General features: G+C 34.2%; 1 protein-coding gene across 1 annotated transcript; it reads left to right on the forward strand.

Annotated features, from left to right (window-relative positions):
• The first annotated feature begins 13,863 nt into the window (after positions 1 to 13,863).
• LOC133326671 (semaphorin-5A) lies at positions 13,864 to 115,199 on the forward strand. Its single transcript, XM_061535293.1, has 12 exons — positions 13,864 to 13,896; positions 52,039 to 52,196; positions 75,678 to 75,901; positions 82,953 to 83,052; positions 109,274 to 109,481; positions 109,776 to 109,949; positions 110,025 to 110,168; positions 111,411 to 111,610; positions 111,681 to 113,437; positions 113,507 to 113,662; positions 114,707 to 114,906; positions 114,972 to 115,199. The coding sequence occupies exons 1-12, from the start codon at positions 13,864 to 13,866 to the stop codon at positions 115,197 to 115,199; spliced, it is 3,582 nt and encodes a 1,193-aa protein (XP_061391277.1).
• The last annotated feature ends 28,980 nt before the right edge of the window (positions 115,200 to 144,179 follow it).

A 144,179-nucleotide genomic window follows, 5' to 3' on the forward strand; every position in this document is an offset into this window, starting at 1 on the left:
TCAATTATGGCAAATAATATTTATGTGGAACAGATGTGATAGTTGTGGCGGTGGCATGCGTTTGGTTCAGGTGTAAAATCAAACGAACAACAACAGCGGGTATATTAAAACTCAAAATTTATTTGCTATTCAAATGCAGGCAGAAAATCGTAGCAAGTTTAAATTTAAATACCAAATATGGTCATAATTTATGAAAATAGACAGCATTTAATTATGAATTTGAAAATTGACAAAAAACAACAACTGAAGCGGCAGATATTTGTTACAAGTCATGCCCAAGAAAAAAGCGGCCTACTAATCGGGTGGCCTCTGTTACATTTAAGCTATCACATCTTCAGATCTGATCTTTTTTGTTCAATATTCAGTGTTAATGAATTTCAATAATTCATTACAAATGGTTTCTTTTCCACTTCATTTCAAATATTTATCATGTAGCTAATTATGTAAATTTTGTGGGGTTCAAACAATTAGCAAATACCGAATTCCAATATTTTATTTGTTCATGAAAAACCCCCCAAAAGTGGAATATTTGGTTGAATTTTAATATTTTGTGGGTTATTGAATTTATTTAATACAAAATGATTTTTTAAATGTTTTATCTAAATGTAACTGTCAATATTTAATTAGCGAAGATAATTTGTTAATTTTGTTGGGTTACAAATTGAATATATTTCAACTAACGATGCAACTAGAGTTGGGTAGTTCCGAAATGAACTAGTTCAACGAAACTATTCCAAAAATGGGACGATCGGTACCAGGTTCGATTATTTCGATCATCTAGTTCCTTTTGCTCTCGTCATTAATGTTAACTCTCATTCACCTAGCTCATTTTGAATCTATAGTTCGTCTAGTTATACCCGAACGATTTCATAAAAAGAAGAATCGAATCCGTTTCTTTTGTTCGTCTGGTTCCATTTGTTCCGACCGCTCATTTTTCACTTTAGTTCACCTAAATCCTTTCATTCATCTAGATATTTCCGTTCACTGATAGAATTGACTAACATGTAGCAATGATCGATTGAACTATGGAACTAGATGAATGACCTAAATCCTTTTGCGGAAAGACCGTGGAAAATCGAAACGCACCAGTAATGACATTGCCCAACTATAAACCTTAAGTGTGCCAGCGGGAACGTTTAGAGCATGGGAGGTAAATTGACCTGGATATGTGCTGCGATTTTTCTAGTTTCATGGTTCTGCTTTAGTCATACTCCCTAGCGTTGGGTCTTCTCGGAACGAACTGGTTCAATGAAACTATTCTGCAAAAGGAACGATCGGTACTAGGTTATATTCATTCGTCCATTTAGTTCTGCTTCCGTTTTGCTCTCGTTCGTTGGCCGAATGAATTGACGTGTACGAACGATGAACGATTGATCTAAAAGAGAACTATGGAACTAAATGATTAATATGGTTCATTTTTCGGAACGAGATTTACCAACTCTAAACGCAGCAAGAACATCGTTCCGCTCAAGATCTTTAAACCATGCAAAAACATGTTGTATTTTTTCTACGTGATGTGACCATTGCCCGGGATTTTTGCTTAGGGTTCTCCTAGTACGAGATGGGATCAAGGCAATCCCAAGAGTATGGATCTGTTCAGTTTGTCATAACGGCATCCACTATTGGTCGATATCGGTGATATTCAATGGATTAGAGGAATAGGTGAATTTCCGGAATTGTTTCGCCTTAAAAAGGGAGTACAGAGATAGGAGAACATTTCTTCGTACTGAGTCAGTAAAGACCCCAGTTAGATATCTTCGTCATCATTGGCGTCTTCCGCATGTTTACACTGGATTATCCAGGTCCAAGCAAGAATTGACACAATATCCGAACCATGATTCTGCTCAGTATAATTCTGCGGCGTTCTAGGAAACGAAACTGAGTCATTAAGTCTACAATATTCAGGGAAGGGTGTATTGTCAAGAATTCAGAGATTTCGCAAAACGTCGATTTAGACAAAGTTGAACAGACAGCGTAACTTAGAGATCACTATCAAAAATTACTGACGAAAAGAGAATATTGTTTAACCCTCAACGCTATCGTACTATTTTGTGCATCAATGATTTAGAGAAATGATGAATCCTTCGGATTGGAAAGCGTAGCGAGTGGCTGCGGGTCGTGGCTTAATTTCCCAGCAGAGATAAATCCGAGATCTGATTCCGAAAGACAATGGATTAGTCGGGGAGCATAAGTGGAACATCTGAAATGTTGCAAAATCAGTAACGGTTCAATTAACGGGTAATTCTTTCGCAAACCCAGGAAGAAACCAATTGAGCGGAGCAGTATAGTCGGACGGGGCCGACCATACGATACCCTACACAACTACCACGGAACTCAAATTTTTTGCGGATGTTTATTCCGAGCCTGGGCAATATTTCGTGATATTTTCCCCCTCTTGCCCGATTAGAGGTAAACAGCACCTCACAGTGACATATTTTCCGAATACTTCGAGTATTAAGTACAGCTATTGTCCAGATTCCTTCGGCTTTCATTTGAGATCTATAGATCGACTCGAAAATAACACAAAAAATTAAGTTTTCGGTCCACTTCATTCCAAAATTATTATCTGATCATCACCGAAAATTATAGGCGTTGTCCTTGACCATAACTGGAACCTCATGGAACATTTCAAAGCGATCAGCGCTATATTTCCGCCCTCCAGTATGGTAATGGGTTACTAAATAATATACGTATACGGAGATACCTGTAAATATTTGGGTGTAACTCCCACATCCGAGCACATACAACAATATAATTGGTATTAATTTAAAGGTCAACCACTCCTCTTGGATATAAAATCAACTTCTCGGGTCTATGTCCATCAGGGACAAATATATACGCTATAGAATAAAAATGTTGTAATTTTTCACACAAAAGTCAGGGTCCATTTGACCCGCTAAATATTGACCGATCTTTATGAAAACAGGCATGCTTATTCTTTGGCCCGATCCACTACTCCATGCAAAATTTCAAGATGTTCGAGCCAATATTGCGGCCTCTGGAGCCACCAGAAAAACCGACAAAAATTTAGTATTTGGTCCATTTCATCCCCTAAATATTAACCGATCTTTCCCAAAAACAATAGGGGTCTTCATTGGCCAGAACCCATCCTACATGCAAAATTTCGTGAAGATTGGTCCATAACTGTGGCCTGTATCGTGTTTACAAATTATAATGGACGGACGGACGGACGGACACACATGTCTAGATCGACTCAGCTAGTCGAGATATGACGATCGGTATACTTAAAGGTGGGTCTACGACCAATATTTCGCGGCGTTACAAACATTTGGGGCTGCACAAAGCTATAATACCCTGACAACATAGTTGTGTAGGGTATAAATATGATCGGACTTCTGTCTCAGTTTACTTTGTTAAGGAGACATATGCGGAGATTTATTTTAATGGGAAATTTATAGAACTACATGGTCTCTTAAGGTCGAAAAGGAGCCGCCATAACTCACATTGTCCATTATGCTTGTTCGATGTTCCACATGTATGATGGATCGATTGTCAAGTGAACAGATGCACAAGTTATTTTAACGGAGGATTTATAGAGCATCCTGAGTGTGATAGGAGTAACAGGAAAATAATACGATCTCTTCACCGAGAAGGAACCACCATAATTCAAGCTGTAGTATCTTGCAAGTGTCATGAGAAGATCTTCCGAAATACGTTGCACACCGTAAAAGTTCCTGGAACATGGACAGGATGAAGCCAGAAATAATAAAGATATATTTTTTTCTCGAGTAGATAAGGAAACTGAGGTATTAGAGAGATATTGCCGATCTACGGCAATAGCTTTGCACGTCATTAGCTGCATATTTCTGAGGTTTTAATCCGAAAAAGCCGCGTGACAGAACATGTACATATATGGGGGGCTTCAGCATTAAGATATTCTGTTTGAAATTCGTGGTGGGTTAGCATTCCCGAAATAGCAGGTTTGTCTGGGCTGCTGGGTGACCAGTTTCGATTTTTTTGCAGATATACTCGGAATGGGTTTAGGTTTTTGACATCACCGATGGTCTTTGCAGCGCTAGGGGCCCCAGGGTAATCACGTTCATAATCATGTGATCAATTGAATGGCGCTTTATAGCACCGAGCCTTTGAGCCCATGAGGAGCAACGTGATGGCTGAGGGTTATGCCTAAATCCCTGTTAACACTAGGTCTTCTATAAAAAGATCACCTCGTCTGAGAAAGGAAGAGTTCCAATAAGGAGCTGCAGGTTTTCGATAAGAAGTCCTCCAGCGCGGCTAGAAGGGCATATTTTTGAGCCCTCCTTCCTAAAAAGCAATATGACAGAAGACATTTCGGAATGATTGAGCATTAACTTTTTGTAGAGATTCTTGGTGAATATGCATTCTCGAACTATACATCCGACGATCTCAGGGTTGAATGGTAGGCTGTATGGCTCCTGAAAAAGTAGAAACTGAGCAGAGACTATAGTCTATAGGCGATCAGTCTCAATGTTTTTGGAGTTCTACGTGGTGTGGATTTTGACAATGAACTTCACCGATGGTCTTCACTAATTCCGGTGTTAGGGGCTAGAGGAATTATATGTTGGATGTTCCTCATCCATGAAAGTAATCACGTTGAAAAATATGCGATCAATTGAGCCCTTGGTGGCTTATGGTAGACCTTCGGCATCGAGTAACAACACAACCCATAGAATCAGGAGTTTTATATAATCACGTCTCTTCATATAAGAATGTGTTCAAGTACAAATATATGTGGAATGGGATTTGGCTATGATCTTCACCGGTTGTCTTCGCTAACACCGGTGTGAGGAAATCCCAGGTATTATATGTAAAATCTGAGATTTCAACGTATTTAGTTTAAAAGTAACGGTCAAACAGTCCCTTAGTGGTAATACAATAAACGGTCTACATAAATCTTATTACTGCGGTGGTGCTTTGGTGATAATCGAGGCATTTGGGGTTGAAAAACGAGCCCTTGGCTATGGTAGTAGTTAGTTGTAGTCGCTGTCTGTCACCAATCTTCGGGTGCTGTCAGCATTGTCGGGCTGCGCTGTGCCAAGCTTCCGCCCAACTTCGAGTGCCGTTATTGAGCTGCCGGTGTGCCAAGCCGCCTACAAACTCCGGTACCGTGAACGTTCGTCGAGCTGTCACTGTTCCAAGCTGTCTCCAACCTAGGTGCAATAAATGTCTACCACGTAGCTATAATTGAAATACATCTACCAACAGTCCTGACTTATATTTGATCCTCAGACGCCGCTGCTATTCATCACATCATCTCGTGTCAAAACTACCGTCTTCAGATCCATACTGTGTGATGTAGTGAATTAAAAAAATGTAGTGTTGTATCGTTTACTAGCAGAAAATAAAATTCAGCTTTAAAAGATTAAAAGCCTGGTCTTCTTTCAACGAAAATAAATTCTTGTAACGACCCTGGCCCCTGCTGAACCAATCCCATTACTCTAAGAGTGCCTGACTATATACCCAAAGTGGTGTATGGTCCGATTTCGATCCTTTCCTTACTAGTTCGATATATGTTCCGGATAAACTGATGCCTATGAAAGGAATCCGTTCTGCCAATAATTCAAAATGTATAGCCAATGCAGATCCATATTCTGGATCTAATTAAATTTATAAGTCTAGGTCATTTGTGTCACTGTCTGTTGCTGTTTCTATTTTCAAAAAAAAGAAAAAAAAATCCGCTTCTAACTTCTTCTCTAGAAATTTTTAAGGCGTGTTATCGCAAAGGATTATGTATTTTATTAATAAAGATTTGAATTTTTCTAATTAAGAAGTCCCACACACAAACACTCACACACATCTGAGAATCTAAAGTATCAAAAATCGTACGTTGTTGTTGTATGTGGGTGGTCCACACGTTTCTATGGACCAAGAAATTCCATACTGTCAATATAAATCAAATAACACCACACACACAAGCCGATCAGAAGAAACAAAATCCGCAGAATACGAAGCAGATAATAATGCCTACAACAACAATACGGCAAAAGAGACAAAGCCAATTTGAATACAGAATGCGGATAAAACAACAACAACTACTACAAAGAAATAAATATGCTAATCATAATTATGGAGCTGCCAAATAAAATCACAAAATTCCGAAACTGAAATGAAAAAAAAACCAGTAAGGAAAGTAGTAAAGTCGGACGGGGCCGACTCTAGGATACCCTTCACCACTGTGGGTACATTAAACAGGACTATTAACATGAAATTGGATGAAATAAAATATGTGATATTTATCTAAATGTGAATCTACCTAGATTTGTCCATAAAGTGTGTAAATCGACTTCAAACAAATATAAATAGGTCATCCGGTTGACTATGTCTGTACTTCTAGAAAACGCAACTACGTAATTCTATGCTCAATTTTGTACGTTGTGCAAAATTTGATGTCAATCTGACTAACATGAAGAGTATGATGCCCAATTTGCTTGATATCGGGCGAAAAAATATATGTAAGCTATATCCACATATTAAGCGATTTCAAACAAACTTGTCACAGGTTAGGTTATACTAACTTTATAACGTTTTGTTCCTATTGGTTCCTTGGTGCGTCAATTACATAAAATCAATCTATAATAAAATGGAGCTATATCTAAATCTGGACCGATTTTCACGAAACAAGGCAGACATCACTCTAGGCTCAATTCAGTACGTTATGCCAAATTTCGTGCAAATCGAAAGATATATAGCGACTTTGGTGAACCATTTACATGAAATCGGACGAAACTATATATGGGAGCTATATAGAAATATGGACCGATTTTATCGAAACTTGGCAGACATCACTCTAGGCTCAATTCAGTACGTTGTGCAAAATTTCGGGCAAATCGAAAGATATATATGGATGTTGGTGCACAATTTACATGAAATCGGACGAAACTATATATGGGAGCTATATCTAAATCTGGACTGATTTTCACGAAACTTGGCAGACATAACTCTAGGCTCAATTCAGTACGTTATGCCAAATTTCGTGCAAATCGAAAGATATATATGGATTTTGGTCACAATTGACATGAAATCGGACGAAACTATATATGGTAGCTATATCTAAATCTTGACCGATTTTCACGGAGCTTGGCAGACATCATTCTAGACCTAAATGATTAGGCTGTACCAAATTTCGTGCTAATCGAAAGATATATAGGGACTTTGGGGCCCCATTTACATTAAATCGGACGAAACTATATATGTGAGCTATATCTAAATCGGGACCGATTTTCATGAAACTTGGCAGACATCATTCTTGGCCCAATTAAGTACGTTATGCCAAATTTCGTGCAAATCGAAGGATATATAGGGACTTTGGGGCACCATTTACATGAAATCGGACGAAACTATATATGGGAGCTATATCTAAATCTGGACCGATTTTCTTGAAACTGGGCAGACACCATTCTAGACTCAATTCAGTACGTTATGCCAAATTTCGTGCAAATCGAAAGATATATAGAGACTTTGGGGCACCATTTACATGAAATCGGACGAAACTATATATGGGAGCTATATCTAAATCTGGACCGATTTTCACGAAACTTGGCAGACATCACTCTAGGCTTAATTCAGTACGTTATGCCAAATTTCGTGCAAATCAAAAGATATATAGGGACTTTGGGGCACCATTTACATGAAATCGGACGAAACTATATATGGGAGCTATATCTAAATCTGGACCGATTTTTACGAAACTTGGCAGACATCATTCTAGACCTAAATGATTAGGCTGTACTAAATTTCGTGCAAATCGAAAGTTATATAGGGACTGTTTACATTAAATCGGTTAAATATATATATGGGAGCTATATCTAAATCTGAACCGATTTTTCCCAATTTCAATAGGGTTCGTCCTTGGGCCAAATAAGTGACCTATGCCAAATTTCATCCAATTCGGATCATAAATGCGACCTGTACTTTGTTTACAATTTAACATGGACAGACGGACGGACGGACGGACGGACGGACGGACAGACGGACATGCGTAAATCGACTCAGAAAGTGATTCTATGCATATTCTCAAAAGGAACCATGGGTCTATCTCGATTATTTTTGCCTGTTACAAACATATGCACAAAGACATAATACCCTGTACCACAGTGTGGTGAAGGGTATAAAAATACACACACACAAAACAAGGTGTAAAATTGACAACATAGTTTTTGGGAGGAAAGGAGGGGGTGTTAATTCAACGATGTTGGCAAAGGTTTGAGTAGAACATGAGGTAAATTTGTGTATGTATGTTGTTGTTATATTAGGAGTTGGGTTGGTTGTATGACCCTCTAAACTAAACCAGTATCCGCCGAACTCATTTCAAGTGCGTTGGACCAAATTGTTTACCCAGCAAATCAAAACAAATTCAAAATAAACCCAAAAATTTGAATTTAGATTTTTTTTAATATTCAAAATTATTTTCAATATTTTTTTCTCATATTTTCTAGGGTGTAGCTGCATAAGTGGTTATGTAAATTTTGCTCACAGCACGAGACTACTTGTTATCAATAAATTATGATTATAATTTGATGATGATGATCGGGGCAGTTAATGTCAAACGTTTAATGTGTGGTCCAAGGGGTCATCTTCTGCGTTTATCTAAATTGTGGCCAATAAAATAAGATGGTCAACAAGAGAGGCCTTCTTCTTCTTCTTCTTCTTCGTTTTTTATATGATTTTAATTAAAATTTCAATTTTAATTTGTTTCAAATATGTTTGTTATCTCTATGTCTTTTTTTTTGAAAAATTTGCTATCAAATGTACAGCTCAGAAACTTCATAAATTTCGACTTAGTCATTTAAGTGCAGAAACGGGTTTTCAAATGCACGTTTTGTATTAAACTGTGAATTTGCATTTGTTCGTATTTTTTTCTTCTTATTCATAATTCCACATTCATTAAAAAAGAAACATTAAACATTTTTTTAAATGGAATTCACATTGTTATTTAAAATTTGCATCGTTGTCTACAAGTAGTAGATTCGTAATTGGCTATGAATTACACTGAACTACAGAAGAATAGTTGCTATGAATAGTATAACATGAGGATACGTTATAGAGAACTTCTAGAGGACTTCCGTAGAAGAACTTCTAGAGGACTTCCTTAGACCTTCTGGAAATTCTCTATGAATAAGGGACTTCTAACGTGATCCGATGAAATAGCTAAGAAATGTTATTCTATAGGTCTTCATTAGAGAGAATAACTTCTTAAGGTCTTGTCTATAGAATATTACCTGTAGGTCGTCCGTGTACCTTTAGGAATTTTTCTATAGACAGTATATATTATATGAACGGAACAACTATATTTAGCCTTTCAGTCTTCATTATAAAGGGAAGGGTCTTCCATAAATACACAAGAGATCTTCTAATCTTCACTCTGGACATTGCCTGAAGGCCTTCTGGTGGTATTCTATATAAACTATATTTTTTTTCTTCAAATATTAACTCTTTTTGCGAGATATCCGAACAAGTCCATCATTAGCACTCATTTTCGAACCTTTTGGAAATTTGGTTGAAAAAATGCTATATGTAAAGTATGAACCAATTCGGATTTTTTATGTAATCTACGAAGATTTCAATTTTTCAAAATGTTCGGGAATTTGCAGAAGCAGTGACCCGGAGTTACTTAGGCTTAGCAAACATTTTGCGGCGTTCCAAGTATGGACCAAATCAGATTCTCATTTCCCATTATATATAATGCACAGTTTTTAATGTAGATCCTTTGAGTGAAAAGTACCAGAAGAATTGGACCGATAAACTCAATCTTTGAAGGTGATCTAAGTTTGGTAGTATTACCAACTTTAATATTTGTCTATCATGACATTTTTGACCAATTAGAGTGAACCAATAGAGCCCATCTTCGAACTTGAAATATGTAACTACCCCTGTAAATTATCGTTTTCTTTTTTTTCAAGAAGTCTTCATTAGTCAAAAGTCTTTCAGAAGACTCCTATAGACAGAAAACCGCAAGTTCTTGTAGTTTAGCATTTCGGATTCTAGGTGTATAAGAGAACTTCTTCGCAAAAAAATGGGTCCTGGTTTTGCAATGGCTTCAATCTAAACGTCCCGTCATATTTATAGTATTTTCATGGTCATAGACGAATTTTAAAACCGAAGTGGCTGTAATTTTACACACTGGGTTTTTGGAAAGTGAATGACATATCACTTTCCAAAACGTGAATAGGTAACAATCCACTTTTCTTGATAATAAGTAAAAATACATCGATTTAATAAAAAAAAATATACAATTATGCCTTTTGTTGTTACAGTTTTGTAGGGATGAGTAAGCCCAATTTAGGTGATGTCGATGGCAGTTTTTAGTTTATCCTGTAAATTTGTATAATATGGACTTATTGCCTTTACATGTTCATTCAGCAATATGTGCAGAAATCGATACTGGTCCATGTTTTTGGGTAGTACGCTCATGAGAAGATGAGAAATATATTTTCAGTAAATTTGTTTATTTATATCCTCCACCATAAGGTGAAGTCGAAATATTCACCGGAAATTTAAAAAGTGTATGTACTCTTGATCAGAATAAAAATGTATGTGAATTAAGCCATGTCCTTCCATAAAACGATACTTCAATTATTAGGTATTTTGTAGATTTCGGGCACGTTTTCCAACCCAATTGGATGTGATTTTGTATTTTGAGTTTCCCTTTGAGAGGAACAAGTTTGGGACTTTTGATGATAACACTGTGACACGAAATCGACATTTCTTATGAGAATGAAAGCCCTTGGAGAGCATATAAAGGTCCAGTTTTTGATTTATGGATTGATGAATTTGTTGTTGGTAACACTAAATTCGATGAAGATAAAGCTTAATATCTTTATTTGCCGCTATTCCAGATTATTTTTGAAATTATGTTTCTTCGGTCCAATCGAATGAGGAGGATTTTTGTGAAACATATATTCCCTCAGCCTTATGGTTAATGAGGGTATATACACTTTGCTACTGCAAAAATGTGCCTCATCGTAAAATTGGTTTTAGACACTATGATTCTTTGGACCAAGTCCGTTTCTGACAATTTGGAGTCGATTTACAAATGCCCGTCCGTCTGTCTTGTCGCCGATGTTTACGAAACTTAGCACACATTATTCTGGACCTAATTAAGTACCCTATGCCAAATTTCGTGCAAATCGAAAGATATATAGGGACTTTGGTGCACCAGTTACATAAAATCAGACGAAACTATATGTGGAAGCTACATCTAAATCTGAACCGATTTTCTCGAAATTTAACACACGTCATTCAAGACTCAATTCCGTACACTATGCAAAATTTCGTTCAAATCAAAAGCTATATAGGGACTTTGGTCCCTATGCATATTCTCATAAGGAATCATGTGTCTATATCGTTTCCTTTTGCCTGTTACAAACATATGCACAAAGACAGTGTGGTAAGGGGTATAGCTATCGTGAGGTTCTTTATTGATAATAGTCCTTTGAAAAGGTATTCTATAAAAATGTAATGTACTAAAGATTTTCCACAGAAGAAATTACTTAAGGGGACCCCCCCCCCATTCTCGGGGTCAAAATTTTTGTTGATATAATTCGAATCTACACTGATTAAAGAATGTCTCTACAAAATTTCAAGTGAAAATCTCAAGAACTTTTGAAGATATAGCCGATTTATTGTGTCAGCATCAAGTGACGGCTGAAGGGCTTCTCAAACTTTAAACGCGTTTTTCTCTAAACATTTTTTTGCGAATGGCGGGCATGATAACTCAAAAACTAATAATCCAATCGGTTCCAAATTTTGCAACGTTTCTCTGGGAGTGTATAGCTCTCGTATGAACTAGGATAAAGCCAATCGGTGCAGATCTTCCTTGGTTTTTGGTAAAAAATCGGCGATTTTCCAAAAAAATTTTTTCAAAGGTCCACCATTTTGTTAATTTTAGAGCGAAGTCAATAATCCTAGTTCATACGAGAGCCAGACATGTACTCTTTCTAACACCGTTGGAATTTTCGGATTCCGATGTTCCAGTGAGGAGTTATCATGCCCGCCATCAAAAATAAGGACTTTTCTTTAATTACAAAAAACAACAACAAAACAATAACAAACATTTTTTATAAATTATTTTTCTTCTCTTTTAAATCTTCAATTATATATGTGCCTTAACAAGCATTGGTATTGATTTACCCGTCCAGTGAAAATCTTGAAAAATTAAAATCGAGAATGGGTGGGGTCCCCTTAAATTAAATGTTTTTCGTGAGAACTTCAATGGACAAATTACCATCTGGTGGTCTTCAATACACAGATGCCCATTTGAAAGTGTTATTTAAACAAACAAAAGGCATTCGGGAGATCTTTTATAAATAACTTCTAGAAGTCCAAAGACTGGTGATATAGAACAACCATTTTCTAGAAGTATTCAATGAAAATCTAATAGGGTTTCATCCAGAAATGTTCAGAAGACAGATTAGATATTCAATAGGCAGAAAAACTTTTAGAATTGTTATTACAGTTTATAAGGACAGCAGAGGTTTTCTAAAGATTAAATAGAGACAGAACATCTTATAGAGATTTCTTCTATAACCAAAATACCTTACAATATTTCCATATAAAGGTTCCTCCTCATGTTCGGCATTTTTGATGTTTTAGTCACATTTTGCTATCATAATGATTCCAGGTACTTGGAAGGTAAGAAATATATTTGCAGAAAAGTTGCTCTCTTTTTATACGTGTATACCATATCATTATGAATTTCTTGTCCCGATAAACCTTTTTTATGTAAATATTTAACCCTTTTGAGCCCCAATTTTTTTTCCGCAAATTTCTGTTGATCGAGTTAATGCAACTATCCTAAATAGGATATGCACAAAACTTGAGATCGCCACATCCTTGAATTCGGGAGATACAGTACATTCTTTCGGAAAAAATATAGTCGAATATCAAGAAATATTAATTTTTACAAGAATCAAAAATAATTCTGATGGCAGAATTCGTACAATTTGAATACAAAGCGATTTAAATAAGTTGGACTGTATATACAAATTAGTACTGTACACAAATGTACCCTATGCTCTATATTGAAAAGCTCATAACTTTTCCAAAATTTTGAATTTTTTGTTTTTTTCTTTTGATATGTGTCGTCCCTAATCAGGTATTGACATACGAAATCCAAATAATATATATTTAATAGCTATATATTAAATATAAGCTCTAAAACATTTTGTTGCATGTGTGCAAATATTGGGCCACAAAGGGTTAATGACAGCAAGCATTTCTAATTTTTACGGATAATAAATAAATAAATTTACGGATCCGTCTTTTTTGAACACCCGTTTCTGTATGAAGAAGTTGCCAGATCGAAATAAAATTTAACATGTGTTCATAACAGAGATGGAAGTTTTCAAAACACTTAACTTTTTTCTGTTAATACCGCGATTTTTGTTCTAGTCTATGATTCCGATCGCTGGTGCAACTTTCGATTTATCTCCTGTATATGCATATCTCTTGATATATTGCTTTGCGTATTTCCAATTTTGATATGAAACGAATTATTACAAGCGCATTGAGGACGAAAACGTATAATCTTAGCTTTTTCCGAATTTATGACAAGATTGTTAATTCTGCAAAAATCAGTTATGGTATTAGCGTCATGTTCCATTTGCGATTTAAGTATAACGTCATGATTATAAGGATAGAAAAGCGAAATTTCATCGGCATACAGTATTAACTTTCCGTAGAGACTAAGCTTGGATATGTCGTTAAGGTATATAGCAAAAAGTAATGGACCTAAAACGCTACCCTGAGGTACTCCGTATTGAACAGAAACAATATCACTTTTGCGTCCATCGATTTCTACATACTGTTTTCGGTTTTCAATATAACACTACAAGAGCTGTAGGGAGTTACCGCTAAACCCGTAAAATGGATGCTTTGCAAGCAATACATCGTGGCCAAGTAAGTCAAATGCTTTGGATAAATCATAAAATATTGCTCCAACACCACCAAAATTATCGTCTAGACCTTTACATATTATATTTACAACATTTACAACTGCATCATGTGTACCACAACCTTTTCTAAAACCATATTGTTTGTCATATATACACTTAAATTATAAATTTTTAATGTTTTTCCAAAAACATATAGTTTGTACTCTAGTGTAATTAAATATTCTCCACATGCGAAAGTCTTCAACAACTTTTGCTAGAACAGCAAAAAAACAGAAACAAATCCGGAATTTATGGCAATTGTTAAATGGCAAGTGTTATGTTGAATGTTTTCATTTGGTATTTTTTTTTGTTCTCAGATTTTGCATTGTCTAGATATAATTTTGTCTTTTTGACATAGAAGTAGAAAAAATACGCAAATATTATAAAAACAAAAAACCGACAAAAAACATTTGTCATGCTTGTTATATCGTGGCGTGGAGAGTTTCTGCGGCATTGAAAAGTGTGCCAGCATAAATAAATAAGAAGTATGATTTAATTTTTTTTTTTAATGGAAAAAATGATAACATTACCTTTGGTGTTTGGGGGTTTCTTTATCTATGCGCCATGGTACCATGATTATTAATTAGTAATTATTTAAGATTAATTAGTGTATACGGTTTCTATGTATTTAATATTTATTTTTGAAGGAAGGAAGAAAGAAAAATAAAATTAAAATTTTTATTTTAAAGTCTTTGGAAGAATAGCGCCATCTTAGAAGTGGAATTAATTATTTAAAAAAAAAACGTATTTAAATAGATATGAAAAATTAGATATTTTAAGCCACAAGATAAGATATTTGTTTTCAGTTTTTTATTTAAATATTTATTTTTTTTGTCTTTATTTTATTTATTTATTTTTTTTTTTGCTGAAATTTATTGATTCCGCCAAACGATTTGTTAACAATATGTTTATGACCAAAACCAGTGACATTAACATCAATAATCTTTTAAATCATTTACATATGTGTGAATGAGAGTGTGTGTGTGTGGATATTTGAAAACAAAAAATCTGCCTATCTTTTGACCACATCATAGGGGAGTCTCTATCAGTTAATCATTATTCTGAAAATATGTTGGCAGTTTTTTATAAATTTTTATGTTGTTGTTTTTTTAAGTAAAAACATTTTCTAAATAAAAATCCCATATTTCTTTGACACATGGTTTTTGTTTCATTGTTAAATAAATGTCGTATTTTATGTATTATTTGGCGCCCAACTTAGGCATCTTATCAACCCATTTTAAATGGCGATTCTTTTGTTCTGACACTATCTATGGCAAAAAATATTAAAAATTAATTCTATTATTCTATAACAAAAAACAAAACATATTCTAAAAAAATATTTCAATTTTATGCTGATTTTTTTAACGCTTCGTAAAATATTTTAAATTAATTTGAAATCTGTCAATGCTGTTTATTTTTCATCTATTCTACTTTACCTTATTCAAAACAACTCATTAAGTTAACAGTGGGTGGTAAAGAGGAAGCGAATCAAATATAAGAAATATTTAAGAATGGATTTTTTAAAGAAATTATTTCAGGGTTCATCCATTGGCGTGTTTTTTTATACCCTACACAACTATGTTGCCAGGGTATTATAGCTTTGTGCAGCCCCAAGAGTTTGTAACGCCGCGAAATATTGGTCCTAGACCCACCTTTAAGTATAACGATCGTCATATCTCGACTAGCTGAGTCGATCTAGACATGTGTGTCCGTCCGTCCGTCTGTCCATTATAAGTTGTAAACACGAAATTTTGCATGTAGGATGGGTTCTGGCCAATGAAGACCCCTATTGCTTTTAGTAAAGATCGGTTAATATTTAGGGAAAGAAATGAACCAAATACTTAATTTTTGTCGGGTTTTCTGGTCGCTCCAGAGGCCACAATTATGGCCCAAACATCGCGAATTTTTGCATGGAGAAGGGGATCCGGCCAAAGAATAAGCATGCCTGTTTTGATAAAGATTGGTCAATATTTAGCTGGTCAAATGGACCCTGACTTTTGTGTGTAAAATGACAAAATTTGTATTCTATGGCGTATATATTTACTCCTGAAGGACATAGACCTGAAAAGTTTATAGTATATCCAATAGGAGTGGTTGACCTTTAAATTGATACCAATTATATTGTCGTAGGTACTCGGATGAGGGAGTTATACTTAAATATTTACAGGTGCTTACGTACTCAGATATTATTTATTAATCCATTACCACACTGGAGGGCGGAAATATAGCGCTGATCGCTTTGAAATGTTCCATGAGGTTCCAGTTATGGTCAAGGACAACGCCTAAAATATTAGGTGATAATCAAATAATAATTTTTCAGATGAAGTGGACCGAAAACATAATTATTTGTACTTTTCGAGTCGAAAGCCGAACATCACAACACAACCCATGGTGAAGGGAATCTGGACAAGTAAGTAAGCTGTACCAGTCAAAAGTGTGCAAATATCGCGAAATATTGCCCAATCTCAGAATATAGAACCACAGAAAGTGGCGTGGATTTTTTAATTTAATTTTTCCAGGGCGTGGATTTTTTAATTTAATTTTTTCAGGGCGTAGATTCACAGGCGTGGATTTTTTAATTTAATTTTTTCAGGGCGTAGATTCAAAGGCGTGGATTTTTTAATTTAATTTGCTCAGGGCGTTGATTCAAAAGCGTGGATTTTTTAATTTAATTTTTTCAGGGCGTGGATTCAAATGCGTGGATTTTTTAATTTAATTTTTTAGGGCGTGGACTTTTCAATTTAATTTTTTCAGGGCGTGGATTCAAAGGCGTGGATTTTTTAATTTAATATATATCCCATATATATTTTCGTCCGATTTTACGTAAATGGTGCACCAAAGTCCCTATATATTCATCGATTTGCACGAAATTTTGCTTAGCGTAGTGAATTAGGTCTAGAATGATGTGTGTTAAGTTTCGTGAAAATCGGTACAGATTTAGATATAGCTCCCATATATAGTATCGTCCGATTTTACGTAAATGGTGCATCAAAGTCCCTACATATCTTTCGATTTGCATGAAATTTGTCATAGCGTACTAAATTAAGTCTAGAAAGATGTGTGTTAAATTTTATGAAAATCGATTCAGATTTAGATATAGCTCCCATAAATAGTATCGTCCGATTTTACGTAAATGGTGCACCAAAGTCCCTATATATCTTTCGATTTGCTGGAAATTTGGCATAGCGTACTGAATTGAGTGTAGAATGATGTGTGCTATTTTTTCGTGAAAATCGGTTTAGATTTAGATATAGCTTCTATATATATTTTCGTTCGATTTAATGTAAATGGTGTACCAAAGTCCCTATATATTCTTCGATTTGCACGAAATTTTGTATAGCGTACTGAATTGAGTCTAGAATGATGTGTGTTAAGTTTCGTTAAAATCGGTACAGACTTAGGTATAGCTCCCATATATATTTTCATCCGATTTTAGGTAATTGGTGCACCAAAGTCTCTAAAAATCATTCGATTTGTACGAAATTTGGCATAGCGTACTGAATTGAGTGTAGAATGATGTGTGATATTTTTCGTGAAAATTGGTTCCGATTTAGATATAGCTCCCATATATAGTGTTTTTCCGATTTTATGTAAATGGTACATTAAAGACCCCATATATTCTTCGATTTGCACAAAATTTCGCACAGCGCAGGTCTGGAAAGACGTGTGTTAAGTTTCGTGAAAATCGGTTCAGATTTAGACAAAGCTCCCATATATATTTTCGAACGATTTCATAGAAATGGTGCACCAAAGTCCCTATATATCTTTCGATTTGTACGAAATTTGGAATTGATTGAATGTGCGCTATTTTTCGTGAAAATCGGTTCAGATTTAGATTTAGGTTCTATATATAGTTTCGACCGATTTTATGTAGATGATGCACCAAACTTCCAATATTTTTCAGATTGAGACAAAATTTTGCACAGTCTACTAAATTAGGTCCTGTTTGATATTTACGAAGTTTTGTTGAAATCGGTTCCGATTTTGATATAGCTCCCATATATAGTTTTGTCCGATTTTAGGTAAATTGTGCAGCAAACTTTCAATATTTATTTCTATTGAGACAGCATTTTGCAATATTTTTATTAAAATAGGTCCACATCGATGTATACGAAGTTTTGTGAAAATCGATTTATATTTGCATATAGCTCTTATATACCGATGTTTTGGTAAATAGTGCACCAAAGGATTGTCCGATAAATACAAAATTTGCCACCGCGTATTGAGATAGGTCCATATTAATGTATACGACGTTTTGTGAAAATCGGTTCAGATTTTGATAGAGACTCCCATATAGCTTCGTCCGATTTTTGGTGCACCGAGGAGCATACGACTGTTCCATATTCATGAGATAAAATTGTGTACAGCGCTCTGTGCTGCAGCATACCAAACCCTTCATACAAATGTTTCACAATATAATTCGATTGACATACAATTTTTCATAGATATCAGAATTGTATGTGCATTGAGTTTTTTACTTGGTTCCCATATCTATGTAGATCTCACATCTAGTTTCACCCCTTTTTCATTCCATGGTCCTCTAAAGATTACATGTCTGTTCTATCTACAGGATATTGTATATATTAGGATCTCTTGTATGTATCCAAAGTAGTGAAGGGTATCATATAGTCGGCTCCGTCCGACTTTTGAACTTTCCTTATTGGTTTATATTAAAATAGTTATCTGATTTGTTCTATGTGTTGGGGTTGGTCTTAATATACCCGTATTCTACCATACTATGGGTGATATTCTTTACACGGTCCACGTTTTGGGGTTTTTAGATTTTATGAAAAATACGGATTAAAAATCGTTGAAATTTGTATTCGGTGTACATAATTTTTTACATAAATCGGTTTGTAAACCTGTGGGTATAGGACCACTTTTTGGCATGTTCCCTATATTTTCATTTCAAGTACCTTTCAGTATACCTATGGTGGAGGGTATCCAATGGTCGGCCCGGTCCAACCTTAACGCATTTTTCACTTCTTTAGAACTCCCTTGATTTTGATTTTCTGATTTCGAAATTATTATTCATTTTTAATTGTTCATATTTATGGATGTGAGTATGAATATTTCCATGACCCAAATATATTGAGCCACCAGAACAATCACCAGTAATTGAGCAGATCTTTTTGATGCAAAATTTATATTCTTCTTCCCTTCAATTATACAAAATTCATCTTCGAAAACATCTGTGGGTGTTTCTTCGATCCCTTCGATGTTGTTGACTGTCATCTTTGGAATCAATATTTTTTCCTCTAAATTAATTTTTATGTGGCAATTTCATTAAACATAAACAAACGTCGTACGGACGGACGGACGGACGGACAGACTCACAGCCAAGCTTCATTTTCAGATGGCTCCAATTGTTTATCGCCGCATAACGGCAGTTTAATATTCAAATGCGAAGCAATGCTGTGTGGTGGTGGTGGCTTCATGTGGAACGGCGTGGTGCCAATCGTTTTGTTTTTTTTTATTCTCCATTCTCCTCCTCATAATTCTTCGTGACGTTTCAGTTCAGATCAGTTCTCCAATTCGATTCTACTATTTTGCAATTCACTGAAAAAAGACAATTTTCAATTGGATGCTAACAATTGACAGCAAACGAAGCCTACCCACAATCTCGAGCAGCATCAAGTTTTTTTTTTTTTGGCGCAATTCTGACAGTTGGAGACTGGAAATTGGTTTTAGAGGTCTTTTTAATTTTGCCTGACATTATTTTTTGTTGGTGTTGTTGTAAACAAATGAAGAATTGATCACCCAAAATGTGGGGTATCGTCCAATTGTTCGCAAAATACCCAGATGGCGGGATGATGATAAATGTTGTTATGATAAGGCTCAGAAGTGATGCTGCAACATTGATTTCAATATGTGGGACAAATTATTTACAAATGTTAAGATTTTTATCAGAAAAAATAAAAATATTTTTTTTTTCCTTTAAAATAATTGCCCTGACTGCCCAGGAAATATTTTTTTCCTATTTTTCCGGCCTAATGGTCCTTGAAATATTTTTTTCCTATTTAAAAATGTATTTATTTAATCCACGCCTCTGATAGGTCCCTGAAATAATTTATTTAATCCACGCCTCTGATAGGTCCCTGAAATAATTTATTTAAAAAATCCACGCCTCTGATAGGTCCCTGAAATAATTTATTTAAAAAATCCACGCCTCTGATAGATCCCTGAAATAATTTATTTAAAAAATCCACGCCTCTGATAGGTCCCTGAAATAATTTATTTAAAAAATCCACGCCTCTGATAGGTCCCTGAAATAATTTATTTAAAAAATCCACGCCTCTGATAGGTCCCTGAAATAATTTATTTAAAAAATCCACGCCTCTGATAGGTCCCTGAAATAATTTATTTAAAAAATCCACGCCTCTGATAGGTCCCTGAAATAATTTATTTAAAAAATCCACGCCTCTGATAGGTCCCTGAAATAATATATTTAAAAAATCCACGCCTCTGATAGGTCCCTGAGCAAAATTTATTTAAAAAATCCAAGCCTGTGTTTGGTCCTTAAAAAAATTATTTAAAAAATCCCTGAAATAATTTACATGAAACCAGTAAGGAAAGTATTAAAGTCGAACTGGGCCGACTATATGATACCCTTCACCACTTTGGGTATATTCTACATATGTATCCTAAAAGACTTCGCGTTTTTATATATATATCTATATCTGAACCGATTTCAGGGAAACTTGCCAGAGACTAATTTATATTACCTCAGTATTATATTACCTCAATCGGCCTAGCTATGGATCTTTTCACGAAGCTTAGTACACATGATTCTAGACTAGTACCCTATACCAAAATTGGTGCAAATCGAAAGATATATAGGGTCTTTGGTGCACTAAATACCTTAAATCGGATGAAAATATATATGGGAGCTATATCTAAATCTGAAACAATTGTCACGAAACTTTGCACACATCATTCTAGCCTTAATTCAATACGCTATGTCAAATTTCGTGCAAATCGAAGGATATATAGGGACTTTGGTGCACCATTTACATAAAATCGGACGAAAATATATATGGGAGCTATATCTAAATCTGAACCGATTTTCAAGAAATTTTACACACCTCGTTCTAGTATCAATTCAGTACGCTATGTAAAATTTCGTGCAAATCGAAAGATATATAGGGACTTTGGTACACCATTTACCTTAAATCGGACGAAATTATATATGGGAGCTATATCTAAATCTGAACCGATTTTCACGAAACTTTGCACACATCATTCTAGACCTAATTTAGTACGCTATGCCAAATTTCGTGCAAATTGAAAGATATATACGGACTTTGGTACACAATTTACCTTAAATCGGACGAAACTATATATGGGAGCTGTATCTAAATCTGAACCGATTTTCAGGAAACTTAACACACATCATTCTAGACCCAATTCAGTACACTATACCAAATTTCGTACAAATCGAAAGATATATAGGGTATTTGGTGGACCATTTACATTAAATCGGACGAAAATATATATGGGAGGTATATCTAAATCTGGACCGATTTTCAGGAAACTTAACACACACAATTCTCGACCTAATTCATTATGCTATGCCAAATTTCGTGCAAATCGAAAGATATTTGGGGACTTTGGTACACCATTTTCATTAAATCGGACGAAAATTTTTATGGGAGCTATATCTAAATCTGAACCGATTTTCACGAAACTCAGTACACATCATTCTAGACTTTATTTAGTACGCTGTGCAAAATTTCGTGCAAATCGAAAGATATTTAGGGACTTTGGTGCACCATTTACCTTAAATCGGACGAAAATAGATATGGGAGCTATATCTAAATCTGGACCGATCTTTCCCAATTTCAATAGGGTTCGTCCTTGGGCCAAACAAATGAGCTGTGTCAAATTTCATCCAATTCGGATCATAAATGCGACCAGTACTTTGTTTACAATTTAACATGGACAGACGGACATACATACATCGACTCAGAACGTGATTCTATGCATATTCTCAAAAGGAATCATGGGTCTATCTCGTTTCCTTTTGCCTGTTACAAACATACGCACAAAAACCTAATACCCTGTACCACAGTGTGGTGAAGGGTATAAAAATCCACACCAATGGACCGCCGCACAAATACCTTCGCTGTCATCCGATAATAATAATTACCTCTTTGCCAAAAATCAGATTTAATATTAAATTTAATTAAATTACAAATGCATGTAAATGAATCTGCATAAGCTTATCACACACCCAAGAAACTTGTGTGAGATGTTTAAATCTTGCACCCTTCCACATGAATTAGCCCCTGCTACAAAAATTGACCAGAAGCATAATTTGGTTACTGAGAAATGGTAGAAAGGTTGATACATGTCCACAAAAGCCACCAAAAATAAAACCAGAAGAAATATGAGAATTAAACCAGAAATAAAGCATAAATGGTAATCGTATCGTACGATTCGCATTGGCCACCTCTGACCACAAATAAAGAATGACTTGTGTTTATTTGAATTCACTTTTCTTTTTTGCCGAATTTCATTTGAACGTAACCAAAAAATCCAAAACATTGGTCCCTGGTGACATTGACATGTGGCGAAATTTAATTCCACCTCAAAAAAATTTGTCAACAACTTCGGTCGAATATCAGTTGGGTCTGCCACACTCTCCCTCAAGTGTGCCCAAGGGGCGAAGCTTTACAACTGTTTTCTTTCAAATGAAATGACAGTTTTATGAATTTCAACGATATTGATTTCAATAATTTTGGGAGGGGATTTCAATATTTTAACCACATGCGGGGTTAAATAGTATAGAATTAACCAGTAAGGAAAATAAACGGGGCCGACTATACACACCCTTCACCACTATGGGTATATTAAACAGGACTATTAACATGAAATTGGATGAAATAAAATATGTGATATTTATCTAAATGTGAATCTACCTAGATCTATCTTGTGCAAAATTTGATGTCAATCTGACTAACATGAGGAGTTTGATGTCCAATTTACTTGAAATCGGGCGAAAATATATATGGAAGCTCTATCCAAATATTAAGCGATTTCAAACAAACTTGTCACAGCTTAGGTTATACTAATTTCAGAACGTTTTGTTCCTATCAGCCTATTGGTTCCTTGGTGCATCAATTACTTAAAATCAATCTATAATAAAAGGGAGCTATATCTACATCTGGACCGATTTTCTCGAAACTTGGCAGACATCACTCTAGGCTCATTTCAGTACGTTATGCCAAATTTCGTGCAAATCGAAGGAAACATAGGGACTTTGGTGCACCATTTACATAAAATCGGACGAAACTATATATGGGAGCTATATCTAAATCTGGAGCGATTTTCACGAAACTTGGTAGACATCATTCTAGGCTCTATTCGGTACGTTATCCAAATTTCGTGCAAATCGAATTATATATAGGGACTTTGGGGCACCATTTCCCATATATATGGGAGCTATATCTAAATCTGGACCGATTTTCACGAAACTTGGCAGACATCACTCTAGGCTCATTTCAGTACGTTATGCCAAATTTCGTGCAAATCGAAGGAAACATAGGGACTTTGGTGCACCATTTACATAAAATCGGACGAAACTATATATGGGAGCTATATCTAAATCTGGAGCGATTTTCACGAAACTTGGTAGACATCATTCTAGGCTCTATTCGGTACGTTATCCAAATTTCGTGCAAATCGAATTATATATAGGGACTTTGGGGCACCATTTCCCATATATATGGGAGCTATATCTAAATCTGGACCGATTTTCACGAAACATGGCAGACATCATTCTAGGCTCAATTCAGTACGTTATGCCAAATTTCGTGCAAATCGAAAGATATATAGGGACTTTGGTGCACCATTTACATGAAATCGTACGAAACTATATATGGGAGCTATATCTAAATCTAGACCGATTTTCTCGAAACTTGGCAGACATCACTCTAGGCTTAATTCAATACGTTATGCCAAAGTTCGTGCAAATCGAATCATATATAGGGATTTTGGGGCACCATTTACATGAAATCGGACGAAACTATATATGGGAGCTATATTTAAATCTGGACCGATTTTCTCGAAACTTGGCAGACATCATTCTAGGCTCAATTTAGTATGTTATGCCAAATTTCGGGCAAATCGAAAGATATATAGGGACTTTGGGGCTCCATTTACATGAAATCGGACGAAACTATATATGGGAGCTATATCTAAATCTGGACCGATTTTCTCGAAACTTGGCAGACATCACTCTAGGCTTAATTCAATACGTTGTGCCAAATTTCGGGCAAATCGAAGGATATATAGGGACTTTGGGGCTCCATTTACATGAAATCGGACGAAACTATATATGGGAGCTATATCTAAATCTGGACCGATTTTCACGAAACTTGGCAAACATCATTCTTGACCTAAATGATTAGGCTGTACCAAATTTCGTGCAAATCGGAAGATATATAGGGAGCGTTTACATTAAATCGGTTAAATATATATATGGGAGCTATATCTAAATCTGAACCGATTTTTCCCAATTTCAATAGGTTTCGTCCTTGGGCCAAACAAATGAGCTGTGCCAAATTTCATCCAAATCGGATCATAAATGCGACCTGTACTTTGCTCACAAAAATACATGGACAGACAGACAGACGGACGGACTGACATGCATAAATCGACTTAGAAAGTGATTCTATGCATATTCTCAAAAGGAACCATGTGTCTATCTCGTTTCCTTTTGCATGTTACAAACATATAGACATAATACCCTGTATATAGGGTATAAACATAAAATAAATATACACACTCACAATTATGAAACAATTTAATTTATGTCACTTGATGGCCTCTAGGGGTTTGGAAATATCATCTGCATACGGTTATTGAATGGCTTTTAATAATTTCGAATAAATACCAAATATTAAATATCAATTTTATGAGGGTCATAAATAATTCTAACGAAATTTGGATTTGGAAACAAACAATAAAAAAAAAGTAAATTATTTCACGGACCTCCAGAACCACATAGGCATGGGATTTTAAAATAAATTATTTCAAGGTACGTTAGTGCTCCACATGCATGGATTTTTTAAATAAATTATTTCAAGGACCTATCGGAGGCGAGGATTTTTTTTTAATAAATTATTTCAAGGACCGTGGTTTTTTTAATAAATTATTTCTCACGAATGCTCGCGGCGAGAATTCGAATGTTTTCAATTTATCGCGAATGATAAAGTTACACAGAATGAACAAGCATTTGCAATCTCTCTCGAATATTCGCTTTGTACGAAAAATTCACGAACGATAAAATTTCGATAAAGCGTCGTCGATTTGTTCGTTCGCGAGCATTTGTTGGTGAAGAACATTCTTTTGAAAAACTTACAAAACAAATATTCGCGAATGCTCGCGAGCACTGTTTAAAGCAACAACAAACAAAAATATCATAAAACAAGTGGAAAAGCGTTATGTTCGGTTAGATATACTGACAGGTACTAGAAATTAAAATATAGGGAACATACCAAAAAGTGGACCTATACCGACATTACTAAAAATGGTTTATTTAAACCATAATCAAATTTCAGAAAATTTTAATGGATAATTATACCCTCAGCCTTATGGAAAATGAGGGTGTATAACTTTTAACATGGTGAAAATGTGTCCTATCGAAATATTAGTTCTAAATCCCATGTTGCTTTGGACCAAATCCGTTTCAAACAATTTAGGATTCATCCAAACTTTGTTCATCTTGTCCACTAGGTTCACTCCTTCTGTAACCTCCATACAAGGGCTAGGTCTAAATTCGGGCTATATTTCATTATCGAACCTTACGTTTTACTTTTTTTATCTCGATATCCACCGCAGGTTACATCAGAGTCTTAGAACAAAACGCAAAACGCGGAAAATATCAGATAACCATTTTAATATAAACAAGTGAAAAAGCGTTAAGTTCGGCCGGGCCGAACTTTGGATACCCTCCACCATAGATATACTGACAGGTACTTGAAATAATAATATAGGGAACATACCAAAAAGTGTACCTATACCGACATTTCTACAAACCGATTATGGTTCTAAACATTGGCTAAAGACACCATGTTTCTTTGGACCAAATTTGTTTCAAAAATTTTTGATTTCATCCAAACTTTGCCCATCTTATTATTTCTTCGAAAATAAGTTCCAGTTCGAACATGGGGAATATCGGTCCACTCCTTCTGGTACCTCCCACATAGGGGCTAGGCCTAAATGCGGGCTACAGTGCATATATATTTGAATATATAAGGTTAATTATCGAACCTTATGTTCTAGTTTTTTTTCGTATCTTCCGCAGCTGAAATGATTACAACAGAGTCTTAGAAACAAACCGAAACACAGAACAAATCATATAACTATTTTAATATAAAAAGGGGGTTATATGGGTGCGATCCCAAAACGGGGGCGAATATTAAAAATTTTTGGTAGGGAGATTTGTTACCATATACGGTTACCCTTATATGGGGGCTACCCGAAAAATGGACCTATATTTATATTTTTTTGTGGAGTGATTTAGTACATATTATTTTAGATTCAAAATACAAAATTACAGCCATTTCGGTGGAAAAATACGATCAAAACCCCCAAAATACTGAAAATTAGGAGGTAGCGTTATATGGGGGGTACCAGAAAAAGTGGACCTATATTTATAATTTTTTGTGGAGACATTTAGTACCCAATAAGAACTCAATGTACCACATTTCAGCGTATTCGGTTGAAAAACGCGCTCAAGAACCCCAAAATACGGAAAATTGGGAGGTACTGTTATATGGGAACTATGCCTAAACGTGGACCGATACATCCCATCTTCGAACTTGACCTGCCTGCAGACAAAAGACAAACATATGCAAAATTTCAGCACCATATCTCAATTCCTTCAGAAGATAGCGTGATTACAGCAGACGGACGGATGGACATGGCTAGATCGTCTTAGAATTTTTTCTGATCAAGAATATATATATTTTATAGGGTAGGAAATGAATATTTCGATGGGTTAGAATTTTACCTTATATGGGGGCTATCCGAAAAAATGGGCCTGTATTTATAAGTTTTTGTGGGGAGAACCCCAAAATACCGAAAATTTGGTACCCTTATATGAGGGCTATCGAAAAAATACTATATTAAATTATTTGTGGAGCTGATTCGGCGAAAAAATACGAACAAAACCCCCAAAATACTGAAAATTAGGAGTTACCGTTACAAGAGGGCTACCAGAAATAGTGGACCGGTATTTATAATTTTTAGTGGATATATTTGGTACCCAATAAGAACCCAATGTAGAAAATTTCAGCGAATTCGGTTGAAAAGCGCGCTCAAGAAGCCCAAACTACCGAAAATTGGGGGGTACCCTTATATGGGAGCTATGCCTAAACGTGGACCGATAAAGCCCATCTTCGAACTTGAAATGCATGCAGATAAAAGATCTGCGATCTATGTCAATTCGTTTAGCCTCTAGAGTGATTACAACAGACGGACATGGCTATATCGTCATAGACGAAACGAACGATAATTGTTTTGTGCTCTTATGGTTTGTTATGTGTGTGTGCGAACACAAACTGAACCGATTTTCTCGAAACTTACCACTCATCAATCTAGACTCAATTCATTACGCTATGCCAAATTTCGTGCAAATCGAAAGATATATAGGGTCTTCGGTGCACTATTTACCAAAAATCGGACGAATATATATATATGGGAGCTATATCTAAATCTGAACCGATTTTCACGAAACTTAACAAACATCACTCTAGAATTAATTTACTAAGCTATGCCGAATTTCATGCAAATCGAAAGATATACAGTGACTTTGGTGCACCATTTACCTTAAATCGGACGAAAATATATATGGGAGCTATATCTAAATCTGAATCGATGTTTTCCAATTTCAATAGGGTTCGTCCTTGGGCCAAACAAATGAGCTGTGCCAAATTTCATCCAATTCGGATCATAAATGCAACCTGTACTTTGTTTACAATTTAACATGGACAGACGGTCGGACGGACGGACATGCGTAAATCGACTCAGAAAGTGATTCTATGAATATTCTCAGAAGGAACCATGGGTCTATCTCGATTCCTTTTGCCCATTACAAACATATGCACAAAGACATAATAGCCTGTACCACAGTGTGGTGAAGGGTATAAAAAAATAAAAAGAAACAGACAAACCTCTGCCCTCCGATTATTGATTGAAAATCTTTGCTGAATTAGAATTTTATATAATAGAAACCTTTGCTGAATTGAGTTTTGCAATAAAAAACTTTTACTAAATTCCGTTTTGTATACCCTTCACCACACTGTGCTACAGGGTATTATGTCTTTGTTGACATTAAACCTTTGCTGAATTGAGTTTTTCAACAAAAAAATCGTAGCTGAATTGAGGTTTTTCATGCTAAATCTTTGCTAACTTTCGTTTTCCTGAAAAAAAACTTTTTTATAGCTCAATTGAAACCAAAAAAAAAAAAAAAAAAATCAATTACCCCCAAAAACGAACTTTTTCAATTATTTCCCAAAAAGCCAGCCCTGCAAGAATTGGTTTTTATAGAGCAATCATTTATGTTGTTGTTCTGCTTTTTGATTTCAATGGCCACAAAAAAAAAAACAGAGTTCAAGGTTACCAAAAAAGTTCACATCGAGCATGGGCAGTCTGATGGTATGGTTGGATTTTGAAAGGGAGGCAGACCCTTTTCGTACAAAAAAAGCAACAAAATTAAAACGAAATCAAAAGTTTTATTTACAAAATGTCCATCAAAAATTCTGGCGTTTATGGTTTGTTTTCTGTGGCGCTGCTATGATTTTTTTAATGACCACCAAGTTTCAATTAAGAAACAAAATATATTTTTTTAAGTTTAATTTTGCTGAATTGGGCTTTGCAGCAATCTGTTGTCCATTTAAGTATTGTTCTGCGATCCATCAACACTCACATGCCTGCTTACAAATGTGGCGAACCAGTCAGTCATTTGGCCAGCCAGCCGACCAGTCACTCACTCACTCGTTCATTCGCTCGGTTTGTTTTGTAAACTTTAAGTGATCTTTAACCCACTTTTAAGTCATTCATGAATTAATTGAACGCATGAACAGACGATTTGCCAAATGTGTAGCTCCGGCATTGCCTCATAACATAACTACATACTGGAATGGACTGAATAGATGGATATGATATTCGTTTGATACTGTTGTTATTGTTGTTTTTTTATTTAGGCTTGCATTTGAGGTGACCATTTTCGGATGGTCACAACACAACACATTCGTAAGTGTCGGACTAGTGGCGTTTGATTTATGTCTCTCAGCAACTTGACATCTAAGCCAAAACCAGACGGCTTGACGTTAACTTTTTTTTTTTTTTTGATTTCGATTTGTTGTTTTTTTTTCTATTTGAAAATAGAGATTTTTACTGTTTTTGATTTGTGACAGTTAAATCAATTCAAGATTTCCGTAGACATCTTCGTCAAAAAAAAATACCAGTAGCAAATGAATTTAAAATTTGTAAATCAATTCTTACATGACTTCATTTTGAGAGGTTTGAAAGATTTTGAAGTATTTCGGTATCAGGAAGTCATTAACATAAGCGGATATACATAAGTAGTTACAATTTTTATATCGTGGGTTCAAGGGGGTTCACATTATTAATATTTATTATCAATTCAGCAAGGTTTTTCAATAGAAAAACTCAATTCAGCTAGGGTTTTCTATAAAAAAAAATCAATTCAGCAAGGTTTTTCTATAGAAAAACTCAATTCAGCAAGGTTTTTCTATAAAAAAAATCAATTCAGCAAGGTTTTTTTAAAGAAAAACTCTATAGTAAAATTCAGCAGGGTTTTTGGATTTATTCATTAAGCCAAGTTTTTGAAGAGATAGACCCAATTCAGCACTGATTTGTCATAAAAAAAACTTAATTCAGTTAAGTGTTTCTATAGAAAATATCAATTCATCAGCGGATTTCAGCAGAAAAACACAATTCTGCAAGGTTTCTTTTAAAATAACGTAATTCAGCTAAGTGTTTTTTACAGAAAACACAATTCAGCAACGTTTTCTCTTAAAAATTAAATTTTTTCTACCGAAAAACTCAATTCAGCAAAGTTTTTCTATAGAAAAACAAAAGCTCGCCTTATGAAATATATAATTCAGCTGATTTTTGTCACACATAAATGCAATTCAGGAACGATTCTCATCAAAAAACTTGATTCAGCAATTTTTTATATAGAAACTCTCTACTGAGCAAATATTGTTATGGAAAATCTCAATTTAGCACAGCTTTGTTTAAACAAAAAGAAATTCAGCAAATTTTTGCAAGAGTAAATCCCATATTCTAGGTGGGTTTTCTGTAGAAAAATACAATGCAGCAAAGTTTTTTTTATTTTGAATTATAATGAAATGAAAGAGCCACTGCCGTGATCTCAATTTCGCAAAGTAATTTTTTTCTTTGAATCATAATGAAATTAAAGAGTCATGCCCATAACCTAAGTTTTTGTATCGAAAAACTATATTCCGCAAACGTTTTCTATAGAAAAATATAATTCAATAACGTTTTTGTGGATAAAATCCATATTCTAGACTGCTTTTCTGTAGAAAAATACAATTCAGCAAAGTTTTTCTTTGAATCATAATAAAATTAAAGAGTCATGCCGATAGTCTCAATTCAGCAATGATTTGCATTAAAAATATTTTAATTCAGCAAATTTTTTGTATGGAAGAACTCAATTCAGCAAAGTTTTGCCATAGAAAAACATAATTCCGCAAAAGTTTCTGTGAAGGAAACCCCTATGATAGAGGATTTTCTGTAGAAAAATACAATTCAGCAAAGATTTTCCTTAAAACACAATGAAATTAACTCCTAACCCCAATTCAGCAATGAAAGTTTTTCTTCGAATCATAATGAAATTAAAGAGTCATAACCCCAAACTCAATTCAACAATGATTTGCATAAAAAAACGTAATTCAGCAAAGTTTATATATGTAAAAAATCTATGCAGCAAAGGTTATCTATAGAAAAACACAACTCAACAACGTTCTGTTAAGAAATCCATTATTCTAGGAGGCTTTTCTATAGAAAAATGCAATTCAGCAAAGTTTATCTTTGAATCACAAAGAAATTAAGGAGTCATACACCTAACCTCAATTCAGCAATGAAAAATGTTCTTTGAATCTAAATGAAATTATAGAGTCATACCTCTAACCTCAATTCAGCAATGATTTGCATTAAGAAATAGTAATTCTGCAAAGTTATATATGTAAAATCTCCCTGATTTGTATTAAAAAAATATTATTCAGCAAAGTTTTTGTATAGAAAAACCTTATTTAGCAAAACGCCTATTCTAAGAGGGATTTCTTTAGAAAAACACAATTCAGCAAAGTTTACCTTTGAATCACAATGAACTTGAGGAGTCATACCCCTAACCTCAATTCAGCAATGAAAGTACTTCATTGAATTAAAATAAAATTAAAGAGTCAAAACCCTAACATTAATTCAGTAACGATTTGCATTAAAAAATCGTAATTCTGCTAAGTTTTTGCAAAGAAAAACTCTATTCAGCAAACGTTTTCTATAGAAAAACACAACTCAATAAGATTTCTAGGTATGAAATCAATATTCTAGGTGGCTTTTCTGTAAAAAATGCAATTCAGCAAAGTTTTTCTTTTCATAACAATGGAACTCAGCTAATTTTTGTATGAAAAACTCTATTCAGCAAAGTTTTCCCATAAAAAAATCGCTATTTAGCAAAGCTTTTCTGTAGGAAAATACAATTCAGCAACGTTTCTGTGGTGGAGCCTCATTTCTATGTGATTTTTCTGCAGAAAAATGCAATTCAGCAAAGTTTTTCTTTTCATTACCTATTCTAGTTGGCTTCTCCGTAGAAATTCAGAAAAATACAATTCAAAAAATATAACCTAACCTCAATTCAGCAATGAATTTTTTTCTTAGAATAATAATGAAAAGAAAGAATCATGCCCCTAACCTCAATTCACTAATGTTTTGCATTACAAATCTTAATTCTGCAAAGGTTTTGTACGAAAAAACTCTATTCAGCAAAGATTTTCTGTAGAAAAACGCAATTCCGCAAAAGTTTCTGTGCAAAAATCCCTATTTTAGGCGGTTTTTCTGTAGAAAAATACAATTCAGCAAAGTTTTTCTTTACATCCCACGAAATTCAGCTGAGTTTTTGTATGAGCAACTCTATTCAGCAAAGTTTTCTCATAAAAAATCGTCATTTAGCAAAGGAAAATACAATTCAGCAACGTTTCCGTGGCGGAGGCCTCTTATTCTATGTGATTTTTCTGTAGAAAATTAGAATTCAGCAAAGTTTTTCTTTTCATCGTCTATTCTAGCTGGCTTCTCTGTAGAAAAAAAAAACAATTCAGTAAAGTATTACTTTACATCAACATGAAATAGAGCTAAATTTTTGTATCGAAAACTCTATTCAGCAAAGTATTCCTATATAAAATCTCTATTTAGCCAAGTTTTTCTGCAGAAAAACACAATTCAGCAAGGCTTCTGTGTAGAAACCCCCTATTCTATGTGATTTTTCTATCGAAAAATGAAATTCAGCTAAGTTCTTCTTTCGATCCCCATGAAACTGAAGAGTCATTCCCCTTCCCCTTTTTATTTGATTTCTTTTAATCGATCTAAATGACTATCAAAATATTCAAAAAAAAATTTTTTTTTAAATCCGTAATCTTCAATGATTTATTTTTGTTATTATTGTAATAGAAAAATCCCTATTGTCCTCTAATATATTTAACAGGTGTCATATGATAATCCCTTAAATAGGGATTATACCAAAAAAATTTATGATCCATCTGCTTATTATGACCTTCTTTTAATGATAATTGATAGCGATCATCAATTGAAATCACTGAATAGCCACTGAACTTTAAGCTTTACAAATTCGGCTGTTATCTCCATAATCTGATCTTCACGAAAAGGGAAGAAGATCTTCAAATCATTTACAAATACTTCTCAATGAACAAAATGATGGTAGGCAGATATTTGTTGTAAATTGGTGGCCCAAATAAGGTAGACCTCTCTAGGCCAAGATTTTTTAGAAACTTTTCTCTTAAATCAATCAAAACGATCATGTTTGCTATCAAACGGGGAAAATAAAATTAAAAAACAACAACACAGCATGGTACACAAAAAACAGCCTACATAACGCCTCTGTAGATTTCGATGGATTTTTAATTAATTTATGAGGTTCAAACTCTCTTTTTGGAGTTAGTCTCTGATGTTGTTGTGTTTGCCCACGGACATGGGTTAGGTTAACAGCTTAAGGGTTTTGTTTTTTTCGTTTTATAACTATTTTTGGAAATCTTATCAGAGAGGTAAGGTGACCCAGTAAGTCACGATCGGCCATCGAGCAGCGAACGCATCATGCTTCAATCATCTGAACGACGAAAATCCGAAATAGCTAAGGTTGACTGACAATTTAAACAACATCTGCTGGCTGACTGACTGGATGATGATGATGATAAAGTAATTTCACTGATAGCCATAAAAACAAAGACATACAACATGCATGTATGTCTGTCCGTGTGGTTAGTTGGCGGGATGGTTGGTTCGTTGGCTAGTTTACAACCTTTAGGGCACCCACCTTTTAATAATGGATTTTAATGCTGTAATTAACATAGCCAAACACTTAATTTATCTTAGCGTGTGCGTCTAGCTGAAGATGGTATTTGGATGACATGGAATGGGATGGGATTGGTAAGATGATAGCATCAACAACAGTGTTGCCATGTGGAGGATAAAATAAAAGTTTTATAAGAAAAATTCAATTCATCTAAAATTTTCTAAAGAAAAACTTAATTCAGCTATGCCTTTACGAAGAAACACCAAATTTAGCAAAGATAATGCAGTGAAAACAACAATTCAGCAAGTGCTTTCTTAATGAAAAATAAATTCAGCAACATTAGGCATTGTTGGTTGGATGATCCCATCACAACAGTTTTGCCATTTGAGGTTATTTTATGAGATTTTTAAAGAAAAACTAAATTCGATTAAGATTTTCTAAAGAAAAAGCTAATTCAGCTAAGATTTTCTAAAGAAAAAGCTAATTCAGCTAAGATTTTCTAAAGAAAAACTTAATGCAGCTAAGATATTCTAAAGAAAAACTTAATTCAGCTAGGCTTTCACAAAGAAAACCTAAATTCAGCAAAGGTTTTATAGTGAAAACCCTAATTCAGCTAGGGTCTTCTCAAAGAAAAACTAATTTATATACATTTTTTAATGAAACACTGTATTCAGCAAAAAACTTCTGCACAAAAACTAAATTTAGCAAAGTTTTTTCTATAGAAGAACTCAATTCAGCGAAATTTTTATTATAAAAAATGAATTCAGCAACATTTTTCTATAAAAATAATAAAATTCAGCTATGCATTTCTATAGAAAAACCGAAATAAGTTTATTTTATGGGGGTTTTAAAGAAAAACTCAAGTCAGCTAAGATTTTCTAAAGAAAAGTTTAATTCAGCAATCCTTTTACAAAGAAAACCAAAATTCAGCGAAGGTACTACAGTGAAAACCCCAATTCAGCTAGTGTTTTCATAAAGAAAAAATAATTCAGCAACATTTGTTAATGAAAAACTTTATTCAGCAAAGAATTTCTGCAGAAATCTTCAGCAGCGTATTTCTATTAAAACCATTAAATCTGGAAAGATTTTCCATAGATATTTTAAATTCAATGAAGTTGTATATGGAAAACACAATTTAGCAAAGTTTTGCCATGTTAAAACACAATTCAGCAAAGTGTTTTTATGAAAGGCCGATTTAATAATGTTTTTCCATAGAAAAACTTAATTTAGAAAATGTTTTTCTGTAGAAAAACTCAATTCAGCGAAGTTCTTTCTATAAAAAAATAATTCAGCTAAGTTCATCAAAAAAAAAATAATAATAAATAAATAAATAAACTGAATTCACCTATGTGTTTCTATAGAAAACCCGAAATCAGTTTATTTTATGTGGGTTTTTAAAGAAAAACTCAATTCTGCTAAGATTTTCTAAAGAAAAACTTAATTCAGCTATGCATTTACAAAGAAAACCTAAATTCGGCGGATGTAATACAGTGAAAATCCCAATTCAGCTAGTGTTTTCATAAAGAAAAAATAATTCAGCAAAAATTGTTTAAAGAAAAACTTTATTCAGCAAAGAATTTCTGCAGAAAACTGTAATTCAGCAAAGTGTTTCTATGGAAACCATTAAATCTGGAAAGATTTTCCATAGATATTTTAAATTCAGTGAAGTTTTATTTGGAAAACTCAATTCAGCAATGGTTTTCTATGGTAAAACACAATTCAGCTAAGAATTTTTTAAGAAAGCCCAAATTCATTTATACTTTTCTACCCAAAAACTCAATTTAGCAAAGTCTTTTCTATAGAACAACTCAATTCAGCGAAGTTTTTTAATTAATTGGGCAAAGTCTTTCTATAAAACAAATAGCTGAGCTATGCGTTTCTATAGAATACCCGAAATCAGCTAGTTTTTCTATTGAAGAACTACTTTTTCCTAAAAAAATCTATTCAGCAAAGTTTTCTCATTAAAACTTCAATTCAGCAAAAGGTATCCAGCAGTAAATACAACTTTTCTATAGAAAACTCAATTCAGCAAAGTTTTTATATAATAAAACTTAATTCAGCAAAGAAAAACTAAATTCAGCAAAGTTTTTCAATAGAAAAACTTAATTCAGCAATGTTTTTCTGTAGAAAAAACGTCATTCAGCAAGTTTTTCAGTAGAAAAACTCTATTGAACAATTAATTTAGAAAAGTTTTTCTATAGAAAAACTTATTTCAGCAAGGTTAAGCTGAACTCAGGAAAGTTTTTCTATAGAAAAACCCAATTCAGCAAAGCTTTTCCATTGCAAATGCAATTCAGCAAAGTTGTTCTCTGCAAAAAATATATTTAGCAACGTTTTTAAATAATAAGACTCAATTCAGCAAAGTTTTTTCGTGGATAAACTGATTCCAGCAAAGTTTTTCTACAGAAAAACTCAATTCAGCAAAACTCTTCAATTGAAAATGCAATTCAGCAAAGTTGTTCTCTGGAAAAATATCTATTCAGCAAAGTTTTTCTATAGAAAAATTTAATTCAGAAAAGTTTTTCTATAGAAAAATTGAATTCAGCAAAGTTTTTCTATAGAAAAATTGAATTCAGCAAAGTTTTTCTATAGAAAAATTGAATTCAGCAGAGTTTTTTCTGTAGAAAAATTGAATTCAGCAGAGTTTTTCTGTAGAAAAACTCAATTCAGCAAATGTTTTATGTTGAAAAGCTCAATTCAGCAACGATTTCTTAAAGCATACAATATCCAGGCTTGATTAAAAATAATTAAACGGCAACTCTCCTCTTAACTGCCCATCAAAACTCCATCCGCATTTGCATCAGCTTCCATCAACATCTTCTTTGATGATCCATCCATTGCGATGAGATGTTTTTTAATGGAAAAGTGGGCGCTTGGCTTATCATATCATTTCAGCAGTTCGGTTTGACGTTTTATGAAAAAATGATAGCAGCACTCCGCTCCTAATGATATTTGAGCAGTGATAAGTCAAGCGTAAGCGAAGACATGCTCGCAAGCCCCCACCCCACCTTCCGAACAACTTTACCACGCAAAGCCATGTTTCCATTCCATGATCAGCCAACCTGGCCACATGCTGTTGTTGCTGAATGAAAAGTTGCTGTTGAAACCATTAGCAGTTCGATAATGATGGAGTTTTGCAGGCAGATGCACCACCTCCTCACCTGAATTGTATTTTCGGACTGTTTTTTTTGTGTGTAGGGGGGCAGAATGCCACACACATGGCTGGGGCCATAAAGCGGCTTGTCCAAAATATATCTGCTTAAGCATCGGGCGTTGTTTGCCGTTTTTGGTTTCTTACAACTGTCATAAACGTAATTTAAACGGTTTGGTAACTATTTTACGTTACTGCTGCTGTTGTTGTTGTTGCGGCTGTTTTACAACAATTGCCATGTCATGTGTTGTAGTTGTCAAAATGTAACATTCAGCGATGACAGCCAACAACTTTACCAAACGTTTTGAAGTTGAGAGGTATTATTTTTTATTTTTCATTTTTTAATCATTTATGTTGCCGAGCTATTGTCACTGGCTTTTGGCTGTGTTTATGGTTTGATGATGGGGTAATGTAATCAAAACCACAACAACAACACCACCACCTAGAGCAATAATAATTTACACACATAATTATTTAGACAAATAATCAGATTGCACAAATCCCAGTTATTTTTTTCCCGTTGTTAATGATTACATGACACCTCGCAGTAATTATAAAATGCGTGAAAACTATTTCATGGCACAGTGGGGTGAAAACATTTAATTGCACTTTGTTAATGGAAAATTTTCAGTTTTTCTATAAAAAACTATATTAGCTGAATTGAAGGTTCATTTGGAATTTTTTGTAGAGTTGTTTTTCTCTATAAAAACCTTGCTGAATTAAATATATCTTTAGAAACATGTTGCTGAATTGAGCTTTTCTTGCGAAAAACCTTCGCTGAATTGAGTTTTTCTTAAGAAAAACATTGCTGAATTGAGTATTTCTTTGGAGAATATTTGTGGAATTGATTTTTCTTTTGAAAAACACTGTTGTTATTTTTTAGATAAACTTCGTAGAATTGGGTTATCTTTTAGAACAACATTGTTAAATTGAGTTTTTGCTGAATTGGAATTTTCTACAAAAATCCATGGCTGAATAGGTTTTATATACATTATTTAGGGTTTTCTATTAAACATTTAGTTTGAATTTACATTTTATTAAAAACAACTTTGCTGAATTCGGCTTCTCTTAAGAAAAAACATTGCTGAATTGAATTTGTTTTTAAAAATATGTTGCTGAATTGAGTTTTTCTTTCCAAAAATTTTGCTATATTAAGTTTTTCCGTAAAAAACATCTGCTGAATTCTAATTGTTTATGAAAATGCATGGTTTAATATATTTTATATACATTATTTAGGGCTTTTCAATTAAACATTTAATTTGAATTGACATTTTCTTACGAACATATTTGCTGAATTTGACTTCGCTTTAGAAAATACATTGCTGAATTAAGTTTTACATATAGAAAACAGAACAGGTTTTACAAATTATATGGAACAACTTTTCTGAATTGAGCTTTTTTTCCAAAAACTTTGCTGAATTTAGTTTTTCTTTCGAAAACCATTGCTGAAATGTATTTTTTTTAATTCATGTCTGAATAGGTTTTATATATATTATTTAGGGGTTTTCCTTTATACTTATAGTTAAGTTTTGCATATAGAAAACAGAACAGGTTTTACAAATTATATGGAACAACTTTTCTGAATTGAGCTTTTTTCCAAAAACTTTGCTGAATTTAGCTTTTCTTTAGAAAAATCCTTGCTGAATTGGATTTTAATCATAGAAAACAGAAGAAGTTTGAGTAATTATATGGAAAACCATGCTGATTTGAGTTTTTCGTCTGAAAAACTTTGCTAAATTGAGTTTGTCAATCGATAAATTTTGCTGAATTGAAATTTTCTTCAAAAATCCATGGCAGAATAGATTTTATATACATTATTTAGGGTTTCGCTATTAAACATTTAGAACAACTTTGCTGAATTTAGATTTTCATCCGAAAAAACATTGCTGAATTGAGTTTATCTTTAAAAACATGTTGCTGAATTGATGTATTTTTAAAACCAGTAAGGAAAGTAGTAAAGTCAAACTGGGCCGACTATATATGTATCCTAACAGACGTCGTCGGAATACAAATTTCAATACGTTGTGTCAATCAATTTACATTAAATAGGACTAAAATATATATGGAAGCTATAACTAAATCTTAACCGATTTTCACGATATTTATAACACTTCACTCTTGACCTAATTCATTACCCTATGCCAAATTTCGTGCAAATCGATAGATATATAAAGAAATTGGTCCACCATTTACATAAAATCGGACGAAACTATATATGGGAGCATAATCTCAACCTGAACCGATTTTCACGAAACTTATAACACTTCATTCTTGACCTAATTCATTACCCTATGCAAAATTTCGTTCAAATCGAAAGTTATATAGGGACTTCGGCGCACTTACATACGGGGCACGGGGCATTTACATAAAATCGGACGAAACTATATATGGGAGCTATATCTAAATATGAACCGATTTGCACGAAACTCATCACACGTCATTCTACACTTAATTCAGTACGCTATACCAAAATTAGAGCAAATCAAAAGATTTGCAGGGACCTTGGTGGAACATTTACCTAAAATCGGGCGAAACTATATATAGGAGCTATATCTACATCTGAACCGATTTGCATGGAATTTAGCACACGTCATTCTACACTTAATTCAGTACGCTATACCAAAATTCGGCCAAATCTAATGATTTTCAGGGACTTTGGTACACCATTTACCTAAAATCGGACGAAAATGTATATGGGAGCTATATCTAAATCTGAACCGATTTTTCCCAATTTCAATAGGGTTCGTCCTTGGGTCAATTAAGTGACCTGTGCAAAATTTCACCTAATTCTGATCTGTACTTAACTTAACAATTTAACATGGACAGACAGACGGACGGACATGCATAAATCAACTTAGAAGTGATTCTATGCATATTCTCAAAAGGAACCATGTGTCTATCTCGTTTCCTTTTGATCGTTACAAACATATGCACAAGGACATAATACCCTGCATCACATTATGGAGAAGGGTATAAAAATGGAGAAAATGCGTTTTAAGTTTTTATAATTTATGCCGGTCTTGCAGGAAATGAGCGAGTTTATAGCAACTGACGCGTTTATGTGGAGCGTATGTCGATGCATTTACTATAACCAGTGACAATATAAAACAGAAGACAAATTTAATATACATTCTCCACCTCATGATGGAAGGTACAGGATATTATGTCTTGGTGCAATATGTCTACAACATTCAAAAGAAAGTATATGGACCGACGCTTACTTAGCATAATACACATGAACAACTTTCTCAGTAGATTTATGCATGGTAGCATTTATTTTCCGAACCCTACCTAAATTGGTCTAAGTCGGTTACATATATCTCACATATATATGTTTATCCGATTCCCCGATGGTGCTTCAAAGACTCACCATTTGTCCGACTCACACGAACAGCACACCGAATCGAGCTTAGAACGACGTATTTTGTGATTTTTTGAAATATATATTTTAGTGTCGATTTTCAGTGTATTGTCAAAGACACTAAGCAAGACCAATTGACAAGAAATTTGGCATAGCGAACTGTATTGAACCTGAAATGATGTGCGTCAATTTGTTGAGATAAATATTTATTCATTAGTATGCAAATTTACAAAACCTCTGGGCTCATTCGGTACTCTAAGTATAGACCGATCTTCATCTAGAGAAGCATGTTTATTCTTTCCCATGTATAATTTCATGATATTGGAATGTTATGGTTCAAAAACGTTGTTTTTGGGCCTCTAAATATTAAGCGATCATTACCAACAGCAATATGTATCTGCTTTGGACCCAGAACCGAATATACATTCAAAATTATTGCACACAGAAACATATACGTAATTCCCTCACACCCTGGTTGTGACATTTGTCCTGCTCTCATCCCCCTCTGAACTTAATCTATAAAATAAATAGCTGTGTAATTTAATATAACTATGCTACCCGAAAAAAAATAAAAACTAATTAATATTGAAATTTAATTCTAAAACTGATAATTTTCAATAATTTCCTAAACTATTAAAATACAAATTTTATTGAACATATATTTTTGAATTTTTTTTACTTTATTTTTTAACGATTTATGAGTTGGAGTTTAAATCGACCCTAGAGATTAAATGTTTTGATCATTAAATTCTTATTTTCAAAATGAAGTTGGAACAAAAAAAAAAACAACAACAACAAAACAACAAAAACTCTAATTAAGAAAAAAACAAAAAAGTGAAATATGTATAAAGCGAAACAGCAGTACCAGCTGAAATAATTGTTATCAGCATTCCGAAAAAAGAATCCCAGCTTTGAAAAATTGTTCAATATTTGGTTCTAGAATTCAATATTTATGTGGTGATTTTTTTCTTAAAGAACCCCCTTCTTTATTGATTCACATGGCATGAAATTACGTAATTATTATTTCTAATAATAACTAGTGAGCGGAGCAGTATAGTCGGACGGGGCCGACCATACGATACCCTACACAACTTCCACGGAACTCAAATTTTCTGCGGATGTTTATTCCGAGCCACGGCAATAAGTCGTGATATTTGCATCCTCGAAAATATGTCAGTGTTTTCAGTACAGCTATTGTCCAGATTCCCTTCACCGTGGGTTCGGGTTTCATTTGTGGTCTATAGATCGACTCGAAAATAACACACAAAATTAAGTTTTCGCCCCACTTCATTCCAAAATTATTATCTGATCATCACCGAAAATTATAGGCGTTGTCCTTGATCATAACTGTAACCTTATGGAACATTTCAGCGCTATAGTTCCGCTCTCTAGAATGATAATGGGTTACTAAATAATATACGAATACGGAGATACCTGTAAATATTTAGGTGTAACTCCCACATCCGAGCACATACAACAATATAATTGGTATTAATTTAAAGGTCAACCACTCCTCTTGGATATACTGTCAACTTCTCGGGTCTATGTCTTTCAGTGGTAAATATATACGCTATAGAATACAAATTTTGTCATTTTTCACACAAAAGTTAGGGTCCATTTGACCCGCTAAATATTGACCGATCTTTATCAAAACAGGCATGCAATTCTTTGTACCGATCCCCTTCTCCGATGTTTGGGCCATAATTGCGGCCTCTGGAGCGACCAGAAAAACCGACAAAAATAAAGCTTTTGGTCCATTTCATCCCCTAAATATTAACCGACCTTTTCCAAGAACAATAGGGGTCTTCATTGGCCAGAACCCATCCTACATGCAAAATTTCTTGAAGATTGGTCCATAACTGTGGCCTGTATCGTGTTTACAAATTATAATGGACAGACGGACGGACACACATGTCTAGATCGACTCAGCTAGTCGAGATATGACGATCGGTATACTTAAAGGTGGGTCTAGGACCAATATTTCGCGGCGTTACAAACTTTTGGGGCTGCACAAAGCTGACAACATAGTTGTGTAGGGTATAAAATATGATTATAAACTAATAAACAAACAAAACATAAGAAAAAAGAAAAAATATCGAAAAAATGGAAACCATGATTATCGTAAATAAAACTGAAGCTGCAACTAAAACAAAATGCACGATGAATTGAAATTCCATTCAAATGACCGCATCATCATCATCGCAGCTAAGCTTCGAATGTTTGTTTTCATTAACAATTAAAATGAATTAAATATATGTGTATGTATTTTTGAGGAACTATAAATTTTACTAAAATTATATGCAATTAAGTAAATAAATACGATGCTGCAACAATAATGAGTATGAGAGTTGGATGCATAACGAGGCTTCTAACCACAGCAAAATGAGGGAACATACAATTTTCAAGTTCTCTCAAGTCATGAAATGTAAATTTTCAAATCTAGAGTTCAATAGTTCAACATGATTTCAATAAAAAATATATTATGCATATTTCAAATATTTTTCTCAAATAGCCATAAAATCGAATAACATAAACGATTATTGATAATCGTTTTGAAATCACACAATGGGCTACTTAAAAAAAATATTCTACACTTGTCATTGATATTTGTTTTTTCGGCAACTATGACCAATTTTTATCAATGAATACGAAAATAAAATAAAACCCAATAAACATCAACATATTTATGAATGTGTTACCATTGTTTATTTGAGAGTGGTAGAAAAATTCCTTTGAAAATTGTCGAATTTTCCGATACTCCGTAGGGGTTTTTGTTTAATTTTCAACATTGTTTTTCTTTTGCAGCTCTTAACAGCCATTCATCCCAAGAACTATGAAGGCAGAGAAATTCAAATGAAAACGGAAGTCCCTCCATGTGTTTGCAACATCACCACCACCATCATAATCGTCACCGCCACAGCCACACAGCCCTCTCCCTAGCTCTTGTTTACATTTCACACATTTTTGAGAATCGGTTCTCTTATCGGACATTCGTGTGAAATTTTCACTTGAAATATAAGCCGAATGTAAACAGCCACAATATTTTCAAAAAAAATAACTTATCAAAGTTAACAAAAATTGTTTTTTTTCCAGAGAGATTTTGATAGAGGGACTGCGATATCCTAAATACCTTGTCAACACCATTTTAAGATAAAATATCCGAACATGTCAAATGTCAATCAAAATGGCCTAAGTGATAAAAAGAATCTGAGTACCTCTAACAAGGGCTCCTAAAGAGGTTATTTCAATGAGAGACCTTGGGAAAACGTAGACAGTCCAAATCGCTTATTACGACGATTCGAAATCGCCATATAAATGTCCCGCCCATTATTGGTATTTTGTTGGTCCTTGGTATACTTACCAACCAAAGTGACTGTAATTTAGCATCCTATACATTTTTTTCACAAAAAAAAAAAATAGTTATATGTTTTCACATAGCCGTACCACCTACTTAAGGGGACCCCCCCCCCCCCATTCTCGGGGTCAAAATTTTTGTTGACTTAATTCCAATCTACACTAATTCAAGAATGTCCCTGCAAAATTTCAAGTAAAAATCTCAAACAAAAATTTTTTGTAAATTATTTTTCTTCTTTTTTAAATCTTCAAATATATATGTGCGAAGTTACAAACCTTAACAAGCATTGGTATTCATTTACCAGCCCATTTAAAATCTTAAAAATAAAAAATCGAGAATGGGGGGGGGTTCCCTTAAAAGAAAAAGATCCTAACCGATTTTTTTCAAAATGCTATTTTTATGCCCTTCACCACACTGTGGTACAGAGTGCATATGCAAAAGGTAACGAGATAGACACATGGTTCCTTTTGAGAATATGCATAGAATCACTTTTTAATCACTGTCTGTCTGTCCATGTTAAATTGTAAACAAAGTACAGGTCGCATTTTTGATTCGATTTGGATGAAATGTGGGCTCAATTATTTGGCCCAAGGACGAACCCTATTGAAATTTGGAAAAATCGGTTCAGATTTAGATATATCTCCCATATATATTTCCGTCCGATTTTACGTAAATGGTGTACCAAAGTCCCTAAATATCTTTCGATTTGCACGAAATTTGACACAGCGTTCGGAATTAAGTCTAGAGTGATGTGTACATAGTTTCACGAAAATCGGATCAGATTTAGATATAGCTCCCATATATAGTTTCGTTCGATTTTATGTGAATGGTGCATCAAAGTCCATATATATCTTCCGATTTGCACAAAATTTGGCATAGCGTAATGAATTAAGTGCAGAATGGTTTGTGTTAAGTTTCGTAAAAATCGGTTCGGATTTAGATATAGCTCCCATATATATTTTCGTCTGATTTTATATATCTTTCGATTTGCACGAAATTTGGCATGGCGAACTGAATTAAGTCTTGAAAGATTTGTGTTAGGATTCGTGAAAATCGGATCAGATTTAGATATAGCTCCTATATATATTTTCGCCCAATTTTTGTAAATGGTGTACAAAAGCCCCTATATATATTTCGATTTCAACAAAACTTGGCATGGCGAACTGAACTAAGTCTAGAATGTTGTGTGTCAAGTTTCGAGAAAATAGGTTCAGATTAAGATATAGCTCCTATATATATTTTCTTCCGATTTAAGGTAAATGGGGCACCAAAGTCCCTATATATCTTTCGATTTGCACGAAATTAGCTCTAACGTACTGAATTGAGTGTAGAATGATGTGTGTTAAGTTTCGAGAATATCGGTTCAGTTTTAGATATATGCCCCACATATATATTTCCGTCCGACTTTCGGTAAATGGTCAAAAAAACTCCTAATGTTTGTCCGATTGACACGAAATTTTGCACAACGTACCATATATATATTGAAGCGCGACGTACTGAAAAGCGTGTATCAAGTTTGCTATAAAGCGATTTCCATAAATTTGTCCCATTGTACGCAAACGGCTCTCAATCTGCCCGATTGAAATTAGCATAGGTTGCAGAAAGGCATAAGTATGTTCCTTCGAGGGAACACTGACATGAAATTGTTAGGATACATATCGCTCATTTGCTGCAAGACAGGGAGAACTAAAAAACGCGATTTTCGAGTTAATGATGCACGATTGTTCGCTATAATAAAATGTATATTAATATCTCTTGTGAAAAATGTATATTAATATCTCTTACACACTCGGATTGAGACACTGTAAATTGAAAATTTAAAACGCATTTTCTGCAAAATCGTTATTTTTATAATTATGCCTGTATTGCAGCAAATAAGCGATATGTATAATATACCCAATGTGGTGAAGGGTATCATATAGACCGCCCAGTCCGACTTTACTACTTTCCTTACTGGTATTACTTGTTAATGTTCAGATGTCAACATTTTGAGGAAAGACTAATTACACTGTAATGGAAAAGTTGTATCCGATTTGATTTTTACAAGAACTACTGTAAATACGAATATGGGATCTATTGGAGCAATCCATCTAGTACAACCCAAAACTCGCTCCCCACCCAAAAAAAAATGTAATTCCTGCCCCTTATTACCTTATGTAGGCCTACTTATCGGAAACCTACCTGAAAAACCTATACCTATGTCCGACCAATACATCATTAATACACACATGCTAATTCGATGTCTATATCCCGAAATTTTGAACATTTTATCAGATTGACGTGTATAAAGTTTTGTCGATTTCGGTTCAGATTTTGTTTAATACACAACCGAAATCATTTTAGAGGAGATGTGTAGTCCATTTTAATTTAAGGTAGTCCATATACCCCCCAATACTCGATATTTTGAAGACTTTTTAGCACGTTTTCAAAAGAATTGATTCCAATTTAATATCTTGGAATCTCCTTGAGCAGATAATCATAGAAAAAATCAATATTGACCCATGTTTCCGGGTAGGCCCCACATAAATGTACCCCACATTTTTCGGTATTTTTAGGATTTCAGACTTATTTTTCAACTGTCACCGGTAATTGTAATCCTTACCCAACCCGACTGTCAGTAGTATTTCATTTTCTCCTGGAAGCCGTGATCTATCTTAGATATTTTTTAATGTCTACATCATGGAGTATGTTCGGAATGACAGAACTCAAATATTTACCCAAGTCTAACCAACAAATCATATAGATTTATTTTTAGTAGCGCCATTTATGACCCGTTCTGTTTTATGACAAATACTGTTTATGATGTCTTATATTTACAATAGAGACATATCAAAGCCTTAGCTCACGTTTCAAATGCAAACAATTTTACACATGCGACAGCATTAAGCCTGGATATATTATCCATATTTGATAGCTTAAAGAGAATCTATTATCAAACCCCTGCTTAGGAACACCTTGGTGGTCAGTTTCTAAACTACAGTTACGTGACTTCGTACGATTATAAATCAAAGGCCAGTTATCTAACCGTAAAAATACGATCAAATTACTAACGAATAAAATTCAAAAAAAAAAAAGGAAAAAATTGATTTTCTTGGCGATTTTTATTACAACTTCGATTGGATTTGACACCTCGTGGACGTTGGACGCCAGTGGACGGACTCGTGTGGCACTTTGTTTTGTGATTGATCACCCAATAAATCCAAAAACTGAAGTGCTAAAACAATTTTCAAAACCTGTCATAATCCGACTAAGTAATTTAACACCTCGGTGTATTCCTCTCCCCACCTCTCTCTCTGTCACACTTTCTTCAGAACTTATGGTCAGTTTTGATATGGTGTAAAGTGGTCATAAAAGAAGAATGTTTTCCTTTTTTTTGTGGAATATAAAAATCTGACAATGGGCCCGCCTAAGAAAGAAAATTGAATTCAAATTTCCATCGATTTGAAAAGAAAATACAACAAGAGTAATAATTGCCCCTCAAATACCATGATTTATAACACTTCGAGTCATAAATGAATGAATTAAATTTTGAAATAAAAGAAACAACAAATGCAAATACCAATACCCATAAACACCCGGAGACAAGTTGTGGAGGACCCACCAGAAGTTCTGGCATTGAGAACACCCTGACACTGACTTAAATGTTCGATCAATTGGTTTGGAACGAAATAAAAAAAAAACAATATTTAGCGGATCAGTCATAAATTTCTCAAAAAGAAAAACAACAAATACAAACGACATTTACACACACACACAGAGACACACATGAAAACAAATACCCCTACATTTACACTCATCGATAATAAAGGAAATTGTCATCTTTGGTGGGGACATGTCAGCAATAAACCATAAATTAAAAAAATCGAATTGAATTGAAATGAAAACAAATAAAAAACCCAGCCTAGAAAGATGAAGAAGAAGACAAAGTGGCATACAACAGCGGTAGACACATTAAAAATGTAAAGCCACTGTTTTATGGTCTTAAGATATTGTCGTTTTGAAAACTCGGTGTGTGAGGGAGAGAAAGACAAAAGGCTGATAGGCTGATTGAAGATCGAACAACAGCGGCCAAACAAACCGGCAGGGTTGGCTACCTGAGTTGGACTCAATCACCAGCAGCAGCAGTCGTATAAAGGTGTAGCCCTTAAAGACGCTTCTGACTTTATCATCATTGTTTGTTGTTGCTGTTGTTGTTCTTTTTGTTGTTGTCCTCTTGTACATTATCCCATATTGTGTCACACTAAATTGTCAATAAATATTTGTTTGATGTACGGTTGGAAGGAAAGGTACAGTGGTCGGCAAGATTTCATTTGAGAAATTGGCAAGATTTCATTATTTGTAAGGAAATTTTATAAGGCTTGGATTTTTAAAGAAATATTTTAAGGACCTTTTATAAGGAGCCGATTTTGGAAGAAATATTTTTAAAGATCTTTTATAAGGCGTGGATTTTTAAAGAAATATTTTGTAAGGACCTTTTATAAGGCGTGGATTTTTAAAGAAATATTTTGTAAGGACCTTTTATAAGGCGTGGATTTTTAAAGAAATATTTTGTAAGGACCTTTTATAAGGCGTGGATTTTTAAAGAAATATTTTGTAAGGACCTTTTATAAGGCGTGGATTTTTAAAGAAATATTTTGTAAGGACCTTTTATAAGGCGTGGATTTTTAAAGAAATATTTTAAGGACCTTTTATAAGGCGCGGATTTTGGAAGAAATATTTTTAAAGATCTTTTATAAGGCGTGGATTTTTAAAGAAATATTTTGTAAGGACCTTTTATAAGGCGTGGATTTTTAAAGAAATATTTTGTAAGGACCTTTTATAAGGCGTGGATTTTTAAAGAAATATTTTGTAAGGACCTATCAAAAGCCTATCACAAAATTTAAGTGTTCTTTGAACCCGGTATTAAAAAAAAATATTGAAGGTCCTTAGAAACGGATTTAAACGTCGAACAGACATCGAATTTTTGAAGGACCATTAACATGAAACTGAATCCATAAACATGTCATTCTGCCACCTATACTAAATTTTTCATTTGGTCAGATATAGGGTTGCTTCTTATGTTGTAGTAACTTCAGTACGTAGTGCAATATTTTGTGCCGGTTGGACCCACCTTGTTGAAGCATTTATATCCCACCTCTAGGTTATACTAACATCAGTACATTGTGCAAAATTTGGGGTAAAATCGGACGAAAATATATATGTAGAAGCTATATCAAAATCTGAACCGATTTCAATGAGACATGCCAGAGATTAACTACAGTTCATTGTACAAAATTGTGTGGCAAACGGACACACAATTTACATAATATCGGAAGAAAATATATATGGGAACTATATCTAAATCTGAACCGATTTTCACGAAACTTAACACACATCATTCTATACCTTATTTATTACGCTGTGCCAAATTTCGTGCAAATCGAAAGATATATAGGGACTTTGGTACTCAATTTACCTTAAATCGGACGAAGATGTATATATGGGAACTATATCTAAATCTGAACCGATTTTCACGAAACTTAACACACATCATTCTAGACCTTATTCATTACGCTGTACCAAATTTCGTGGAAATCGAAAGATATATAGGGTCTTTGATACACCAATTACATTAAATCGGACGAAGATGTATATATGGGAGCTATATCTAAATCGGAACCGATTTTCACGAAATTTAACACACATCATTCTAGTCCTTATTCATTACGCTGTGCCTAATTTCTTGCAAATCGAAATATATATACATAAAATATATATACATTAAATCGGACGAAAATATATATGGGAACTATATCTAAATCTGGACCGATTTTCAAGAAACTTAACACACATTATTGTAGATCTAATTCAGTACGCTGTACCAAATTTCGTGGAAATCGAAAGATATATAAGGAGGGTGAAGGGTATAAAAAATTTACCAGCACTAATTTACGTCGTAGAAGAAACGTTTGGCATTTGATGCATCATATAGATGAAATCGGAAAATATATATGGGACTTATATATACATATATATAAACTGAGCAGAATTTTAATAGGGTACGCCGTGGAGAGAAACCTAAAACCTACAAAAATACCGAAAATAAAGGAGACCTTAATATGGAGCTATATCGAAATATCTATCAAAAAAATCCGAAATGCCAAATTGGAGACACCTGAGGGCGAAAATCCGCCTAATAATTTGTAAAAAAAATTGTAAAATACCTAACATGCATCGGATACCTTTATATGGGAGCTACATTAAAACTTGCACCTTCATAGAAAATTTAATGGAAAATAGTTTCTGAAGCCTTTCAACGGAAGAAGACTACCTGCAGCTCTTCCACAGGAAGAGGAATACCTATCTATCCTATAGAATAAAAAATACCTCCAACTTCCAGAATCATTCCAGAATCTTCGTGGGTAAATCAGATCTTAAGGGATATTTTGTCAATATAAGTTCATGTTTCTACATAGCCCTCATACGAGGTCTAATGTTCGGTATGTTCAAGGCCTTGGTTGTCTGTAGTTTGGTATTCGGGTTTCTTCTGGCAACAATTTAGTCATGGTATAGCCTCCATATAAAAATTCCGATCGGTTTATATTAAATATTCACCTCTTGATAGAGGTTATAAAAAGTTGGTCCGGTCAAACTCAAAATCCATTTGTCAGTATAACTATGCCGACCACTGTATTAGTTTCTGTATTTGTTGTCATTTGTGTGTATTTAAGTGTTTTTTGTTTTTGGTAATTTTTTGTTTCTCATTTCAGACCCCAAAACAGATAATTAATAGTACCAAGAATCAGCATCTTCACTTCTTCAACAATCGTCATTCAATATTTATCTGTAATTCCCTTTGTGTTTTTTCAGTTTTGTTGTTGTAAAAATTTCCTTTCAAAAGAAAGCCAGCAGAAAATGGAAAACAAAAATAAAAGGAACACCAGCTGTGTCCCTGAATATGAAATGACCCACACGCACGCACACATACACACACGAACGATCCGTCGAACATCCCACACACTTCAAAATTTACAACCATTGAGGTTGATGGGTAACTGGACCAGTGGTTTTTCTTCTTCATCTTGTTGTCATGTAAACCACGTGCCAGCTACCCTGATTTTCAATTGTTGTCGTTATCCTCTTCCATTCATTGTTGGGATAATGTGTTGCATATCACACACAAAGACGTAGAGTCCTTGTTGTGTTTTTTTTTTTTTTTTTTTTTTGTATTTCTTGTAAAAGTACTTTCGAATGTGATTTGTGTGATTGTTCGTAGAAGTAGAAGGCGTTTCGTAAATAATTTGCTCATATTTCACACCTCGGCAGGATGGGCTAGCTGCAACATTAGGGATTCTGTGTGGGCAATAGAAAAAATTGGAAAAAACACAATTTGATTTACTTGAGTATCGTACGAAGTTTAGAAGATGAGTTAATGAAAAATTAAGAAGACTAATAAAAATTATAGTTCAGGATGTAATGATTAATAAACGTTTTTTTTTCAATAAAAAATTAATATTTTCTATAATTTTTTATATCCTCGAAGTCGAAGATAAACGGACATTTAATTGATTTCAAGAGGTTTAATCAATTAAATGTCCGTCTATCTTAATGTTCGCTATGAGTCTATGCTTTGACATAGCTTTAGTATATAGTTCTCGCAATGTCCACTTAAAAATGGACGGTATAAAAAGTCGCCTTGAATAGAGGCTCCAGAATATTCTTTAAAAATCCACGCCTTGAATAGAGGCTCCAGAATATCCAGAATATTCTTTAAAAATCCACGCCTTGAATAGAGGCTCTTTAAAATCCAGGCCTTAAAAATCCACGCCTTGAATAGAGGCTCCAGAATATTCTTTAAAAATCCACGCCTTGAATAGAGGCTCCAGAATATTCTTTAAAAATCCACGCCTTGAGGCTCCAGAATATACTTTAAAAATCCACGCCTTGAATAGAGGCTCCAGAATATTCTTTAAAAATCCACGCCTTGAATAGAGGCTCCAGAATATTCTTTAAAAATCCACGCCTTGAATAGAGGCTCCAGAATATTCTTTAAAAATCCACGCCTTGAATAGAGGCTCCAGAATATTCTTTAAAAATCCACGCCTTGAATAGAGGCTCCAGAATATTCTTTAAAAATCCACGCCTTGAATAGAGGTTCCAGAATATTCTTTAAAAATCCACGCCTTGAATAGAGGCTCCAGAATATTCTTTAAAAATCCACGCCTTGAATAGAGGCTCCAGAATATTCTTTCAAAAATCCACCGATTTTGAATAGAGGCTCCAGAAGGCTCTTTTATTCTTTAAAAATCCACGCCTTGAATATAGGCTCCAGGCCATAGTCAACCTCTAGGTGTAAAAATAGCCCACGCCTTGAATAGAGGAATATATTTCTCCAGGGCCTTAAAGACAATCCTTCGGAGATTGTTATCCGCTCCGTAATTTCAGTTACCCAAAATAACAAGACGATAGATAACCCATGTGTGTATTTATGAGGGCAGGGCAGGGTTAGGCAACAGAATACAAATGTGATGCAGGCCCAAAAAAGTGTCACGAGCATACCCCGACCATAAAAGAGAAGAACCTTTAATTTGTTCCTATCACTTACGGGGCAACTGGTACAGACAACTGGCACACATGTTTTTTTTCTCTCAGTTGTTGTTGATGTCGTTGTTTTTGTTGTAGCTGTTCTTAGCCTGGATAAATGATCACTTGAACGTCCAGTTCAGTGTAGTCGTCAATGAGTTGGTTGTCATACCCAATCCCATACCAATTATTATTTTATTCCTGCTGTGTTTGTTTTGGGATTCAGTGTGCGGAGTGGTGTGTTGTATTGCTTGTGAGTGAGTGATTTTGAGTGTGTGTGCGTCTGTGTGTGTGTCTTATGAAGTACTTTTGGGACTATGTGGGCTGATAAAACCTGCAGATATGCCTCTGTCCATGCTGGTGATAGATGATTGAGATCATTGAGAATTCTGAAAAATAGAAATTGACGTTTTTTTGTTTTCACTTCGTTAATATTTTTTTTGATTAGTATTCTCTCGTTCTCCCTCTATCTTTGTGTATCTTTGTGTGTGTTTTGAAAAGGAAGGTTAACTCAAGGCCACAATGGATAGTTTGGTCTTATCCAGCCACGATAAGAACAGCATAAACAAACATTATTGCTATGATAGGATGAGGAGAAGGATCGTCCAGCCATCAGAACTTCACTTTCAATTCGTGGTAAATATGTTGGCTGTACAAAACAAAAAAAGAAGTCACTTCGTGGTGCATCGATTTGTTGTCGTTGATAAATTACAGCTTAATTGAGATCTCATGAAAAATATTTCAATTAAAAATTTAGAAGTAAATGGGAAAATGTTACAAAATAATTGGGGTTCTTTAAAAAATTGATAAATAAATAAAAAAATTGTCACCACCAGAAAAATGATTGGAAATTTGAAATAATAGTTTTTCTAATTGTCAAGGGAAATTTCGAAAAAAATATTTTATTTTTAAATTTATGTTCTATTTTAACCCCGCAAGCTTGATTTATTGTCTTCACAATCATTAGCTCCAGATGGAGCATAGGGTGTTTTATTTATTTATTATTTAGGCATGTGGTGTATTTCGGAAGTAAGTCGGTCAAGAGTAAAAAATTACACTCACCATTTGGGTGGAATTCAAAATTCCTTAATTCGGTTGGGACCTTCATATGAGGACAAATATCTGCCAGTAAGTTTTCTGTACTCTGAGAAAATTCAATACCAAATTACACACACTCAAATTGGAAAACTTGGCTTGAAAATTCAACATACTGAAAATTAAGCGGAACCATTATATGGGGACTATATAATAACATGAAATTATATTGACAAATTTCCGAGAAAAACGATTTTATTCACAAGAAGTCTAAAATATTCTTCCACGTCTTGGAGGTTGGCAAGAGGTTAAAACAAATATATTTTAAATCCACGTCCTGCAGGGTTTCTAGGGACTTCAAAAATTCTATAAACATATTCTCCTTAGATTTTGAAGTCTGGGATGTTGGTTAGGGCTTCCAAAACTCTTGAAGAATGTACGAAAAGAAGATTGACTAATGACTGAAAAATATCCATTAAAAATCTACATAATGTAGGACGGGGCTCCAAAAATATTCTCTACAAGAGCCCATCTTGAAGTTGAGTAGAGGTTCAAAAAAATTTTAAATCTACTTCTTGGCTAGAGGCCCAAAAATTTCTTTGAAAATGTACGGCTCCAAAAATTGTTTCACAAATACCTTCCTGGAGTATGGCTATATATTCCAAGAATATTGTAAAGAAGCGGATTTTGAGGTTGGCTTTGACTCCAAAAATAATAATCTATAAATAATTACGCCTTGAGAACTTCCAAAAGAATATTCTACAAATGACCAAACCTTGAGAATTTCCAAAAAAAAAATGTTCTTAAAAAATCCACAAAATCAGGACTTGCTTTTCTGAAAACTATTCAGACCTTGAAATAACCTTCCAAAAATATTTTACAAAAATCCAAGCATTGGGACGGCCTAAAAAAAAATATTCCTGACCAGTAAGGAAAGTAGTAAAGTCCGAGTGGGCCGACTATATGATACCCTTCACAACTTTGGGTATATTCTACATATATATCCTAAAAGACGTCGCGTCTTTTTTATACATCTATATCTGAACTGATTTCAGGGAAACATTCTACACTTAATTCAGTACGCTATGCCAAATTTCGTGCAAATCGAAATATATATAGGAACTTCGGTACACACTTTTCCTTAAATTGGACGAAAATATATATGGGGGGAGCTATATCTAAATCTGAACCGATTTTCACGAAACTTAGCACACATCATTCTAGACCTTATTCATTACGCTGTGCCACATTTCATGCAAATCGAATGATATATAGGGACTTTAGTGGACTATTTACTTAAAATCGGGCAAATCTATATATGGGAGCTATTTCTAAATCTGAACCGATTTTCACGAAACATAGCACACATATTTCTGCACCTAATTCGGTACTCTCTGCCAAATTTCATGCAAATCGAATGATATCAAAATACTTTGGTGAAAACCATTTACATTGAAAAATATGAACGAAAATATATATGTGAAATATATATAAATCTGAACCGATTTTCACGAAACTTGGCACACATCATTCTGGACCTAATTTTTGATAGCCAAATTTCGTGCAAATAGTAATTTTTAGATGGACTTTGGTGCCCCATTTACCATAAATCGTGTCGAAAATATATATGGGAGCTATATCTAAATCTGAACCAATATTTTTCCAATTTTTGATACGGATATGTGTTATTCAATGCGAACCCAATACACAGAATTATAGCCATTTCTGTGGAAGAAATCGAAAATCATAAATGCGACACGTATTTTGTTTACAATTTAACATCTACAGACGTGGGCCTATATATACCATTTGCAATACATGCAAAATCCTAGAAAGTGATTCTATGCATGTGCAAAATTTCACTGCATGTGTCTATTTCGTTTCCTTTTGACTGTTACAAACATATGCACAAAGACATAATACCATGTAACACAGTGTGGTGAAAGCTATAAATACACTCAACCTTATGTTGGAGGGTATAAATACACACCTGGAAAAGGCTTCCTAACAAGGTTTTTTTTAAATCCAAGACTTAAAAATATTTTTAAACTCGCCAACTTTAGAAGGCCTTCGAACGGCTTCTAAAAATATTATTTCAAAAACTACAGCTTTAGGAGGCGTTCGAACGGATCCAATATGTATTTCTTTAAAAATCCACGCCTTAATTAGAGAATCCAAACAAATTTTTCTTTAAAAATCCACGCCCTCAGAAACTCCTGAAACATATTCTTTAAAAATGCAGACTTTGGAGAGGCCTTCAGGAGATCTTCCAAAAATGTTCAAAAATATATTCTTTAAAAATCCACGCCTTGGATAGAGATCCTTGAGAAGAGAGTATTCTTTAAAAATACGCCTTTAGAGACTCCAAAAAGAGTATTCTTTAAAAAAAAGTATTCTTTAAAAATCCACGCCTTGGATAAATAGTATTCTTTCCAAAAAGTATTCTTTAAAAATTCACGCCTTGGATAGAGACTCCAAAAAGTATTCTTTAAAAATCCACGCCTTGGATAGAGGCTCCAAAAAGTATTCTTTAAAAATCCACGCCTTGGATAGAGACTCCAAAAAGTATTCTTTAAAAATCCACGCCTTGGATAGAGTCTCCAAAAAGTATTCTTTAAAAATCCACGCCTTGGATAGAGACTCCAAAAAGTATTCTTTAAAAATCCACGCCTTGGATAGAGACTCCAAAAAGTATTCTTTAAAAATCCACGCCTTGGATAGAGACTCCAAAAAGTATTCTTTAAAAATCCACGCCTTGGATAGAGACTCCAAAAAGTATTCTTTAAAAATCCACGCCTTGGATAGAGACTCCAAAAAGTATTCTTTAAAAATCCACGCCTTGGCTCCAAAAAGTATTCTTTAAAAATCCACGCCTTGGATAGAGCTCCAAAAAGTATTCCAAAAAGTATTCTTTAAAAATCCACGCCTGGATGCTCCAAAAAGTATTCTTTAAAAATCCACGCCTTGGATAGAGACTCCAAAAAGTATTCTTTAAAAATCCACGCCTTGGATAGAGACTCCAAAAAGTATTCTTTAAAAATCCACGCCTTGGATAGAGACTCCAAAAAGTATTCTTTAAAAATCCACGCCTTGGATAGAGACTCCAAAAAGTATTCTTTAAAAATCCACGCCTTGGATAGAGACTCCAAAAAGTATTCTTTAAAAATCCACGCCTTGGATAGAGGCTCCAAAGAGTATTCTTTAAAAATCCACGCCTTGGATAGAGACTCCAAAAAGTATTCTTTAAAAATCCACGCCTTGGATAGAGACTCCAAAAAGTATTCTTTAAAAATCCACGCCTTGGATAGAGACTCCAAAAAGTATTCTTTAAAAATCCACGCCTTGGATAGAGGCTCCAAAAAGTATTCTTTAAAAATCCACGCCTTGGATAGAGACTCCAAAAAGTATTCTTTAAAAATCCACGCCTTGGATAGAGACTCCAAAAAGTATTCTTTAAAAATCCACGCCTTGGATAGAGACTCCAAAAAGTATTCTTTAAAAATCCACGCCTTGGATAGAGACTCCAAAAAGTATTCTTTAAAAAATCCACGCCTTGGATAGAGACTCCAAAAAGTATTCTTTAAAAATCCACGCCTTGGATAGAGGCTCCAAAAAGTATTCTTTAAAAATCCACGCCTTGGATAGAGGCTCCAAAAAGTATTCTTTAAAAATCCACGCCTTGGATAGAGGCTCCAAAGAGTATTCTTTAAAAATCCACGCCTTGGATAGAGACTCCAAAAAGTATTCTTTAAAAATCCACGCCTTGGATAGAGGCTCCAAAAAGTATTCTTTAAAAATCCACGCCTTGGATAGAGACTCCAAAAAGTATTCTTTAAAAATCCACGCCTTGGATAGAGACTCCAAAAAGTATTCTTTAAAAATCCACGCCTTGGATAGAGACTCCAAAAAGTATTCTTTAAAAATCCACGCCTTGGATAGAGACTCCAAAAAGTATTCTTTAAAAATCCACGCCTTGGATAGAGACTCCAAAAAGTATTCTTTAAAAATCCACGCCTTGGATAGAGACTCCAAAAAGTATTCTTTAAAAATCCACGCCTTGGATAGAGACTCCAAAAAGTATTCTTTAAAAATCCACGCCTTGGATAGAGGCTCCAAAAAGTATTCTTTAAAAATCCACGCCTTGGATAGAGACTCCAAAAAGTATTCTTTAAAAATCCACGCCTTGGATAGAGACTCCAAAAAGTATTCTTTAAAAATCAACGCCTAGGATAGAGACTCCAAAAAGTATTCTTTAAATATCCACGCCTTGGATAGAGACTCCAAAAAGTATTCTTTAAAAATCCACGCCTTGGATAGAGGCTCCAAAAAGTATTCTTTAAAAATCCACGCCTTGAAATGACCTATTTTTAAAACCTTTAAAAAAATTCAAATACGTTGAGGAGATTCAACCTTCTATCTACAGAAGACATAGCCATAGGTCTTCAATCTCTAGAAAGACTTATGTATGTAGCATGTATCTGTCACTTCTGTTTGAACTCTCACACACACCCATCAAACTGACAAATGCACACATCTTGTCCTTTGTCCCTCTTCATGGTGTTTGTTTTGGGTAGTATTTTTGTTCGAATGTTGTTGCGATCGGCTTTTAGCTTCTTTCTCCTCACCCCATCTACATATTATTTATTTGTTTGTCATATATCAAATGTACATGTGTATGTTCTGCATCATATATCACATATCCTCCACATTTGTCTTTGTGTTGCATTCTCTGTTGCATTGCCGTGTATTCGGTACTCGTATTTACATTTCTGCTGCTTGTTTTACTCCCTCGTCAAAATGTTTTATTCCTCATCGGCCAAAGGCCACAAACCGCTGGGCTTGTCGGTAAACATTTTCAGCTGGTCATCATCAACAATGCACCCCTACACAGACGGACGTATGCACGCACACACTTACCCTCCTTTCGCCACGCTATACTAGATTTAGCCGCTTTCACGCTGCATTTAGCATGTGTTATGTTTTTTTATCACGGTCAATTTTTTTTTTTTTTAATTTCGATATCATTTTTGAAAAACTAATGGCTACTTATGGGTTCGGCTAGATTTCAGAGCCCAAATGTTTACGCTGACATATCAACAAAGCCCAATGCCACCCTTAAAATTTAGACAAGGACAAATGCATTAAAGGGAAATTAAGCGATAGCGTTTAACGTAATTAATTTCGATAATTGGCAGGGTAATTAAAAAAAGGACTTGGGCGCCAGGAGCTGAAAGAGAATATTTTGCAGTCAATCATCAGGGCCTGGATTTCTAACGAATAGGCGTGGCTTTTTAAAGAATATTTCTTCTAAGGCCTCCTCAAGGCGTGGATTTTTAAAGTATATTTTTTCTAAGGGCCCTCAAGGTATGGATTTTTAAAGAATAATTTTCTGAGCCACCTATAAAGCGTGGCTTTTTAAAGAATCATTTTCTGAGCCACCTATAAGGCGTGGATTTTTAAAGAATCATTTTCTGAGCCACCTATAAGGCGTGGATTTTTAAAGAATCATTTTCTGAGCCACCTAAAAGACGTGGATTTTTAAAGAATCATTTTCTGAGCCACCTATAAGGCGTGGATATTTCAAAAATATTTTTTCAAAGGCCTCCTGAAGGCATGGATTTTTAAAGAATCATTTTCTGAGCCACCTATAAGGCGTGGATATTTCAAAAATATTTTTTCAAAGGCCTCCTGAAGGCATGGATTTTTAAAGAATCATTTTCTGAGCCACCTATAAGGCGTGGATATTAAAAAAAATATTTTTTTCGGAGGCCTCCTGAAGGCGTGGATTTTTAAAGAATCATTTTCTAAGCCACCTATATGGCGTGGATTTTTAAAGAATCATTTTCTGAGCCACCTATAAGGCGTGGATATTAAAAAAAAAAAATATTTTTTTCGGAGGCCTCCTGAAGGCGTGGATTTTTAATGAATAATTTTCTGAGGCACCTATAAGGCGTAGATTTTTAATGAATAATTTTCTGAGGCACCTATAAGGTGTTGATTTTTAAAGGATATTTTTGCTAAGACCTCCTGAAGACCTGAATTTTTTAAGAATATTTTTTCGGATTTATTAACATTGTTTTGATAGACCTTCTGTAGGTCATCTATCTATCTAAAAAAATCTCCCTCTACGCTTCAATTTCTGTTTTCTCTGTGTGTATGTCTGTGTACAGAATGTTTTTGACCGAACTTGACCTACAATACTTTGCCAAACCATTTTGCTTCCAACTCTTTTTTTTTCTTTTTTTGTAGAATATTTTCACCAATTTCGTATGAACACCATTAACCGGTCCCAGCCGAACGTTTTGTCAACACGCTCTGCTGCTCTACTATCTCAGGCATAATAATGATACCACGACCAGCAAACCCGCCAACCAACTACAACGTCGTCAGCAATGAGGCCTCCAACAAGAACAACAACACCAAGCGATCCGCATTAACCACTTTTAACATTCAGATCATCATTATGACGTTTTGTGTTCGTACGATCGTCATCGAGTAGAGTAGCAGCACACCAGTCTGTAGTGGTTGCTTGGGTACACGATCTCGATGTACCAGCAGCAACAACAAGAACAACAATTGTGATGCTGAACGTACCGACGACGAACGACCTTAGCAAATACGTAAGCACAATTGATGGTATGGATCAATGGACGGACGGACGGACATATGGACGAACGAGTCGAGTCAGTAAGACAAACAGCCTGGCAGGCAGTTCGCCATCCAGACGGTGGCGTGATGGATAACTGCCCGATCGGTTGGTTTGGATGGATAGCTGCTTAACTGACTGGCGATAGTTTTGGCAGAGATGTAAAATACACTCACGCGAACTCTGTTTTTCTGTTGTTGTGGATACCACAAACAAAAACAAAACAGAACAACAACGACAACAACAATACAAAACAAACACAACAGGCATCGCGCGATCCTCATACAAATATATCGTGTGTATGTGAAGATAACTAACTACCTAGCTACCCACCAACCTACCGATCTACCCGGCCAGCCAGCCAACCAACCAACCATCCATCCTCCTCTTCAATACAAGTTTGTTACGTATAAACATCGGATCATATGGACTACGTCACTACTTATACGTTCGGCTCCAATGCGACGATCTCTCATACTAGGTGAGAAGACAAATAACACCCCGAGAGAGGCTCTCTTTTGCACACTCTTCCTCTCACTCTTGGTTGGAGTAAACAACTTTAGTTGCAGAGAGCGAGATATACAAATATTGTTTACTTCGGAGGGACGATGGTTGCCAGATTGAAGAGCTGCCGAACCCAATCAACAGACCTCAGAAAAATATTGTTTAAAAAACCAGGCCTTGGGGAGGCCTCCCAAAAATATTCTTTAAAAATTAGGCCTTAAGGATATCTCAGAAAAAATATTTTTTTTAAATCCATGTCCTGGGGAAATACGGGCCTTGGTAAGGCCTCAGAAAAAATATTCTTTAAAGGTTCAGGCCTTGGGGAGGCCTCCCAAAAAAATATTCTTTAAAAATCCTGTCCTTGTGGAGGCCTCAGAAAAAGTATTTTTTAAAAAATTCGTGTCCTGAGGAAATTCAGGTCTTGAGTAGGCCTCAGAAAAAATATGTTTTTAAAAATCCGTGCCCTGAGGAAATTCAGGCTTTGAGAAGGCCTTAGAAAAAAAATATATATTTTTTTTAAATTCGTGTCCTGAGGAAATTCAGGCTTTGAGAAGGCCTTAGAAAAAAATATATTTTTTTTAATTCGTGTCCTGAGGAAATTCGGGCCTTGAGAAGGACTCAGAATATTTTTTTAAAAGTCCGTTTCCTGAGGAAATTCAGGCCTTGAGAAGGACTCAGAATATTTTTTTAAAAGTCCGTATCCTGAGGAAATTCAGGCCTTGAGAAGGCCTCAGAAAAAAAATATATTTTTTTTAAAATCCGTGTCCTGAGGAAATTCAGACCTTGAGAAGGACTCAGATTTTTTTTTAAAGTCCGTGTCCTGAGGAAATTCAGGCCTTGAGAAGGCCTCAGAAAAAAATATATTTTTTTAAAAAAAATATATATTTAAAAAAAATCCGTGTCCTGAGAGAATTATGGCCTTGAGAAGGCCCCAGAAAAAAATAATATTTAAAAATCCAGGCCTTATAAGTGCTTCGGAGTAGTATTCTTTAAAAATGCACGCCTTCTGGGTACCTCGGAATAGTATTAATTAAAAATGCAGGCCTTATAAGTGCTTCGGAATAGTATTCTTTAAAAATCTACGCCTTCTGGGTGCTACCTCAGAAAATGATTCTTTAAAAATCCACGCCTTCTGGGTGCTACCTCAGAAAATTGTTCTTTATAAATCCACGCCTTCTGGGTGCAACCTCAGAAAATTATTCTTTAAAAATCCACCCCTTAGGGAGGCCTCAGAAAATTATTCTTTAAAAATCCACGCCTTCTGGGTGCTACCTCAGAAAATGATTCTTTAAAAATCCACGCCTTCTGGGTGCTACCTCAGAAAATGATTCTTTAAAAATCCACGCCTTAGGGAGGCTTCAGAAAATTATTCTTTAAAAATCCACGGTGGCTCAGAAAATTATTCTTTAAAAATCCACGCCTTATAAATAGGTGGCTCAGAAAATTATTCTTTAAAAATCCACGCCTTATAAATAGGTGGCTCAGAAAATTATTCTTTAAAAATCCACGCCTTATAAATAGGTGGCTCAGAAAATTATTCTTTAAAAATCCACGCCTTATAAATAGGTGGCTCAGAAAATTATTCTTTAAAAATCCACGCCTTATAAATAGGTGGCTCAGAAAATTATTCTTTAAAAATCCACGCCTTATAGGTAGGTGCCTCAGAAAATTATTCTTTAAAAATCCACGCCTTATAAATAGGTGGCTCAGAAAATTATTCTTTAAAAATCCACGCCTTATAAATAGGTGGCTCAGAAAATTATTCTTTAAAAATCCACGCCTTATAAATAGGTGGCTCAGAAAATTATTCTTTAAAAATCCACGCCTTATAAATAGGTGGCTCAGAAAATTATTCTTTAAAAATCCACGCCTTATAAATAGGTGGCTCAGAAAATTATTCTTTAAAAATCCACGCCTTATAAATAGGTGGCTCAGAAAATTATTCTTTAAAAATCCACGCCTTATAGGTAGGTGCCTCAGAAAATTATTCTTTAAAAATCCACGCCTTATAAATAGGTGGCTCAGAAAATTATTCTTTAAAAATCCACGCCTTATAGGTAGGTGCCTCAGAAAATTATTCTTTAAAAATCCACGCCTTATAAATAGGTGGCTCAGAAAATTATTCTTTAAAAATCCACGCCTTATAAATAGGTGCTACCTCAGAAAATTATTCTTTATAAATCCACGCCTTCTGGGTGCAACCTCAGAAAATTATTCTTTAAAAATCCACGCCTTGAGTAGGCCTCAGAAAATTATTCTTTAAAAATCCACGCCTTATAAATAGGTGGCTCAGAAAATTATTCTTTAAAAATCCACGCCTTATAAATAGGTGGCTCAGAAAATTATTCTTTAAAAATCCACGCCTTATAAATAGGTGGCTCAGAAAATTATTCTTTAAAAATCCACGCCTTATAAATAGGTGGCTCAGAAAATTATTCTTTAAAAATCCACGCCTTATAAATAGGTGGCTCAGAAAATTATTCTTTAAAAATCCACGCCTTATAAATAGGTGGCTCAGAAAATTATTCTTTAAAAATCCACTTCTTGAATAGGCCTCAGAAAATTATTCTTTAAAAATCCACGCCTTGAATAGGCCTCAGAAAATTATTCTTTAAAAATCCACGCCTTGAATAGGCCTCAGAAAATTATTCTTTAAAAATCCACTCCTTATAGTTGAGCTCCTCAGAAAATTATTCTTTAAAAATCCACGCCTTGGGTCCTCCTAAAAAATATTTTTTTATTAAAAATCTGGCATCCCTGTCTATAACTCGTTCTATCAGATACATTTGTCCATATGCATGGCTGTTTGTGTGTGTGTGTGCCTTCGCCTCACTTGCAGATACTTATACCACAATTGTATCTGAGAGTTTGTTTGTTTGGTCGCCGTCATTGTTGTTGTTCTTTCGTTCGTTCTGGTGGGCTATGGACGAATGATCGTCTCCCTCGTTTAATGGCCCTCTTCTCACACTCACTCATTCGGCCTCTCTCTCATGTATTTTGTAGATACCGCATTTGAACATGGCTTTTATGCTACGCTTGTCGTTTTTCAACTTCAGTTCGTGTTTATGCTTCGTTATTGACGTTACGTCGGCGACGGATAAATGTGCGCATGCGTTTCTCAGCTATAACAACAACAAAATAAATTTCTTTCGTTTTGCGGAAAACATAAAAATTGAAGCTGCGGATTTTTTTAAAGAAATTCTTTACAAAAAAAAAGTGTTGCTATTTCTTTTGTGGTGTGTGTCTAATGATCCGGAATAACTAAAAAAAAGAGCCGCAAGGCCGAATTTTTGGAAAAAAAAAGAATCCAATAAGAAAGTTTAACAAAAAAGAAAAAAAAAATTGAAACCCAAAAAAAAAAATAAAAATTGAAAATAAAACAAAGATATGCAAAAATAAAGATTAATGGTCGCTCTAAACCAAGTTTTAAGTCGAAAACAAAAGCCAACAAAAAATTGAAAAAAAAATAAACAACAAAAAAGCAATACAACAACAAAATGTGTTTAAACTGCCATGTCGGCTGTTAATGTTTTATTTTTTTTTAACTTCATCGGCTCTCTCTCTATATGGGCCTGTGTGTGAACCACCACGAAAATAAAAACAAAAATGTTTATTGAAAATTTCGCCGACTTTTTGAAAATTTTGGAATATACTCAATAATAATAATACAACTTCGACTATGTTCAATGCTGTCACCATTGCTCAAAATTCATAAGAGGATTATTATATTGAACAGTTTTTTGTAATAAAAACAACAACAGCAACAAGAAAAAAGGTTAGTTGCTTCGATTGATGGGAACAATAGCTTAGTTATTGGCCCATTTATTATTATTATTTAAGATTTATAAGGTGTTACATGGAGTCCACCTCACTGGAGTTTGAGAAGCAAGCATATGTAATAATTTGGCAAATGGAATGGTCGGCTATAAATAGGAAGGGGTGGGGGGGAGTTTTAAAGTAAGGTTTTATTTTTTGGTGAGAATTGTGGTGTATGGAAATCATTTAAGGAGACCCGGAAGTTTTTTTAATTTAAATGTGCAAACACACATACACAAATATTTAAATTAATGATTTTTTTTAAGTTTTGTTTTTCAAATGTGTCAATAATTATGCATATGCTCATTTGTGCTTTTGTGTGTGTTTTTTTAATTGGGAGTTTAGAATTTATTTTGAAAGAAATAAATAATATTTTTCTTTTTCGAAACAAATAAATAGAATATTTTTTGAAAATAAAATAATAATAACCAGTAAGGAAAGTAGTAAAGTCGGACGGGGCCGACTATATGATACCCTTCACCACTATGGGTATATTAAACAGGACTATTAACATGAAATTGGATGAAATAAAATATGTGATATTTATCTAAATGTGAATCTACCTAGATCTATCCATAAAGTATGTAAATCGACTTCAAACAAATATAAATAGGTCATCCGTTGGGCTATGTCTGTCAAGTTTCGTGCAAATCGAAAGATATATAGCGACTTTGGTCCACCATTTACATGAAATCGGACGAAACTATATATGGGAGCTATATCTAAATCTGGACCGATTTTCTCGAAACTTGGCAGACATCATTCTAGGCTCAATTCAGTACGTTATGCCAAATTTCGTGAAATCGAAAGATATATAAGGACTTTGGGGCACCATTTACATGAAATCGGACGAAACTATACATGGGAGCTATATCTAAATCTGGACCGATTTTCACGAAACTTGGCAGACATCATTCTAGACCTAATTGATTAGGCTGTACCAAATTTCGTGCAAATCGAAAGACTTTGGGGCACCATTTACATGAAATCGGACGAAACTATACATGGGAGCTATATCTAAATCTGGACCGATTTTCTCGAAACTTGGCAGACATAATTCTATGCTCAATTCAGTACGTCATGCCAAATTTGGTGCAAATCGAAAGATATATAGGGACTTTGGAGCACCATTTACCTGAAATCGGACGAAACTATATATGGGAGCTATATCTAAATCTGGACCGATTTTCACGAAACTTGGCAGACATCATTCTAGACCTAATTGATTAGGCTGTACCAAATTTCGTGCAAATCGAAAGACTTTGGGGCACCATTTACATGAAATCGGACGAAACTATATATGGGAGCTATATCTAAATCTGGACCGATTTTCACGAAACTTGGCAGACATCATTCTAGACCTAAATGATTAGGCTGTACCAAGTTTCGTGCAAATCGAAAGATATATAGGGACCGTTTACATTAAATCGGTTAAATATATATATGGGAGCTATATCTAAATCTGAACCGATTTTTCCCAATTTCAATAGGGTTCGTCCTTGGGCCGAATAAGTGACCTATGCCAAATTTCATCTAAATCGGATTATAAATGCGACCTGTACTTTGTTTACAATTTAACACCAACAGACGGACAGACGGACGGACGGACGGACATGCATAAATCGACTCAGAAAGTGATTCTATGCATATTCTCAAAAGGAACTATGGGTCTATCTCGTTTCCTTTTGCCTGTTACAAACATATGCACAAAGACATAATACCCTGTACCACAGTGTGGTGAAGGGTATAAAAATAAATCAAAATTATTTTGTATAAATTCAAATAGTGTTTGGAACCCTATTTGAATATAAAGATTGTAAAAAGAGAAATTAAGTTATAAAAAATAGTTTTAAAAATTAAAACAATATTATAAAATTTATGTAATATGTAATGTAAGTAATGTTTAAAAACAAATAACAATTTCTTAGCAAAGAAATATTTTCCAACATTTTTAAAAGATGTTTTTTAGAAAAAAAAAAATGAAAAAAGTGAAAAGGCGTTAAGGGGACCCCCCCATTCTCGGTGTTAATTTTTTTTTTATTTAATTCGTATCTACTCTAATTCTAGAATGTCCCTACAAAATTTGAAAATCTCAAGAACTCTTGAAGATATAGCCGATTTATTGTGTCAGCATCAAGGGACAGCAAGAGTGATTCTCAAACTTTAAACGCATTTTTCTCGAAGCGAATGGCGGGCACGATAACTCAAAAACTAAAAATCCAATCGGTTCCAAATTTTGATCCGTTTCTCTGGGAGTGTATAGCTCTCGTATGAACTAGGATAAAGCCAATCGGTGAAGATCTTCTTAATGTTTTAACATAGTTTGTGGTCAAAAATAGGCGATTTTCCAAAACAAAAATTTCAAAGTTCCGCTATTTTGTTAATTGTTGTGCGAAGTCAATAATCCCAGTTCATACGAGAGCCAGACAAGTACTCTTTCTAACACCGTTTGAATTTTCGGATTCTGATGTTCCAGTGAGGAGTTATCATGCCCGCCATCAAAAATAAGAACTTTTCTTTGATCACAAAAAACAACAACAACAATTTTTTGTAAATTATTTTTCTTCCTTTTTAAATCTTCAAATATATATGTGAAAAGTTACAAACCTTAACAAGCATTGGTGTTCATTTGCCAGCACATTTTAATTCATTAAAATAAAATAAAAATAAAAAATCGAGAATGGGAGGGGGTTACCTTAAGTTCGACCGGGCCGAATTTTGCATACCCTCCGCCATATGTATATTGATAGTTACTTGAAATTAAAATATGGGCAACATACCAACAAGTATACCTATACCAACAATTGTTGTTCTAAACCCTAATGTATACCAAATACAAATTTCAACATTTTTTTAATGGAGATTTGTTCTAAAATGCAAAACCCCAAAATGTGTAGCGATTTTGTCCATATAAGGCCATCACCAACGTACACATGATTTTATTGCGGGGGTGGGGAGGAAGCTGCTGGTTCGATATGAAAATTGTCATTGCAGAATAAAACTTTTCTATGTGTAGGTTTCTGGAGGCTATTACATCGTGTAGGAATTACCGTACATTTGGAGTTGTAATTATTTAAGGTTCTATGCAAAATTGAGGACTGATATAGCTCTATTTCTAACCCAAAATTTTAGCATCACAATAGCTTCCTTCACGCTAAATATTAAAAATACCGAAAATGTGTAGTTATCACAATATGGGGCATAGGCCTTACTGGGGACCGACATATTATAATTCATTCTCGAACCTTTTTTACCTCGATATCCCCCGAAAATAGATTGATTAAAACAGATGGCTAAATCGTCTTAGAATTCCATATTTTGAGTACAGAATATATACACTACTATGGTGGAATGCGACTACATGGTGATAAATCCAAAACGCGGAAAAAATCAGATAGCTATTTTAATAAAAGAGGGGGGTTATATGGGGACTACCCAAAAAATTAATAATTTTTGGTAGGGAGATATGTTACCATATACGACTACGAAATACCAAATTACTGCGAATTTGGTTCAAAAACGTGCTCGCGAACCCCGAAATACCGAAAATTGGGGGTGTAACCTTATATGGGAGCTATGCCTAAACGTGGACCATATATCCCTATATGAATTCCTTCGCACAAACTTTAGGAATTTGGTGCACCACTTATATAAAATTGGAAGAAGATATATATGGGAGCTATATTTAAATCTGAACCTATTTTCGCGAATCTTTGCACATATAATTAATTAAATACTTTATTCCATTTTTGCTCAAATCAAAAGAAACGTAGAAGTTTTGGTGCTCCATTAATATAAAATCGGACGAAAATATATTATTTTAGACTCAATTCAGTACGCTATGCAAATTGTCGTGCAAATTGAAGGAAGTATAGGGGCTTTGGTGCTTCATTAACATAAAATCGGACGAAAATGTATATGGGAGCTATATCTAAATCTGAACCGATTTTTCGCAATTTCAATTGGGTTCGTCTTTGGGCCAATTAAAAAAAGCTGTGCCAAATTTTCAGCCAAATCGGATAATAAATGCGAGCTATAGTTTGTTTACAATTTAACATAGACAGGCGGACGGACAGACATGTACAAATCGACTCAGAAAATGATTCTATGCATGGGTCTACTCGTTTCCTTTTGCCCGCTACAAACAGGAAAGACCTAATAGATAAACAGATATACTTTGAGTCATAATTTTGACCTCTGCAAGACAAGAAAAATCAGACAGTTTTTGGTCTAAAAGCGATAGGTGTCTTCTTTGACCATAACAGAACATTGATGCAAAATGTCGTGAAAATTGGTCCATACTGTGGCCTATGCTTTGTTTATAAATTATAATGGTCAGATGGACAGACGGAAAGAATATAAGCTTAAAAATATTAATTTTTATATGCAATCAAAATATACTATATATTTTGTCGATTTTTATTAAAAAACAAAAATTATATTTTTTTATACCCTTCACCACAGTGTGGTACAGGGTATTATGTCTTTGTGCATATGTTTGTAACAGGCAAAAATAATCGAGATAGACCCATGGTTCCTCTTGAGAATATGCATAGAATCACTTTCTGAATCGATTTATGCATGTCCGTCTGTCCATGTTAAATTGTTACTGAATTGAGCCACGAAAGATGTGTGCCAAGTTTCGTGAAAATCGGTTCAGATTTAGATATAGCTCCCATATATATAGTTTCGGCCGATTTTTGGTAAATGGCGTACCAAAGTCCCTATATATCTTTCGATTTGCACGAAATTTGGCATAGCGCACTGAATTAAGTCTAGAATGATGTGTGCAAAGTTTCGTGAAAATCGGTTCAGATTTAGATATAGCTCCCGTATATATCTTCCTCCGATTTAAGGTAAATGGTGCACCAAAGTCCCTATATATCCTTCGATATATTTGGATAGAGCTTCCATATATATTTTCGCCCGATTTTAAGTAAATTGGACATCAAACTCTTCATGCTAGTCAGGTTGACATCAAATTTTGCACAACGTACAAAATTGAGGATAGAATTACGTAGTTGCGTTTTCTAGAAGCACAGACATAGCCCAACAGATAACCTATTTATATTTGATTGAAGTCGATTTATATAACTTATGGATATATAGGTAGATTCACATTTAGATAAATATCACATATTTTATTTCATCCAATTTCATGTTAATAGTCCTGTTTAATATACCCATAGTGGTGAAGGGTATCATATAGTCGGCCCCGTCCGACTTTACTACTTTCCTTACTGGTTTTTTACAAAAATTTGAGTGAAAAATAATTCAAATTATCACATATAAGAAACTACTTTTATATATGACAAAATTTCCGATTTAAGATCTCCATATTAATAATACAAAAAATAAAATTATATCTATTTATATATATCTATTATATTTATATCTCTTTTAACCTACAATAAACTCTCGAGATTTTGAATTTATTAATGTCGGGGTAATTCATATTTTCGACCAGCCTTTTTACCGCTAATTCCCTGGTTTTTTCAATACTTTAATGTCAGTTTGAGTGTTGAAATTATCGAGAGTCCAAAATACCTGTGAATTTGGCGACAAATTTGATTTTATTCATTTTAATTGCCCCTAAAATCGCAAATAAATATTTTTAATATTTTCTGATAGAACAATGGTTACCTTATAAATAAAAATTATTCGCTTACAGAAAATATTTCTTATAAAAATTACAGAATTTTCTTATTTATAGCCATTTGATAAAAATATTTTTATTTCGTACTTTTAGTAGTGTTGGCGGTTTATTTGGGATACCATGTGTATTTATACCCTTCACCACACTGTGGTACAGGGTATTATGTCTTTGTGCATATGTTTGTAACAGGCAAAAGGAAACGAGATAGACACATGGTTCCTTTTGAGAATATGCATAGAATCACTTTCTAAGTCGATTTATGCATGTCCGTCCGTCCGTCTGTCTGTGCATGTTAAATTGTAAACAAAGTACAGGTCGCATTTATGATCCGAATTGGATGAAATTTGGCATAGGTCACTTATTCGGCCCAAGGACGAACCCTATTGAAATTGGGAAAAATCGGTTCAGATTTAGATATAGCTCCCATATATATATTTAACCGATTTAATGTAAACAGTCCCTATATATCTTTCGATTTGCACGAAAATTGGTACAGCCTAATCATTTAGGTCTAGAATTATGTCTGCCAAGTTTCGTGAAAATCGGTCCAGATTTAGATATAGATTCCATATATAGTTTCGTCCGATTTCATGTAAATGGTGCACCAAAGTCGCTATTTATCTTTCGATTTGCACGAAATTGGGCATAACGTACTGAATTGAGTCTAGAATGATGTCTACGAAGTTTCGAGAAAATCGGTCCAGATTTAGATATAGCTCCCATATATAGTTTCGTCCGATTTCATGTAAATGGTGCACCAAAATCCCTATATATATTTCGATTTGCACGAAATTCGGCATAACGTACTGAGTTGAGCCTAGAGTGATGTCTGTCAAGTTTTGAGAAAATCGGTCCAGATTTAGATATAGCTCCCATATATAGTTTCGTCCGATTTTATGTAAATGGTGCGCCAAAGTCCCTATATATCCTTCGATTTGCACGAAATTTGGCATATCGTAATGAATTACGTCTAGAATGATGTGTGTTAAGTTTACTGAAAATCGGCCCAGATGTAGATATAGCTCCCATATATAATTTTGTCCGATTTAATGTAAATGTTGCACCAAAGTCCCTATATATATTTCGATTTGCACGAAATTTGGTATTGCGTAATGAATAAGGTCTAAAATTATGTGTGTCAAGTTTCGTGAAAATCGGTTCATATTTAGATATAGCTCCTATATATTTTTTCTTCCGAGTGTGTGTAAATTGTGCACTAAAGACCCAAAGTTTGTCTGATTTCCACACAATTGGTACAATGAACTGTAGTTACTATAATACATTTCCTTTACATTGCTTTATATAATTTTGTCCCATTGTAAGAAGCAACCCTATATCTGACCAAATGAAAACTTTAGTGTAGGTTACAGAATGACATGTTTATGGATCCATTTTCATGTTAATGGTCCTTCAAAAATTCGACGTCTGTTATTATTCATCTGTTGAATATACCCAAAGTGGTGAAGGGTATCATATAGTCGGCCCCGTCCGACTTTACTGCTTTCCTTACTGGTTTTAATTATATTGATTCTAAAATCGTGTTCTGCCCCAATCCATATATATTCTGATAGTACATACTATGATTTCGATATGAACCAAAATTATCCGTATATAAAGATTAATTTTTATAAAATGTTTTTAAAATTAATTTTATATGAAAAAAATGTATTTTTTATTAATTTAAACTTAGCTTCCTGAGGTTGTCATATGCTTCATTTAATCAATCAATTTTCCGCACCAATAAAACAAATAAATATATTTTGAAACAATAATCATTATCAAAACAAAAAAATCTTACAAAATAATCTTCAACACTTCCCAATTCATTTTTAACGCCTCTGTAATACAACTCTTCGTTTGTTTTTAACACTCCCATTTCCTCGAAAATTGAAAAAAAAATTACTGAAAAACACCTAATTATTTCAAACAAGCCCTCATCAAATATGGTACACACACTCATATACTTTTTATTGAGACATACATAAATTATTCTGAATCATAAAAAATACAATATTGAAAAAAAAATAAATAAAAATTTGAAAAAAAAAAATCAATCGATGAAGTAATAATAACCATGGCATTTCAACATTTCATTGGAAACGCATTGCAACCTGAATAAATTATTGAATATTTCAATAAAATCAAATACTCTATCGATAAAAAATCATAAAATTTTCTGATACACAAAAGAATGTCTCTATTAAATAAAATTTATTTTTTTGATAATTAAAATCTAGAATAGTAGCAGCACATAATTAAGAAAAATTGTCACAGATTCTAATTCCAAGAAATTGAATTATTATTTGAAAAAAATATTAATTTGAAATGATACTGGCAATAAAAAAAATCTCAACAAATAAATTTGTTGATAATAAGAAACACCAAGGGGGTGGGGGTGGGTAATAAAACAGAAGCCACAATTAAGAACCTGACTGGGGTATTTTTTTCCAAGATATGAAGCTCCACAGACTGGGCCATAAAACAGAAGCCTGAAACGATTTTTTTTACAATACGACGTGTAAGAATTTTGAAAAAGACCACATTCCCTCTCCTCAGAAATCTCCACTTGAAGGAGAATATAATTAACAGTTTATAAAAATTCTTATATTTCTTTAAATATTTTCAAATTATTATTATTTTTTTTTAATTTTCTTCCAAAACACCTTGAATCAAAATTTCCATTGTGCTTAAATGCTAAATAGCTCATCTTTAATATTTTTTAGAATATTTTTCTAAATAGCTTATCTTTAATATTTTTTAAACTATTTTACAAAATATCTTATCTTTAATTTTTTACAAATATTATTCTCTTTCCAAAAAATAACCTCTTTTTCTATTCCCTCAGACTGGAGTCTATTTGTCTACCTTTTTTATTCCCCATAATCTCTATTTTTTTTCGCAAATTACGAATAATAATAAAAAAATAAATAGTTGGCAAAAAAAGCAGTTTCTTTTTCGTTGATTGTTCATTTGAGATTTCTTGTTAACAACATATAATAGGTTTTTCCTGGAATACATACAGCCAAGATGTTAATAGGTTGTTGAACATCAACCAACATAGGCAATGAAGAAAAAAGTGATAGGAAAAAAACTGTTTAAGAAAAAAAAAACTATGCGAAAAAATTCTAGTTTAAATACGTGACTGTAACAGTTAAATACAATAGATTTGTTAGTAAATTAGTTCACTAAATGTTTATTGGGGTGGAATGAACAAATATTATTTTCAAAAGGGGATTTATTAAAAAGGAGTACGAGATTGACTGGAATATTTTATTATGTTATATTCAAAGTTATTTTTAGGGATATATTAAAGATACAGATATTTCTTATTTGGAGACCTATAGTGAAATTCGATGCAGAATATTTTTCTCCTCTATACTACACCTCCAAAATGTATGCAAATAGATAATGGAACCTCAATTTGATAATAATTTTAGAGTAACACCAAATACGTCTAATAAATTTAGTTTTATATTAACTTAAAATTTACCTCCGATTTCCTCCCATATATAATAACTACCGATTTCTGTTCGCAGACTTATAGTAAAATTTTTATGAAAAATATTTTCTGTCCTAGGATCAACTCCCTAAAATGTATCAAAAGGCAAGATTTGGGCAAACACTTCAAAATAGTAATTCATATTTTTTTCATATTCTAAGTGATTTTTTTTACAGATATATATTAAACATAGAGGTATTTCTTATTCAGAGACCTATAGTGAAATTCGATGCAGAATATTTTTCTCCTCTATGCTACTCCTCCAAAATGTATGCAAATAGAGAATGGGACCTCAATTTGATAATACTTTTAGAGTAAAACCAAATACGTCTAATAAATTTATTCTTGTATTAACTTAACGCCAATTTCCTACGATATATGTAGAAGCTACGGATTTCTATTGTTCGAAGACATAGTCAAATTCGATGAAGAATATTTTCTTTCCTAGGATCAGCTCTCTAAAATGTATCAAAAGTCAAAATTTTGGCAATCACTTGAAAATAGTATGAAACTATTTTTAATAATGTAATTCCTGCATTTGTTCTACTTTGGTGTTGATATTTTTAGATATACGTGATGGATAGAAATATATTTAGTTCAGGAACCTATGTTAAAATTCTATGGAGAATATTTTCTTATGTAATATCACTACTCCAAAATTTAGTTAAAAGTGAGATTTGGTAACCTGAAAGCCAGGGAGATATTTGTGAAGATGCATTATTACCTAACACCAGCAAATGCTTGTACCTTTCATTAAAGAAACGAAGAGTGCTCTGTCCTTTTCATTGATAAGATGAATACAAACAGTCTGTGAAGTAAAGTGGAAGCATCAGAATTTTTTTAAATACTTGCACTGAAATTCCAAAGTCTTTGTATAGACAACCAGGAAGCCATTAAGTCCTTGTATATAGGGATTGAAGTTTGGGAATACTTGTATAGGCACAGTGACGCCAAGGAGTTTGCCCCCTGGTACCAGGAAGCATCTGACTTTTTGAATACTGGAAATCAGGGGATCTTATGTAAAAATCTTTACAAGGTGAACCTGAAAGCCAAAGGTAATTGGGACCTGCGAATATTTGTCTAAGACAGTGAAACGAGGTATTCTACAAAAATAGGCCAGACCTACAAGATGCCAAGGATTGTATATGTCAGGTGAAGTCAGAGATCCTTTGAATAGATTCGAGACAATGTTTGATTAACGAATCATCAGCGTTTTTTTAAACTGCCCTTGAAATCAGGATGTTTTTATATAGATAACCTGAAAATCAAGGAGTCTTTAAAAATAAGTTTGAGGACTGAGAATATTTGTGTAGACGGACTGACGTATAGAAGTCTGCTCGCTACGACGGAGGCGAGTGTTTATATAGGCCAGATCATCAGAGAGCAGTCTCATGATCTCATTACGAAGCCATCAACATTTAAGATTATTCGAGATGAATAAGAGAAATCTGAAAGCCAGGGATCTTGTTGGAAAGGGACTTGAGGTCTTGGAATATTTGTATAGTCACACTAATGTGAAGGAGTCTCCTCTCTAAGAGGTGAAAGAAACCAGAGATGCTTAAACAATATCAGATTAAGGAAGCATCAGAGATCAGATCAGAAATGCTCAAGCTGAAATCAGAAAGTTTTAAAGTCAAGGGACATTTACCGAAAATGAATCAGGGAGTCTTTATATAGAAAAGGAGTCAGTGACTGAGGACAGAGAATATTTGTATAAATGCAGTAGGACTAGTTGATCTGCACCCTGGCAGCATGAAGAAAATCAGCTGAAATCTGGGAACCTTTATTTACAGAACTAAAAAAGGTGTATTGAGATCTGGGAATATTTGTGTAGGCGCATCAGGGCTAATGAGTTTGCTGCCTGACACCAGTAGTGAAGAAAATTAATCCGGTCGTTTTATAGAGAAGATAAGGTAGCCCAGTAGTCTTTGTAAAGGATTATTGAGGTCTGGAAATCTTCGTGTAGGTGCACTAAGGCTTGTGAGTCTTCTCCCTGGCATCAAAAGAAAATGAATCAGGCAGTCTATATAGAAAAAATATGAAAGCTATGGAATCTTTGTAAAAGGTAGTTGAGGTCTGAGAATTTTTGTGTAGGTGCACTGAGACTAGAAAGTATGCTGCCTGACTCCAGAAGAACTAATAATAATTGTAGAGCCTTACAGATGTCACGGTGTCTTAGGAAGTGAAATATTTGTATTCGATAAAGAAACGTTAAATTTATCTGAAACCTGAAATTATATGCTATTATGTAGAAGACTGCTAAGTAATATTTTATACGAATTTCCAGTCGATATTTTAGAATACCTGCATAGCAAAATACTTATCTTAATCCATTGAATTAATAATATAAAATTATTTGTTGCAGTTCTTAGTTCGCCAATCGCCTTACCTCTTATAAAATACAAAAACCTGCTTTAGACCTGTAATTACTGTAGTAAAATTATTACAAATTAAAAGATCTGCATATAAAATTAATTCTAATTACAAAGTCACTTAATTATATGATTTATTTACTTTTAAATTACCAAATGACTTAACTAATATTTATTTATGTTTTTTCTTTATTCTGTTTTTAATTTCAGCATGATAAGAAGAACAATCCACCTGCCATTTGTTGTAAATAAAAAATTCAATCTCAACAAAATGTTATTACACTATCTAACATTAATAATTACCCTGCTGGGTGTTGTGCTGAACCAACACCAAAGCGTTGCTGTGCTATCGACGAATCAACGAAATCAAATAAAAACTAGAACTAAAGATAATGACAATATTGAAAATGATTCGCGATATATATCGTATCAAGGTAAGGAAGAACGATTATTGTTATTATTTTTTTAAATAAATAAAAAAGTCTATTATGTTTGCCAAAGCAATCCAATAAAAAAATGAAGACAACAACAATTATCATTTTTATAGGCCTAAAGTAAAGAAAGAGGTGGATGGGGAAGAATTGCCTAACTAGGCATATGGGTTTGTGTGATAGGGTAGCATGGGCTGGTGGGGGAAGAGTTGGGGGGATTTTTTGTTTACCCACTCTTATCAGTTTATGTTACAACACCTAACCCCATACCCTGGCCTTATTTGTTGGAGATCTCCGCCGTACATGAGCATTAAACACACCGAACAAAGTTTAGAACATTTGCGTACTTGAACTTTATGGTTGTCGGGTATCTCCCTCCCCGATCCTCCCTTGACATCTTCTCCCTGCCTCCTTGCTAAATTAATGATAATTTTTCAACGTCAGCCACACAAACATCACGATTCATCTTCATCTAACAGAAGTCACCCTTGTGTAGAACCTCACAATGATGAACATCTTTTGGCTGGGGATCATTACTCAAAGAATTGAAGAGATTTGGCTTCGCATACAGAAAACGAAGAAGATCCGTCTGATTAATTTAAATTTATTATTGTTTATTGTAATATAAACTAAATAAACACAATCCTCATTTTTTGCTCTTGTCATCATTTTCTGGTTCTTTTTTGCTGATAACGTCGAAGAAAAAGACTGATAGGCAACGCCAAGATCTGAAGCATCAATTGCTTAGGGTCTGGTACTGTTGATAACGCACAATTTTACATTGCCGCACTACAATGCGGAAGATTTGTTAAGAAGTATCATTTTTTGTTTGTATTATGATTTCTTTTAAGAATAATTGAATCGAAGTGTTAAGTACATATGTACACAGATGTTCCGCAGACGTGTGTTCTTTACTGATTTCCACAACAAAAAATGTGTTAATTGTTAAAAACGACAACAATATTTTTTTATTGTACAATTGAAAAAGAAGATTGACAGATAAGAACTGCCACACAAATGGCTACAATGAAATAGAATTGGAAATAGAGCTTTGAAAGATTGTGCTAAATTACACCCACACAATGGAAGAAGACAAGTGCCACGGCGGAATGGAATTAATAGAGGCACGAGCGACTACTTAAATTCGGGAGTCTTTATATAGAAAACCTGAAAGCCAAGGAGTCCACCTGAATGGGAATTGAGGTTTGGGAATCTTTCGATTAGTACACTGGAGCCTAGGAGCCTGGCTCCTGACACCCGGCACGATCTACTACTCAAATACAGGGATCATCAGTGTTTTTGAATACTCAAAATGAAATCCGGCAGTCTTTATATAGAAAACCTGAAAGCCAAGGAGTCCACCTGTATGGGAATTGAGGTTTGGGAATATTCCTATAGGTACACTGAAGCCTATGGGCCTAGCTCCTGACCCCCGGCATGAGCGACAACTCAAATACAGGAATCATCAGAGTTTTTGAATACTCAGCCTCAAATAATGAATTCTTTATATAGAAAACCTGAAAGTCAAGGAGTCCACCTGTATATAAATGAGGTTTGGAAACATTTCGATTGGTACACAGAAGCCTAGGAACCTGGCCCTGACACCCGACACGAGCGACTACTCAAATACAGGAATCATCAATGTTTTTTAATACTTAGGATGGAATTCTCGAGCTTTTATATACACAACCGTCAAGGGAGTTCAAGTGTAGGGGAATTGAAGTTTAGGAATATTTCGATTGGTAACCTGAAGCCTAGGAGACTTGCCCCTGACACCCGGCACGAGCGACTACTCAAATACCGGGATCATCAGAGTTTTTAAATACTCAGCCTCATATTCTGCAGTCTTTATATAGAAAACCCGAAAGCCAAGGAGTTCACGTATAGGGGATTTTAGGTTTGGTTATATTTCCATAGGTACACAGAAGCCTAGGGGTCTGGCACCTGACACCCGGCACGTACGATTACTCAAATACCGGAATCATCAGGGATTTATAATACTCAAACTGAAATTCTGTAATCTTAGTATAGAAAATCTGAAAGCCATGGAGTCCACGTATAAAGGAATAGAGGTTTGGTAATATTTCCATATGTACATTGAAGCATATGGGCCTGCTCCCTGACGCTCGGCAAGAGGAAGTACTCAAACCATCAAGTTGTTTAACACTCTGTCTCAAATTCTGGAGTCTTTATATGCAAAAACTGGAAGCCAGGGAGACCACGTATAGGGCGATTGAGTATTTACAATTGTGTTATGAAGCCTAGGAGTCTGCTCCCTGACATCCGGCACGAGCTACTACTCAAATACAGGAATCATCAGTGTTTTTTAGTACTCAGCCTCAATTTCTGGTATCTTTATATAAAAAACCTGCCAGCCAGAGAGTCCACGTGTAGGGGAATTGAGGTTTGGAAATATTTCGATTGGTACACTGAAGCCTAGGAGCCTGGCCCCTGTCATCCGGCATGAGCTACAACTCAAATATAGGAATCATCAGTGTTTTTTTTAATATTTAGCCTCAAATTCTGGGGCCTTTATATAGAAAACTGAAAGCCTGGAAGTCGGCATATAGGTAAACTGAGGTTTGGAAAATTTTGCCAAGGTACACTAAATCCTAGAAAATTTTCACCAGAAAAGAAAGATTGATTTGATCCGTCTCCATAGACCACGTCTATGAAGCATCAGAGATTTTGAATACTCAAGTTCTCAGAAGGGATAGAAAGTATCGGGGTTTTTGAGTACATGAGTAGAAATTAGGAAGTCTTTTTATAGAAAAACTGAAACCTGGGAGTCGGAAAAACTGAATCCTAGAAGCCTGCCCCTGACACCCAAAAAATATAAGTACTTTTACTTATAGAGTAGATGAAACCGAAGGTGAGAGATTGATTAGTTTCGTTCGATAAATCATACAAAGTCTTAGAATACTGGATTTTCAATCAGTGATCCCTCTCCATAGACCACTTCTAAGAAGCATCAGAGCATTTGAATATTGAAGTTCTCAGAACGAGGGAAAGGACGCATTTCACATTTCAGGTGAAATCGAGAATCGTTATATAGAAAAACTGAGAGCAATTGAGTCTCTGAAAAAAGATGATTAGGGTTTGGGTAAATTTGAATCCTAGAAGCCTGCCCCCTGATATAAGCAATTTTTACTTATGGAGTAGATAAAACTGAAGAAGAGAGAAAACTGGAGCTCAATCAATGATCCGTCTTCGTAGACCATGTCTAAAAAGTATAAGATCATTTGAATACTCGAGTTCTCAGAAGGTGGGAACGGCAGCATCAGGGTTTTAAAACATTCGAGATGAAATCAAGAATACTTTATATACAAAAACAGAAAGCCAAAGAGATTCTGGAAATGGGTATTAAAGTTTCAGAATATTTGTATAGGTACACTGAAGCCTAGGAATCTGTACCCTGACATATTTGCACTTTCCGTCATGGAGAAGCTGAAATCGAAGAAAAGAGGTTGATTAGATTCACTAACACCAAAACAGGATTTCTTAAGTGGGATTAAGGTTTTAGAATATATGTGAAGATTCCCTGAAGCTAAGGGGTCTGCTTCCTGATATCATAAATTTTCTGTAATTTTTGTCACGAAGATGATGAAACCTAAGACGAGAGATAGATTCAATATTCACAGTAGTTTCAGTGATCCTCTGACCTCTAAAAAGCAACAGATTTTTCGATTCAATCCTGCTCAACCGTTGGAATAGTTTCCCTGATTAGACGCTTGTTGTATGCCTTCGTTATTCTTAAGTCGTACTATTTTCAGCATCATCCTGAGCTGATATCGTAGGGTTTTGATATATCGGATTTGAAAGCCGGAGAGTACCTGTAAAAGAGGATTGAGGTTTAACAACATTTATATAGGTCCACTTAGACTAGAGATTGTACTGTCTGACACCAACACCATCCAACACTTGTACATTTTGTCTTCGGGAAAATGAGACCAGAGAAGCGGGCGATTAGATGCAATCCTGTCAGTCGTGAATCCACAAAGTTTTTGAATATTCGTAGTGAAATCTGGGATAATTTATTTAAAGGAACGAAAAATATTGAAGTCATTGGACTGAGTGTTGGAGATTTCGGCCTAGTTGTCTAGGAGCACTTAAGCCAGAGAACCTGACACCAGAAAATTTGGATAAATTTCGTGATGGAAATAATGAAAACAGAGACGAAAGGGGTTCGGTTTAATAGATAGGCAGAGAACTGAAGTAGATGTGAACGGTCGTTTTATAGACCTAATGTAGCCATCGATTTTTCGAATATTCAAGCTTAACTCTGGAAATTTTTTTTCTGGACCATATGATGAAAAAATTAGAGATTTTTAATACTCGAACTGAAATCAGGGAGAACTTGAAAGCCACGTAGTATTTTAAAAACAGGATTGAGTCTGGGAATATTTGTATAGATATATTGAGACCTAGGAATCTGCTTCCTGACACCAAAAAATATGTGTACATTTCGTCATGGAGAAGATGAATCCTGAGAATCAATGAATTCGACTTGACTTCGTCAAAGAGTTCTTGATAAAAGTGGTTAAAGTCATTGAGTATTTGTTAGGTACACGGAATCCATTTCAAGGAGACGATGAAACCAAATAGAGGAAAGTACTGAATCCATGCAATTGTATAAACCAAATAAAATCGTAGACCCTGTAAATATTGTATATTCTAAAAATATTATACGGTCCAGAGGAGGAGGCACCCGAGTTTTTAAATACTCAAGTAGACATCTGGAGGTTTTTTTATATGGGGAATCTTAAAGCCATGACATTTTGGTAAAACCATGTCGAGGTCTGTATATCTCTGTGTGAGTACCATAAAGTCAGGGAGTCCTTTTCTCTACAGCAGATGAATCGTTCCACTCTTAGTCATGGGATAAGATCAAGACAAGGAAGTGTGAGAATAAAATTTCCTCTCTTGATTCTCCAAAATGTTTCTCTTCCTAAGAAACCCTTTGAAATCTATACCCCATAACTCATTAATTTACATAGTGAACTAGAATCGATTAAAATATACAATTTCCATAAATAAATAATTGTCGATCACAGCATCCCCACAACCAACCCCTACCACCTCTAACTCCTTATCAAGATGTCACATGACATTTCTAACCGCACATCATATCTTATTTTTCCCTCATAACAAACAAGCAAACAAACGAAAAAACACGATATGAGTAATTTTTCATTCAGGTAAATAACGGCTAGATGTGATGCCACTGATTAGAATAGGGAAAATGGTTACCCCCCTTGGTGCACCATTAGAAACTAGTAACAAAAAAAAACTATTATTCGACTGTCAAATGAAATCGCAGTGGGATGTAGGCGGTGACTGTGTCACTTTTTTGGGATATCGACAATCTATGCAGGACAATCTTTAACTAGTTGTTGATACATTTTTCTTATGTGGCAGTGATTTAAAATTTAGATGTCTATGGAAAATGGAAGGGAGGCGTCTCATTCTCAAAAATCTCCTGTGGTTTCTTCCACACAATATGTCTGGTAGCGAACTGCTGCTAACCCTTAAATTTCTATTATGAGGGCTACAATTTGCATAGACAATTAGGAGAAAATGTCGTATGGTTTCAATTAAAGGTCTAATGAGGAAAGTGATTAGAAAATGAGGGTTTTGGGGTTTTCAAATTAATTTGAAACATTTTGACACAAGTCATTTATTATGTGGCAATGCAACAACATTTTTAATAAAATATTCGGATTATTGTCATCATCAAGGGTTAACAAGCAAGCCGGGATATTTACTGAATAAATATTAAATATAAATATTATTTTTGGATATATGACAACAACATAAAATATACAATGACTCTTACTCCAAAAAACATTATTGCAAATATTGCATTTTTTGGGAAAAAGAGACCTCTTCACAAAACCTCACAAAATCATAGCACTTGATTTTGTGAGGTTTGTATGACAACCTACTGATAAACTGTATAAAATTGAATTTGTGTATGCTTCAAAATATAGCTGAGCTAAGCTGAAAACAGAAATCACGCTTATATCATGTGAAAAGTAAATATGCAACAAAAGAAAAGGCTGGGTATGATAAAGAAACGTCAATTGTTGACGTTTCGTCTGAGTAAATAACAAAAAGCCCAAGTTCAAGAGATATGGTTTTCAAATACTCGAGCCGACATCGGGGAGAATTTATACAGAGGAATTCTGACAATGTTTCGCGGTTCACAAAAGTCGGGAAATCTGTATTGTTCTGAGCCATCAACATACTTTCGAAAGGTTGCGCAAAAAACATGGGTATCATGTAAGAAATTGTAGGTGTGTGGATCAATTATCCATAGCTACAACAAGAATCAGTTTTGAAAAAGACTGTTTCTAGAGCGAAGGCAAATGACGAACATTGACAATTTTGAATTTAATTCACAGATTCAATTCCGCATCAACTGCTACATAAATACATATTGTCAACATACGACCTTTGTAAAGCCACATAGACCAATATGCCTGATGAGCCGCTTAACCAACGGCGAAACGCGTCGCTTAATGGTGGGTACTTAGGTTCTTCTCCTGGCTTTCCTTTTCATTGCAAAACTTGGATCATTAAGTTCGACTCGAAGGAGAAAAAACGAAAGTGATGGATTCGATTTATTAGTCCTTAACTCTGTTCATCTATTTATTTCGAATTTCTCACATCCTCGTTTTTTTTTTTTTTTTTGGAGTAGACCTTTGATATGGTTCAGCTCTAGACTTCCTTCCTTCAGAGACTATCAGAGCTAGAGTCTATTAGGAGGAATATAAAATTGGGGAAGTAAGGAATTCGCGTCCCCACTTCCCCAAGTAGAGAGGAACTGTTGGTGGCAGAACATCCTGTCATGTCTGACCTATCTTTAAGGACCCTGGCTGCATTTCCTTTCTAAAAATTGTCTAGGTCTTTAAAGAAGACGAAATTATAATGACGGGTGAAAATCAGATTCCATGGCATCAAAAAAAAAATATTTGTTTCGAGTTTCTCTTTATAAAATTTGCTATTTTTCGGTGATATAATTTATAATATATTTTTTGTTTTCCTTTTGCAGATTTATTGGTAACGGCCAAACGTTTCAGTGCACCCGAAACTACATCCTATTCGGAGATGTTGGTTGATGTGGCCAGAAATCAAATTATAGTTGGTGCAAGGTAAGTTGTCAAATTTTATTGATTACAAATTTTATGAAAATATAGAGGAGCTAAACTCATTAAAACATATAACTTATTAAAAATAAAATCATTAGAAACTCGATTTGAAATGTTTGAATTTTACGTAGGGCGCCAAAAAAATAGCAGTGCTTTTTTAAATTTCAATTCTCATTAGAACTTTGTTCCATCGCAACCCGGTCATAAATAAATGTATTTCTGTTGGGCGCCAGTTAATAAAAATCAGTCACCGTGAAGAAAATCAAATTTGTAATCCATTGCTAAGATTTGAATTTGTGTGTTGTTGGAATTGTTAAGATTGCGTTGAGCGCCTATTTTGTGCCAAAAATGTTACAACCTCCGGGAAGAACTCAGATCCTCCACAGGATTACATAAACCACTAAAAACTTCGAAATACCATTTTTAAAATTTTGTTGGGCGCCTTAATACATTTCTAATTGAAAATTGTAAAAGTAATCACAAAATTCAGACAGGATGAAGCACATATTTCTAGTCATATATTGCCCTCCATAAGTATCTCTGGTGGCGTTAGGTATTTTCAAACTTAACTTGTTCAAATAAAGTATTCCGCAAAAGGAACGATAGATACTCGGTCCGATACTTTCTTTTCTTTTTTTTTGGTCTCGTTCACTTAGTTCCGTTTGATCCAATCGCTCATTTAGATGTTCTCGTTTATTGGCCGAATTAACTGACGTATACCAATGAACAAATGAACTAATTGTATGTACCAAATATGTTGTGGACTGTCCCTTATGTTGGGCGCCATCAATTTATTTAAAAGCTATGAAGTACGCTTGAAATCTCCAGCCTTCGATTTTTTTAAATATAGGAAAATAATTTTTAATTGGTTGCCACTTTGAAATTTCTTTGGTGGTGGATTTTTTGACAGAAAAATATGGACAATATTTTGCGATAAGTAGATGTACCTTTAATCGATTTGCGTTGGGCGCCAATAATATTTGCGTGTGTATTTTCTTGTATTTAAATTGTTTGCAGGAAAGGATTTTTAATCAAATTATAGACAATATATTTGCTGTGACCTGTTCCTTATTTTGGGCTCCATATTAATTTCAAGACTTATCTGTTGGGCGCCATAAATTGAAATCAGAAGCTATGAACTACAAACCAAAAAACTTATTTTTAATAAATTGCCACATTATCAACCAAGTAAATGTGAAATTCGTTGGGCGCTATTTCATAATTTAAAAATATGGACAATATTTTGCGATAAGTTGATGGGAAAATGGTAAGGAAAAGAAAGAGTTCAAATTGCTTATATCGACAGTCAAGGGTCCCCGGTCCCTGGTTGCTATAAGCGATTGTCGTTTACGAGATGTAAAATAAAGACCAGGACATTTCTCAAGGCTTTTGAATATGATCGTTATAACCGACTCCGACCTTAACAATTTTAAAATCGAATTTGAAAAATGAACCTTATTGTTTACGTTGGGCGCCAGAAATACGTTTAGCTAGTTTTTAGTCCCACTGTAGCTAGTTTTTAGTCTCAGTTCAAAACCGCCAAAATAATTTGTTAATAATAATTGGGCGCCAAGAATTTGTCAGTGTCTCTTCTCTCTTTTTCTACTTTGTTCTCTTAATTATTGCCTGCCTCTCTCTTGTTTAATTGTCTCTGACAATTATCTCCTCCCTTCGGTAAGGTCGGCATGTAATAAACTATCATATAATTTGACCCTGGCTGAACTACTTCATTTACGAAATTTTCAAAATAATTTAAATTTAATCTCTCAAAAAATGAAAAAAAAAACTAATAAATAAAATAGACAGTTGGAGATAATGAGCGCGGTTTTCAATATTTATGACCAAAAAAGTAAAACACATAAACCACAAAAAAATCAAAAACAAAAACAAAAAACTCAACACCGAATATTACATTTCGTGCTGACCACATGCTTTCCTTATCAGCATATTACAGAAAAACGAAACAACAACAAAAATTAAATGAAAAAAAAAATGGAATTAAATTTCGTTTATTTGCCAATAGAATAGTAGGGGTACAGTTTTCTTTTGTTTTGATGGAATTCCTCCACAAAATTGATTGCTCCCTTTCTCTACGCCATAAAGATGGGGGTGCTTAATTACACGTGTTAAGCGAATTAAAGCCAAGGGGGTTAATTTTGATTTTGGGGGATTCTCGTAGCAAAATATTACCGATACTACTATTTTCAAAATCCACCCTGCCTGATCTGCCATTATTTGGCCCAGTTGTTTAATTTTTTTTATCAAATTTGTATTGCTCCCTCTCTGTTCTGTTGAAACCATAAACCAGATAAGATATGTAACCGGTTATCTTAAAAATAAACTGATAAAGAAAAGGGGTTGCCGGTGGTGTTGCTGGACTATAAGTACATGTTGATAAGACCCATAACCCGATCTCTCAAAATTACTCTCACGAAAAAACTCTTTTAGGAAACTCTAGAATACGTTCTCTCAAATTTGTTGATATCTAATAAAAATAACCTGAAACCCCTGAACCAATCACCTCTACCAAAACAAATCCAAAGATCTGAAATAGAAGAAGAGAGAACTCCGAAGTAAAGAAGAAAATAAAATAAAAACAAATCATCTACCAGACGCTTGTTGAGCTGATAACAAACTACCTTGACGTCTTTGTTATGATTACTAAATTTATCTGTCACCTCAGTATCTAACTTTACGCATTTTCTGTTATGACTTCTTCTTCAACTTCGCCTCATGACTAGGCAACTAAATTTTCCCCCAAACGAAAATGCCAATCAAATAGAATGTCTTGAAAAAAACTAAGACATCAAATTTATTTTCCATTTTGACACAACATGGCATTGATGAAGTTCTATGGACTCATCCAGACGAACCTCATTAGCCAAGGAACAGAAATTCTCTTCACCAAAAGATTTCTAATACATAGATAATATTTGAGAAAACCTCAATCTGCATAATTTTCTTTCTTCGTTCGTTCCCTCCCTCTATTGGTCACCATTATTCCTGAAATGTCATATTTCTAACATGCGTACGCACACGCCACAGACGCATAGCTACGTGATGACTTACCATTGCCTATTAATTATTCATAGACATATCAGTTTTTTTCTGTTTTTGGTTTTGAAGTCATTTTTTTCGATTGAAAAGAATGTCATCGGCCATGCGTGTTCATTCTATGCTGCATTAGACAGTGTGATAGTCTCTAAGACTGTCTTAAAAGCAATGGCATTTTTGAAGGCTTAATTTTCGAAACGTTGAGAACAATTTTAGACTAACTCAAATTATTCCAAATAATAGGAAACGATGTCATAGAAAATCAAATTTTGAACAAATATATAAAATGGAGAAATTCTCATTTGTTGAAATTTCCGTTGGGCGCCGATTAAAAATATTTGGAATTTTCATTTGTTCTTGGGCGCCATAATGATATTTTAATTGACATTAATATCCTTGATGCAATGGATTTTTTCTATGGGGATTCTCAAAAAATATTAATGGAAAAACTCGGACCCTAGAGTTCACTAAAAACATTCGAAATTAACATTTGCTGAAATTTTTGATTACTCCGTTGGGCGCCAGTTTTGATGTTGAAATTTAGAAAGTTATTAGTGGAAAGCACAGACTCCAGTCTTCTCAGAATCCACTAAAAACATTCGAAATTATAATTTGTTGATTTTGTTGAAACAATTACGTTGGGCGCCATTTTTTTATAGAAATTGGGTAGAAATCGCCTAATATGAACAAAGTAAAAAATCGTTTTCATTGCATAAGACATTAAAAAAATGTTGTTTATTATTATCCCCAACTCTCTTTGAGTTCTTCTTAATTATCTCTACATTTTCCAGACCCCGGTTGGGAGCCAAAAATTCAAAATTAGAAAAATGTTTGCAGATATTGCCTCCACTGAAGAACCCGTGGCCCATGCTTCTATGGAAAGTCGTATCAGTATTTCAAGCTTAGTTCTACAACGAGTGGACTGCCAAAAATTAAGAAAGAAAATAAATAGAAAATTAATTTAAAAAATGTTCTCATTTACGTTGGGCGCCACTATGGCTTCAATGTTAATCTATTTAAGTTGAGATTTTTTCTTTAGGCGGACAGGACATAATTTATATATAAAAATCATTGACAAAATTATTTATGCTGGCACCCAACGTTAGATTGAACTCTTAAGGTCTTCAGCGTGCATTAGTATTTCAAGCATAGTTCTGCTGACAAAATTTGGGAATGAAAAGAAAATTAAAAGAAAATTAATTTAAAAAAATCTATAATTTATGTTGGGCGCCAATAATGGCTTTAATGTGGTTTTGTTTATATTGAGGTTTTATTTTCTATTTTAATCTCACATCGGCACATATAAACGCCAAGTATAGTCGACCAGGATATAATTTTGATAGAAAAAAAAAATAAAAAAGAAGTTAAAGTGGCGACTTACTTTGAATTGAACGTTTCACCACTCCAGAATGTATTAATATATCAAGCATAGTTCGACCACGAGTGGACTGTCGAAAATTGCGACAGAAAACCCGTTGCACCTTAATTAAAAAAATTATCATTTATATTGGGCGCCAATAATGGCTTCAATATGATTTTATTTAAATTGAGATTGTTATTTCATTTCAAATAGCACTTCGGTCCATATAAACGACAAGTTTAGTCGGTTAGGACATAAGTTTAACATAAAACTGAAAAAAAACGTAAGTTAAAGTGGCGCCCAACGATGGATTTAATTCACGTAACAGAAACATGTTGGATTATGTCCATCAGTTCTAAATTTGTATGCCTCTATTATGGGAATGTGTATGCCTTTGGATATTATATTAATAATATTTTTCAGATCAGATCATCTCAGGTCATAATATATTAGGTGCAGATCAAAGGCATAACTATGATTTTTATTTTATTTTTTTATTTTTATTATTATATATATATTTTTTATTTTGTATAAATTCAAATTCATACGATTTACACTCAAACAATAAAAAAATCTGGTTGTTAAGGTGAGAATTAGAAAGAAATTGTCACCTAATCATTACACAACATCAAAGTGGCGCCCGACGTTTTGATGTATACCGTTCAAAGATGTATGTCTTAATTGAGATATTTTGACAGGCCTTGTAAACCATGGTCAGATTTTGTGGTTACGAAACACTCTTTGTATTAAAAAAGGAAATTTCCTTCAATCAAAGGTGTTCAAAATATTTTCGTTTTTAGAGAAACATCAAAAGTGGCGCCCAACGTTTTATGATACACCATTAAGGAATATATTAATTTCGTTACATTTTTAATTTCAAATAAGGTTTTATGTTGTGGTTAGAAAATTTTTTTGTTTCCTCACGTTTTTGATGTAACATCAAAAGTGGCGCCCAAAATTTTAATTTACACCTTTCAGGAATATTTTATTGTAGAACCGTATATTTTTAATTTCAAATAAGATCTTATGTTGTGGTTAGTTACGTTAACGGGTAATTTCATTGTTTTGAAGTTATTTAAGGTAACATCAAAAGTGGCGCCCAACGTTTCAATATGTAATATTGTGGATTTTAGTATTTCTTTTGTTAGATTTTTACCGTGAAATTTCATCGGGTAATGTAAAATAAAACCTTTTCTTCGTGAATCCAATTACTTTGTTGTGTGTCTAGATGTGTTAGAGGCCCCTAATTTAATGTGTAAAAAATCACGCACAAATACATAAATATTGCTTAAGGTTGTAAAACCTTTTGATGTTAGTTTTTATTTAACATTTTCGTTTAATACTTTTGACCACCGTAACCACAACGTTTAATAACTTTCTCGGTAATTAGAAACCAGTTACAAAATAATTGAATGGATTAATAAAAAAACACCAGTTTTTTTGTTTTGAAAACATATCAAATTTAATTACATTCTTGTATTACAAAAATTGGAAAAAAAATGACAGAAAAAAATTATGAAAATAAAATCACATTTTAAAAAGGGCATTTAATAAGGGATTTATAAAACGCACTCACACACATCAAAGTGAAAGCAAGCCGGAAAAAATATTTAAACTGATAAAATAAACACTTGACGTATCAGGTCATCTGATGGACAAAAAGGATCATATATCCTGTAAGGTCGGGTACCCAAACAGCTGAGGTTAATGGTGGAGATGTTTACATTTTTTTTCCTGTTTCCAGTTTTTGGTTTCGGTATTTTTGTTTTTTTTTAATTTCAAGTACCCTTTTACCGAGGTTACAAAGGTAATTGTTGGTATGGCGGCAGCCGTAACATAACTCATTGACCGTACCCAATGTGTGTGTATGTTGGTAAGACTAATTGTTGTAGTTTATGTTGTTGTTGTTGCTGTTTTTACATTTTCTTTGGTCAAGAAATCCAATATATTTCTTGTAATATGAGAAGAACAACAAACATAGATAGACAAACGGAAAGACAAACACACGGTTCGGTCACTTGAGAAGTTATGAAACTTCAGATGACCAGATTTTAATAAACTGCTAATCAACTGCTAGTCTTTAAAATTGTTTTTGTCTTCTTTGTTGTTGTCTAAAATAAAGAATTGTTGGTGTTTTGTTTTTCTTGAAGTGCCTGAGCCATATTCATGGGAAACAAATCATTTGTCATGCAATGCATTTGAAGAGCAACATGTTTAGAAGCCATACTTACCAACCTACCTACCGCAGACTAGATCCGGTGTTAAATATGTTGTTGTTGTTGTTTTTTATAAGATTTACGATGTCCCATTAAAAAAGAATGAATTTGTTAAAAATGTTGAATTCGAGGAAATATAAACATCATGTTTATTAATGAAATAAAATTTCGCAGGATAAATGAATATTGTCATTCCGTTTGTCACACCTCGAAATATTCAACATCGGGTTTTGATATTTTGCACAAACTTGCATATCGCTTCTAGAATAGGAGGCATTAAAAATACGGGACATATTGGTACAAATTTTGGAAAAAAAATGTCATGGAGATTGATTTTTTTAATTTTTAATGTAGAGTTTATTTTTTGACATATATACAAATACCATATACCCATATACAAATACCGCACAATTTTGATGTATCCAAAGGCGAACCTAATTCTGCATTAGTTTTTTAATGATTTTATTGTTGTAATTTATGCAAAATTCAACGTTGGACGCCATTTTATCTTTTGTACCTGTTCTCAGAATCCTCAACCCAATTAAAAATTTAATTGTCCGAGGTTGAAATATCAATTCTTAAGGAAAAAATTAAGAAAAATTAGCACATGTGAAAGTGGCGCCCAACGTTGAATTTATCATAAACGCCAATATTATTATTAATAAAAAAAAAACTAAAGCCGAATGAAGATCCCCAGGGTCTTTTGTTTTTGCAAAATAGTCAGGCTGAATCCCAGTTTGTTGTTTTTATAAAAAAAACCGTTCATACCCAAATGTCTCTTGTAACAAAGCGAAGTACTTAGCTGACCAGCGACATAAACTGTATGAGAATTTCGCTGGAGCCGCACTTCGAGGTTAACAAGGCATTTACAAACAATTCCATACCTTTCCCACTGTTGTGTGTTGTCACATCGCGACAATGGCACACAACGACTTTGTTGGTGTTGCTGGTATACAGCAACAAAACAAACAGTTTAAACGTGCCTGCGTCTACAACTTCAGTAGTGTTGGCGGTTTATTTGGAATACCATTTGTATTTTGTTTTTGCAAAATAGTCAGGGTCACTAGACACCTTACTAAGTAGACGCTTCAACGCACCACCTCCCTCTTCAGTTTCAAGCTGGGTTTTTGGGTTCTTAGAGGATAAAGACCACCTGCTTTGCATAAAACCGTCAAGGTCTTAGCCAGATTATCGGAGTGTGGTGGTCTCCTTTCGGTAGAAACATGGATATATGTAACTCCTTTTCTAATCGTGGTGGCTTGACCCAGAAAGAGACTGGGGCGGATATCAATCGCGATATAATTATGATATTTAAAAAAATAAATAATAAAAATTGAAGCAAAATATAAAGTGGCGCCCAACGTTGCATTCAGCATAAATTATAATATTATTGAACAAAGTTACAGCACCATTATTAGTCAACCCTCTTTATGTTCGAAAACAAGTCAGCTCCATCCCTACCCATAATGGACATGATTAAATCTTATTAAAATTTACCTGTGATACATTATGACAGCAGAGACAAATAACTTTCTGGTAGTAAAAAGTACAAAATATTTTTTTACATAACCCGATTTCAATTATTTTGAAGGTTCAAACCGCAATTTCCGAAACAAATAGCTGTAATATCGCTTTTTTAGGTTATCAGAGGTTAACAGACCTTCTTGCAAACAATTTTTAATATTGGTCAATATTTTTATACAAATTTCCCTATATAATAGTCCAGCTAGGTTTCAATATTCCAAATTTTTTAACCGATGTGCCCATAAATATGCATTTGGCCGTTTTTAGAGCCCTCTAAAAATCCTTAATATTTCCAATAATGTCGAACCTTAGAGACCTTTAAAAGATCACTAAGAAGCCTAACTTTTAGGGTCCTCCAAACTTTTTCAACAATTTGAAGTACGTTGTCCTTAATGGACCCTCTAAAAATATTTCAAAAATGTCTCTTCTAGGGCCGTTCAACAAATTTTATTAAAGAAAAATAATCAAGAATGTTGCTGTTTCCGAGCTCTTCTATAGATCTCTACTCCAAAAATTTTCACCGTTATAGGCTTCTCTAAAAACTAATAATAAAACAAATCTGCAAATGCTACCTCAAGGCGCTTTAAAAATCTTCAAACTTTATTAAAAATCATCAAGTTTTCAAAATTTTTTTTAAAAACAAGTAACGATATATACCCTATGTTTTGGGGAGGTTTTCGGAATTACACACAGGTTTGGTTATTCGCTCTATATAAGATGTATGTTTTTATCAAAGATGTTTGAGATTTAAAGGTGATCAAATCGGCTATTCAGTTCGTTTCAAATTAAATTAACAAGGCTATAAAATATTGAGGTAACAAAAAGACAGGGCCGACGGGTCCTACCTTCTGACTAGATCAGCTAGTCAGAATTCAGCTTAATTTTGACCATTTTGTGGGGAGGTACCAGAAAAATTGGTCCGATATTCTTCTTCTTCGATCTTAAACTAAGACATAACACCAGGTACAAAGTTTAGACAAAATCGCATACTCCTTTCGAGAGTTATTGTGCGCACTAGCCGACCAGGCAGACAGACTCCAAATTGTGTGAAGCGGATTTTGTCCAAATAAACATGGGGTCTGAAGCCAATGTTTCGATGAGGCGCATGTTTGCCTAGCAAAGTGTATATACCCTCATTAGCCCTAAGACTGAGGGTATAATCAATAAATTGTTCATGTTATTTATTATGGTGTACTTAATTGAACGTTGGGCGCCATTTTTTAATTGATCAATATTTTCTTCCAAAGATGGGCTATACATATTATAAAAGATATGCTTTATCTGAGTGAAGAAATCACTTCAAATCTGTATTTTTAATAAAATAATATATTGGACACTAAAATCCGACCACTGATCACACTTTGACTTTCACAGGGTTTATTTTATGATTTTTTAATCATAGTTCATAGTCTCATAGTTGCTTTTCATATATAATTTCACTATTCAGAATTGGTGAGTAATTGTGATAGTGCATGAATGGAGAGGAAACAAATTATCGAATTTAATACCGGCCCTCAAGTTCAGTATTCGATATTAGTCATACAAAAATCACGTTGACAAACAAAAATAAAAGTCATTTCCAGGAAATTAAATATCGGGGGACTAATGAACAAAACAATACTCCTCAACAATAATAATTGGAAAACAAATTATAAATATAAAAAAAAACTAAATTTAAAAATAAAAATATTGCTTATAAACAAAATATTTTTTATCAACAATTCATTTTTTTTTAATTTTCGCACAAGTGAAGTACCTACTGGCTGTCATCGAAAGGAAATTAGCAATCAAGAGAGGAAGAATTTTACCAGAATTTATTTTTTTCATTATAATTTTTTTATCATTCTACAGTTGGAAATGTTTACAACCGATTGCAGAGGCATATCGGTTATAACGAAGGTATCCAGAAGTCCAAAAAATTGACCTCTATTTGATATATCTACTATCGCTTATAGCGACCAATTACACCGGTTCCCTTACCGTTGTTATAAACGATTTCGACTGTGTATTTGAAGTCGATTGGACAAGAGTTTGGTGAAGTGGTCGTTATAATTGGTATTAAAAAAAGATCGGCATTTTTTTCGGACTTAAGAATTTCATCTTTATAAACGTTGTAATTACAAGCGTTTTCGCCGGTAGTTGAAATTTATAGACACACTTCACCTAGTTTTCAAAAATAAAAAAAATAATCACCGGAAAATAATTTTCCTCTCATGCCACCATTTTTTTCATTATCACACGATGTCGAAGAGTCATTGTTGTTACTGTTTGTTATTTTTTTTAATTTTTTTTTTTGCACTATGTTTTTTTTTGTTCAGTTCCAGTTCATTAGCCGCATTCAGAAGAGAAGCAAAGGCAAAAAATATAGTTTTGCTGACGTGACTATAACCTCGCAGACTTAATGGCTGCAGGAGGGTTTTGTTATTGTTTTTCCTTCATTTTTTTTCAATTCATTTAAATTTTTTTATTTATTTTTTATTTCAGCTAATTTTCACTATCGTAGCTTTTCATTGTTGTTGTTTTTGCATTTATATTTGTCATTTTAACAATTATTTACATAGTTAGCGAGTGGCAAGTAACGTTTACAACAAAAAGGGCGGGAAGTTTTATTAACTATTTTTTTGCTGGGTATTATTTTAACCAGATCTCTCTCTCTCACTCCCTCCATATCATTCACTCTCTTATATTGAGGTCTTATTAACTTTTTTTGATAAGATATTAAGTAAACATAATCGATGTCAAGAATATTAGTAGACTCATAAAATATCGAATTCTGTTATATGCGACAATATTTGTTTTCGAATTTTGTGCTAAAATTAATACAACATTTTTGTGTGATTGTGGGACAGGTTTTTTTATTTCGATATGCTTTAAATAAAAGGTGTCAAATAGGGGTGTGGGTTCTATGGAAATTTAACAGTTCAAAAAATATATAATTATGTTAAGAATTCGTATTTATTTATTTTATTATTATTTTTGTTTTGTTTTTGTTCTAAAAATAACCCAATATACTATTTAGGTATATAGAAGGGACCTAAATATTTTTTCAAAAATAATGGATAATTAATAAAATCCATTCAAAATATTATTAATTATATCTGGCCATTTCTTGTGTTCGGTGACATATAGTTAAATTTGACGGAGAATATTTTTTTTTAATTGGGCGCCATTTTGGCTATTTGTGCATTATTTTTATTTTATTTTTTATAAATATAATCTGTACTAATAAAATAGTAAAGTGATTGACTGACTGACTGATTTAACGATTCATCAACGCTCAGACGAAACGCCTGAAGCTGGAATCTTGAAATTTTGGGTGAGGGTCACTCTTGGTCCAAATGTGACAGATAAGGCTGGATTTTTGGAAATTCGTACTAGAACGGTACGAAAAGTACTAAATGTGATGCCATTTGTATTTGGCGAACCGGTAGAGCTAGAACTCTAAAATTTGGTTTGGTGGTCGTTGATAGAGTGTAGGAAATTTTGGAAATTCGAACTATAACTATCCAAAAAGTACGAAAATGTACTAAATTTGGTACAATTCTGTAGTATGCGAACGGATAATGTTAAAAACTTGAAATGTGGTGTGTGGATTAAGGTTAAGAAGTAGGATCCATTTAATGAGATGGTTTTGAAAGCGTGTACTCATGTGTACGAACTATATAGTACCGTACTATATGGTACTATATTTGGTACAAATTTAATTTAGAGATACAAATCGAACTGGAATCCTGGAATTTGAAATTAAAAATACCGTCGGAGTGTAGGATTGGGACGTAAACGTAATTTTGGAAATTTGTTACTTATGTGTACAAAAAATACTGAATCGTACTATAATCGGTACAGGATTTGGGTTATCCTATAGATCGGTAACAATGAAATTTGGAGTGAGGGTCACTGTTGAGGTGTAAGATTGAGATATGTAGGAAGTTTTAGAAATGTGTACTAAATTTGGTACAATTTGAATTGTGAGTGAACCGATAGAGTTGGAATCCTGAAACATGGGTTTACGATCACTGTGGGGGTGTATGTTTGGGATATGTAGGAAGTGTTGGAAATTTGTACTAATGTGTACCAAATTTGGTACAATTTAAGTTGTGGATTAAGCAGTAGAGTTGGAATCCTGAAATTTTTATTTAGGATCACTGTGGAGGTTAAGGATTGGGGTGTGTAGGAAGTTTTGGAAATTCGTACTTCTATGTACTAAATTTGATACATTTTGAATTGTGGGTGAACTGATAGAGTTGGAACCCTAAAACTTGGATTTTGGATCACTGTGGGGGTGTTGGTTTGGGTTAAGTTGGAAGTTTTTTAAATTCGTACTGCTATGTACTAAATTTGGTACAATTTGAATTGTGGGTGAACCGATAGAGTTTGAATCCTGAAACATGGATTTAGGATAACTGCGGGGGTGTAGGATTGGGGTATGTAGGCAGTTTTGGAAATTCATACTGCTGTGTACTAAATTTTGTACAATTTGAATTGTGGGTCAACCGATAAAGTTGGAATCCTGAAACTTGGATGTACAAAATTTGATACTATTTGGATTTCTTTGAACCGATAAGTCTGGAATACTGAAATTGGAGAAATAAGCTTTTCATTGGATTATATGAAGTATATAGTAATTGAAAGCAATGGAAATGAAATCGGTTATAAGATTTCTGTTGGATGGTTGAAGTGGGTACTTATGGTCATTTATATTAATGTGTGTTAAATGAAACTAAATGTGGTAAAATTCGGATTTAGGTGAATCTTTAGAGGTCGAATCATGAAATTTGGTACTTAATGGTACTACTAAATGTGATACAAATTGGATTTAGGTGAACCGATAGAATTCTGAAATTTTAAATTAAGATTGGGGTATGTTGGAATTAAGATTGGGGTATGTGGGAATTCGTACTTGTGATTTTTATAGTAGGTAGTTATGGAAATTTATATTATTGTGCCCTAACTAATACACAATTTAGATTTGGGTGAAGCTATATTTGATTATGTACAGAGGGTAAAAAATGACACCAAATTTAATATAGAGGTAGATTTCTGTTCCGGTCGGAATGGGTGTGTAGGGTTGAGATATAGAGGTAGATTTAAAAAACTTACTAAAGAGAACATATGTACTAAATGGTTATAAAATTTTAATAATGGTCGGTATAGGGTTTTAAATACATCCCACATTCGCTAACGAAGTAGCGGGTATATTCTAGTAATTTATAATTCGTTTTAAAATAAATTAGGCTACCCAACGACCTTCTAGAAAATAGATTTTTTACATTTAAGAGTTTTGAATTTATCAGTCTAAATTAAATTAAATTAATTAAATTTTATCAATGACTAAATTCAATATTTTTGTCCAAGGGATGAAAATTTTGTTTTTCTAATTCCCATTTAATTTAAAATACATATAAAAATATATTTCAAAATAGATTTTAATATGTCATTGATTGTATATATTATATTAGTAATATATATATATATTGTTAGGTAGTAATGTATATTGTTTTTTAAATATATATTTTTAGAAATTAAATTACATACCCCATAAATAAAAATAATGTGAATTAAAGCAGTTACTAATAAAATAAATTAACTTCCGTTTTCTATAATTATTGTTATTGTTATACATTAATTTCTATATTCATAAAAAAAAAACAACAAAATACCCTTATATTTCCCCGCTTTAATTACCGCCCTTGTCATTTAATTTTCTACACCACCAATTTATGTATTTCCCCATATCCAATTAACTTGTTTTTATTAACTAAAATTTGTATTGTTATTTTTTGTTTGGAATTGGTTTAAATTGTATTGTGATTGTTTGTTGTTGTTATTTTCATTATTGATTGCTTTGATTTGTTTTTTATTTATTTTATTGATTTATATATTTTTTTATTTATGTTTGTATGTAATTGATTGGTGTTTTATATTTTTTCGTACAAATTTCTTTCTTTGATGGACACGATTTGTATTGGTTATGATATTTATTTATTTTTTTTTTGTAAATTTATTAATTTGTTGTGCTGTTCAATTTGTTAAACAAATAAAAAAATAATAATAATATTTTTTTATGTGTTACACAACAATATTGGAAACAACTTTCAAATTGATTGAATGGAATGAAAACAAAAATTATGAAGGAATTTGGTATCGATTACAATTTTGGGTGTAAATTGATTATGCAGTTGATGAGTGGTGAGGTTGTTCAAAAAATTTAAATGGAAACAAGTGAAAAAGCGTTAAGTTCGGCCGGGCCGAACTTCGGATACTCTCCACCATAGATATACTGACAGGTACTTGAAATAAAAATATATGGAACATACCAAAAAGTCTACCTATACCGATATTTCTACAAACCTATTATGGTTCTAAATATTGATCCTAGACCCAATGTTTCTTTGGACAAAATTTGTTTCAAATTTGCTATCCGAAAAAATGGACCTACATTTATAATTGTTTGTGGAGAGATTAAGAACTCAAAATACTAAATTACTGCCAATTCGGTGGAAAAATACGATCCAAACCCCCAAAATACTGAAAATTAGGAGGTAACGTCATATGGGTGCTACCAGAAAAAGTGGACCTATATTTATAATTTTTTGTGGAGACATTCAGTACCCCATAAGAACCCAATGTACCAAATTTCAGCGTATTCGGTTGAAAAACGCCCTCAATAACTCCAAAATACGGAAAATTGGGGCGTACCCTTATATATGAGCTATGCCTAAACGTGGACTGATATATCCCATCTTCGAACTTCACCCTATCTCAATTCCTTCAGAAGATGATTACAACAGACGGACGGACATGGCTAGATTGTCTTAGAATTTTACCCTAATCAAGAACATATGTACTTTATAGGGTCGGAAATAATTATGTCGATGAGTTACAAACGGAATGACAAAATGAATATACCCTCCATACTATTGTGGAGGGTATAAAAATAGTCTCCATCAAATTTCATTTCATATGTCATTTCACAAATATGAACCAGCTTCTTTTAGGTGTTAATATTGTGATGTTTCTGAATAATTACCCAATTGTCCCACAATCTGGCCCGGTGAGAAGGATGAGTCAATGGAAAAATATTCCATATAAAATTTCCTAAATAATCGAGCAATATTCATGCAAAAAACGGTATATCGTATATATATATCATTAAAATATAAACATGTTTGTTAGGGTACCACAACATCATTAAAGAAGTTCGTCACAGTAAAGTGTCATATTTTCACACGTTTCTATTGTTTCCTATTGTTATTGCTGTTTTTTTGCCTCTCTGTGGCTTGTTTAAATTATGGCTAAAAAATGTTTAGCCAAATCTACTCAAAATGTTCAGCATAAACTTGTTTTTATGCCTCGACACTAGGGCCAAAGGGAGCAGGAGGAGAAGATTTGTAGCTGCTTATTTTTTTTGCCAATTATGTTTCACTTGAAAATATTTCATTTTTTCACTCCGTTAATTTTGTTTTATTTATTTTATTGATTATTTTTGTTTGTTTTGTTTTTTCGTCTTCCTCCTCAATTTACTCCATTCAACATTGTCGCGGATTTTTTTTTGCGGTTGATTGACAAACATTGAAATCTTATTTAGTTGCGAATTTATGTAAGTTTTTCAAAATGCTAAGGAATTTCCGATTTTTTTTTACAAAATAAATATTAACAATGTTGTGTGAGAGTGTGGTTTTTGTTGTTGTGTGCGGGATTGATTTTTTTAGGTTACTTTTGTTATGGTTGTTTGTTCAACTGAAACGAAATTCCTCAAATATTTTGGCTCAATGCGCAGGCGCACCAGTTTCTTTCCATTTAGGAATTAATGTATTTCAAGTTGGAGACAAGTGAACCATTTTTGTTGTTTTTTGTTGTAATACAAAACAACAACAAAAAACATGTTGACAATTGTGGAGACACACTTTGTCTGAAAACTATAGAAGAACGATTTACGGAAAGCAGGGAGGAAATTATAGAGAACCAGGATAAATATTAAATTTACTGAGTTCTTTCCTTAGGAGACTTTTACTGGAATTTATTGTATGTTATTTTCTTCAATGGTAACAAGCCAAGAAAATAAAATTTTGGGGACTATATTTCAAAATATTTTAAAACAATAATAGAAATTAGAAAACAATGTATATTCTTCATATACCCCATTTGTAAGACGTGTTTTTAATGCTATTTATCATAATAAGAATTTCTTGTCTAAGAAGATCCACAATAAAAATTCATACATACTATTTTTTTCTTTTGACATCATCGCCCTAAAGAGATGGGCTAAGGATGAATTTGGCACCTATTCAGAAACATTACAATATCAACGCCTAAAAGTATATATTTTTTATATGGACAAATTGTTAAATATTTTTATTGGATATATGTTGCACATACTGACATCTTGTTGTCACTGACCTATAGTGAAATTTTGTGTAGAATATTTTTTCCTTTGATGCCATGCATCGAAAATGAAATCTAGAGGGCGTTTGTCCCACAAATTCCAAATAACATTGTAAAAATATACTTCAGAGAAATTTCGTTCATATAATCTCTATTGTAGCTTATATTTTAGTGTTAAATATTATATATACCGATTTCTGTTGCAAGAAGACCTATAGTAGAATTCAATGTAGAATATTTTTTCCATTGACATCAAACACAAAAAGTGTGGTCTTGCGGAATAAATTGGAGGCAAAATAAAATGAACCCTAAAATCTCTTTATTTTTAATGTGGCAAAATGTGTACTTATTTTTCGTGGATTTATATTGAGAATACCGACATCTTGTGTTCAGTGGCATACAGTGAAATTCGATAAATTGTATTTTTTCCTTTGATACCAAGTCCCAAAAATGAAATCTAGATGGCGATTTTCCCAAAAATTCCAAATAAATATTAAGAATAGAAGACTAGGAAAATTCGTACATATATATTCTTTTTGGTAATTCATATTTAATTGTTAAATATTATATATACCAATTTTATGTGTTCAGTGGCCTATGGTGAAATTTGATGTGGAATATTTTTAACTTTGACATAGTTCTCGTAAAGTTAAGGGTTGTGGGACAAATTGCCAATTATTCAGAAACATCACAATATTAAAGCCTGAAAGTATGTATTTTGGAAATTCTCCAATATTTATCGGATTTTCTGGGATTTATATAAGCATAACAGATGTCTTGTGCTCAGTGACTCCTAGTGACATTTGGCGGAGAATATTTATTCCATTGACACCAACCACCGATAATGAAATCTAGAGGGCGTTCTTCCCACAAAAATCAAATAACTGTGAAGAATAAAGTTCTGAGAAATTTCCTTCTTATATCCTCTATATAATCCAAAATTATTGTGTTATTTGTGTATATACCAATTTCATATATTTAGTGACCTATAGTGGAATTTGATGAAGAATGTTTTTTCCTTTGATTTCACTCCCCTAAAGTTAAGGATAATGGGACAATTTTGTAATTATTCAAAAACGTCATTATATTAAGGCAGAAAATTATGTATTTGTTAAATATACCAATTGTTATCGTATTTTCTGGGATTTATATTAGCTTTACAGATTTCTTGTGTTCAGTGACTCATAGTGAAATTTAGTGGACAAAATATTTTCCTTTGATACCATGTCCCGAAAATAATATATAGATGGCGCCTTTCCCACAATTTCCATATAACTATGAAGAATAGAGTTCTGAAAATGTTCGTTAATGTGTTCTTTATCTAACCCATATTTCATTGTTAAATATTATATATACCGATTTTAGGTTTTCAGTGACCTATAATGGAATTTTATGGAGAATATTTTTCCTTTTGACTTCACTCCCCAAAAGTTATGGATTGTGGAAGAACTTGTCACCTATTCAAAAACATTGGTAAAGGCATTTTGTTTGTTAAGGTATTTGTTAAATACAGCTATTGTTACCAGATTTTCCATTATTTATATTAGCTTTTGCAGATTTCTTGTGTTCGGTGACTCATAGTGAAATATAGTGAAGAACATTTTCCCCTTTGATATCAAGTCCCAAAAATGAAATCTAGAGGGCGTCTTTCCCACAAATTCCAAATAACTATGAAGAATGGAGTTCTGCGAAATTTTCTAAATATATTCTTTATAAAGCCTATATTTTACTGTTAAATATTATATATGCCGATTTCAGGTGTTCGGTGACCTATAGTGAAATTTTATAGAGAAAATAATTTCCTTTTAAAACATCCTCCCAATGAGCAAAATTCTTGCAACTTTTTGCACTTTTTAAAATTTTATTATAAAAAAAAATTGGAATCAAGAAAAATTTAGGACCCAAGAGCCGGATAATTTTTTCTATATAAAAAATTAGAAATGCAACTGTCCCATCGAACGACTTCTGTTTTTTATCTTGTGCAACCAATTTCCTTTTACAGATTTTTGCTTGACATTCTTGTTGTTGTTATTGTTGTTCTTGTTAATTATTCAACCTGTAATCTGGTTACTGGAACGTTTCTTTTCAAACAATTTACGTAGGTTTCGTGCAGGTTAGGTCGTTCCGACAGACAGACCGTACCTCATTTATAGCTCTCATGTAAACTCGGCCATGTCGAGTACTTGAAAACAAATTTACATGACGCCACACAACTGTCCATCAATCTTTGTGGTTGGGGGGAAAAGAGCTGCTGTATTTTTCGGAGCTAGCCGATCGGTTGGCTGTTCTCAATCACAACAATTTCAAAACAAGTTAAATTTAAACAACTTGGCGATTTAAATGATAGTTAAGTGTCTTTTGGTTTGACGAGAGCGATTTTAATGATCACTTGTTGGTGGTTTGGCGATGGCGACGAACGGCGACGCCATAAAGGCGCTTAACCATAAACGCCCACGCTTACTGTTGTAATCCTCGGGTTTAGTTGTGGTCTATGGAAATCTGAAATCTAAGGCTGGCTTTGGTTGTTATGGCCGCAATAATTTTTTCGTTGTTTTTTTATTTTGAGTGGCAATCCAACACCACCCCTTAGGTCCACCTCCCAGCAAATCAATAGACAACCAATTGACGCCAATAAAAAATAAATATTTTTGTACAACATTTTAATATAAGCCATATAGAGATATTTATAAATATTAAAAAAATATATTATTTTTTAAATAAAATAATAATTTTTTATTACCATTTGTTATGGTTATGGTCTGCCACCCCACCACCAACACCACCACAATTGTTTGCAAAAAGGTTTTTACAGATTTGAATGGCTGATTGTTCCGGCAATCATTAAGGTGCACCACAGACACAAAATATGTTAATTATTTTTGTTGGTGTTTTTTTTTACAACAAAACAATAACAATTTATTGTCATATCTATAAAAAATATAGCTTTTATGTTCCATTCATTAAAAAATCTCTTGACAAAAAAAAAACTTTGCGATCACGCAATTATCTTTTGGAATCTGTTCGGATTTTTTTTCAAATGAAATCGCCAATCGATTTGCTGTGAATTATGGAAGTCATTATAAAATAATGACATTTCATGTCATTTTATCTATTGACATTGTCACGTTTCAAGAGAGTGTGTTTTGTTGTTGTTCGGCTTTCCATTAAATATTCAAATCTTAACTAGACAATAACTGTCATCCGTTAAGAGGGAAGAATTAATTAACAGATCAAGAATTTAGAAGACTGGTTATCTTGACAGTTGGAACACTAAGGGTGCTATGGAGTGGCGCCATCAAGAGAGACAGGTAGGGCAACTGGAAATTGATAATCGTTATATATAATATTTAACAATAATCGATAGTTTATATGCAGAATTCTTGAACGACATGTCTCAGAATCTTTCATAGTATTTTAAAATTTGTGAGAAAATCGCCATCTAGATTTCATTTCCGGAAACTGGTATCAAAGGAAAAAATATTCTTCACTAAATTTCAGTAGATGTCACTGAACACAAGAAATCGATAAGTATAGCAAAAATTCTTGAAAATCCTATAAGAATTTGTTCATTAAAAAGTATGTTCTTTCTTTTAGGCGTTAATATTGTAATGTTTCTGAATAATTGCCAATTTGTCCCATAATTCTTCACTTTATGAGAGTGAAGTAAAAAGAAAAAAAGATTCTCAACCGAATTTCACTATAGGTCACTGAACGCTTCAAATCGGTATATATAATATTTAACAATTAAATATCGGTTATATAGATAATATATTAACCAAATTTCTCGGAATTGTATTCTTCATAGTTATTTGGAATTTGTGCGAAAAACGCCATCTAGATATCATTTTTGGTAATTGGTATTAATGGAAAAAATATTCTCCACTAAATTCCACTTTAAGCCACTGAACATAGGAACTCGATACCGCTAATAGAAACCTTAGAAAATCCGCTAATTTTTTGTGCATTTAAAAAATATCTACCTTTAGATGTTAATATTGCGATGTGTCTGAATTATTGACAAATTGTCCTATAATGTTTAACTTTAGGGGAATGAAATCAAAGGAAAAAATATTCTACATCAAATTTCACCATAGGTCACTGAACATATGAAATCGATATATATAATATTTAACAATTAAATAAGGGTTATATAAAGAATAATTGAATGAAATTTCTCAAAACTCTATTCTTAACAGTCATTTGTAATTTGTGAGGAAAACACCATCTAGATTTCATTTTTGGGACTTGGTAGCAAAGGAGAAAATATTCTCCACTAAATTCCACTAGAGGTCACTGAACACATGATATCTGCAAAGCTTCAAAAATTCTAGAAAATCCAGTGACAATTTGTGAATTTTACAAATACATCGCAGAACTCTAATCTTCATATTTATTTGGAATTTGAGCGAAAATCGCCATCTATATGTAATTTTTGGGACTTGAAACCAAAGGAAAAATATTCTCTTCTAAGTTTCACTAACACTCTAAAATCTCTAAAGCTAATATAACTCCTAGAAAATCCGCTAACTATTGGTGCATTTAACTAATACATACTTTAAGGCGTTAATATTGTGATGTTTCGAACAATTGCCAAATTTTTCCACTATCCTTAATTTTAGGGGAGTAAAGTCAAAAGAGAAAATATTCTACATCAAATTCCACTATATATTACTGAACACAAGAAATCGGTATATAATATTATATATAAAGGATATATGACCGAAATTTCTCAAAACCTTATACTTCATAGTAATTTGAAATATGTAGGAAATCGCCATCTAGATTTCATTTTCGCGACTTGATATCAACGGAAAAAATATTCTCTTCTAAATTTCACTAGAGGTCACTGAACACGTGAAATCGGTATATATAATATTAAAGAATTAAATATGGGTTATATAAAGTATAATTCCTCATAACACTATTCTTCATAGTAATTTGGAATTTGTGGGGGAAACGCCCTCTAGATTTCATTTTCGGAGCTTGGTAACAAAGGAAAAAATATGCTGTACTAAATTCTACGAAAGGTCACTGAACACAATAAATCTGTAAAGCTAATATAAATTGTAGAAAATCCGGTAAACATTTGTGCATTTAAAAATACCTAAATTCTACATACTGTGATGTTCCTGAATAATAACCAAATGACCCCATAACTTTCAACTTTAATGGAGTGAAGCCAAAGGAAAAAATATTCTCCGCTAAATTTCACAATAGATCACTGAACACATGAAATCGGTATATATAATATTTAACGAGTAAATATGGATTATATATAGAAAAATGTAACCAAATTTCTCAGACATCTTTCCGTCATAGTAATTTCGAATTTATGGAGAAAACGCCATCTAGATTTCATTTTCGGGACTTGGTATTAAAGGAAATATTATTCTCTGCTAAATTTCACTAGAGGTCGCTGAATACAAGATATGAGTATTTTGGTGGATTCCCTAGTTTTTACATAGAAAAAAATTACCGAACTTTGGTTTCTTGGTTTTTTTTTATATAGAAAAAAATTCACAGGGCTTGAGAATAATTTATTTTTTTAATAGTGCATGATTCAGGTTGTTTACATGGAATATTGAAACTCATGAATATGTATAGTAACCTGACTGACAGTCATGCTCACTTCGCTTATGGCAAGTGTTTAATGTTTTACAGTATTTATGTAAAATGTTTCACAATTGAAATGTTATGCCGGCAAGAATGGAATGAATGCGTCGTAGAACATAAGGGACCGGCAGAGACTTAGATCAAGTTAAGGGGAAATCTCCTTACCTCTGAAAAATTTAATTCTGTCGAACATTTCAGTGTTGAAATTTTTTAAAGGGGATCTCCCTTTTGTTCTCCTTTTAATAATAATTTTCAACTACGCCCCTGTGCCGCACCATAATTTCAATCTGCATAAAGGAAGTACCAACAAAAAAACTACAACAAAATTGATGAAAAGTGCAATATTGACATATGTATATATGCAAGCTTTGTCGGTATTTTTCCCCCATTTTTTCGTTTGAAAAAACGCCGCCGCTTTAGTATTCAGAATCGAATCAGAAAAAAAAACTGGAACACCACAAGTGTAACTAAAACGAAAAATCGAAACTCTTACGAAGTTGTTTTTTATTGTATGCGACGCGTGCCTCTTGGCTATTTGTTATGCCACAATTTTTCTCAAATCAATCTTTGTTTCAAAAAAACCTCCAACCGGCAAATAAACAATTTTCTTAAGTGAATTAAAAACCAAAAACTGACTTCCGAACCAACTCCCTTCTCCCCCAGCTCCCTCAGAGAAAAATTCACCAAAAACTATTCTATCAAAAATTTTGGCACCATATTTCAGTTGGGTCCCACTGAAAAGAATGGACCATGACAGCCACCAGTCATGGCATAGGCAGGTTGGATGGCTGGCTGGTCGGTCGTCGGTTGGTCCATATGGGCGTTCAGTTGGCAATATTTGGGCGTACATATTTTTTCCTCCCAATTGATTGAACATGGTGGCGACTTTGTGGTGCAACGGCTGCTACTTGCCACAAATACACACACACATTCATGTTCACTCGAAGTGGCTATCTAGCAGTGATTTCATTAGAATCGCTGACCGAAGCCGATACTTTGGAGATCATGCGAGTATTTCATTATCTTGACACAATCACTTGTTTTGAATATGTGGGCATATGTGGCTTTTTTTTTTGGTCTCTAATGGTGGACTTACAGTGGGACAAAAAATAAACATTTGTTTCTATAGAAAAAAAATCAAAGATCGCGACAAAAAAAAAAAATAAATATTTTTAGAAAAATTTCCAAGAAAGAAAGGGGTCTGTGAATTTTTTTCTATAGAAAAACATTGGACCCCTGGGTCCGGTGAATTTTTTTCTATAGAAAAACATTGGACCCCTAGGGTCTGTGAATTTTTTTCTATAGAAAAAACATTGGACCCCTGGGGTCTGTGAATTTTTTTCTATATAAAAAACATTGGACCCCTGGGGTCTGTGAATTTTTTTCTATAGAAAAAAACATTTCTTCTTTCTATAGAAAAAACATTGGACCCCTGGGGTCTGTGAATTTTTTTCTATAGAAAAACATTCGACCCCTGGGGCCTGTGAATTTTGTTCTATAGAAAAACATTCGACCCCTGGGGTCTGTGAATTTTTATCTATCGAAAAACATTGGACCCCTGGGGTCTGTGAATTTTTTTTCTATAGAAAAACATTGGACCCAAGGGTCCTGACGAATTTTTTTCTATAGAAAAACATTGGACCCAAGGGTCCTGACGAATTTTTTTCTATAGAAAAACATTGGACCCCTGGGATCTGTGAATTTTTTCTATAGAAAAACGTTGGGTCTGTGAATTTTTTCTGCAAAAAATCTTTGTTATATATTTTCAAGAAAATATTCCCCTTTTAAATTTTTAATCCCACTGTCCTCCATGTAACCACAGTCCATTGATTGCTGTAAGTCATTCGATTTTTTATTTTCTGCCCGATTCTATTGTGGGTTTTATGAAAAATTGTTTTTCATGTAACTCTACAATTTGGTGGTGATGTTGTTGCTGCTTTTTTCATTATTTGCATTCATGACTCTGGTTGTTGTTGTAATAGAAAAAAATCTGTATTTTTGTTGTTGTCTTTTTTGTGTCCTACCACAATTTGTTAGCTTCTAAACTGATCGTTCACAGAGTATGATGTATGTATATAAGGTGTGTTGCAGCATGGTGTACATATGTTTTTTTTGTTGGTTGTTGTCTTTATTTTTCTATCGATGATTGTGTTGTTGTTGCTGTTGTGAGCTAACAATTTTATTTGATTGTCGGCTATATTTGATGGGCGTTTAATGTACCTGTTTACCTTGCAGTTCAATGAACGAACGAACGGACATTTTTCGTTGGGTGTAAAATCCAAATTTTCGAGAAAAATTTGTGGAAGAATTTTTTGTTTAAAAATCCACGCCTAAGGGTAGACCTTAAAAATTACTTTTTAGAAATCCACGCCTAAGGGTAGACCTTAAAAATTACTTTTTAGAAATCCACGCCTAAGGGTAGACCTTAAAAATTACTTTTTAGAAATCCACGCCTAAGGGTAGACCTTAAAAATTACTTTTTAAAAATCCACAAGGGTAGACCTTAAAAATTACTTTTTAAAAATCCACGCCTAAGGGTAGACCTTAAAAATTACTTTTTAGAAATCCACGCCTAAGGGTAGACCTTAAAAAATAGTTTTTAAAAATCCACGCCTAAGGGTAGACCTTAAAAAATAGTTTTTAAAAATCCACGCCTAAGGGTAGACCTTAAAAAATAGTTTTTAAAAATCCACGCCTAAGGGTAGACCTTAAAAAATAGTTTTTAAAAAACCACGCCTAAGGGTAGACCTTAAAAAATAGTTTTTAAAAATCCACGCCTAAGGGTAGACCTTAAAAAATAGTTTTTAAAAATCCACGCCTAAGGGTAGACCTTAAAAAATAGTTTTTAAAAATCCACGCCTAAGGGTAGACCTTAAAAAATAGTTTTTAAAAATCCACGTCTAAGGGTAGACCTTAAAAAATAGTTTTTAAAAATCCACGCCTAAGGGTAGACCTTCAAAAATATTTTTAAAAAACCACGCCTAAGGGTAGACCTTAAAATATAGTTTTTAAAAATCCACGCCTAAGGGTAGAACTTAAAAAATAGTTTTTAAAAATCCACGCCTAAGGGTAGACCTTAAAAAATAGTTTTTAAAAATGCACGCCTAAGGGTAGACCTTAAAAAATAGTTTTTAAAAATCCACGCCTAAGGGTAGACCTTAAAAATTACTTTTTAAAAATCCACGCCTAAGGGTAGACCTTAAAAAATAGTTTTTAAAAATGCACGCCTAAGGGGAGACCTTAAAAATTACTTTTTAAAAATCCACGCCTAAGGGTAGACCTTAAAAAATAGTTTTTAAAAATGCACGCCTAAGGGTAGACCTTAAAAATTACTTTTTAAAAATCCACGCCTAATGGTAGACCTTAAAAATTACTTTTTAAAAATCCACGCCTAAGGGTAGACCTTAAAAATTACTTTTTAGAAATCCACGCCTAAGGGTAGACCTTAAAAATTACTTTTTAGAAATCCACGCCTAAGGGTAGACCTTAAAAATTACTTTTTAAAAATCCACGCCTAAGGGTAGACCTTAAAAATTACTTTTTAAAAATCCACGCCTAAGGGTAGACCTCAAAAATAATTTTTAAAAAATCCACGCCTAAGGGTGGACTTCAAAAATAATTTTTCAAAAAATGCACGCCTAAGGGTAGACCTCAAAAAATAGTTTAAAAATTACTTTTTAAAAATCCACGCCTAAGGGTAGACCTTAAAAATTACTTTTTAAAAATCCACGCCTAAGAGTAGACCTTAAAAATATTTTTTAAGAATCAACGCCTTAAGATAGGCTATAAAAATAGCACTGAAATATTTTTTTAATGTGTAGCCACTGCCCAATAAAGCTTTCGGTTTATTTTCAATTTTTATTTTTTTTTTTCAATCCAGTTCTTAAAAAATTGTTTTAAAAATTAAATTTTTTGTAATTTTTGTAAATTCTGTTTATATTCTCATTATCATTTTCTAGATTATTCGCATTCAGAAAAAATGTTTTTTTTTTTTAATAAAAAGTTTTTTAATTTATTACAATCCGCCTAATTCGATGTTTTAATTTAATTATTTTTTTTTCTTTGCTTTCAGAGATACTCTGTACCGCATGTCCTTCGATTTGGAGGTGCTGGAACGGGCCGAGTGGGGCGCGATGCCAACCCAGATTTCTATGTGCCAGGCAAAAGGCCAATCGGAGCAAGTGTGTCGCAATTATGTGCGCGTACTGCAAGCGTACGGTGAGAATCAGTTGTACGCGTGTGGGACGAATGCCTTCAATCCGAATTGTACATGGCGCCAGGTAAGCAACCACAACAACAACAAACAAAACGGACAACAATCTTTCACAACTTAGAGCAAGTTATTGGCTGAACGAACGATCGATTTATTCCATATGCTAGACCATCCGTCCGTCCGATCATCTAATACATCCATGGACGGGCTTCTTGGTGTTGGCTGGCTGGCTGACTCTGGCATAACAAGCCTCGCATAGATTTTTGCAATTAAAAGCCAACTTGTTCGCCATAGCGACTAACAATCCAAATAACTATATTTTTCTAAAACACCCTCTCTCTCTTTCCTCTTCCCCTTACAGATGGAAAATCTAACAGTCACCGGTTATGACAGCGGTGTGGGAAAATGTCCCTTCAATCCGAAATCGAATATAACAAGTCTAATGACAGACAATGGCAAAATGTTTGTGGGCACTGCCACAGATTTTTCGGGCAGTGATTTTGCCATTTTAAAATCGGAGGTTGTACAGAATGCGGTAGGTGTTTGCAATGAGATTCAATATTCTGGTATTTTGAATATTAAAATTTATTTTATTTTTCTTCGATTGCAGCCCAGCTATAATAAGGTCATACGTACCAAACAGTACAACAACAATTGGCTAAATAATCCCCAGTTTGTGGGCAGCTTTGAGGCTGGCGATTTTGTGTATTTTCTATTTCGAGAACCGGCCATTGAGTATAGCCATATTGGAAAGGTAAGTTTTAGAAACAAAAAAAATAATTTTTAAAAATCCATGCCTGGGGATAGGCCTTGAAAAAATAATTTTTAAAAATCCATTCCTGGGGATAGGCCTTGAAAAAATAATTTTTAAAAATCCATGCCTGGGGATAGGCCTTGAAAAAATAATTTTTAAAAATCCATGCCTGGGGATAGGCCTTGAAAAAATAATTTTTAAAAATCCATGCCTGGGGATAGGCCTTGAAAAAATAATTTTTAAAAATCCATGCCTGGGGATAGGCCTTGAAAAAATAATTTTTAAAAATCCATGCCTGGGGATAGGTCTTGAAAAAATAATTTTTAAAAATCCATGCCTGGGCATAGGCCTTGAAAAAATAATTTTTAAAAATCCATGCCTGGGGATAGGCCTTGAAAAAATAATTTTTAAAAATCCACGCCTGGGGATAGGCCTTGGAAAAGTAATTTTTAAAAATCCACGCCTGGGGATAGGCCTTGAAAAAATTAATTTTTAAAAATCCACACCTGGGGATAGGCCTTGAAAAAATAATTTTTAATAATCCACGCCTGAAAAAATTAATTTTTAAAAATCCACACCTGGTGATAGGCCTTGAAAAAGTAATTTTTAAAAATCCACGCCTGGGGATAGGCCTTGAAAAAATAATTTTTAAAAATTCACGCCTGGGGATAGGCCTTGAAAAAATAATTTTTAAAAATCCTCGCCTGGGGATAGGCCTTAAAAAAATAATTTTTAAAAATCCACGCCTGGGGATAGGCCTTGAAAAATATCTGTAAAAATCCACGCCTGGGGATAGACCTTGAAAAAATAATTTTTAAAAATCCTCGCCTGGGGATAGGCCTTGAAAAAATAATTTTTAAAAATCCACGCCTGGGGATAGGCCTTGAAAAAATAATTTTTAAAAATCCACGCCTGGGGATAGACCTTGAAAAAATAATTTTTAAAAATCCACGCCTGGGGATAGGCCTTGAAAAAATAATTTTTAAAAATCCACGCCTGGGGATAGGCCTTGAAAAAATAATTTTTAAAAATCCACGCCTGGGGATAGGCCTTGAAAAAATAATTTTTAAAAATCCACGCCTGGGGATAGCCCTTGAAAAAATTATTTTTAAAAATCCGCGACTGGTATTGAAAACAAAATTTTTAAAAATCCACGCCTGGGGATAGGCCTTGAACAAATGTGGTTAAAAATCCACGCCTTTTGATTTTTTATTAATTTCATTCTATTCCCCTATTTTCCAGGCCATTTATTCCCGCATTGCCCGTGTCTGCAAAAACGATCCTGGTGGTGATCAGATTTTACGTGACAATTGGACCTCATTCTTGAAAGCCCGTCTGAATTGCTCCCTACCTGGGGAATATCCTTTCTATTTTGATGAGATCCAGCACATGGTGTATAGCTATGAGGAGGATGTTCTCTATGCCACATTTACCACACCAGAGTAAGTCGGAACCTTAACCTCCAACCTCTACAACTTTTAATATAAATTTCTCTCATCTTCTTCCCCTCAGGAATAGCATTCATGGTTCGGCAGTGTGTGCTTACAATTTAAGTCACATCAATGCTGCCTTCGATGGTCCCTTCAAGCATCAGGAACACAGTGACAGTCCCTGGAGGGCGGTGCGTTCTCAACACAACAGCCAATTCCGCTGTAATACTCCAACGGCCAGCAGCAGATCGCACACTCACCTCTTAGAATCCTCCAAATATCAGCTAATGGATCGAGCCGTCCAACCCATAACCCAAATGCCTCTCTATCATGCCAAATTGGAGAGGTTCTCACACATTGCCATGGATACGGTGTATACGAAGTCGGGAAAAATTAATATTTTATTTGTAAATTCCGATCGTAATGTTATCAAGAAGTTATCGGTAAAATACGGCGGAGATGACAAGCCCACCCAAACCTGCCTCGTTGAAATGTGGAACACTGAGGATGAACCGATTTTGAATATGAAATATTTAAAGGTAACCGATTCTTTGTATGTTGGTTCGGAGGGGTCGTTGACGAGAATACCAGCCGAACATTGTAGTCGCCATGTTTCGAATGATTCCTGCCTGAATGCCATGGATCCGTATTGTGGTTGGAATGCCTTGGTGGATAGATGCACACCTCAGTATCTACGTGAACATATGACAAAGTATTGGCTACAGCCGGAGGAATTCTCCTGTCCCGTTTTAACCGCGCCCATAGATGGTGCCTGGTCGGCGTGGTCGAATTGGTATAAATGTTCGAAGAATGATAATGATGGTGGGGATTGTTTGTGCCGATCGAGGGTCTGCAATAATCCAAGTCCCCGCAATGGTGGCAAAGATTGTGAGGGTATAACGACAGAGGTTACGAATTGCACCGTGCATGGTGGCTGGACAGAATGGTCAGCTTGGTCGGCATGTTCCCAGACCTGTGGCATGGCTGTGAAGACCCGAAGGCGTAGTTGTAGTAATCCCAAACCAGCTTTTGGTGGTCGAACCTGTGTAGGATCGGAGCGAGCGGAGATGTATTGCACGAATCTTCCACCATGTCCACTGCCAAAACCGGCAAGTGTGGATGGTGGTTGGGGACCCTGGGGTGAATGGAGTGAATGCAGCCATTTGTGTGGTGGTGGTTTTCGGATACGTCGCCGTGAATGCAATGATCCTAAACCGCAAAATGGTGGCACGGAATGTCCAGGATGTAACATTGACTATGAGGATTGCAACATGCAGTCATGCCCCGAGGTTAAAAAACTAAGTGGTTGGACCCCATGGCTAATACAACAAAATCGCACCGATGAAGCGGAGGGTGTAACGGTCCTTACGGAGAAACGTTTCCGTTTTGTGTGTCGGGCCAGTACCCCGGATGTGTCCTCAATGCACATTGGGGTGGCCAAAACGGAAAATCGTATTTGTCGTGATGGTATCTGTCATCGTCTGGGGGAGGCGAGTAACTCCGATGAACCGGAATACAGTGAATGGGGACCATGCAACGTGACCTGTGGTGGTGGGGTACAACATCGTCATTTGGAATTCTCCGGTTCGGGTGGTAAACATCGTGGCAAACATACCCAAAGTAGAGCCTGCAACATGCATCCTTGTCCTGAACCACCGGCCAGTTTTAATGAGGTTGTGGCTGCTCACGAATGGAGTTGTTGGACCGATTGGTCACCATGTTCGGTCACTTGTGGAGTGGGTATTAAGCGACGTACTCGCAAATGTTTGGGTGGTCATGATAAGCTATGTCACGGAAGGGCTATCGATGAGGAGAAATGTGAAATGAAACCATGTGAAGGTAGGTTCGGAAGGAGGAGAAGAGGATATGGGAAGGATATAATTTTTTGGTTTCATTTTTTCTTTGCAGATTTCGTAGGTTGGAGTACTTGGTCAGAGTGGTCGGACTGTACAAAAGATGGCATTCGCTTCAGACATCGCAAGTGTCTGGTAGATACTCCCAGCGATACGGAATGTCGTGGTGAAGAATTTGAAAAAACTGCTTGTGTGCCAGGAGAATGTGAAGGTAAGTCGACAAAATTTTTTTTAATATTCACGCCATAAAATTTACCCCTAAAAATAGGCTTTGAAAAATAATTTTTTAAAAACCACGCCTAAGGATAGGCAAAGAATTTTTTTAAATCCACGTCTAAGGATAGGCTTAGAAATTGTTAAAAAAAAATCCTCGCCTAAGGATAGGCTTCTAAAAACATTAAAAATCCACGCCTAAGGATAGGCTTAGAAATTGTTTTTAAAAAATTCCTCGCCTAAGGATAGGCTTCGAAAAACGTTAAAAATCCACGCCTAAGGATAGGCTTAGAAATTGTTTTTAAAAAATTCCTCGCCTAAGGATAGGCTTCGAAAAACGTTAAAAATCCACGCCTAAGGATAGGCTTCGAAAAACGTTAAAAATCCACGCCTAAGGATAGGCTTCCAAAAAAATTTAAAAACCCACGCCTAAGGATACGCTTTGAAAAAATTAAAAAATCCACGCCTAAGGATAGGCTTTGAAAAAATTAAAAAAATCCACGCCTAAGGATAGGCTTTGAAAAAATTAAAAAATCCACGCCTAAGGATAGGCCTCGAAAAAAATTAAAAATCCACGCCTAAAAATAGGCATCGAAAAAACGAATTAAAAATCCATTAGAGTAGGCTAGAAAAAATATTTTTTATAAATCCACGCCTTAGAGTAGGCTAGAAAAAATATTTTTTATAAATCCACGCCTTAGAGTAGGCTAGAAAAAATATTTTTTATAAATCCACGCCTTAGAGTAGGCTAGAAAAAATATTTTTTATAAATCCACGCCTTAGAGTAGGCTAGAAAAAATATTTTTTATAAATCCACGCCTTAGAGTAGGCTAGAAAAAATATTTTTTATAAATCCACGCCTTAGAGTAGGCTAGAAAAAATATTTTTTATAAATCCACGCCTTAGAGTAGCCTGGAAAAAATTTTTTTTATAAATCCACGCCTTAGAGTAGGCTAGAAAAAATATTTTTTATAAATCCACGCCTTAAAGTACCCTAAAAAAATATTTGTAATAAATTTTTTGTTGTTGTTTTTGTTTTCAGGTACACAAATGGCTTCAACATCAACCGTAGTCTCCATAATATCCATTGTGATACTACTGTATGCTCTCACCATCTTTATGACATTCTGGATGACGCGGCGCCATTACAGGCCTCCGGCACCAATTTTGAAAAATAATACCCCCTCACCGACATCATATGACTCGTACCCGAATCAGTATTCCAGTTTACCCACCAAAGATGTAAGTTTTCACAAAATTTGTAGAATGATCCGAAACCGAATTTAATCCTCATTTTCTCCTTTCAGATTTACGATGTACGACCGAAGGTAAAGCGGCAATCTAGTTTCAATATGTGTTCATCGCCCACATCGAAAAATTTCAATACGGGCACCCTGAATCGAAATAACATCAATCACAATCACACACCCAAGGTGTTGGCGAAGAGTTTCAATGACTGTGAAACAGGGACGCTGAAAAGGACATCGAATGCGCTGAACAATTATCGATCGAATATTGATGATGAGAAGTTTTGAAAAATGATTTTGGGAAAGTCCAAAAGAAATTAAGAACATAAAAGGTGTGGAATTTTTACCACCAAAGAGGAAGCAAAGAAGTCGTAAAGGAAGTAGTCAGCCCTGAGAAATTTAGGGTAAAGGCATTGGTCCTAGCAGAAGCTAAATATTTGAAAAGAGACACATGAGAGAGATTCCTCTCTAAGGCAGCAAAATATTTTCAAAGGCCTCATTAAGGCTATATTTCCCTTCCGCATCGATTATCTACTGCCCTCTTTCTTAACTCTTTCAACAAAAAGTGCATTACTTCATATTCTAGCCACTTGCAGAGCTACCCAAAACTAAAATTATTATTTTGAGTGTATCATACTGTGCCATTATTTAAGCCAGCTTAAAAATTTAAGTTAATATTATTTAATTTAATTAATTATTCCTTCAATTGTATTATTATTTTATTCGATTTTAAGAATATTGACTCATATTGAGTCCCATAGTTTGTTAGCATAATTTTGGAATTATTGTAATTTAACCTTTGTAGCCTATTTATACAGATAAGCAAATTTTTTTTGTATATAGAATAATTTGTATATTTAATAATAAAGCCTTATAGTCTTTAAGATACAACTCAACTCTAAAAATTAACGAAAAAATAATATTAACAAATAAAAATAAAGAGAATATTGAAAAAAAAACAATAAACATTTTTTTAATAAAAATAATATTCAATAACCCGCTTAAGGTCCACGAAGTTAATAATAAACGAACAGAAGAGGTGAAGAGGCCTTCCCTTTAACACATAGACAAATAATTGGGGACTTAGAGCTCGAAGTGATGGGAGTTTTGGGATACACGAAACAAAATAAAAGGTTTTTTCTATAGATAATCGGATTATCGTTAAACAATGGAGAAATATATTGATCCACTTAAATATTTTTTCGAAATAAATAATTTCTATTTTTAGCTTAGTATCTCAGGAATTATTTACCTTTTGAATCATAAAAATCGGTTAAAAATGAACGGAACTATAGCTAAAATATATACACTACCTATTATTAATAATAGTCATACGCACCATGGGCCGTAGATAAAACAAATCATACGCCACATGGGCGTATACCGAATATTTCAGCAATTTAAATATATATTGATTGATATACATTTTTTATACCCTCCACCATAGTATGGAGGGTAAATTAGTTTTGTTTTTCCGTTTGTAACGCATCGAAATAATCATTTCCGACCCTATAAAGTATATATATATTCTTGATCAGCGTAAAATTGACGATTTAAGCATGTCCGTTTGCCCACTCTGTTGTATGTAATCACTCTAGCGTCTAAACGAATTGAGAAATTTTGCATAGAGTCGTCTTTTGTCTGCAGACAGGTCAAGTTCGAAGATGGGTCCACGTTTAGGCATAGCTCCCATATAAGGCTACCCCCCAATTTTCGGTATATTGAAGTTCTTGAGTGCGTTTTCAAACCGAATTCGCTGAAAGTTTGTACTTTGAGTTCTTATTAGCAAACTTCCCAAAAATTATAAATATAGGTCATTTTTTTACGGATAGCCCCCATATAAGGGTAACCCCCCAATTTTCTGTATTTTGGGGTTCTTGAGGGGGATTTTCAACCGAATACGCTGAAATTTGGTACATTGGGTTCTTATAGGGTACTAAATGTCTCCACAAAAAATTATAAATATAGGTCCACTTTTTCTGGTAGCCCCCTTATAACGGTACCCCTCAATTTTCAGTATTTTGGGGGTTTTGAATCGAAACCGATTTCAACGAAACTTGCCTTTACTTCAGTAAAGGCAAGTTTCGTTGAAATCGGTTCATTTTTAGATATAGCCCCCACATGTATATTTGCGCTCGATTTTAGGTAAATGGTGCTACAAACTTCTAATGTTTGTCCGATTGACACGAAATTTTACACAACGAATCATTGAGACTAGAATGGCGTTATGGTTTTTTTTAATTGGTGCAACAACAAATGACTCTAAATCTGCCCGAATGGTGTGAAATTTAGCATTGGCTGCGGATTGATGTTAGTCGGTTGACTTATAAAGTCTCAGATTTAAATTCGTTCAATTTCCCTCGAAGAAACTTACTTACTTAGCTGGCTTGTTACAGAACGGTTGTTCCATAAGCCGAGCTTAAAAAAGCACCAAGCACGTCGGTCTTGTGCGCAAGTCCACCAATTTGGAAGATGTTGTTTTCTACTTGGTCTTTCCATCTAATTCGTGGCCTTCCCCTTCTACGGGAACCATCGGCAGGCTCATTTTTATATGCCTTTTGAGCTGGGGCATCTTCATTCATCCGCACAACATGGCCTAGCCACCGTAGTCGCTGCAGCTCAATACGACTGACTATGTCGATGTCCGCGTATAAATTGTAGAGCTCGTGGTTCATTCGACGCCGATATTCACCGTCGACGCAGATCGGTCCGTAGATCTGTCGGAGAATTTTTCTCTCAAACACCCCAAGCGCTGCCTCATCTGCTTGCGTAAGTACCCATGCTTCAGATCCATATAACAGTACTGGTAGTATGAGCGTCTTGTAGAGTGTGAGTTTGGTCGGGCGGGAGGTGGCATTGTTTCTAAACTGCTTACTTAGACTATCTAGTAGCATCTGTTGGCCATCACTATCCTTCTACGAATTTCAAAACTGATGTCATTCGTTTTATTTATGGCGGTACCAAGGTATATAAAATCTTTGACTACCTCGAAGCTGTAGTTCTCAAGTTCCACAGTTGGTCCGAGTGTACTGGACGTCTTGCGCGTTGATACCATCAACTGCCAGACCCAGACACTTTGGCAGACTCCTTCACAATTTGTTCAAAGGTGGCTGTTACCGCTCTCAGTGTTCGACCCATTATGTCGATGTCATCGGCGTAGGCGAGTAACATGTGTTGTTTGGTGTACAGAGTGCCATTTCTGTTCAAGTTTGCCTCTCGTATGACCTTTTCCAGCAGGATATTAACTGTCACCTTGTCTGAATCCTCGTTCGGTATTAAAGGGCTCCGAGAGGTCCTTTCCCACTTTAACTGCTGACCTTGTGCCAGTTAAAGTTATCCTGCTAAGCCGTATTAATTTTGCAGGAATGCCAAACGCAGACATGGCTTTAAACACCTCTGAACGGATAGGGCTGTCGAATGCGGCTTTATAGTCGACAAATAGGTGGTATGTGTCAATGTGTTTTTCGTTGGTCTTTTCCAGAATTTAGCGCAGAGTGAAAATCTGGTCAATGGTGGATTTGCCAGGTCTGAAGCCGCATTGGTATGGTCCGATGATGTCATTGACCATTGGCTTCAATCGTTCACACAGCACACTGGATAGCACTTTATATGCGATTGGAAGCAGACTAATTCCTCTATAGTTGGCACATATCGTCTTGTCTCCTTTTTTGTGCACGGGACACAGGATGCTGAGGTTCCAATCATTGAGCATGCATTCATCTAGCCAAATTGTGTTAATCAGCTGGTGCATGCTCCTGACCAGCATCTGGCCACCAGTCTTGAATAGTTCGGCTGGTAACCCATCGGCTCCTGCTGCTTTGTTGTTCTTGAGCCGATTAATTGCTTTTATGACCTCATCTTGGCTAGGTAATATACACTCTATACCATCATCTCTTATTGGTTCTGGGGTATCTTCTTCATCGCCACTATTTGATACTAGTAGCTTTTCGAAATGCTCCTTCCAGAACCTCAACACGCTGTCTGTATCTGTTACCAGGATTCCTTCTTCATCTCTACAGGAGGATGTGCCTGCACCAAAGCCTTCGGTTTGGTGTTTTACTCGTTGGTAAAATTTCCGGACTTCATTCTGACTCCTGTATATCTCGATTTGCTCACGCTCACGTTTTTCTTCTTCTTTTTTCTGAAAACACGTTTCTCCTCTCTCCTTTTCTTACCGATAATTCTCCATCACGTTACATGTTGCTACTGTCTGCAGGGTTGCGCTATACGCTGCGTTTTTCACATCAGTAGCATTACGACACTCCTGATCGTACCATGGGTTTCTTGGTGGTGGTTTTTGGTACCCAATTGTTCTTTTTGCTGTAGTTTGTAGGGAGTGGGCAATTCTTTGCCATTGTGCTTCTATACTATTAGCGGGACAAGAAGTGCTTTCTTCAAGCAGAAACATTGACATGAAATTGTCAGCTACATATGTAGAATATATCCAAAGTGGTGAAGGGTGTCATATAGTCGGCCCAGATCGACTTTACTACTTTCCTTACTGGTTTCTAATTTTGTTCTCGATGTTTAATGTTTTTAACTATTTCATTGCATTCCGAGTTCAACTGCGCCTGAAAATATGCAATATCATTTATTCTCCAATTATAAACTAACAGGGCGATTCGTTCGAAAGCAAAATTGTATTGGTATAGTAAAATCTTAACAGAGGGCGTTATCAATGATTTAGATAGCTGAGACAACAACAAATATTTTTCAATATTTTTTGACACTACACCTTAAGGTTACTCAGGGAGAATATATATATTTTTTTAAATTCACGCCTTGGTATTGTCCTCGAAATAAAATATATGTTTTTTAAGTTAACACCTTCGTATAGTCCTCGAATTTTTTTTTTAAATTCACGCCTTGGTATTGTCCTCGAAAAAATAATTTTTAAAAATTAGCGCCTTGGTATAGTCCTCGAAAAATATTTGTTTACAAATTTACGCCTTGGTGAAGTCCACGCCTTAGAGTAGCCTAGAAAAAGTATTTTTTTTTTTTATAAATCCACTCCTTAGAGTACCCTAGAAAAATATTTTCAACAAATCCACGCCGTAGAGTACCCTAGAAAAAATAAGTTCATGCCTTGGGGTAGCCTGAAAAAAATTTTATTAAAAAAAAACCAAAAGAACCTTCACTGAATTCTAATGCCTATCCTAATACATTACGTTTTTTCGCCATTAGGCACACATACACACTCAGAGATGTCATACAATTAATACAGCATGTGATAAGCTTGAACCCGTGGGCTCCATAACAAAAAACGCTATCAATTTCAAAATTTTCACAATTTAAATAAAACAAAACAAAAGACAATTCTCAATTCTAGTTCGAATCAGACATTCTTGAATAGAGGCAACAAGCAACTGAAAAATATCGGATTAAAAATGAAAATAATTTACAGCCTCGTAATTTTGGGTATCCTAATCGGTGTAAGATTTCGTAAAAAAAATAAATTTTCCATATTTCTAAACCCCCTTTTCGCTTTACAGTTCTCCCTGGCCGAAGTCCAAAAAGATTCGTACCAGGTTATGAAAGAGATGGCTGCCAAAATGAAACCCATGATCGAGAGTGTCCTCAATGAGATGCCAACCACACCGGCCTATAACAAATACAGACAGGATTGGCAAAATGTCCTGCAAATCTATTACGAACATAAGGCCGATGAAAAATGTGTAGCGAAGGTCAATCGTATTGTTCAGACATTTGGAAATACCATACGGAATTATATGAAACGGAATACAAACGCTGAGGAACAAGAAATTATGAGGCTATTTATGCGTCATGGTTTCGAACAGTTTACCGATAAATATTTCCAAATGTTAAGGACTGCTAAGGAGCCACAATATGATGTAACGGAGAGTTGCTGAAAAAAAGGAGGATAAATTGTCATTATTTCGAAATTTGAGGAAATAAAAAATGTGATATATAAAATCTTGAAAAGGGTACTCCAAGGCGTGGATTTATTAAAAATATTTTTCTAGGGTACTCCAAGGCGTGGATTTATTAAAAATATTTTTCTAGGGTACTCCAAGGCGTGGATTTATTAAAAATATTTTTCTAGGGTACTCCAAGGCGTGGATTTATTAAAAATATTTTTCTAGGGTACTCCAAGGCGTGGATTTATTAAAAATATTTTTCTAGGGTACTCCAAGGCGTGGATTTATTAAAAATATTTTTCTAGGGTACTCCAAGGCGTGGATTTATTAAAAATATTTTTCTAGGGTACTCCAAGGCGTGGATTTATTAAAAATATTTTTCTAGGGTACTCCAAGGCGTGGATTTATTAAAAATATTTTTCTAGGGTACTCCAAGGCGTGGATTTATTAAAAATATTTTTCTAGGGTACTCCAAGGCGTGGATTTATTAAAAATATTTTTCTAGGGTACTCCAAGGCGTGGATTTATTAAAAATATTTTTCTAGGGTACTCCAAGGCGTGGATTTATTAAAAATATTTTTCTAGGGTACTCCAAGGCGTGGATTTATTAAAAATATTTTTCTAGGGTACTCCAAGGCGTGGATTTATTAAAAATATTTTTCTAGGGTACCCAAAAGCTTGAATTATCTGTACTAATAAAATCTTGAAATTTTGGGTGAGGGTCACTCTTGGTCCAGATGTGACAAACAAGGAACGGTACGAAAGTACTAAAAAGTACTAAATGTGATGTCTTTTATATTTGGCGAACCGGTGGAGCTAGAACTCTGAAATTTGGGTTGGTAGTCTTTGATGGAGTGTAGGTTAGATGTACCAAAGGGTTTTTGGAAATTCGAACTGTAACTATCTTAAAAGTTCGAAATGTACTAAATTTGGTACAATTTCGTAGCTTGTGAACGGATAGAGCTAAAAACTTGAAATTTGGAGTGTGAATTATGGTTGATAAGTGGGTTCCATTTATGGATATTGTTTTGAAAGCATGTACTCATGTGTACGAAAAGTACTATATGGTACTATATTTGGTACCAATTTGATTTGGAGGAACAAATCGAGCTGGAGTCCTGAAAATTGAAAGTAATATTACGTAGTTTTGGTAATTTTTACTTATGTATACGAAAAGTACTAAATCGTACTATAATTGGTACAATTTGGATTTGGGTGAACCGATAGAGCTGGAACAATGAAGTTTGGAGTTAGGATCATTGTAGGGGTGTAGGATTAGGGTCAGGATTCAGTTTAACAAATTTATACTTATGGGTACTAAATGGTACTAAATTTGGTACAATTTTATATTTGTTGTACCAATAAAGCTAGAATCATGCAATTTGGAGTTAGGATCACTGTTAAGTAGTACGATTTACTAATGTGTACTAAATTTGGTACAATTTAAATTGCGAGTGAAGCGATAGAGTTGAAATCATGAAATTTTCATTTAGGATCACTGTGGAGGTGTAGGATTGGGGTATGTAGGATGTTTTGGAAATTGGTACTGTTGTGTACTAAATTTAGTACAATTTGAATTGTGTGTGAACCGATAGTGTTGGAATCGTGAAACTTGGATTTTGGATCACTGTGGGGGTGTTTTGTTTTGGGGTAAGAAAGAGGTTCTGGAAATTCGTACAACTTTGTACTAAATTTGGTACAATTTAAATTGTTGGTGAACCAATAGAGTTTGAATCCTGAAATTTGAATTTGGATTCAATGTGGGGATGTAGGATCGGGGTATGCATGAAGTTTTGTTGGATGGTTCAACAGGGTACTTATCGAAATAATGTGTGCTAAATGGAAAATTTGAATTTGGATGAACCTTTAGAGCACGAATCATGCAATTTGGTACTAAATGGTGTAAATTGGTTTTTTTGGCATATGCAGTTTGCTATAAAAATAAAATAATATGCTAGTTCTAAATATTTTTCCAAGGTACCCTAAGGCGTGATTTTTTTAAAAAAGTGTTTTCTGGGTGCCCCAAGGCATGGATTACAAATATTTTTTTTTTCCGGGTACCCCAAGGCATGGATTAAAAATATTTTTCCCAGGGTACCCCAAGGCATGGATTAAAAATATTTTTCCCAGATATCTCAAGACATGGATTAACAATTATTTTTCCGGATTTTTTTTTATTTAATTAACAAACTTCCTTGGCATCAAAAACACTATCGGGTATTTTCAGATCCTTAAAAACTGGTAAAAATCGTTCGCTAAATTTTTGCAGACCATGTTTTTTAAAGAGATTATTTACTGCTACAGCTTCTGCGGAAACATTTTCTTGCTTGAGATCGTCTAAAAAATCGGCAAATGGTTCCAAGATTTCCAATAACTTTTCAACACATTCATCACCAACTTTCCGACCATCATATTTTTGTAGAAAATGTTCCCATCTACTTTTATATTTGAGATAATTCTCGCCCTCGGGTATATCACTGATTACAGCTTCGATTATCGGGCGGAGATCGTTTATAAATTGTGTCATAGTACGATAAAAGTCATAAGCTTCGGACATATCTTTTTCCGAGGAGGATGATAGAGGTGTTGATGTATGAGGGGCACTGAAGCAAAGCTAAGAAATGGATAACAACAAGTAAAATTATCTGAAGGTCATATAGTTTTGAATTTTCAAAATTTACCTTACATCCCAGAAATATTGAAAAAAATACAAAAAATATTTTCATTGTGATTTCTTTCCTCGTTAATGTAGTTCGGAAGCTTGTAGACAACTGATTCGAAGTTTTCATTAATTGAAGCGGTATTAAATAAAATGTCAACAACAAGATTTTAATCTATTCCAAACCAAGAAGCCATTAATTTGGTATGAACATTGAAAAATGTAAAAATATTATCTGTGGCCTACTTTTTATATTTCACGGTCAATGTTCTATCTCTGCTACTGAGAAAGAACGAGGCTAGTAAATAAGGAAAAGAAAATGTTCTCAGAAAAAATATGTTTAATAAATTCACGCCTTGGAGTAGCCTAGAAAAAATATTGTTTAATAAATCCAGGCCTTAGGGTAGCTATGGGTGGGGGCTGAGCTCCGAGGACGGATTCACTCTGTATCCGTTCAGCGCTGCGGCAACTGCATCAGAATGAATGCCATTCAGACCTGCTCGAAAGGCAACTTGATCTAGAGGCTCCCTTTTGTAACGTTGGACCTCTCTCTCTAGATCATGCAGATCCTACCTGATACGCCTGGGTGGTGGAGTCCTATCCCCTGTGAATGATTGCCCCTGAAACACCCGAGCAGGTACTACTACGAAAGCAAATTGCTATACTGACGTAAGGGAAGGATCTTTGTCTCCTCATGAAGATGGTCCATTGGTGTCATGAGGAGGCACCCTGTCGCAGTCCTCAGGGCGGCGTTCTGACAGGTCTGAATACTTCTCCATTGCGTATCACTAGAGTTCGCAGACCACACAGGAACCGCATAGCTTGCCACAGACCGACCTATCGCTTTGTAAGAGGTCAACAAGGTTTCCTTATCTGCGCCCCAAGTGCTGCCGGCAAGCAACTTGAGGACCTTGTTCCTACTTTTCAACATATCGCAGATAGCTGCGGTGTGCGCGGACGTTTTAAACATACTTTCGAATGTGACCCCGAGTATTTTGGGATAGTTGGTGGTCGGAATTGTATGCCCCTCGACCTGCACATTCAAACGACATTCTCATCTCCGCAGTCCATGTGGTGAATAGTGTGGCTGACGACTTCGAGCGGATATTTTCATATTCCTCGGTTTGAAGAAGGCTGCTAAATCGACGGGATAGTCGCTCAACCTCACACATATGTCCTGAACAATGATCGTACAATCATCTGCATATGTAACGATTTATATGCCGCCCGGAGGGCGTGGAATACCGGAAAGGTAGAGGTTAAACAGTTCCGGAGATATCACTCCACCCTGGGGAACTCCATGTTTAATTCTACGGCGTTTGGATTTCTTGTTCCGGAACTCCACGTACGACTGGCGTCCACACATATAGTTGATTATTAAACGTTTCAAACTCGGCCAGAGGGAAGTGCTCTCATTGGCCTCAAATAGCGAGACATGATTGACAGTATCAAAGGCTTTTGATAGGTCAACCAACACTGTTGGTAGCGCTTTTTTTGCTCGACAAACTGTCGGTTAAAATAACTTGCGCATTTCTTCGGATCAGTCACAGTTTCGTCGTTAAATGTGTCTGAGGTCCTATCACCCTTCTTACCAGTGATCGAGAGCGACTTAACCGTGGCCCACAATTTGCTTACTCCGGTACCAATGTTGCAACTCTTCAGGTGCTCCAACCACTTATTCCTCTTGTGCTCCGCGACTAATCTGCTGAGATCGACGGAGCTCATCACGCTCGTTTGCTCGTTGCTGGGAAATTAGGTCTCATATCGGGCATTCGACCAGCAGGTATAAATCTAGCAGCTCTGATGATGCCTCGTCGGAATTTCCTTTCTGCTACCCGTACCTCAGAAGGAATGGAAAGTTCTCTGAAGCGCTGTTAGATAAACTCTCTGAATCCTTGCCACTTGGCTTGCCTATGGTTAAGGAAAGTGCGGCGTTCAGAGATGACGGTCTGTTAATGGAGACGATTATGAGGAGGTCGTCTGAGCCAAGAGAAATGACGGCCTGCCAGCTGACGTCAATTATCAGACCTGGTGACACAATGGTTATATCTGGCGAACTGTGACACTCTCCCCTTATTCTGGTGGGGGCATCCTTATTTACCGTGCAGAACGTGGAGCTATCAATTTGTTCTGCCAGCACTGTTCCCCTCTGGTCATTACCTAGGACGGAATGCCACTACTCATGGTGGGCATAGAAGTCCCCTAGCACCAGACGGCTATTGCCCTCCAATAGAAAACTAATGTTTGACAAATAACGCGGTTCACAGCTAATAATCGGCGGTATGTACACGTTAAGCACCTCTACCTCGGCAGTACCACATTTAACTGCTATACCCATACGTTCCATGTATGGGTCACTAGAGTCAAGTTCAAGCGAGATATGACTGTATTGAACAGGGTGGTCATAAGGAATGCTGGGCTTCCACCTCCACTTCTGGTGCGATCCTTCCTCAGAACGTTGTAACCATTACAACGCTGTAGGCTACAATTTCATTGAGCTTGGTTTTCTGCACCGCCGCGACCAAAATATTCTTTCGATTCATGAAGTCCACTATCTCATCTATTTTCCCTCGAAGACCGTTGCAATTAAATTGCAGAAACGATGCACTGTCAGGGGTGGGAACAGCAACGTGCGGTGTAATGTGCTGCATATTTGGTTGCTGTTGAGGAGACTGCGGTGGAGTTCCGTACTCCGACGTATATATATAAATATATATATTGTTTAATAAATCCACGCCTTAGAGTAGCCCAAATCCTAAATTCAGTTAAGTTTACGCCTTAGAGTAGCCTAGAAAAAATAGTTTGAATAAATCCACGCCTTACGGTAGCCAAGAAAAAATATTTTTAGACACAGACAAACAAGTTTAATTTTATGAATCATTAAAAATTAATCAATACAATTTTATTACCTGTGGACAAACATACATACCTATAAAATATAAACCTCCAATATCCATCTCTGTTTGTTTTTGTAATATACGCTTTCGATGAAACATCTTCCAATCCATTTAAAGGTTCACTTTCTACAGACGCACGCACACACACACACATACTTAGACTCACAATTTCATCATGTAATTATTTTCCAATAATACTTTTTCTTCAAATAGTACTTTTCCCCTTCCTCCGTCCGCCCGCCCGCCATCAATACACACAACCCAAACAATATTTCATCACTTGACACTGACATTGGGCCATATGTTTTCTTCGGAATTGGTCGCCACCAGTATGGTGGCCAGCCACCATACTATTCGAAGTCACTAGGCAGCATATGAGTATTTTAGTGTCAATTTTGACATTTATGACATGTCAAAAAGTGTTTATGTTTTTATTCATGGAAAACAACAAACCATCCATCCAACCAATCTGGTCGGCTCTCCAATTCTACTCTACCCAGCTTGTTGGAAAATATTCATTTCATTGCATCACTACTTGAAACTCTAAAAGAGTTTTGAAATATTTTAAAATTTAAAACAGAACCCATTTCAAAATGTTAGGAAATTTATGGGAAGTTAATGTGTCTCAAGATGTTTTGATGTTGAAATAAAAACGGAAAATCGGGGAAATTTTAAAATTAAAAATTATTTTTGGGTACAGATGTTTTAAACTTGGATTGGGTATAATAATTGGATAGGTGATATTCCATTTGAAGTAGATATCTTCAATATAATACCAGCGATTTCAAAATTTGTATTTTTTATTAAAAAAAAGGTTGAATTTGTTTTTCAGTTCAAATAAAATTTGTGAAGTAAAATAGTGTGATCCTCCTAAAAGTATGCTACACTTTTTGTAAATAATATTCTTCCATCATCTATTACAATTGATGCAAATCATACGACCAGGAATCCAACACAAAGCGTGGAATTTTAAAAAAATATTTTTTTAAGCAACTACACAAGGCGTGGATTTATAAAAAATATTTTTTCAAGGACTATACAAAGGCGTGGATTTATACAAAATATGTTTTAAGGGCTATACCAAGGCGTGGATTTATAAAAAAATATGTTTCAAGGACTATACCAAGGCGTGGATTTATAAAAAATATGATTCTAAGGACTATACCAAGGCGTGGATTTATAAAAAATATGCTTTAAGGACTATACCAAGGCGTGGATTTATAAAAAAATATGTTTTTAAGGACTATACCAAGGCGTGGATTTATAAAAAATATAAACATATAAGGACTATACCAAGGCGTGGATTTATAAAAAATATATTTTTCAAGGACTATACCAAGGCGTGGATTTATAAAAAATATATTTTTCAAGGACTATACCAAGGCGTGGATTTATAAAATATATATTTTTCAAGGACTATACCAAGGCGTGGATTTATTAAAAATATACTTTTAAAGGACTATACCAAGGCGTGGATTTATAAAAAATATATTTTTCAAGGACTATACCAAGGCGTGGATTTATAAAAAATATTTTTTCAAACGTCGAAACGTCGTGAATTTATAAAAAATATTTTTTCAAGGACTATACCAAGGCGTGGATTTATAAAAAATATGATTTTAAGGACTATAACAAGGCGTGGATTTAAAAAAAATATGTTTTTAAGGACTATACCAAGGCGTAGATTTATAAAAAATATGTTTTAAGGACTATACCAAGGCGTAGATTTATAAAAAATATGTTTTAAGGACTATATCAAGGCGTGGATTTATAAAAAATATGTTTTTAAGGACTATACCAAGGCGTGGATTTATTAAAAATATGTTTTTAAGGACTATACCAAGGCGTGGATTTATTAAAAATATGTTTTTAAGGACTATACCAAGGCGTGGTTTTATAAAAAAATATGTTTTTAAGGACTATACCAAGGCGTGGATTTATTAAAAATATGTTTTTCATGGACTATACCAAGGCGTTGGTTTATAAAAAATATGTTTTTAAGGACTATACCAAGGCGTGGATTTATAAAAAATATTCCTTCAAGGACTATTCCAAGGCGTGGATTTATATATTTTTTTAAGGATTATACAAAGGCGTGGATTCATAAAAAATATGTTTTTAAGGACTATAACAAGGCGTGGATTTATAAAAAAATATTTTTTCAAGGACTATACCAAGGCGTAGATTTATAAAAAATATGTTTTAAGACTATACCAAGGCATGGATTTATAAAAAATATGTTTTAAGACTATACCAAGGCATGGATTTTTAAAAAATATGTTTTAAGGACTATACAAAGCGTGGATTTAAAAATATGTTTTTTTAAGGACTGTACAAAATGGATAAACAAATTTCTCTGGGAAATAGGTCCACGTTTAGGCATAGCTCCCATATAAGGGTACCCCCAAATTTTCGGTATTTTGAGGTTCTTGAGCGCGTTTTTAACTGAATTCGCTGAAATTTGGTACTTTGAGTTCTTATTGGGAAGCAAATCTCCCTACCAAAAATTATAAATAAAGGTCCATTCTTTCAGATAGCCCCCATATGAGGGTATCCCCAATTTTCGAAATTTAGTACTTCGAGTTCATCTCCCTACCAAAAATTATAAATAAAGGTCCATTTTTTTTCGGATAGCCTCCATATAAAGGTACCCCCAATTTTCGGATTCTTGGGCTTGTTTTATAACTGAATTCTCTGAATTTTTGTACATTGGGTTCTTATTGGGTACCAATCTACTCCACAAAAAAATTATAAATATAGGTCCAGTTTTTCTGGTAGTCCCCATATAACGGTACCCCCAAATTTTTGGTATTTTGGGGTTCTGATCTGTAATTTAGTACATCGAGTACTTATTAGGTAGCAAATCTCTCCACTATAAATTATAAATATAGGTCAAATTTTTCGGGTAGCCCCCATATAAGGGTACCCCCCCAATTTTCGGTATTTTGGGGTTCTTGAACCAATTTTTTGTATACCCTTCACCACACTGTGGTACAGGGTATTATGTCTTTGTGCATATGTCTGTAACAGGGAAAAAGAATCGAGATAGACCCATGGTTCCATTTGAAAATATTCATAGAATCACTTTCTGAATCGATTTATGCATGACCGTCTGTCCATGTTGAATTGTAATAACAAAGTACAGGTCGCATTTATGATCCGAATTGGATGAAATTTGGCATAAGTCACATATTTGGCCCTAGGACGAACCCTAATGAAATTGGGAAAAATCGGTTCAGATTTAGATATAGCTCCCATATATATTTTCGTCCGATTTATATATATTTTCGTTTCGATTTGCACGAAATTTGGCATAGCGTAATGAATTAGGTCTAGAATGATGAGTGGTGAATTTCGGAAAAATCGGTTCAGATTTCGATATAGCTCCCATATATAGTTTTGCCCGATTTTAGGTATATGGTGCACCAAAATCCCTAAATATGCTTCGATTTGCACGAAATTTGGCATAGCGTACTGAATTAAGTCTAGAGTGATGTGTGTTAAAGTTCGTAAAAATCGGTTCAGATTTAGATATAGCTCCCATATATAGTTTCGTCCGATTTTATGTGAATGGTGCACCATAATGTTAATATTGGTCCGATTGAGATAAAATTTAGCACAGAGTAATGAATTAGGTCTAGATTGATGTATACAAAGTTTTGTTGAAATCGGTCCAAATTTAGATATAGCTCCCATATATAGTATCCTCCGATTTTATGTAAATGGTACACCAAATTCCCAATATTGGTCCGATCTAGACAAAATTTTACGCAGAGCACTAACTTAAGGCCAGATTGATCTCTGCGAAGTTTTGTTGAAATCGGTTCGGATTTTTATAAAGCTCCCATATATAGTCTCGTCCGATTTTATGTAAATGGTGCACCACACTGCCAATATTGGCTTGATTGCTATAAAATTTTGCTCAGAGTAATGAATTAGGTCTAGATTGATGTATGCAAAATTTTGTTGGAATCGGTCCAAATTTAGATATAGCTCCCATATATAGTCTCGTCCGATTTTATGTAAATGGTGCACCAAACTCCCAATATTGGTCCGATCTAGACAAAATTTTGCCCAGAGTACTGACTTAGGTCCAGATTGATGTATGCGAAGTTTTGTTGAAATCAGTTCAGATTTTTATATAGCTCCCACATATAGTTTCATCCGATTTTATGTTTATGTAAATGGACAAATTTTTGCACTGGCATAGTGATGAAATCGGGATTTTCCTTACAGTTTTTTTTTAACGATTCACATAAAACTTGGATTTAAAAAAAATATTTTTAAAGAATCCAAACAAGCCCTAGATTTTTAATTTTTTTAATGAATCCAAACAAAGCCTAGATTAAAAAAAGAATCCCTTTTATTTTATTTCATTTGAGAAGAGGACCACATGATAAAGACATGGTTGCACTCCATTTCATTCGATTGCTTCATTGAGTCCCTTTTGATTCTTGTTTTCTTTTTTTTCATTCATGTCTTCGGAATTCATGCGTTAAATGTGTTACTTGCGCTCATCCAATATCCTTCGAAGACAACAGCAACAACAACATCTACAGCAATATGACATAAAGTGCATGGCACTCAATATCCTACAAAAAACTCACATATTCTCATGTCGGTTCCACTTCTTTGGTATCTGCAGCATCCAAGGCTTGTTAGATTTTTGACTTTTCAATGATGCGATCTGACACATGTTCCCAATCCAAATCAAGGTATGTGTGAGTGTGTGTGTTGAATGAAGTCACTCTCTCCACTTTCTTTTGGAGGCCAATGACATTTAGCAACGCTTCGTTAAGCAGCGTTCTGAAATTTAGTTTGGAAAAATTATTTCCATTTTTTGAGTTTAAGTATCGAAATTATTAATCTTCCATTTGAGATATGTTTTCCGGATAGCAATGACACATTCTGAAAAAAAAACGAAAAAGTATCCATTAAACTCCTGAGAAAAAAATTGTTGTTCTTTTTTTTAAGATTTTAATTCGAGCTCATATTACACTTTTGGAGCTAGACTGTTTGGTGTGTTTTGGAGGGGGTGAGGGGAAGTTGAGAGATTTTTTTTTGTTACACTTATGGGAATAGGTGTTGTTGTGTAGGGGTACAGTTTTCGTTCTCATTCGGTAATGCTAAGTATTTGATTAATTACTGTCAATTTTTCATACACTTTTTGTCTTACTTAACCCTCATTAAGGACATTATGGGTACTTAAGGACTAAAACAACTTGTATTGGATTTCTAGGGAGGTTAGGGGAAAAGTGTCAAAAGAACATAAATTCTACATCAAATTTCACTATTAATCATGAAGCAAAAGATTTTTCTAAATAAAATTATTTTCATTGAAATTTCACTACCATTTTGGCTAAATTATCAAAAATGCTATTTGTTGTCGAAAATAGGTTATATCGATTTTGTGGTAAATTTCCACAGATATCTGGACTTTGAAAGGAAGACGTCAACAAAAAATATTTTCTACATTAAATTTTACTATGAGTCCTCGAATAAAGTTATATATAAATTCATTCGAAATTATTGGAATAGTATTAAAAATATAGGTATATAAACAAGAATTTGTTGGAAATTTGACCTTTTCGGTTAGGAGGAAGATTAAAGCAGTCATTTTTACTTTTGAGTGTAGGCATCAAAGGAAGTTATATTTTACACAAAACTTCACTATATGTCACCAAAGAAAATTATTTTCTTTGCCCATTGGTTTCCATAGAAATAACCCAATATAGTAAGAATTGTTAATTTGTTCGAAATTTTTACCTTTTTCGAATTTTTGCAATTTTTTCATAAAAATGTTCACTGTAGGTGAAAGGTATTAACGAAAGATATATTCCTCATGAAATTTAACAGAAAGTCTCCAATAAAATATAATATATAAACCCAATAGTTTCCATAGAAATATGGGTAACAATAAGGTTACATAGTAAAAATTGTGAGTTTGATCGAATTTTCAACTTGTTTCGATATCATGACAAATAATCGCAGAAATCCGCACTTTATGTGGAAGGTGTCAATGAAATATATATTCTACATATTTATAACCTACACAACTATGTTGTCAGGGTATTATAGCTTTGTGCAGCCCCAAAAGTTTGTAACGCCGCGAAATATTGGTCCTAGACCCACCTTTAAGTATACCGATCGTCATATCTCGACTAGCTGAGTCGATCTATGTCCATTATAATTTGTAAACACGATACAGGACACAGTTATGGACCAATCTTCACGAAATTTTGCATGTAGGATGGATTCTGGCCAATGAAGGCCCCTATTGTTTTTGGAAAAGATCGGTTAATATTTAGGGGACGAAATGGACCAACAAATTTATTTTTGTCGGGTTTTCTGGTCGCTCCACAGTCCGCAATTATGGCACAAACACCGCGAATTTTTGAATGGAGAAGGGGATCGGGCCAAAGAATAAGCATGCCTGTTTTGATAATGATCGGTCAATATTTAGCGGGTCAAATAGACCCTAACTTTTGTGTGAAAAATGACAAAAATTGTATTCTATAGCGTATATATTTACCACTGAAGGACATAGACCCGAGAAGTTGATAGTATATCCAAGAGGAGTGGTCGACCTTTAAATTGATACCAATTATATAGTCGTAGGTACTCGGATGCGGGAGTTATACTTAAATATTTACAGGTGCTTACGTATTCATATATTATTTAGTAACCTATTACCACACTGGAGGGCGGAAATATAGCGCTGATCGCTTTGAAATGTTCCATGAGGTACTGGAACCTCATGGTCAAGGACAACGCCTAAAATGTTAGGTGATGATCAGATAATAATTTTTCGGATGAAGTGGACCGAAAACTTAATTATTTGTATTTCTCGTGTCGAATGCCGAACATCACAACACAACCCACGGTGAAGGAAATCTGGACAAATAATTGGAGGGGCTGTACTGATTATTAGTAACATTTGCTGACCTCTAGCCAGTCAAAAGTTTGCAAATATCGCGAAATATTGCCCAATCTCAGAATATAGAACAACAGAAAGTTAGATTTTCATGGAAGTTTTGTAGGATATCGTATGTTCGGCCCCGTCCGACTATACTGCTCCGCTCACTGGTTTTTACTATAGGCTTCCAAAGAAAGTAAAACTTTAAACCCAATAGCTCTCCTAAAAATATATCTACAAATTTGGGTGTATAAAGAAGAATTTTGATTTTGGTCGAAATTTACATTTCCTCCTATTTATTGGCCAATTAAGGCACAAATCTTCACTGTAGATGGATGGTATCAATATAGGTTGTATTCTACATAAAATTTCAGGGCATATCTCCAAAAAACCCTAATCTCTAAACTCAGTATCTATTATAGAAATATAGGCAATAATATGGCTGTACAGCAAAAATAGTTATTTTGATCGAATTTCCCACTTTTTTCGATATAATGGCAAATTAACGCTGAAACCTTTACTCTATGTGAAAGGTATTAATGTAAGATAAATTTTACATCATTTTTCACCATAGACTTCCAAAGAAAGATAAACTCTAAACCCAATACCTTTCCAGGAAATACTGCTACAAATTTTGGTCGAAATTATTACTTTGTTTATTTTTGGGGCAAATTAATGTACAAATCCTCACTTTAGTTGGAACATATCAATGTAGGTTATATTCTACATCAAATTTCACAGCGTGTCCCCAACAGAACCTAATCTCTAAACTAAGTAGTTTCCATACAAATATAGGTAGAAATAAGGGAATAGTAAGAATTGTTATTTTGGTCGAACTTTGAACTTTCTTCGATATCATGGCAAATTAATACATAAATCAACTCTTTATGTGGAAGGTGTCAATGAAAGAAATATTCTACATAATTTTTTACTATAGGTCTCCAAAGAAAGTTATACTTTAAACCCAATAGTTCTTCTGGAAATATAACAACAAATTTGGTCATATAAAAAAATGTATTTAATTTTGGTCGAAATTCACATTTTTTGATTTTGGGACAAATTAAGGCAGAAATCTCCACTATAGGTGGATGGTATCAATGGAGGTTGTATTCTACATAAAATTTCACAGCATGTCTCCAACAAAACCTAATCCCTAAACTTAATAGTTTCCATAGAAATATAGGTAGAAATAAGGCTCTATAGTATAAATGGTTATTTTTGTCGAATTTGTGACTTTTCTCGATATAATGGCAAATTAACTGAGAAATCTCTACTTTAGGTCAAAGGTGTCAATGAATGATACATTATCCATAATATTTCACTACAGGACTTCAAAGAAAGTTAAACTCTAAACCCAATAGCTCTCCTTGAAATAGCATTGCAAATATCAGTATTTAAGGAAGAATTTTAAATTTGGTCGAAATTTACATTTTCATCAATTTAGTACCAAATGAAGGTAGAAATCTTCACTTTAGGTGGAAGATATCAATGGAGGTTATATTCTACATCAAATTTCACAATATGTCTCCAGCCGAACACAATCTCTAAACTTAGACGTTTCCATAGAAATATAGGTAGAAATACGGCTCTATAGTAAATATTTTTATTTTTTCGAATTTCCCACATTTCTCGATATAATGGCAAGTTAACCCTGAAAACTCAACTTTAGGTCAAAGGTGTCAATGGAGGATACATTTTCCATTATATTTCACTACAGGTCGGAAAAGAAAGTTAAACTCTAAATCTAATAGATCTCCTTGAAATATCATTACAAATTTTATTATTTAAAGAAGAATTTACATTTTGGTCGAAATTCACATTTTCTTCAATTTAGTGGCAAATTAAAACAGAAATCTTAATTTTAGGTAGAAGGTATCAATGGAGATTATATTCTACATAAAATTTAACGGCATTTCTCCCACAAAACCCAATCTCTAAACTCAATAGTTAGAAATATAGTTAGTAATAAGGCTGCATAGCAAGAATGTCTATTTTGGTCGAAATTCTGACTTTTTCGATATTTTGGCAAATTAACGCAGAAGTCTTCACTTTAGGTGGAAGGTGGCAATGTGAGATATATTTTACATCATTTTGCACTATAGGCTTCCAAAGAAAATTAAACTCTAAACCTAATAGCTCTCCTGAAAATATGACTGCAGGTTTGGATATATAAAGAATTTTAATTTTGGTCGAAACTTACATTCCCCTCGAGTTAGTGGCAAATTAAGGCAGAAATCGTCTCTTTTGGGGAAAGGAATCAAAGATGGATACATTCTACATAAAATTTTATAGCATTTTTCCCCACAAAATCTAATACCTAAACTCAATAGTTCCCATAGAAATATAGTTAGAAATAAGACTATATAGTAAGAATGTCTATTTTGGTCGAAATTCTGACTTTTTCGATTTTTTTTTTTGGCAAATTATCGCAGAAATCTGCACTTTAGGTGGAAAGTGTCCAAGGAAGGTATATTCTCCATAACTGTTCGCAACAAGTCTCCAAAGAAATTTAAACTCTAAACTCAATAGCTCTCCTGGAAACATCACTACAAAATTTTGGTATATAAAGAAGAATTTAAAATTGCCTTCCCTATTGATTTTGGGGCAAATTAGGGCAGAAATTTGCACTTAAGGTGGAAAGTAGCAAAGCAGGATATATTCTCCATAAAATTTCACAATATTTCTCCAACAAAACTTAGCCCCTTAACTCAATATTTACTATAGAAATGTAGGTGGCAATATAGCCATCTATAGTAACAATTATATTGTAACAATTGGTCGAATTTTATACTTTTTCGATATTGTGGCAAAATAACCCAAAAATCGTAATTTTATGTGAAAGTTATTAATGAAAGATATATTCTACGTAAAAAGTTACTATATGTCTTGAGCCAAACTTAATCTCTAAAATCAATATTTTCTATAGAAATATAGGTCGGAATGTGGATATATAGCAAACATTGATATTATGGGCTAAATATTGACTTAAGATGAACATTTTCAAAGAAAAATATATTCATATATATTGAATTTCGTTATTACAAACTGACTAGATAAAATTGATAACTGAATAAATGATATATTACCAAACTATCAGAAAAATTGACAAAATTTTAATAGTCATTGGCATTTTTTTCGTGGAAATCTTCACTTTATTGAATAGGTATCAATGAAAGATTTATTTCTCATCAAATTCTTATAGAAGTCTCTAAAGACAATAAATCCCAAAACCCAATACATTTCATTGAAAAATCAACACAAATGTGGTCGTTTGAAAAAGAATTTTTATTTTGGTCGAAATTCCACTCTCTTGTCAGTTTCGCGACAAATTCTCCCCGATAACATTACTTTAGGTGAAAGTTATCAATGAAGGATATATTATACACAAAATTTCAATATATGTTCTAGAACAAATCCAAATTCTAAACCCAATATTTGTCACAAAAATTTTGCTTTCTTTCTAACACTCTCCTTTTTTGGTCGAATTTTGCATCTTTTTTCAATTTTGTGGCAGATTGTCCCTGAAAACATCGCTTTAGATGAAATGTACCTATGGACGATATATTCCGCATAAAATTTTACTATGGGTTCTCAAATAAATCCAAACTCTCAACTTAATATTTACCATTAAAATTTGACCAAAAAGAGGAGTGTTTAAAACTCCTCTTTTTGGTCGAATTTTGCAACTTTTTCCATTTCGTGACAGATTGTCCCCGTTAACATCACTTTAAGTGAAAGTTATCAACGAGGATTATATTCTACACAAAATTTCACTATGAGTCCTCAAACAAATTCATGCTCTAAACACAATATTTGTCACTAAAAAATTGACTTTCTTTCAAGAACCCTCTTTTGGTCGAATTTTGTACCTTTTTTTTAATTTTGAGGCAGATTGTCCCTGACAACATCGCTTTAGATGAAATGTATCGATGGAAGATATATTCTACGTTATTTTTCACCATGGGTCCCCAAACAAATCTAAACTCTAAACTCAATATTGGTAACTAAAATTTTTGCTTTCTTTCTAACACCCTCATTTTTGGTCGAATTTAGCACCGTTTCCTATTTCGTGGAAGATTGTCCCTGAAAACATCACATTAGGTAAAATTTATCAATGAAGGATATATTCTGCACAAAATTTCACTAAGGGTCCTTAAACAAATCCAAACTCTAAACCCAATATTGACCATTAAAATTTGACTCTCTTTTGAACACTCTTCTTTTTGGTCGAATTTTCCACCTTTTTCCATTTCGTGACAGATTGTCCCTGAAAACATCACTTTAGGTAAAAGTTATCAATGGAAGATATACTCTGCACAAAATTTCACTATGGGTCCTCAAACAAATCCAAACTCTAAACTCAATAATTGTCAATAAATTTTGGCTAGAAAGAAAGTCTACTAACTTTTAGGTAGAATTTTACACTTTTGCCCATTTTGTGGCAATTTGTCCCCGAAAACCCCACTTTAGGTGCAAGTTATCAAAGAAAGATAAATTCTGCACAAAATTTCACTATAGACACTCCAACAAATCTAATCTCTCCCCTCAATATTTGTCACTGAAATCTCAACACCAATTTTTAGTTTTATTTTTCTAACACCCTCCTTTCTTATCTAGTACAGTCCACGCATTTACCCGTCTCATCACTTTCTAATTAGAAGCGTGACTTGCTACACAAAATGTCAACGTGTTCCCATATTTTACATTATTACAAATCCTTAGAAAAACATTGTTCTGACAGCAGCTACAATGACAGGAAATACAATGAAGTAGAATAGGTTTTAGTTATTGTTGTTTTTTTTCTTTATGTCTTTTAAAGTACTTGTCCTGGTATTAAATCCACGTTGAGTGCAAGGATTTAAGGATATGCGGATGGCGGTGGTGATGATGTTATTTTAATGATGTAACGGAACATCTGTCCTGCCAGGAAAAAAAAACAAAAAAGTGTCTCATATGTAAAAAAATGTTTCTTATTGAAAAAAAGTCAATGATCGGTACACCATAGCAAATGTTAAGGGATTTCAAATTTATGGGTTCCAGTAATATTTGAAAAATATAGAAATGTAAACCTTAAGGAATATTTTTCCAAAGCACCAGCAGAGGATTTGATTTTTAAATATTATTTTTATGGCACCTCTAAGGCGTGGATTTTTAAAGAATCATTTTTTGAGGTACCTATAAGCGTGGATTTTTGAAAGAATATTTTTTCAAGGCTCTTATAAGGCGTGGATTTTTAGAAGAATATTTTTCAAGGCTCTTATAAGGCGTGGATTTTTAAAAGAATATTTTTTCAAGGCTCTTATAAGGCGTGGATTTTTAAAAGAATATTTTTTCAAGGCTCTTATAAGGCGTGGATTTTTAAAAGAATATTTTTTCAAGGCTCTTATAAGGCGTGGATTTTTAAAGGAATATTTTTTCAAGGCTAACCTAAGGCGTGGATATTTAAAAGAATATTTTTTCAAGGCTAACCTAAGGCGTGGATTTTTAAAAGAATATTTTTTCAAGGCTAACCTAAGGCGTGGATTTTTAAAAGAATATTTTTCAAGGCTCTTATAAGGCGTGGATTTTTTAAAGAATATTTTTTCAAGGCTCTTATAAGGCGTGGATTTTTTAAAGAATATTTTTTCAAGGCTCTTATAAGGCGTGGATTTTTAAAGGAATATTTTTTCGAGGCTCTTATAAGGCGTGGATTTTTAAAAGAATATTTTTTCTAGGCTACCATAAGGCGTGGATTTTTAAAGAATATTTTTTCTTATAAGGCGTGGATTTTTAAAAGAATATTTTTTCAAGGCTCTTATAAGGCGTGGATTTTTAAAGGAATATTTTTTCAAGGCTCTTATAAGGCGTGGATTTTTAAAAGAATATTTTTTTAAAGAATATTTTTTCAAGGCTCAATATTTTTTCTGGCGTGGATTTTTTAAAGAATATTTTTTCAAGGCTCAATATTTTTTCTGGCGTGGATTTTTTAAAGAATATTTTTTCAAGGCTCAATGCTCTTATAAGGCGTGGATTTTTAAAGAAGAATTTTCTAAATGACCTCCAAGGTTTGAATTTATTAAAGAATATTTTTTCAAGGCTCTTATAAGGCGTGGATTTTTTAAAGAATATTTTTTCAAGGCTCTTATAAGGCGTGGATTTTTTAAAGAATATTTTTTCAAGGCTCTTATAAGGCGTGGATTTTTTAAAGAATATTTTTTCAAGGCTCTTATAAGGCGTGGATTTTTTAAAGAATATTTTTTCAAGGCTCTTATAAGGCGTGGATTTTTTAAAGAATATTTTTTCAAGGCTCTTATAAGGCGTGGATTTTTTAAAGAATATTTTTTCAAGGCTCTTATAAGGCGTGGATTTTTTAAAGAATATTTTTTCAAGGCTCTTATAAGGCGTGGATTTTTAAAATAATATTTTTTCTTATTTTTATTCTTTATTAGTAGAATCTTTTTATTATATTAAAATGTTCAACCCTAACAATACTCCTCTTCAAACAATTCCGGATGCCGGGCATACTCAAGACCCTCTTTATAAATTGTGGAGAAATTTTCATTTTTATTTGCGCGGGCGATATCCAAAATTTTCTTAGCCTCTTCACTATCCTCGGCCTTGAGTTTATTTATGGCCTCATAGAGCTTATCCAGAATGCCAACCATTTTGGCACTACAAACAATTTTATTGTTAGGCTCATCGAATTCGTTAAGTACAGATTCGAATTCCTCTGTATATTTAGTATAGCTATCCGTTTTCGGTATGGCGTTGACATTTTCCTGTACTCGAGTTTTAACCTCAGTCATCATTGATTTGAAATTATCCTTGGGGGCAACACTGCGTTTCACGATGTGGGGAAGGGCAAGGGAGGTCTGCAAAGGACATTTATTTATTTTTTTCTGCGATATTATTCCGATTTGTAAATTACCTGCACCACCGAGGCAATGGCAATTATTATGAATACTGTTTTCATTTCGAAATTATTTCACGAAATTTTAAAATCCGACTGATTGGTAAAAAGTCGTCTTGAGAGAATTTATATGAATGCAATTATATAATATGTATTAATATTAAATATTTTTTTTCTGAATTAATGACGCCTTATAAGAGCCTCGAAAAAATATTCCTTTAAAAATCCACGCCTTATAAGAGCCTCGAAAGGATATTCCTTTAAAAATCCACGCCTTATAAGAGCCTTGGAAAAATATTCCTTTAAAAATCCACGCCTTATAAGAGCCTCGAAAAAATATTCCTTTAAAAATCCACGCCTTATAAGAGCCTCGAAAAAATATTCCTTTAAAAATCCACGCCTTATAAGAGCCTCGAAAAAATATTCCTTTAAAAATCCACGCCTTATAAATCCACGCCTTATAAGAGCCTCGAAAAAATATTCCTTTAAAAATCCACGCCTTATAAGAGCCTCGAAAAAATATTCCTTTAAAAATCCACGCCTTATAAGAGCCTCGAAAAAATATTCCTTTAAAAATCCACGCCTTATAAGAGCCTCGAAAAAATATTCTTTTAAAAATCCACGCCTTATAAGAGCCAAAATATTTTTTCTTCGATATACTTAAAGAAAGTGATATTTTTTCTCTTCTCCCATTTGATTTTCAAAATTTTGCCGACATTGATTTTCAAATTCACATTCCATTGTTGTCTCCAAAATTTTCAAATGAATCTCCGAAACAAAAACAGCAACAACAACACCACCATCATCATATCCTAATATCTATCTTTCTATCTGTTAGAATGTATCTCTAAGTGCCGCAACGCAGCGGAATGCCAAAAATAGATTTTTCTGTGCTGGAAAAATGGCGTATAACGGGCCATCGCCGAAGAAAGCCTTTTTTGTGTTTGGGACGAATTTTCTTTGAACGACAAACACATGCCAAAAAGGACGGGGAAAAATACGTAGTTCAGTGGCTGCTGATGTCTCAGCGCAGCCACTGCGCATCAGCATCCGTCGCTGCACCATACTCATCCGGCGACGACTGCACAAAATGTTAACATATGACAACAAGAACAACAACAAATCACTGGAGGAAAATTTAAATAAACAAATGCGAAACAATGCCACAAAGGAGCAACAGGGCCGCTGCCGGCAGCTCTGCTGCGTCAGGATCCCCAGCAAACTGCAGTGAACTACATTTTCTATTTTCAGGCGATCGTTAACCGTCTACGACCGACTCGACACACGCACATAAACACATTGTTGTTGTTTTTGTTGTCATCGTCGCTGTCGTTGTTTTTGGCAGACAGACACACACAACATCTCCCGTTTATGGCATTCCTGGGAGTTTAGTCTGCGTGTATCTGTAACGGTGTCCGGGTCTCTAGAAAACTTTCCGATATCCGTGAGCATCCGTGTGTATCCAAACCAAAAACGAAAAATCGAACAACGGAATAGAAATCGCATTGACTTTGAAATTTCAGTTTTTTGGGAGTGGAAATTTATTTATTTAGTTTTGGAATTTCGTTTTTGAATTTCGTTTTCTTGGTTTTTATTGTCGTTTTTCTTGTGTTTTGGAAATTATTACAACAAATTGTGTCTCCGTGCGTGTGTGTGCAACAAAACAATCTTGAACTTGTGCGTTCATTCGCCCGATATTAAAAATAAATCTTTTGAAAAAGAAAAATATTCAAAATAAAGAATATAAAAAAAGAAAAAATAAAAACAAATTGATTTGAAATTTGACAAAAGAAGAATTTCATTTCTTCGTTGAAAGAAAAAAATTGAAATAAAAAGTATGTGATGAAATTGGAAATTTACAATAAAATTAATGAGGAAATTAAAATAAAACATTTTGAAATGATGTTTGGAAAAATTTTGGAGTGCTAAATTTCTTAAAGAAAATAATTGTAACAAAATCAAAAAAATTATAGAACGAAGCTAAAATTGGTTTCAGTGGTGAAATAATGAAAACAGCATTATTGTGAATGATTTTATATATTTAAAAATATCAAAACGAGGATTTTTAAAATAATTATTAATTATATATTAATTTTTAAAAGTTCCAAAACATGAATTGAAAATAAATTGGAGCTAAACTAGACATTTTTTGACTATCCAAAATAGGATTCCTTTGTGCTAAAAAAAAAATTATCATTATTGTGAATGGTCATTATATTAAAAAAATTCTGTAATATATAAAATCTAAATAAAACATAATGCACATATATTTTAATTAACAATATTTTATTTGTTTTTAATGCGAATTGGCTGAAATTTAGTATTTTGAATACTCATTGGATGAGAAACCTCACTACCTACTTGGACCACATTTGAGGATACTTACTTACCGAACATTCGTTCCATAAGCCGTGCTTAAAAAAGATTTCTAGACGAGTCGGCAGCTCTCCCAATTTGAAATATCATGTTCCGAAATGTTGTCTTCCACTTGATCTTTCCATCGAATTCGTGGCCTTCCCCTTCTGGCTGACGCATCAGTTGCCTCGGTTTTATATACCTTTGTCATAACATGACCATACGAACGTAGCCGCTGCAGCTCGATACCTACATACAAATAGATTAATTTCGTTCGTATAAGACAAACTGTGGGTTCAAAACAATATAGCATTAAACCAGTGGGCGGAGCTGTATAGTGTGACGGGGCCGTCTATATTATCCCCTACACAACTATATTCCCAGCCTGGGAAATATTTCGCGATATTTGTACTCTCTTCACCGATTATATGTCAACAGTTCAAATGTGGCATCATTTGTCCCGCTAAATATTGACCTTCATTATCATGACAGCCATTCGAATTAGTTAGTCCGATCGCCTTCCCCATGGAAAATTTGTAATGTTCAATATATAATTGTGGCGTCTAGTGCGACTAGAAAACAGACGAAAATCAAATGTTAGATTTATTTCATCCACGAATATCATCTGATCAACATCGAAAATTATAGACGTCATTCTTGACCATAACCTAAACCTCATGCAAGCTGGCATAGCCATCAGAGCTCCATTTCTGTCCTCTGGTGTGGTAATGGTAATACTAAACAATATCCGAATAGGTAGACACTTTAAATAGTTGCGTATAACTCCCCCATTCGAGTACATACTGCCATATAATTCGGTATCAATATAAAGGCCAACCACTCCATTTGGATATACTATCAACTTCTTGGTCCATATACTTCAGGAGTAAATATATGTACCGTAGAATATAAATTTTATTATTTTTCACACAAAATTGCCCGATTTTTATCAAAACGTCATATGCTATACTTATTTTCTGGCCAGACTCCTCTCTCTCTCTGCGCAAAAATTCGCGATAATTGGGAGAAATTTATACCAGAAAACAGATAAAAATAACGTTTTTGGTGCATTTAACGGATCAATACCGAAAACAATAGGAGTCTTCTTTGGCCAGAACCCATCCTATACGTAAATTTTCGTGAAGATTGGTACATAACGTGTTTACGTATTCTAATGGACAGACGGACGGACACACATGACTAGATCGACTCAGCTAGTCGATATATGACGACCGGTATACTTAAAGGTGGGTCTAGGACCAATATTTCGCGGCGTTACAAACTCTTGGGGCTGCACAAAGCTATAATACCCTGACAACATAGTTGTGTTGGGTATAAAAAAATCGAAAAATATAGGACGAAGCTCTTTGTGTGAATATTAAAAAATCCGCTTCAGTGGTGAAATAATCAAAAACAGCATTATTGTGAATGATTTCACTTATTTAAAAAATGCTAAAAAGGAGGATTTTTATTTCATATTTTATGAGAGCTATTGGATATTAATAAAATATTTGTCGACTACAAAATGTGGTGTTTCTTTGTGGTGAAATAAATCAATTTGGAAGCACTATTGTGAATGAATATTAATATTAAATAAGTGCTAAACCCCGTACTTTTATTTAAAAAGAAATTAAAGATTATTTGAAGCTAACTTAAAAAATATTTTCACTATG

This window comes from Musca vetustissima, unplaced genomic scaffold (genome assembly GCF_032173495.1).
Source record: "Musca vetustissima isolate MV318-11 ecotype Yass unplaced genomic scaffold, APGP_CSIRO_Mvet_v1 utg4525, whole genome shotgun sequence".
NCBI classification, from domain to species: domain Eukaryota; kingdom Metazoa; phylum Arthropoda; class Insecta; order Diptera; family Muscidae; genus Musca; species Musca vetustissima.

Bases quoted from the DNA above. Each gene is read 5' to 3' on its own strand.
- LOC133326671 (XM_061535293.1), top strand. From the start codon at position 13,864: ATGGATGCTTTGCAAGCAATACATCGTGGCCAA. The intron at 13,897-52,038 runs GTAAGTCAAATG...TTTTTGTTGTAG, and splicing joins AAGCAATACATCGTGGCCAA to CTGTTCTTAGCCTGGATAAA. The intron at 114,907-114,971 runs GTAAGTTTTCAC...TTCTCCTTTCAG, and splicing joins CCAGTTTACCCACCAAAGAT to ATTTACGATGTACGACCGAA.